The sequence below is a fragment of the Saccostrea echinata genome, unplaced genomic scaffold (assembly GCF_033153115.1).
Source record: "Saccostrea echinata isolate AGI-Se365-2 ecotype Australia unplaced genomic scaffold, CSIRO_AGI_Sech_v1 ptg000016l, whole genome shotgun sequence".
Lineage (NCBI taxonomy): Eukaryota > Metazoa > Mollusca > Bivalvia > Ostreida > Ostreidae > Saccostrea > Saccostrea echinata.
The window spans coordinates 15,686,343-15,830,521 of NW_026889765.1; the positions used below are offsets into that span (position 1 = coordinate 15,686,343).

The 144,179-nt window shown below is 33.1% G+C and overlaps 4 protein-coding genes and 2 long non-coding RNA genes across 7 annotated transcripts in view; 2 read left to right on the plus strand and 4 right to left on the minus strand.

Annotated features, from left to right (window-relative positions):
• Positions 1-2,872, minus strand: part of LOC133188951 (uncharacterized) — an 18,867-nt gene extending 15,995 nt beyond the window's left edge. Inside the window, exon 1 of the long non-coding RNA XR_009721350.1 lies at positions 2,693-2,872. This is a non-coding gene — a long non-coding RNA (uncharacterized LOC133188951). The remainder of the gene's footprint in view (positions 1-2,692) is intronic.
• A 9,695-nt stretch (positions 2,873-12,567) lies between these two features.
• On the plus strand, positions 12,568-72,507 carry LOC133188504 (uncharacterized phosphotransferase YvkC-like). Of its 2 annotated transcripts, XM_061323962.1 has the most exons (38): positions 12,568-12,669; positions 13,142-13,308; positions 13,875-14,131; positions 14,271-14,336; positions 14,557-14,670; positions 15,358-15,467; positions 16,440-16,495; positions 16,937-16,989; positions 19,588-19,715; positions 20,199-20,346; positions 20,458-20,641; positions 21,190-21,252; positions 21,659-21,708; positions 21,919-22,085; positions 22,519-22,589; positions 23,039-23,103; positions 23,466-23,613; positions 26,706-26,823; positions 26,943-27,037; positions 27,318-27,389; positions 27,600-27,626; positions 27,727-27,806; positions 28,179-28,251; positions 28,906-28,998; positions 31,873-32,043; positions 32,916-33,047; positions 33,912-33,996; positions 34,169-34,320; positions 34,732-34,827; positions 65,104-65,163; positions 66,508-66,611; positions 66,816-66,951; positions 67,264-67,355; positions 67,760-67,838; positions 69,700-69,751; positions 69,947-70,023; positions 70,501-70,678; positions 71,751-72,507. In XM_061323962.1, the coding sequence occupies exons 1-38, from the start codon at positions 12,570-12,572 to the stop codon at positions 71,816-71,818; spliced, it is 3,987 nt and encodes a 1,328-aa protein (XP_061179946.1). In that variant the 5' UTR covers positions 12,568-12,569; the 3' UTR covers positions 71,819-72,507. The 2 variants fall into 2 exon arrangements, with proteins under 2 accessions (XP_061179946.1, XP_061179945.1); XM_061323961.1 differs by lacking the exon at positions 27,600-27,626 and having other exon boundaries at positions 27,700-27,806.
• Positions 41,179-45,640, minus strand: LOC133188507 (uncharacterized). Its single transcript, XM_061323966.1, has 3 exons — positions 45,478-45,640; positions 42,695-43,707; positions 41,179-41,603 (listed from the first exon to the last, which is right to left on the minus strand). The coding sequence occupies exons 2-3, from the start codon at positions 43,074-43,076 to the stop codon at positions 41,395-41,397; spliced, it is 591 nt and encodes a 196-aa protein (XP_061179950.1). The 5' UTR covers positions 43,077-43,707; positions 45,478-45,640; the 3' UTR covers positions 41,179-41,394.
• Positions 72,508-82,072: 9,565 nt separating the features above from the next.
• Positions 82,073-106,278, plus strand: LOC133188509 (E3 ubiquitin-protein ligase ubr3-like). The gene is made up of 36 exons (XM_061323967.1): positions 82,073-82,308; positions 82,525-82,738; positions 83,051-83,190; positions 83,369-83,515; positions 84,042-84,149; positions 84,510-84,643; positions 85,147-85,375; positions 85,912-86,225; positions 86,527-86,619; positions 86,799-86,954; positions 87,284-87,412; positions 87,543-87,595; positions 88,085-88,224; positions 89,130-89,275; positions 89,670-89,739; positions 90,110-90,206; positions 90,345-90,492; positions 90,804-90,902; positions 91,176-91,365; positions 91,970-92,426; positions 92,632-92,726; positions 93,195-93,359; positions 94,661-94,794; positions 95,189-95,299; positions 95,624-95,818; positions 97,912-98,045; positions 98,264-98,343; positions 98,470-98,578; positions 98,779-98,876; positions 99,070-99,188; positions 99,309-99,410; positions 99,718-99,843; positions 100,115-100,303; positions 100,559-100,768; positions 101,170-101,309; positions 104,013-106,278. The coding sequence occupies exons 1-36, from the start codon at positions 82,080-82,082 to the stop codon at positions 104,128-104,130; spliced, it is 5,418 nt and encodes a 1,805-aa protein (XP_061179951.1). The 5' UTR covers positions 82,073-82,079; the 3' UTR covers positions 104,131-106,278.
• A 4,030-nt stretch (positions 106,279-110,308) lies between these two features.
• On the minus strand, positions 110,309-115,596 carry LOC133188952 (uncharacterized). The gene is made up of 6 exons (XR_009721351.1): positions 115,399-115,596; positions 113,439-113,531; positions 112,604-112,744; positions 111,940-112,046; positions 110,723-110,774; positions 110,309-110,548 (listed from the first exon to the last, which is right to left on the minus strand). It is a non-coding gene; the product is annotated as an uncharacterized LOC133188952 (long non-coding RNA).
• A 13,946-nt stretch (positions 115,597-129,542) lies between these two features.
• Positions 129,543-130,970, minus strand: LOC133188953 (cholecystokinin receptor type A-like). Its single transcript, XM_061324424.1, has 2 exons — positions 130,430-130,970; positions 129,543-130,257 (listed from the first exon to the last, which is right to left on the minus strand). The coding sequence occupies exons 1-2, from the start codon at positions 130,959-130,961 to the stop codon at positions 129,560-129,562; spliced, it is 1,230 nt and encodes a 409-aa protein (XP_061180408.1). The 5' UTR covers positions 130,962-130,970; the 3' UTR covers positions 129,543-129,559.
• Positions 130,971-144,179: the final 13,209 nt, after the last annotated feature.

A 144,179-nucleotide genomic window follows, 5' to 3' on the forward strand; every position in this document is an offset into this window, starting at 1 on the left:
AACGGCCCCATTAAGGACTTGGAGGGGTGGCCCCTAAATATTTCCATTCAGCATATCTCCACAACAAAAAGAAATCTCTGAATAGTTGTTGAACAAAAAGTCTTCAAAATCTCAAGACCTTTCATTTGATATCAAGAAAAAGGGGCTGATCCTTCAAATTAGGGGCTCAGAGGGGCCAAAAGTCTTTCATCTATAACTTTTTAACGATCAATAATTTGTAATACATTACTGAAGCAAAGATGCTTATCTTAACGATTTACAACAACATATGATAAGATTCTGATCATATGTTATATAATAAGGGTCACAAAGGGCCCGAATGCTAAATCTTTGAAGCTTTATATCTCGAAAATGGGGAATATTTTGAAAAGCAATACTGAACAAAAGATGGTCAGAGGGGTGGCCCCTAAATATTTCCATTCAGCATATCTCCACAACAAAAAGAAATCACAAGACCTTTCAATTGATATCAAGAAAAGGGGCTGACCCCTCAATCTAGGGGCTCAGAGGGGCTAAAAGCATGTCATCTATAGCTCTTTGATAATGTTATATAAATCAAAAGAATGAAATCTAGTTAGGGAAGTCTATATATTATTATCTTTTAACAAAGATCATAGTCAAAATCATATCTCATCTTATCGAAAAATCGGACGGAAGACCTACTCGTTGCTCGCAACGAGATCTCATCTAGTTATTATTATTATTATTTTTCTTCCAATCGATTTTGTGCACGCGATTTCTCAGAAACGGCTGGGCCGATTTCCACCAAACTTTCAGATGTAAAAGATATTCAATTGATCTTGATAGGGTTTTTTTATTTTTTAATGACGTCACTTCCGGTCGTGAGATATTGACGCTTTTCTGATTTTCAGAGGGTCGGCTTGTCCTGGAAACTCCTCCTAAACGACTAAAGCTATTGAGTTAAGATTTTCAGTGAAGATAGAGGAAAGATTGTAGATGTGCAATTGGGCATCTATATCTTTCCAGCTCAAATGGCGTTGAAGCTCGCCTGGGCTCGAAAAATAGGCTCACAAATATCTCGCAAAATTTGAAACGTTTTCTTTTATATCTTTTTACCTGTAAATATTTTGTTAAAACATGTATTACAAAAGATGTGTAAAATGATAAGACCTTTCATTTGATATCAGGAAAAAATGGCTGATCCCTCAAATTAGGGGCTCAGAGGAGCCAAAAGTCTTTTATGTATAACTCTTGAACGATCAATATTTTGTTATAAATTACTGAAGCAAAAATGTTTATCTTATCGATTTGCAACTATATGGTTTAAAATTTTAATCATATGTTACGTAATAAGGGGCCAAAAGGGGCCAGAATGCTAAATCTTTGACGCGTTAGATCTCAAAAAGGGGGAATATTTTGAAAAGCAATATTGAACAAAAGATGTTCAGAATAATGTTCTAAACAATATGCAACCTTTCAATTTTTGCAAAACGGCTCCATTAAGGACTTGAAGGGCTGGCCCCTAAATATTTCAATTCAGCATATCTCGAAAACGAAAATAGATTTCTGAATAGTTGTTGAACAAGAATTTTTTAAAATCACAAGACCTTTCAATTGATATCAAGAAAAAGGGGCTGACCCCTCAAATTAGGGGCTCAGAGGGACCAAAAGTCTTTCATGTATAACTCTTTAACGATCAATAATTTGTAATACATTACTGAAGCAAAGATGCTTATCTTAACGATTTACAACAATATATGATGAGATATTGATTATACGTTACGTAATAAGGGGTCACAAGGGGCCTGAATGCTAAATCTTTGACGCTTTATATCTTCAAAAGGGGGAATATTTTGATAATCAATGCTGAAAAAAAGATACTCAGAATAATGTTCTAAACAATATGCACCTTTTCAATTTTTGTCAAACGGCCCCATTAAGGACTTGGAGGGGCGGCCCCTAAATATTTCAATTCAGCATATCTCCACAACGAAAAGAAATCTCTGAATAATTGTTGAACAAAAAGTCTTCAAAATCACAAGAACTTTCAATTGATATCAAGAAAAAGGGGCTGACCCCTCAAACTAGGGGCTCAGAGGGGCCAAAATCATGTCATCTATAGCTTTTTGATAATGTTATATAAATCAAAAGAATGAAATCTAATTAGGGAAGTCTATATATTATTATCTTTTGACAAAGATCATAGTCAAAATAATATCTCATCTTATCGAAAAATCGGACGGAAGACCTACTCGTTGCTCGCAACGAGATCTCATCTAGTTATTATTATTAAGGTCTTCCGTCTTCAGCGGAAGACCTTCTTGTTATTCTTACGTTTCTTTTCCACTGTTTTTCTTATTATTTTTTTTCTTACCGATTTTGTGCACGCAATTTCTCGAAAACTGTTCGCTCGATTTTCATGAAACTTTCAGGTCTGATAAAACATTAAAAAATCTTTATACATATTTTTTTATTTTGATGACGTCACTTCCGGTCCGAAGATTTTTGCGATTTAGTGATTTTCGGAGGTTCAGTTTGTCCGCAGGTTTTCTAAGAAACCACTCATCACAGGAACATGAAACGTTTAGGGAAGACAGAGCAATATATGTAGATCTGTAATACGTAGTTAACTTTCACCGGAAGTGCCACACGTCGACGCTCGCTATGGCCTGAAAAAAGTCATATCGAGAGTTTCAAAATTTCTAACACTTTTTCTACAATATCTTTTTACTTGGAAATATTTTGTTATATTATATAGAACAAAAGTAGTGCAGAATTAAAAGATCTTTCAAATGTTATCTTGGAAAAGGGGCTGGCCCCTAAAATAAGGGATCTAGAGGGGCCGAAAATTTTTTCCTAATATCTCAAAAAGTATTGAGAATTTGTAATACATCAGAGAAGCAAAGTTGTTCACAATGACAAGTAGCACCTAGTGAGATCACCAAAATTCGTCAAATGACGTCACTTCCGGCCAAACAGGAAGTAGTCAAAAATTGCCTATTTTCACAGATATTGGCATTGAATTGAATTATACATGTCACAGAGGACGTCCGACCGCATTTCCTGTCGAGAATCGTCACTTTTGTCAACTTCCGGTTAAACCGGAAGTAACCATAAATGACGTATTTCTGCAGATATTAACATCAAAATCAAATGATATACTCCACCTAAGACTTATGACAAAATTTTCTGTCGATTGGGGTCTCTTCCTGTCCAACCGGAAGTAGTCTAATCTTGCTTTTATTTCACCAAAAAATCAGAATAGATTTCAATAATAAAAATACTAAATACAGATCGACATCATTTTTGATCTGGAGGCATTCTTTTTAATAAATGGTATATTAATGAATGGTATATTTATTATTTATCCATTTTACAAGCAGTTCTGAAAATCGGACGGAAGACCTACTCGTTGCTTTGCAACGAGCATTGCTCTAGTTATTATTATTTTTCTTCCAACCGATTTTGTGCACGCGATTTCTCAGAAACGGCTGGGCCGATTTATACCAAATTTTCAGATGTAAAAGATATTCAATTGATCTTGATAGGTTTTTTTGTTTTTTGATGACGTCACTTCCGGTCGTGAGATATTGACGATTTTCTGATTTTCAGAGGGTCGGCTTGTCCTGGAAACTCCTCCTAAACGACTAAAGCTATTGAGTTAAGATTTTCAGTGAAGATAGAGGAAAGATTGTAGATGTGCAAATGGGCATCTATATCTTTCCAGCTGAAATGGCATTGAAGCTCGCCTGGGCTCGAAAAATAGGCTCACAAACATCTCGCAAAATTTGACACGTTTTCTTTTATATCTTTTTACCTGTAAATATTTTGTTAAAACATGTAGTACAAAAGATGTGTAAAATGATAAGACCTTTCATTTGATATCAAAAAAAAAGGGCTGATCCCTCAAATTAGGGGCTCAGAGGGGCCAAAAGTCTTTCATGTATAACTCTTGAACGATCAATATTTTGTAATAAATTACTGAAGCAAAAATGTTCATCTTATCGATTTGCAACTATATGTTTTAAAATTTTGATCATATGTTACGTAATAAGGGGCCAAAAGGGACCAGAATGCTAAATCTTTGACGCTTTATATCTCAAAAAGGGGGAATATTTTGAAAAGCAATATTGAACAAAAGATGTTCAGAATAATGTTCTAAACGATATGCAACCTTTCAATTTTTGCAAAACGGCCCCATTAAGGACTTGAAGGGCTGGCCCCTAAATATTTCAATTCAGCATATCTCGAAAACGAAAATAGATTTCTGAATAGTTGTTGAACAAAAAGTCTTCAAAATCACAAGATCATCCATTTGATGTCAAGAAATAAGGGCTGATCCCTTAAATTAGGGGCTCAGAGGGGCCAAAAGTCTTTCATGTATAACTCTTGAACGATCAATATTTTGTAATAAATTACTGAAGCAAAAATGTTCATCTTATCGATTTGCAACTATATGTTTTAAAATTTTGATCATATGTTACGTAATAAGGGGCCAAAAGGGACCAGAATGCTAAATCTTTGACGCTTTATATCTCAAAAAGGGGGAATATTTTGAAAAGCAATATTGAACAAAAGATGATCAGAATAATGTTCTAAACGATATGCAACCTTTCAATTTTTGCAAAACGGCCCCATTAAGGACTTGAAGGGCTGGCCCCTAAATATTTCAATTCAGCATATCTCGAAAACGAAAATAGATTTCTGAATAGTTGTTGAACAAAAAGTCTTCAAAATCACAAGATCATTCATTTGATATCAAGAAATAAGGGCTGATCCCTTAAATTAGGGGCTCAGAGGGGCCAAAAGTCTTTCATGTATAACTCTTGAACGATCAATATTTTGTAATAAATTACTGAAGCAAAAATGTTCATCTTATCGATTTGCAACTATATGTTTTAAAATTTTGTTCATATGTTACGTAATAAGGGGCCAAAAGGGGCCAGAATGCTAAATTTTTGACGCTTTATATCTCAAAAAGGGAGAATATTTTGAAAAGCAATATTGAACAAAATATGTTCAGAATAATGTTCTAAACGATATGCAACCTTTCAGTTTTTGTGAAACGGCCCTATTAAGGACTTGGAGGGCTGGCCCCTAAATATTTTCAATCAGCATATCACCACAACGAAAAGAAATCTCTAAATAGTTGTTGAACAAAAAGTCTTCAAAATCACAAGACCTTTCATTTGATATCAAGAGAAAGGGGCTGACCCCTCAAATTAGGGGCTCTGAGGGACCAGAAGCCTGTCATCTATAGCTCTTTGAGAATGTTACATAAATCAAGAGAATGAAATCAAATTAGGGAACTCTATATATTATTATCTTTTAACAAAGATCATAGTCAAAATAATATCTCATCTTATCGAAAATTGGACGGAAGACCTACTCGTTGCTCGCAACGAGATCTCATCTAGTTATTATTATTTTCTTCTTCTTCTTCTTCTTCTTCCTGGGTACTTTTTTGTCCGCGAGTGATCTCGTCAACTACTCATCCGATTGAGGTGAAACCTTTTTAGGGTTAATAGGCATGTTATGTAGATTTGCGGAATCAAGGTCATTTTGAGCGCACGTGCATGCACGTGCGTGCGCGTGCAATGCGTAAAATGACCAATATACTTGATATAGCTGTAACTTTTATATTTTTTGATGAAATGCTTTGATACTCAGAAAATAAGGATATATTAAAAGTGTAAACAAGATGACATGGTCAACATGCACATGCATGCACGTGTGCGCACGCGCAAAGCGTAAAATGACAAATATACTTGATATACTCGTAACTTTTATACTTTTTGATGAGATGCTTTGATACTCAAAATTTTTATATATATTAAAAGTGTAGACAAGACGACATGGTCATCGTGCACATGCATGCATGCATGCATGCACGTGCGCGCGCGTGCAATGTGTTAAATGACCAATATACTTAATATAGCCGTAATTTTTATATTTTTTTATGAAAAGCTTTGATATTAAGAATATACAGATATATTAAAAGTGTAGACAAGATGATGTGGACATCATGCTCATGAATGCACATGCGCGCGCGTGCAATGTGTTAAATGACCAATATACTTAATGTAGCCATAACTTTTATATTTTTTTATGAAAAGCTTTGATACTAAGAATAAACCGACATATTATAAGTGTAGACAAAATGGCATGGTCATTATGAACATGCATTCAGGTGCGCATGCGTGCAATGCTAAGATGACCAATATACTTGATATAGCTGGAACTTATTTATTTTTTGATGAAATGTTTTAATACTGAGAATATAAAGATGCATTAATAGTATAGATGAGACATGGTCATCCTGCACATGCATGCACGTGCGCGCGCGTGAAATGCAAAAAACTATCAATATACTTCATTGGCTTATTTAATGAAGCTTACAGGAAATAAGACACCAAAAGGGTGTTGGGGAGCGTTTGGGGAACATCTGTAACGGTCCCCGTTACAATTATAACTAGTTATTATTCTTTTTTTCTACTTTCTTCTCCGGTACTTTTTTGTCCGGGAGTGTTCTCATAGAAACACTCATCCGATTGACATGAAACCTTTTTAGGGTTAATAGGCATGTTGTGTAGGTGTTCGGAACGAAGGTCATTTTGCGCGCACTTGCATGCACGTGCGCGCGCGTGCAATGAGTGAAATGACTGATATACTTGATGAAGCCGTAACTTTTATATTTCTTGATGAATTGCTTTGAAACTCAAAATATAAAGATATATTAGTAGTCTAGACAAGATAACACGGTCAAATTAGCGTGAACTCACGCGCATGCACGTGCGCTCTTCTCTGATTGGCTGATACAAAAATCTCAATAATTTCCTTGTTTTTTGACAAAATACTTTGAAATTTAGAATATAAGTATATATTATAAGGTGCTACAACATGTTATATAGGAAATTTCTTGAAAACACACGCATGCAGGTGTGCTGCAATCTGATTGGTTGAAACTTTGAATGTCCATAACTCCCTTGGTTTTCAACAAAACAGGATGAAATTTACGACATGGATAGGCACATAGAGCTCCTACATTATGATACTATCAAAATTGAATACAAGGCCATGCATGCGCGTATGCTGAATTCTGATTGGCTAATACTTAAAGGGTTACATCTCTCTTATTTTTCAATGAAATTCTTTAATATTTAACACAAATGTATGTATTGTGACACACTATAAGAAAATTATTGTGAAAAATGTAGCAAACATGTGCAAGCACATGCGCTGAAATTTGATTGGCTAATACCCATATGGCTATATCGGAGTAGTTTTCCAATGAAATACCCTTAAAAATAAAGTGTCCATCTATATTACAAAAGTATTGTCTAATTTATTGAAGCTTGTAGGGAATGGGGCATCATAAGGGATTGGGGAGCCGTTTGGGGAACATCTGTAACGGTTCCCGTTACAATTAGCACTAGTTCTTATTGATTTAACATCTGCTGAATTTCATAAGATATACATGTATTGTTAACAAGTGTACAAAATTCACTTCTTAGTTGTTTATAGAGGATATACAAATAAAAAATGATGCTCATCTTCAACAACAGTTTGACAATTAATACAATATCATCTCTTGGTATAATTGGGTTACAATATCTGCCAACTTCTATCTGTAATGTGTGGGCACTTATACTTAACCGAGTCGAAAAAGAACGAAGGTTCTTGGAAATGGAAAAAAATTAAGAATGGTTGAATTTCAAGCTTGTTTAGATTTCCTTGACTTATTAACTGGCTGTGAAATGATAATTTGCCATTACCTTTTTCTTTAATATGTCTTATATCCCTACAAACTATATTCTCAAAATACTTTTTCAAATTATTTTCAAAATCATTTATTGATAATGTATTAGCATTTGAACCATTAACTTCATCAAGTATAGTTTGTATACAGTTTTGCCAACATGTTTTTTCCATTTCCTGCAAGTTTTTCATCCTTTAAATATGCATGTTGTAAAAGCAAGTTTGAGTTCTCTTGATCTGAAACAATTTTCTGTAATCTGTAATAATATCTAAATAATAATTTTTATATTCTGAAAATAATGGGAAGTGCACTAAACTCTAGTCTAACTGCTAAATTAGAAGCTTTATTATGGACCCCTAAAATGTCTTTCAAGATGAAATTTTGAATTTTTTCGAATGGAGTTTTATCAAAGTCTTTTGTCATTTTTTTTAAAAAAATCACTTACCCAGATTTCCGAAGCATAAGTCAAAATTGGCATAATGCATGATTCATATATCTTATGCCCTGTTCACACGGAGAGTTTAATTCGCAGTAAATTAATGCGAAGTAAACTAATGCGAATGAAACTAATGCGAATTAAATTGCGTTCACACGACAGCTAATGCGAAATATATACATTTGTGGTATCTCTCTATTATATAAACATGCAGAGAGCAAATATCTTCATTCCTGTATGAAGTTTTTTGAAGGTCATAGGTCATTACGCGACCTAATCACAAAGCGCAGTAATATCTACATAAAAAGACTTACTCCACTTAGCAATATAGCATGTTTTTCATGCATAAAAATGTACAAAATACGCAAGTAAAATAATAATCATTTTATTTACAATGTAAACGAGTATTTAATACAGTTCTTGATCGATTTTACATAGAGAATAGACAACTACGTGTTATAAGTTTCATGTCTGAGCTGCATAGTCTCAATGCGACGTTTACCCTTATTTTTCTCGCAGACCTCTGAATGCAATAATTTTTTTTCATTAAACTTTACTCACAATAAATTTGAAAATCTGTTGAAAAATATCAATGCAATCACGCCACAAACAGCTGACAAACACTGCACTTTGGAAGTTCGGTAGGCACACCTCCATCATCGAGATTGTTGTGACGTTGTCTTAACAATGTAAGCTGTCGCCAGTGTCTCCATGTCAACATCATAAATTAATGAATATGCCTTACTGAAATCGTAGATTTTATGTTTTTGATCAAATTTTGTACTTGATTTCAAGTTATCTGGTCCGGACAAGTGTCTCCATCCATCCCTTTCCGACCGAAATTCCTCCAACTTTTTATTATCAAACATCGGACGTGTTTCTTGTGTTTTTTTAACATCGAATATGGGATCTCATGAATACAAAAATTCCAAGACACCTATATGCTCACTATAATTGATCACAAGTAGCCTTTCACAGAATATTCCCTTCAAAACAGAATCCTTTGCCAGATGAATTTGAAGCGTAACCGCTTCTCAAGCCGATTTACACCAAGCGTAATTTGTCAAAATCTACGACGTACAGTTAGTGCAATATTTATATTCGATTACATTCGATTGTCCGTCTCAAATGTATATATAAGTAATAAATAACAAGTTTAAAAACTTCAATGGGAATTGAAGTGGGTCGGTACGTGATCAAATCTTCTGAGAAGGCCTTCGGCCTTCACAGGATTTGATCACGTGACCGACCCACTTCAATTCCCATTGAAGTTTTTAAACTTGTTATTTATTTCTTAAGTAAACTAATGCGAATTAAAATTTTATTTCTACAATAAGCCATTCAGCAGTTCAGTAAGGCTATTATGACGTCATTTACAAATCACGTCATATTGTGCACAGCAGATATACATTTGACATAATGTCATAGTGTCTGTACACATTTTAGTGGTTAACATGATATTCCTTTGTTTTCTACTCAAAAATAGCACAAGTACCTATATTTGACCATCGACATGTGGCCTGTGACCTATTTCTGCCCTTACGCATGCGTCGAAATTTAATTCGAATTAGCTTCGCTTAGCGTTCACACGGAGCTAAAGCGAAGTAATTTAATGCGCAGTATACTAATTCGAATTAAACTAATTCGCATTAAATTCTCCGTGTGAACGCGGATCAAATTTAATTCGCAGTAACTTACGTTTAATTCGAATTAAACTCTCCGTGTGAACAGGGCATAAAACTGAGCCTTTCCTGAGAGACTAAGATTGCTTGGTAATTTTGATTTGATTGTAAAATATGCTTTCCTTGCTCTACCTGCTAAATTCTCGCATGCATATTTCAATTTACCATTATTTTTTAGGACAACACCCAAATATTTATATTCATCAACAAAAAGCAATAACATCTTCTTTAAACTTTATTTTTTTACAATTCAATTTTTTAAGGTTTTTACTAGAAAATACCATAGCATTAGTTTTTTCTGTATTTACTTCTAACTTCCAGTCACCACAATATCTTTCCGATGAATTAAGACGTTGTTGTAGTCCATCTACTGATTCAGATACAAGTAATCAGTATACAAGATATATTAATCATTCCAGGCATCAAATTTTTGTTTGTGTTATGTATCCTTAGGAGGTTTAATTTTAAAATCACTCTAGCGGCTCGCTTTTGGAGTTTACACAGTTTCCTAACTAAAGACCGTCTTCGGTCCTTGTTGGCTATCCGTGAATGTGCACTATTAAAGTCAAAATAAGCCAAATCATAGATAAGAGCTTCGCTCTCCCTAGAATAAGATTTTGCTAAATATTTTGACTTTATAACGCGTTCACTGATAAAATTGCCGACTTACGAGTTCAGCTATGAATGCTATAGTTCGGGCTCAGGATTGTTTCCATCTGCACGGGATCGAAGTCCAATCACATCGTATGATTTTTACAGCTGACAGCCAGTCAAACTAGGCGAGAGTACACGCTGTGCAGGTATTTTTGTAAACTATGTGAATTTGCATCAGCGGGCATTGTTATTCTGTTGTCCTCATTAATGCTGATACATATAAAATTGAAATTGTTTACAGTATTAACAATAATTAAGTATAGTTTTATAGAAAAGGACCAAGATGCTAAGATAAACAAACTGTGTATACTACACTGAAACTGGGTTAAATTTGTGACACACTTTCCCGAAGAGGGTTACATGACATGCTATATAAAGTGCTTTAAATTCTGCAGGTTTTGAGCCAAAAAAGTTAAACTGTATAATTTAAAGCTTTAAGTTATGCGATGCAATGCATTTGGCCAACTTTGACACAATCCACAGGTTTATATATAAGCAATATTATCTAATCCTTTATTCCGTGTAATAAAAGCATGTGCAGGTACCGTACAGTCAAAAAATGAAGTTTGTAAAGAGTTTAGAACACACCAAGTATGTATGAAGTGTTATATCTTGTTTGAATATATATTGATCCTTCCAGTTCTCAATTTCTTTTTTAAAATTATGAAAAAAATTTAGGTTTCTGATATATTTCAACATGTTTAATCAAAACAAAGATTTATTAGTATGGTATATAGAGAATATTGCATTCAAAAAATCTTTGGACCAGACTGTCAGACTATTTGACTATTAGAATGTCGGAATGCAAGGCTTGAACCATATCCTAGCTACAGTGGCTGCAACGTTATTGTTGACAAACCAATCGTGTAGAATCGTTCGTGTAACGTGCGTGATCGTTCGTGTAACGTGAGAGATCGTGCGTGTATCAGACTCAATCGTTTGCGGTTTTAATCGTGCGTGATCGTGCATGAAGAAACGCGTAAATTTCGTTTTGTAAGTTTTTATCGGAATGTTGTTTTTATACAAGCATTTCGCTTGTCTGTTTTTCTTTTTTTTTCAATCCAAAAAAAATAAATGAGGAGCGATTTACATAATTGAAAGAAGAACGAACTAATTATCGCTTGGAAATAATCAATATGATAAGTCGTACAATATTGTGTTCTTGTCAAATAGCGTGATTTTTTGTGATAAACCGTACTTGGATGTTTAAGGATTAATTATGTATACTGCTAATTATGGTAAAGATATTTTTAAAATCAATAGATCAGAAAAATAGATATTCTTACAAATAAATTAATAAACAATTCTCAATGCTTACATAAATATTTAGTCGGCGAATGTACATGTACACGACATGATTGTGGGGGTTTTGTTTATCAGTGTTTATCTCTGGAGCATACTTTAAAATATTTTTATAATTTCTGCAAATCAATAATTTGTAAAATAATTGTTGATTTAGAGATTCACAAATGGAAACATGGATATAACTTATAATTTAATTCATTTTCATGCCATTTTTTTCAAACTTATCCCTTTCTACATATTATGAAATCCAATTCAATCAAAACTCAAGGCCCACCTACATGTACATCTTCTGAAAAGATCAGTTTTCTTAAGTCGGAGAATTACGTAAATGATCATTTGTAATCTAAAATGATCAATAAGTCTCACATGTATTTAGTTCCAGAAATATCCATTTTTATTTTTTTTTCATTTTTCAAAGTCAATGAAATAATATCAATAATTATTTGAAATCTAAAATAAGTATTAAGCCTTATTTCGTTTTGAAAATATCCATTCCTAAAGAATTTGAACTATTTTGCGTGAAGAATCGTGCGTTTGCGTTAGCAAGCGTGTAAGATCGTGTAACGTGTAGAATCGTGTGCGTGAAAGATCGTTCGTGTAACAGATTCTATCGTGCGTTAATCGTGCGGAATCGTTCGTGTAACGTGATCGTTCGTGTAAGTTGTCAACAATAACGTTGCAGCCACTGTATGTCATTTCAGCTCCAGTAGCCCCATATATCAACATCAGGGTTGAAGGGCCATGCGCATTTATACTTTTGATTTATTTCAGTATGTTTTGGACAGTAGTTTGTTACCTTGGCATCCTCTTACTTGTACGGGAGTTGTTTAAACCTGTGCCAGCACCAATCAATGGAGTTTACAGACAGCCAGGTATAAGCTGAGTGTATTATTGATCAAATTTATATATGATAATAAAAACATGTATATAGACTTGTAGATAGGTCATGTTTTGTTTGTGGAATTGAAATCAAACCAAGATGTTTAACATGTTTAAAATTTTAAAATTGATTTATATATAGGATTGATACTGTTTTCCTGTAGTGGTAAGGATCTTTAAAAATAACTGACTTTTCAAGTTTTTGGTCAGAGGCAGAATGGAATATATGTATCATGAAGAAATCTTTGATGTACTTCTTAAATTAATTTAATCCTCAAAACATCTGAGGGTAATGGTTTTTGATAAGTTGATGACACATATGTACTATTGTACTGGAGATTTTTTCATTGTATCCAAGGGTATTGAATGTATGCATATTTCCTCAAGAATTCAAATGATCCCATGGGACATACTTTGAAATCAGCTACCTCAAAGGTTCCCAAAATATTTTTTTTATTTAATCAGGCAGATGGTATCATCTCAAACGAATCATTTTCCTGTTCATGTTCAAACTAAGGCAATGGAAGAAGAGGAAAGAGAAAACATTACAGGAAGGGAATTCTGGGTATGGGGCCTCTGTCAGTGACCCTGAAAAAATGGAGGACAATCCACCATTAATGGATAGTCCTTTTGTAAGTCAAACTATTATGAGAACCATTGTTTCTTACGATTTTAGAAAAAATATTGATGCTATATAGCTATATTGTATAGGCTCACTAGCCTGCTTGGTAGACTCATGTAGCATTAGATTTTGCTTGAATGGCAGACTTGATTATTATGCCTTCAAGAATTTTTAAAATGTCAAGGCCATTTATTTATTGCATGTTAATATATATATACAGTTGAACTTTGGTATCTCAAACACGGATATCTCGAATACCAAGGATATATTGAAGTGATTTTGAAGTCCCAACTGCTTATTCCTTAAGTATTTTACCCTAGATATCTCGAATCCTCGGTTATCTCGAAGTATTTTCTCGGTCCCTTCAAGTTCGAGATAATGAGGTTTGACTGTATATCAAATGAAGTACTTGCAGATATATCATAAAAATATGGTAATCTTGATCTAGGTAATGATGTAATAGGTTTTTTAATTACCTGAAGATTGTAGTCAACTCATATATTTTTGTTGTGTTCAAAAGTTTTAAAGTAGCTCACAAGAAAATTGTTAAATTGCACAGTGTTATTTCATTTCTAGGCAATTGATTCAGTTTACTTTGGGGGATTCAACAAAGATGGAGTATATCTTGCTGCCAGAGTTGCCCGTCGTCACGGTCGACATTCAGAGGTGTGGTTGTATCTACGAATTCCAGGGGTGGGGGACTTCCACCACCCAGTACATCCTGACACCCTGGTCAGTAATGTGACCCCAGGGACACTTACAGCTGGGGGACTGAGAATTGAAATGCTTGAACCCATGATGAAGTGGAAAATTTCCTTCAATGGACTGCTCAGGTGGTGATTGCTAATAATTTAAGTTATTGTTTTATTAAAAAAAAATAAGTGACTTCGACAGACCGGTTTTGATTAGTATAGAAAAGGTATCTTTTCTTTATAAGGAAACTTTTTGAAATTTTGTGATGATGAATTGCAGAAAAGGTGTATGTAAAGAATTAGACAGAGAGGATGGCACCTTGACGTATACCAAATTTTCCTTTATGTGAGTATAACAGTAAATATTTAAATGCATTGTTACTGTGGTGTATCATTAAGATATCAAGTTGCATTTTACTTCTCAATAAAAGTACAAATGTTTAGAAATACATTTCTCATATAAAATATAAATAATATTACTGTTATTTGTATAACAAATCAGTATCCACTTTTGTAGTTAATGCACAAGATTGTCATAAATATTTGGAGTAATATTTATATTTTAGATGGAAGGCTATGACAGATCCATTTAATTTTGACACAAACATCAGTCCAAGAGCTCTAGCAGATGCAATGGCTAGGGAAGAATGGACAAGAGACTTCTTTAACAGACTTCAGAGGTACAGAAAATATCAAACTTAATGTAAAAAAATATAATCTGATATCAAAAAAGAAAAATAAAAGAAAACAAAGTTTAAACAGTAAAAGAGAGAAAATATGGTGCTCATAGGATTTGTTTATGTTGCCCTGCCCACACAGGAGATGCAAGTTCCATGATAAAGAAAGAAAGAAATATAATTGTTGAATAATATACCTACCACAGAACATGGGAAATACAAAAAAATTAACAAATAAAATTAGTACATCAGAATTTTCTGAGTTGAAAGGAAATGCCAATTGGTCTATTATTAAATTTATAGCAAACATTTTATTCTAGGCCTTGAGATCAATGTCAACAGAATGTCATTTTTGTCCCCAAACCAATTAAATTTAAATTTTGTTTCCTTTTGAACATCATGAACTCAATTTTAAACATTGATATCTCAAATACCATTGATGTTTTGAAGTCATTTGGAAGTCCCAACCACTTTTTTTTATGTACATGTATTTTACCCTCAATATCTCAAACCTTTGGATATATCAAAAATTTTTTTGGGTTGCATCAAGTTGAAGATAAAGAGGTTTGACTGTATACATGCCTTGAATATAAAGTTAAGCACTTTAGGAAAACAGGATGAAAATGCTGTCCTGTTTGCCCTAGCTCTTTTTCAGTGCTATTTTTAATATTTTGATATATTCCTCTGTAGGGACCACCAGACTCATTATGAGCAGTGGGGGGAGTTGTGCGGGAGGATACAGGTGGAGGGGAGGGAGGAACAACTCCTCCGTCTTAAGGCTGTCAGGGACCACTCTTATGGTAGGTTTTATTACAATATGAATCCCTACCATGTGATGGAAAGTATCAGATGTAGAAATCTTTCACTTTCTGAAAATAATATTGAGATCATGATGAACAAAATTAATTTTTGTGAACCAGGGTTTGACATTAACATTTATGAGTACTAGACCCGTCGGGCTACTTCCCATAATTTTTACTAGCCCTGACCGTAAAATCACTAGCCCTGACCAAACCTGCCAATTTTTTCTTGAAATCGTTAATTTTTATTGAGGTAATTTTGAAATTGTTTCAAACAAGCCAATAGAGTCAGGTTCATCAAGACATGCGAGTATTGTAAGCTTTAAAGATCATTCAAAGAACTTTTAATAATTTTTTTTATCTTAAATATTAATAAATTAATTGCAGAATATATTTTTTCAGTAACTATCTGTACCATATTGATACTGAACAACGCTAGTCTCTATCACGGCTTGTCTATTACAGCCATGGCTAAAATAGAGATAAATAGCGATTGTATCATACAGGGATTTTTTTCTTGAGAGAGCGATAGCTGTGTTTACAATCGGACAAATTAAGAAAAAATTCTTTAAAAGTTTTTGGAATATCAATCGGACAAATTAACAAAAATTCTTTAAAAGTTTTTGGAATATTTATATGAATGACTGAATTGGGTTTTGAACAGTTATTTGATTAACACGACCAATCAGTCTAGTTCATGTACATTTTACATGACCGGACCACTCATTTACTAGACTGGGTCGGTCGGACATGCCTTAGTGTCAAACCCTGTGAACATTTTAAATGGCACAGGACATTGGGAAAGGAGGGGGATTGGGATGTTCATTTATCAGAAAGGAGATAACTTTTGTTAACATGAAAGTTGTAAACATCCGTTTTATTTAACATGTTAATTAGATAATTAAAATGTAGCTATGAATTGCTAATGTTTTTAAATGAGAAGTGATTAATTATTTATTATGCTGATTATAGGTGTACGTGATTGGAGATCCTTTCATAGATACGTCATTCACTTCATTTTCACACAGGTTGGCAACAGATTTAGTACTATAGACACAAAATTTAGAAGTGCAAAGCTTTTATTTACTTATATCTGTAAATAAGTTTAAGAGGCAATTTTTAACAAAAACAAACTTGATGTTGATATATGGACACAATCTTATACAGCTGAGCTTTGCATGTTCATTCAAATACTAATGATAAATAGAAAATCATTCAGATGTGTGAAACATCTGGAATAATATTAATGAAACTTACCTTTTATAATTGATAGGTAAAAATTGTAAATTCTGTTTACACAAAATTCATCTGGATTGTGAGGCATTCAGATTATTGATGTCCATGCAGAATAACAAGGCTTGACTGTATTGGTTGACGTTACTGCAATCCAGCTTTAATTTCTTTTTTTCCTTTTTGAATTTTAAATATCAAATAATGAAACTTTGCAAAAAATTTGATCTTTGAAATAGGATGGTACCATTATACAAGTAGGGGTGGTCAGCATGCCAGAAAATATGTCACAGTAAGTATACATTCAATATGATATCTAAATTACAGGTTAATATCTCATATGTTTGCAACATGTGCAGTACTGTAGTAGAAATGAGTGAGATAGGCTTATTGCTAGAATAGTATGATTGCTTGAAGCATGTATTTTAAAATATTATAGAATTTAATTGCATTTTGGGTTTTGATAAGTCAACACTGCATGCAGGTTTATTTTTGTGTGAAGATGAGAATTAAATGAGGGTAGTTGGTGTGGATTGTGGATTTTTTTGTTTGTTTTACATTTAAATTAATCCTAGCATGATTATATACATGTAATCCCAATTTTTTGCCATGGATATATTAAAATATATCTTTTTCAGCTGATATAGGTTATTTGCATTTTTTTTCACATGAAGTAATATATATATATGGACTACATTTGTTATATACATGTAATTATTTCATTATTAAAACAACTTGTAAGGAGCAGTGTGCATACATGTCTATAGGGGGGATGGGGGGTTAGAGCATTTTTTTGTAGTGCTGCAAATAACACCAAATTACTATCGATTATCTTATTGAAATTTGTACTATACAGTCGATTACATAATTGATAGTCTGACCTTTCATTAAAAGCTACATTAAAAAAGGTTTTACATGTACTTATAACATTCAGATATTCTCATTAAAAAATGAAATTTCAGTACAAATCTCTGAGGTCATTCAACTTCAAAACAGGGAAAGTTTGTCATATGCATATGATATCGAGTAAAATTATTGTCCTTTAATAACGCTAAAAGATAGAAACACATAGTTTCTGTACCCTTTATTATAAATTTTTATCAATAAGAAATGGACTTGATAGACTTGATAAAATGATGATCCAGAGGTTATAATTATGTAAGATACAAAAACAATTAAATAAATAGAAATAGTTTGATATGGAATTTATTTCACGAGTGGCACAGAATTTTTTTTTTTTTACTCCTGCTATGCACTTGTGGAAATGTATATTAAAAAATCCTGTACCACTTGTGAAATGAATTCCATATCCAACCACATAATATTGAATTTTCATTTTATTACATTTTGAATTCTTTGATTTTTCCTTTGCCTATGTAGCTGTGTTTTTTTAACACTGTTGTGTCAGTCGTTGTGACTTCCTAGTTGAGTGGTTGAGATGTCAAACTTAGAGATTGTTAAGATTGAAAACATGGATTTCAACAACATATTTGGGGAAACTTTGGAAGTTATAGTCTCTGTTGGAAGTTTTTTAACATTCTTTGTGAATTAAGGGAAGGAAAATCCAGAGTTTTACTGCACTTCTGATATTCATTCATATTGTGATAGAATATCACTTTCTAATTGATGTTCTTTCACACTGCAACAGAATATCATTGTCATTTAATAAATAAATTACAGTATTTCACAGTTGAAAGTGTAATAAAAAATCGATACAACATCTTGAATTTAAAAATATATACTTCCATGTTTTACACATGGTTACCATTTATCCATTATAGCCAAAATATTTTGTTTGGTAAGTAGAGAGTTTTTTGCATGCAAGCATGATGGTAGAGGTTTCTTTTCAGTGAAGACTGAGGATTACCAATTTAAATTAATACTGAATGTGCATACTTTGTTATTTACAGCTATTGCATTAATTTGTATTATATTCAGCTACTGGCTCTTTTGTTTCATTTTTATTCATTGACTTTCATTTTATTATCATATCTTTAAGTGCAAACTTGTGCCTGCATGTCTATATAGTACATGGACATTTGTGTAAAAACTGTTAACTTGGGTTTCTTCTTTATTTTATCTTCAATGCGTTATTTATTTTCATCACAATCATTTATAAAAGTACTTATACTACTGATTAAACCAGTTTTAATTTTTAACCAGTACTTATTTACCAGGTACATGTATAATATTGCCACTGCATTGTTAATGGAACATATGTACATTCAGATATCCATGTCAGAAGTATAAAATCAGTGTCTTTAAACGACTTGCAAGCAATGTTTGTTCAGTACTTGTTTCACATTTTAAAGGTGTAATGCCATAGCGGTTTTATTAACTTTAAGAAGTTTACTTCTTTGTTTAAAGTGCAACTGAGTGAGGTATTTCTGATTGTCATATTCTTAGAATTCATAATTACATACCCATTTAGTTATCAGTATGATAAAAAAGATTGCCAAGAATTGTAGCAGGCCAGATTAAATGATTTTTAATTGTTATTCATCTCCATATCTGTGCTGAGCAGATAAGAAAATCTAGAAAATTTTACATCCTTTGCAAACCACAGCCAGAATGTACAATCAACTTCCAATTGGTGGTTGAATGAGATGAGAATATTTCATATCTGATTAAAATATTGACCATTGCGAGTAAAACATACTAGTCGAAAAATTAACTTTGATGCGACCTTTTAATACCCAGTTGCAATTTATTTAACATTTCTTGATTATTGTTGATTTCAATATTGCCATGGAAACAATTATTTTTATTGGTTTAACATGACGTCATGTGACTTATTGATACCTAATTAATATGTGCAAACACAAAAAATTTCATCACTATTGATTTTGAGTTGTCTTTATTGTTTGTCTCTTTTTTTTTTTTTACTCAGTTTGAAGGTTGGTTACCTGATGTTTCCGAGCTCCCAGACGTTCTCTGTGGAGGACACGGACATTAAACTGTGGGAGGTGGCTCCTGATGAGGGGCCTCTTAATGAATACAGCTTTAAACTGACAGCAGGTTATCATTTTGTCATCTGTTCATGTTACTGCGAAATCACAAATTTTTGTAGTTGTTTAATTTTTCGTTGTTTTTATGGTTACAGTATGAAGAGACCAATGAAATTAAATCCTCCAAGAAATGTAAATTTTCAAATACATAAGTTACAACTCCGCAGTTCTTCACTCATAAAATCAAATCCTCATGAATCACTGATTTTTCCTCAAGCTCAGACATTTCACCTCACGAAAATATGTTGTTTTTTTTTTACAGTATTTAAAAGATCACAGAAAATATTTCTATAATAATGGTCAAAGTGATTATAAAGATGTTTAAATTATAATCACCAAGAGAGTGCTGCTCTTCAAATTAAAAAGAAAAATCATTCATCAGTAGCTTTAAACTGCTGTTTTTGGCATAAATTGGGTTTAATCCATTAAAACTGTGTTTTTCAGTGGAAAATTAATTCTCAAAATATGATTGAAGTAATTTTCTTTCTTCCAGGAGGAATGACATTCTGTGTTGATGTGAAGGGGGAGGTAACTCCAGAATGGTACCACCACGAGGACAGAGGGAGCAGGATATATGAGAAATGTTGTCGTTATGTTGTCAATGGAAAACCAGCTTATGGCATAACAGAGTTTCAATACAGGTTTGTGGAAATTTGGAGCCTTAACAATGAATGGTAAATGAGACCAGAATTGATGGCAGTGTTTTGTGCAGATATTGATAATAGTACTGTACTTCATTCTTATACCTCTAGGAATAGCAATGGACCAAGCTACCTTCCTCCTAGTTCTCTCCCTTTGCTGTGTGAACCTCGGGATTTGGCCTCGGGCTCTGAGAAAGCTCTCACCCTCTGTTTCACTGAGGAGGCGTGTTGCAGTACCCGACTAGTGGGAGGAAAAGGGTCACAACTCGGCTTGTTATCATCTGTTCAGGACAAGGTAAGATTAGAATTGTGAAAGAGAAGTATTGGATTTGTAAATTCAGATCTTGATACAGTAAACAATGAAGTCTTTTTTTTTTTTTTTATCAAGTATATACATTCTACAAACTTAAAAAGTAGCTACAGGATATAAAGAATAATGTATATAACAGTTAAAAGGAAAAAAAAAACATTTCAGTGCCCATGGTAATTCCCTACAACTATGTTTTACTATGGAACTGTTACAATTTCTACTGGACATGTATTCACAACAATGTAGGTTTACGGGTAATAGATTTTGGAGTCAAAACGTTAACTTTCATGTTTGTCTCTTAAGGAATGCAAACGGAAAACACAAATTTTCTTGGAAGGTAATTAGCTTTCGTTGTTTTTATGGTATGAAGAGACACTCAAATTGATAACCTCCACAAAATGTTAAATTCTGAACTAGACTCTCCTGTTCATGTCTTCAACCATAAAATCAAACCCCCAGGGACAAATTTTTTTTTCAAACCACGAAAATTTGACCCCATGAAAATAGTTGATTTTACAGCGTGTCATTTGCAGGAGGAGTTTGCGGTAACTAAGGGGTTTTGTATCACACTTCAAGCCTTTAGGACACAACTACAGGTAATAAACGTATTGGGGATACCAACATACATGTATTTAAATTTTACATATAGGTTTTAAAAATCTTTTTGATAATTTCTACATGTACTTGTCAAGGCAAAATAACAAAATTTGATGTGAAAATCATGATGATTCAACAAATTTGCAAATGTTCTAGTCTTTTGATTGTTAAAGTAAGCCACTAAGGTAATATTGTAATTGAATATGCTATCACTGTAAAATTAAAGACCAGGAAAAGGTCTTGAATTGTAAAACATAATTATTAATGAAAAAAGTTACAATTTATGCCAGGAATGACTGTCCAGTCAGGTACATGTACTGAGAGTTTTACCCTGTACTGATACACAATTTTTTTCACATTAGCCTGCCTGAATTATGCAACACTAAAGTTTTTATTTACTTATAGAAATATCCGTCCTTTGATTCTGCCATCACAAAAATTGAGGAATCATTCAGGTGATGTAGAAATTGAAATATTTGATTTAACTTAGTTTTAACCAGTTTATTGCAGCTGTAATGTAGAGTAGAGCACTTTTATTGTTGCACATAGATGTAATTTTAGAATTCCTATTCTCTTTAAAGTCTGTCTCTTGAGGATTTTAAAAAAGAATCATATAAGTTGCAGAGATTATGTCATTGAATTTTTTTTTTATTTTTTTTTACCAGAAGTGGAAATATTCATGAGAAGCAGTCCATCTGTTCAGAAGCTGTAGAAGCCATTGCTGGAGGTTTGGTCAGTGATGATGTTAGATCTGCCATTTTGTCTGCAATGAAGGATGTATTTGGTGCTAACCATGAACACTGTTGTGTTGCAGTCAGGTCATCTGCTTCAGGTAAATAAAAAATCACTCCGACCTTATCATCAAATGTTACTCAACAAAATGATAAAATGACGATACTTTGTCGTTTTTCAGGTTTTTGATATCTGAAAAAGCACATTCACAGTCAAGATTAATGTGAAAAAGTGAAGATAACAAATTGTGATCAATCTCAAAAATCCCAGTTTACAAAACAAATCATGAACAGGGCAAAAACATGGACAATAAATCAATTTAGAATGTTGGTGAAATGAATTGATTGCTGGTTCTGTAGCCATAAAACTTGGATGAGCTCACTCTTTGATCAAAGTCTCACTTTTACAAAAGGAATTAAATGTAGATAAGAGAGACTACGATCAAAGTAAGTTAATCAAGGTTTTATGTCCCAGAGCCAGTAGTAGCTAGACTAGTTCTCTTTTAAGAAGCGTTCATTAATTTGTTTTTTCAGGGGAGGATGGTAGTGAGGCATCAGGAGCGGGACAGATGGAGACATTTTTAGGAGTTTGTGGAGCTGAGAAGGTAAACTGTTCAGAAATACATGTATACTGTGGAGCAAGATTTAGATGTATTTAATGATAAAACTTAATTGTCACTGTGAAGTTTTAATCACTTCTGGCTGAAATATGGCTCTAGAACATTATCCCAGTGCAAGGAAATTTACATCAAATGTGATATTATATCGAATGTGATAAAGTGAAAAATATTTAGTGAATAACAGTTACAAATGAGTTGTGACATACTGTATTAGGTTACTTTGTTAATTCATGGCCTAACAATCTTTTTTGAATCAGTTACTCAGAGTCAGCTTCAGATAGCTTTAATCTGAGTCAGCATCAGATACATGCATGTAGCTTAATTAATTAGGATAAATTTCATTTATTGAAAACTTATCATTTTACAAAACATGTACTATGTGTATGAAAAAATTTTGACCTTGAAGAGTGTAAAGTATTGTTTGTTTTTTGTAGATACTGAAAGCTGTCAGTAAGTGTTGGGCCTCTGCCTTCACCTATCAGGCTGTTCAGTATAGAAGGTTAACTTCCTTACTGCATCATCAAACTACACCATTTGTTAAACCCAAACATCTAAATTTGCTGCCAAGATTTAAAACCATATGTTAAGCCATTTTTTCATGACTCTTAAAAGCCATTAATATTTTAATTTGAAAATAAATTTCTAAAAATGATGTGCATATACTTGTACATTGCATATTAATGCATTGCTAATAAATGCAAAATAAATGCAAAAAGCAAAGTTGTCACTTTTCATTCACATGGTTCATTCTGAGTACATGTATAAGCAAAATTTCACTAAATCTGAATTAGAGTATAGATAGATGTGCTCTTACATTCTAGTGCTTTGATTGAGTTTATGATAATTATTTTGTTTTAACAGACAGAATGGTCAGCCTATCAGAGTGTTGGTGGGTGTGGTTATCCAGGAGATGGTGAAATCTGAGGTATCGGGTGTGCTCTTCACAAACCACCCTGTAACAGGAAGTTCTGGTCACATGGTTATTGATGCATCTTATGGTCTAGGGGAGGTAAGCCATTCTCTCGGATGGAAATTTTTAGGTCACCTGAGTCACTCAGGTGACCTATTGCTATCCGTTCTCGTCCGTCGGCGTGCGTCGTGCATTAACATTTGAACATTTTTAGCTTCTTCTCTAAAACTGCATAACCAATTTCAACCAAATTTGGCATATAGCATTTATGGATGAAGGGGAACAAAAATTGTGAATTTCATGGTCCCTACCCCCCTGGGGCCTTAGGGGTGGGGCTAAAACCACCAAAAATAATGCAATCTTTAAAAATCTTCTACTTTACTCCTGGACATCAAGCAGTCAAACTGTTGGCATCATTGTAATAAGCATTGAGCCCTCTACCAAAATTGTGAAATTCATGGTCCCAGGGTCAGGGGTTCTAGCCCCAGGGTTGGGCTATATAGATCATATTGTGAAAGTGCATTATTTCTTTGAAAATCTTCTTCTCTGCTCCTGGGTATTAAATAAAGTAACTAAGTACATAGTTATGAAGAGCAAGAGTGCCTCTTCCAAAATTGTGAAATTCATGGCCCCAGGGTCAGGGGTTCTGGTGTTAGGGCGGGGCTGTATTGATTATATAGTGAAAATGCATTAATTCTTTGAAAATCTTCTTTTCTGCTCCTGGGTATTAAATTAAGTAACTAAGTACATAGTTATGATGAGCAAGAGTACCTCTTCCAAAATTGTGAAATTCATGGCCCCAGGGTCAGGGGTTCTGGTGTAAGGGCGGGGCTCTATTGATTATATAGTGAAAATGTATTAATTCTTTGAAAATCTTCTTCTCTGCTCCTGGGTATTAAATAAAGTAACTAAGTACATAGTTATGATGAGCAAGAGAGCCTCTTCCAAAATTGTGAATTTCATGGCCCCAGGGTCAGGGGTTCTGGTGTTAGGGCGGGGCTCTATTGATTATATAATGAAAATGCATTAATTTTTTGAAAATCTTCTTTTCTGCTCCTGGGTATTAAATTAAGTAACTAAGTACATAGTTATGATGAGCAAAAGTGCTTGTTTTCAAAAATTGTGAATTTCATGGTCCCAGGGTCAGGGGTTCTGGTGTTAGGGTGGGGCTCTATTTATTATATAGTGAAAATGTATTAATTCTTTGAAAATCTTCTTCTCTGCTCCTAGATATTTAATAAAGTAACTAAGTACATAGTTATGATGAGCAAGAGTACCTCTTCCAAAATTGTGAATTTCATGGCCCCAGGGTCAGGGGTTCTGGTGTTAGGGAGGGGCTCTATCAACTATATAGTGAAAATGCATTAATTCTTTGAAAATCTTCTCCTCTGCTCCTGGGCATTAAGGTGATAAACTAAGTACATAGTTATGATGAGGAGGTGGGCCTCTTCCAGAATTATGAAAGCCATGGCCCCAGGGTCAGGGGTTCTGGTGTTAGGGTGGGGTTCTATTGATTATATAGTGAAAATGCATTAATTCTTTGAAAATCTTCTTCTCTGCTCCTGGGTATTATTTAAACAAATTAAGTGCATGGTTATGATGCATAAGGATGCCTTTTCAAAAATTGTGAATTTCATGGTCCCAGGGTCAGGGGTTCTGGTGTTAGGGTGGGGCTCTATTGATTATATAGTGAAAATGTATTAATTCTTTGAAAATCTTCTTCTCTGCTCCTAGATATTTAATAAAGTAACTAAGTACATAGTTAAGATGAGCAAGAGTACCTCTTCCAAAATTGTGAATTTCATGGCCCCAGGGTCAGGGGTTCTGGTGTTAGGGAGGGGCTCTATTGATTATATAATGAAAATGCATTGATTCTTTGAAAATCTTCTTCTCTGCTACTGCAGATTATTTAAACAAACTAAGTGCATGATTATGATAGGCAAGGATGCCTCTTCCAAAATTTTTAAATATATGGCCTCAGTTTTTGGGGTTCTTGAGGAGGGGGGGGGGGGCTCTATTGATTATATAGTGAAAAAGCATTAATTCTATTAATCATTAATTAATCCTGTCTGCTCCTTAGTGTTGAGCTGATAAATAAATTGCTTAGCTATGATGAAAATGGGAGCTTCGAACAGAATTTTTAAATCTTGTGGTCCTAGGGTCAGGGGTTCTGGCATAACGAGGGGGGGGGGGGGGGGGTGATAATATAGTGGAAAAGTGTTAATTCTTTGAAGTCCATAGTTATGATGATGTGGGTAACTCTTCCAAATTTGTAAATTTCCCTTGGTCTTGGGTTCTGGTGTTAGGGTAAGGCTTTGTTGAATCTGTAGTGAAAATGCATTGTACCTGTGAAATTCTTCTCTGCTTCTGGGCATGTCGGAAGCAAACTGAGTAATAGTTTAAATGATATAAGTAAGCTTATTTCTACCAGATTTTTGAACATTTGGACCATTTGTCAAAGCATTCTGGTCCTGGGCAGGGCTCTATTAATTTGTATTCTACTGAGAGGAGTTATTCCCCTTTGCTGTTTACTTTTGATAATTAATCACTGTAAACAATGTACTTGAAAGGTTAATAGAATAAGATAATTATGCAAGAATGTTTATCGTATAATTCAAAAAGTACTTTCTTAGTTTTAATAATCAGGTAGACCTGTAAGTAATAGATAAATAAAAATGAGGCAAAAATAACTTATCTTATTAAAAGTTCTTGAAAGACCATAAGAGAGGTCAATGCTAGAGGTCTTAATATGGGTTTAAAAATAGTACAGTAGCACTAATAGTTTGTTAATAGTCTGCATGGTGATAGTGTTAAGTGGGGGACAGATTAAAATTTAATTTATGAGTTGATACTGAATACTAGACTAATTATTTTGTTGATCCTGATCTTCCTACTTCTCTTGCTTTAGGGCAACAAAGCTTCATCTATCAGTGTATTTAACTTCTAAATTGTTGTATTATACTCAGGTGACCGATAAGGCCCTTGGGCCTCTTGTTACTAAAAGGGCATCATGGTAACACATGATTTTCAGAATATTTTTTGTGAATCTCATAATTTTTTTCTTGTAAATTCAGGTATTTATTACATGCAGCTACTGTATTGCTGTCAGTATCAGAAATTTCCAGTTCTTCTGGAGGTATAAATAATGTAGTATTTGTGAAAATCTAGATGATTTATTTTTATCCCCACAGGCTGTGGTGTCTGGTAAGTCTACACCAGATTCTATCACAGTACAGAGGAACTGGAAAGACAACATCACAATTCAGAACAAACAGATTGGGTCCAAAGGTCTACGCATCACAGTTAAAGGTAACTATAATCTCATAAATGAAACAAGTAAATAAATGTGTTAATTGAACAATAGATAGAAATTTACAATTTTGGAACTAGTTTGAGTGTGTAGTTTCATGAAGCATTGATATTTACAGAGGAAGGGGGTCTTCAAGAGGAATCTGTCAGCAAGGGGGATATGTGTTGTTTGTCTGATCTAAAAATAGAGCAGCTTTGCCAGATAGGTATAAAGGTATCAAAATCAGTAGCTGTTATGATTATGATTCATTTGTGAATGTACAAAGATCAGTCGTCATGTTATACAATTTGGGTCACAGAAGCAATACAGCTTTCTTAGTACAGATAATGTCATATTGAGAAAAAACTTTTTTGGTACATAGTGCATTTTCTAGAGTATTCTCAACAGTCTTTCTTACAAGACTTGCAATAAGTATAGATCATTACACTTGATCTTGTGCAGTAAAATTTTTGAACCCGACATTCCCTTACCAGTGCCTCTTATCTATTTACAGTTAGAGCACTACTTTGGATCCCCGAGAGATATAGAGTGGGCGTTGTCTGGAGAGAAGTTCTACCTGTTACAGGTAAATCATGTGTTTACAGGTAAAACCTGTTTACAGGTAAAACCTGTTTACAGGTATCAAGCTTGACCTGTACTGTACTCAAAGTTTGAATTCTTTAATATAAGGCTCGACCAATTACTACATTAGATAAAGTTTGAATTCATGATATTGTTAGGATTAACCCAATACTACACTAGATGAAGTTTGAATTCTTTATACATGTATTTTTAGGCTCGACCCATTACTACATTAGATGAAGTTTGAATTCTTTATATTTTTAGGCTTGACCCATTACTACATTGGATGAAGTTTGAATTCTTTACATTTTTAGGCTCGACCCATTACTACATTAGATGAGGTCACAGATGATGACCTGATAAATGAATTTGATGACCCACTCATCACAGATAAAGAATGGCTTACAACGGGAAATATTGGGTAAAAATTTTATTCAGTGGTAATGAAATATTATGTGGAGAGCTCGTACATGTAACTTAATCTGTCAAAACTGGAATTTAGCACTATGTGTACTTCAAAAAGGGGAGCAACATATTTTAGCGGCTTTGGCACATACAACAATATGCTTATTCATGAATGCTGCTAAGAAATCATTTATAAATACAATATATGGCACGGACATATGTAGCGCTAATTTATGATTACACCTACAACTCCATACCCAGAGATTGTGCTAAATTTTGAATACAAGATGTACCAAGAGATATTTTTATTTACAGTTTTTGCCCCCCCCCCCCCATTCATAAAAGATCATGCAATGATATCTGATGATTTGATAATTTTTTATTACAGGGAGATGATGCCTGGAGCAGTTACTCCTTTAACCTATTCAGTGTTTGCTTCTGCAACAGATCAGGCTTGCCTTGTAAGTTCACTTTTACAATCAGTTCAGTTTCTAATACAGTGGAACTCTCTTATGAGGAACTTGGATTCAAGGAAGACTTGGATATATGGAAGATAGTTGTAGTTTTCCCAACCTTACTGTAAACCAACTATTATTCGCATCATCTTTTATTTGTGATTCGTCAGTTTGAAATCAATCTGTGACGATTAATTTTCGCAACTGAGGAAAATTCTCTCTTAATACAAAGCAAAAATAAATGGTTGGCGGCGTTTAATATTCGCAAGTTAACGTAGGTCATGAAACTCTAGAATATTTCTCTCACACGAATAAATGTTGGTTTACAGTATTTAATAGCAATTCTTATAAAGAAGATAAAGAATTTTGTGTATGAGGAACTAAAAATTCATATCCCCTGGACTTGTTTATACACAAGTTTTACTTTTAGTACAGTAACATCCAGCTTAAGTATAAAATTAGGTTGCATTTTTATTGTATTTTTTTAAATCTCATAGAAATTCTATTAATTTATGTTTATACCAGAAAATATGTGCATACCAATTTTCGAAAAATAAGATTTGCATGGATTTTGAATGAAAAAAATCAAATTAAGCACTGCGTACAGTTTAAAAATGAGAATGAAAGTCTTAATACGTGTTTCTTTTGTTTGTATCACAGAATGTAATGGTTTGTCTATGTGGAAACCCCCGATACATATATCCCAGGAAATATATAATCGGCTGTCGTGGTCATCTCTTCATAAACCTTATGGTAAGTATTTATAGCCCCCTCTCCCTCCTCCTCTCTCTCTCTCCCCCCCCCCCCCCCCTCCATGTGCAAGGAACAGAGTTTAATGTAGAAGTATTGTATGAATTTTCCTGCTTGTCTGTTTTGGCTATAACTGGAAATTTTTGAAGCTTATAAGTGTACTTAACACAAAGATGTCTCAAAATGTTGTTTGAAATATAAAAGCTGAGGCATTAGCCTTAAATTGGCTTTTATATTTCAAACAACATTTTGAGACTGAGGAGGTTATCCAGCATCATTCATGAGAACAAGGACTTTATTTCTATTCTACTAACAGCTCTAAAATATGGCTGGTTGTTTCCTCTGTAGAGAAAGAATTAGGTCATTATGTTGTGATTACACTGTTCCATTTAACACCTGAGGGTCAATTGGTTTGTTTACTTCGGGTACCTGTAAAGTGCGAAACGAAATAGAAACGAAACGAAATCTACCGAAACGAAACGAAACCTACCGAAAAGAAACCGGAACCTGTAAAATGCGAAACGAAATAGAAACCAAACGAACTCAAAATGAAACCTACCGAAACGAAACAGAATGTTTTTCAAATCAAGGTATATCATTCATAATGTGTAACTGTATATGGACTATTTTTACTTCATATAAAATTTATATAGTTCAAGCACTTGTTAATATAATATTTAAACATCGATAAATGCTCCCTTCTCTAGTGATTTATTCATACATGCTTATATATACTGTAAATCAACTACCAGCTACAAATATGCACCAGCATACTATATAATTTCAAAATACTCATTTCAAAATAAGCGTAGTATTCTCTAATTTTTATGTCTTACTCTTATTTTTAGCCTTTAGCCATCAAAATACAATAAATTTCTCATAATGGATGTGCTACATGTAAAAGCTTTTCTATTTACGTATCGAAATAAAGTTACTGTACTGTTGTATTGCGAATGTCTTTTAACATAACTTAAAAAAAAAAAAAAAACTGTACACATTGAGTTAAATGAAAAAAAGTGCATTACTATTATTTATACATATGTGATCAATTATGCAAAGCCTAATTAATATTATACTTTTGATTATTGTTGGGTCTAGCTTTTTTTTTTTTTTTTTATTTGAGAGGTAGTTCCGAGAAGGACCCCCCCCCCCTCCTCTGGTGGTTTCAAGGCTTATGTTTTCGTTGGTTTATTATATAAAATTAAAATAAAAAATTTACAGGTACCCCAAAACAGCCTCGTTGTTAAAAAATATTGTGAACGGGAGTACGTGTATTTTGGAGAAAAAAAGAAAAAAGTGGCAACATGGGTTGTTTTCATTTGCAAAACGTCATTTTTGGTAAAATGGTTTTGAATAAAAGAAGGGGGTCGATAGCTCTTATCCATTTACATAGAAATTATAATAATTAGTAGAATGAGAGAGAGAGATAGAGATGTGAAATTATGCAATAGCTTGGTCATCTGAAAGTCTTATCACTGCATGAGCCTTTCTATTGGACCAGGTATTTCATTGTTCAAATGATTTGATAAAAATTGAATTTTAATTTCGATAAATGTATGCTTTGAATTTAAATTAAATTTGATGTTGCAATTTTACCGTATTATTTTTTTTTTTTTTAAAAATGCTTATCCTCCGCTTTTAAATTACTGTTTATAAAAGTGCGTGATCTGATATAGTTTGGTGTTGGACAAAAGCAGTACAAGAATCGCCAGGTCTTAAAATCTGATTTTGAGTGTACAAGTATACATACAAATGGATTGTATTAACAAGAACCCGATAGTGATAACTTGGGTTATATGTATAGGCTCAGTCTAATGTGTTTGTTTTGCACTAAAATGAGCAATATCTATTTAAAAGTGTAATCCATACTTACAAATGCGCACGTTTAGAAACGCACAAAATCTTTTTTATCTTTTACTGCGTATCAAAAGAGACTCATTACTTATAAAGTATACACTACATAATATATTTTAAATCATAATGTTTATATATATATAATATATATATATATATATATATATATATATATATATATATATATATATATATATATATATATATATATATATATACAGTGTATATATACATATATATATATATTTCATTTTTGCTCGATTTTATTTCGTTTGCTGTTTCTGTAGTTTTCGTTTCGGTAGGTTTTGTTTTGATTTTGTTTCGTTTTTGTTTCGTTTCGGTAAGTTTCGTTTTGTTTCGTTTCGGTAGGTTTCGTTTCGTTTCGTAAGATTTCGTTTCGTTTCGGTAGATTTCGTTTCATTTCATTTTGTTCCGTTTCGTTTTGTTTCTATTTTGTTTCGCATTTTACAGGTACCTGTTTACTTCTATATTGATTTCAATGGAATGCAGATGATTTGAGCTTGAATTCGTACATTGGATTAGAGATATTCTTTACTTGTTTATAAATTTGTATGTAACATATCTTAATTTTTATGAATGTAAAATAACAAAATCAGCTAGTTGTCAATTTCATTGCTTTGTCAGTAAAATCACGTAGTATAAATGTTGTGGGGAGGTCCGTGGAACAGCCCAATATAGCTATAAAAACGGACAAATATCAGCTCCTTTAAGCAATAGTTACTGTTCAGATGGTGGAAGACAACGCATTGATATGGTCTAAATAAGTATTAAACTCTAAAGACAAATAATATTATTCATTTCAACTGTACTGTTTTGATATGTGTTTCTGATTTGATAATTTTCTTTATGACGTTTCTGATTTATTAGAGAATAATGTCCACGGCATTTCGTTGATCTCGGCAATAATTGTAGTAGATGTCGACAGTCTCACGTAATTATGTGAGATAAAAATTTCTTGTGAATAAAAAGTGATTTACTCTTATGGTATTTACCTTATTTCAGCCAAATGAAAGTGGTGCCTTGAACAATATTTTTGGGAAGAAGGAGGATTTTGAGCTGAACTTGTGTGGTGAGCCTTTGCCTGACCTGTCTGTTGATTTAGTGAAGGCTTACCATGGAAAATTCACAGACCGACTATCAATAATACTCACTACAATCAAGTATATAGCAGTGGTGAGTAAATGCAGCTTGCTTGGAAAATTCATTTCTTATTTACTAGGGACATTGCTCATGTAGTCATGCTGTAAGTTTGAAATTTTTAGTCTTAGGAGTGCATGAATATGAAACAGAGATCAGCAAGAAGCATGTTAACATTGTATTTGTGAATCATTATTTGTGAAATATTTTCAATAAATCACCATATGAATGTTCATGTTGAATTTGTATTTTTTAAATAATGTGTGCATACCTGTAATTTTAAGTCTGATACATTATATCATGCATCTCAAAACATCTTCATTTTTTGTCATTTGTACCGTATATACTCGCCTATAAGTCAGTTTTTTGGGAGTTAAAATTTGGTCCAAAACTCTTATTGGCAAGTCATAAAAAGATTAGTATATTTCTGGACAGCGAAATGTAGTATTTTATAAACATTTCCAATGATTTTCGCTGAACAGTGTCTGGATATATTATATCATTTATGTATTCTAAGATTATATATAAACACATGTATTTATTTACATATAAATAATTTTATTTTTATCTTTAAGTGTGAATTATATATTTTTCTTATGATTTAAAATTAAATATTGGCGTCATTTCTAAAAATATTGATCAAAACCAGGTTAAAACATTAAACCATTGATTTGAAATTGTCATCTTATTCTGGCAAAAAGTTGTACCAACTTATAAGCGGGTCAATGACAAATCCCTCCATAATAACCTCAAAAAATACAACCGACTTATAGGCGGACCGACTTATAGCTGAGTATATACGGTAGGTGATTGAAATATTTATCTTTCTTTAGACTAAGTGAATATTTAGATGATAGACTGTGCAAGCACAATAATACATGAAACTGTGATTGCATTTCAAATTGTAGGTCAGTCGTGAGGCCCAGAAAAAGTGTGATGATTGGTTTAAGAGAGCTGACACGTACACGATAACAGACAAATCTTCAGACAGTCAGCAAATGTATCAGGACATAAACAAAAGACTGCCAGATTATACTGAGGTAATTATTTTATATTTTAGCAAATACATTAACTTTTTTTGCTTACTTGTTTAATAAGATCAAATGCACAAGATGTTTTTGTGAAACACTGATGCCCAAGTATGGCAGCTCAAGGCCAAGGTTAATTTTTTTTAAATGTAGGTCAGACTCCAAGGTCAAGGTCAAAAGATAAAAAATGTTCGTACCCAAAGAAAGGTCTTGTCACAAGGATTACACATATCAAATATGAAAGCCCAAGCATAAATCATTCAAAAGTTATGGCCAAGGTTAATATTTATCAAAAGTATGTCAAACTCCAAGGTCAAGTTCCAAAGGTTTAAAAAGTTAGTACCCCCCAAAAAAGGTCTGGTCACTTGCAATACACATGAAATATAATAAGCCCTTGCACCAACCCTTCAAAAGCTATGGCCAAGGTTAAGGTTTGGTCAAACTCAAAGGTCAAGTTCAAATTTGTTGGTACCCCCAAAATACCAAGAAATACACATGTCAAATATGAAATCAAATAAATAAATAAATGTCAAATATGAAAGACCAGTTCAAAAGTTATGGGCAAGGTTAAAGTTTTTGTGGACAAACACAGACAGACAGACCAAAACCTATGTGCCCCCAAATCCCATCCTTGACTGTGACAGCATAAAAATTTATGCTTATTATTACTTGATTAGATTTAACTTTTGGGAACATTGGCATCAAAGTGATGCCAATGTTCCCAAAAGTTAAATCTAATCAAGTAATAATAAGCAGTACGTGGTTTGGTAGCATATTTGTTTGAAAATTGATACAGTTGTAAAGGAAAATTTTGTTTTAATGTGCATGTTAATTTGCACTTCGTTGACATATTAATTTAGTTTTTCTGAACTTAAGATTTGGAAGGCAGGCGTACTGAAGAGTGCAAATTCTGGGGCATGGTCAGCTGCAACTTATGGGGTTTTGCGCCAAGGAAAACTTGGTGGGTGTAAACAAATAATTGCTATAACAAAATCGAGAGAAATGGGACATTGTATAATGTTGTCAATGTATTTACATGTTTATTAATTTCATTTGTCATTTGTATGAAGACCTGTAAAAGTGTTAATGTACTCAATTTTACTGTAATTTGATTGGTTGTTATATTTGGACAGAGATGACCAGAGAAGTTTGCTCTGATGTAGCCCAGGTCCTGTCACACTGTGATAATGTGTACAGTGCAGAAGTACCAGTAGCCATTCAGGGACTGGCCAGAGAAATCGTCAACTCAGGAGTCCAGGACACATTTATGGGAGGAACAGACAAGGTAATCAATCAAGTCGTATATTCACCTCCGTTCCATTTTCTCTGAAGCATAAATCTTTAAAAAGTATTATGTACTTAAAATGAAAAATCAGTATTGAATGAAAAGAAATGGAAATAGAATCTCCTTTATAAATTATTAAAAATAGTAATTTTGATGAAAATCAAAGCTGTATTCATTTTCATAATAATTTTCGAGCCTAGATTGAAGTAGTAAAAAATTACGATCATTACAATTGAGTAATATTTCATATTTTTTTCTCCTGGGAATACAGGTATATTAATTAGTATTCTTATTTTCTAGGCTTTTATCTTTTTTAAAACAAAACAATAAAAAAAAACTTACATGTATATACTCACTTTTATAATAAGCCGATTAAGTAGGAATTGCTAATGATTGTGATTTGATTTTCAGGAATGTGTTGATTTGTTGTCAAGTGATAGCATTCCAACTGTAAACAGAAAGTACCAGGATTTTATGAAACGTCACGGACATCGCTACATCCGCGAGGTTCTCTTCTTTCTTTTTAATTCATGGGCTTTCATATTTGAAATGTATATTGGACAAATTCAGAGATTTTGAAAGTAGGCAATTTTAAAACAATGTCCAGACACGTACTTGCAAAATATAAATGCCCTTGAATATAGTTGTGTATTATTATTTATTATATAATTTGTGCAGATATTTTTACCAGTAGATGAATAGCTAGTCACTTTTATGAATATATATATATATATATATATATATATATATATATATATATATATATATATATACTTAAACTTGCTTATTTATTGGGTCTGCTCTGTATTTATGAATTATTGGGCCAAATGTTATCTGTCGTTATGCGAAGACGGGATCAGATTGATAATATCCAAATTCACGTCAGGAAGCTATATATAGCATGAAAAAGAGACTAAATTGTTTACTAACTGTATATATACCTGTTGCATTTAAACAGTGGAATTGGGTCTTGGACCCTATTATTGAAAAACGTATATATATTCCGAGATTAACTGTTGGGTCTAATTAGTGATGATCGATTATATCGAGTTTAAATACTAGTATTTCCGTTTTTGAAGGCTTGGTCTATCTGCCACTCTTGAAAGCTATGATTATATTGTTTGAAAAATAGATCAATTTACAACTGTATATATGGTTTTGCATTCAGATCATGTTATTGTGTCTTAGACTATACTAGCGGAAAAAAGAAACATTACGTAAAGTATAAAATATATGAATAAAATATCAATGACGGTACATTTAATTCAGTAGCATGATCACGGCCAGGAACACGTTAAGTTCCTTTAAGTTCCTTAGCCCCTGAAATAAAAATCAAAGTAAAGTAAAACTGAAAATTTTTGCTATAATTCAAATTATGTCCGTTGTTATAAGTTACGAAAATCCAGTCCGTTGTCATTATTGTACTGTGTACAACATTGGTAAAATACTGTTTAATGCATTCTATTTATCAATAATACCATCAAAAAAGAGGGAAAAGATGTTGGAAAGGAAAACCGACCATATCATTTGTAATAATTATTCGTCCGAACAAATATCTAATTTTTCCGAATGAGTATCTATTTTGTCCGAAAAATATCTTATTCGTCCGAACAAATAAATATTTTTTTTTTTATCTGACCCTTCAGTAGATTTCGAACAAGTGCTATTGATAGAAAATTTAAAAGCATGTTTCGTCGATAACATTGTACTGATTCTTCTGTAATTGTTTCTAGGAGAAAACCTTAATGATTTGAATTTAAATTCAAAGGACCAATCTCATTATGAAACCAAAAAATTGAAATATCGATGGGTGGACGATTTAATGACAAAGGAATTTAAGATTTACCGAGCTTCAAAGTTAGACTTTTAAGGGGGAACACCTTAGCAGCACGAAGCGCATGCAGTGGTTAGAGCATTTCATTCTAGTGTAGATGAGCAAGAGAATTGATCCTTACGTCACTGGTTCGAATCTCAACGTCGAGACCGGTATAAGTCCCGTGTCATAGTGGTCAGATGTTTGGTACGAAATCAATCTTTTTCTGCTCTATGTCCATACACATGTAAGTGCCGAGTACAGATCTAAAGCATCCCTCAATAGGCAGTCAGTAGCGTTCAAGGAACATGAAGCAAGCGAGCAGCCAACCAACAGACTTTGGCTTCGTGTATAGCTGACAATATTTCACTTTATAAGTAATAAGATTTTATCTTTACTTTTTACGAATAGTAAAATAAAACGCATACTATTCAGTATGTCTATCATGATTTTTTTTGGGGTGGGGGGGGGGGGGGTACTGCTGATATTTTAGTAACTGTACACTTTCTAATTACTGTAATTGAAATTACATATACTTTTTTGTATCTCTTTATTTCAAATTGTTGAAATTTGAACTACAACCAACAAAATTTAAAATTATTACTACAATCATAATGATATATGCTTAAATCTCTTCATGCATGTATTGTAACATCGCTTTTGAAAGTTGGGGGAGAGGCTAGGACAGTAATGGGCAATTTGCCTGAAATTTCTTTGACAAACTACACAGAGAGAAGAAAATCATATTTAGGGGGTGGCTTATTTGCAACTTTACTGACTCTTCTGTAACAAAAAAAAACAAAAAAACAAAAACAAAAACAAAACGGGGAAATGGGGGGGGGGGGGGGGGAGAAAGAGAGAGAGAGAAACCGAACCTTTCAAAGAATACTTTCACACTAAATAAACGATATAAGATTAAGTTAGGGAACCCCCCCTCCCGATACTATGTGCCTTAAAAATAAATAAATCTGATTATTTCCGCAACATTTCATAGACATGCAGACCTACATGTTAAGACAAGTGACACCGAACCATATCAGCTTTAACATGTACTGACAACGGACATTTTGCTTATCATTGTCAAGTTCTCATATAGTATGCATTCTGCAAAATGCTGTAATATGTCTAATGAAATGAAAATAGAGCTACTTTTCAAGCTACGAAACTAAAATGCTTTTAAAATAACTTTACAACGAAAAATATATACTTTTTCACCGCACATCTATGCTTTTACACCATGCTCTGTGTTCGCCAATCAAAATTACTCGGAATATATTTGGGATAACAGAGACATGAATACTGAATCCTGTATCTGTTCCCCAATAATTCAGTGTATTCCTGGAATTGAACAAAAACATGATCTTTTATGCATTCAGTAAAAATTCTAGTATATTTTGAATTACACCGGACGGACATCATCTAATCACTTCCGCAAGCTATATATTGCTTGAAAAATAGATTAAGTTGGTATATTATTGTATACATATATGGTTTAACATTCAGACCATGTAATTGGGCCTTGGACCCAATTCTTTAAAGACTATATACTCAGAGTAAACAATTGGGTCACTATAAGTAATGGTTGAGTGCAAATATTTCCGTTGGTTTACTTCGATATTTCTTCAATTTTTGAAACTCACTTCAACAAGCTATATATTGCTTGAAAATTAAGTTTTGAACAGATGGTTTTGCATTGTTTACAACAATATGCTTTTAATGAACATGAGAAATCTTTCTTTTCAATTATTAAAAATGTTTACAGACAAATGGACACTTTACCATCACACGAACTCTTTAGTTCCATGGCCAGTACTATTAAGAGCTGAATATTATTCCAAAAGTATACAGTCAAACAATTCTAATATTATTTATCACTGGTCAATGGTCTCTTTTAATATCCCACTGCAGGTACATGTGACAAAGACATTTTTGTTAAGAAAAACAGGGGGTATCTGGATTACCTGCCTGTCGTCTTAATCGAAAATAATATTAAAACATGAATGACAATTTCATTTATTACTACTTGGTGCATAGAATAAATCATATACGGTACCAATTTTGATGCACCAGATGCGCATTTCGACAAATTATGTCTCTTCAGTGATGCTCATGCCGAAAACTTGGAAATCCAAAATATTTAAATAAAAAGAAAGTTTGAAGAGCTGAAAAAAGTGCCAAAGACTGAAGCCAAATACGTTGAAGATAAGAGCTATGCATGACGGAGATAATCCTTAATTTTGAAATAAATTTCTAAATTTTTTAACACAGCAATTAAATATATATCCGTATTTTTAAACTAGTACCGAGTAACACTAAAACAATACATGTACTAATATGTATTTGCAGAAAACATCACCTATTTTTAAAAGTTCAATATTTCAGAAGTGTGTAAATCTCACCTTCCCTCTAATATTTTATATCATACGCAACATAGGGACATTAATAACAGGAATACAGCTATAAAGAAGATACTCTTTATCCACCACTTATCTCAGATGGTGTTAATTAATGAGGCCCAATCTAGTTAGATATCACGAAAATGGACCAGCAAATATTTTTGATTTTTTTTTTATATTTGTATGTAACTTTTTAAGAAAAATTGGATTGAAATTTTACCTTGCCTTGATTATAGTCGAATGGGGGCAATTTCAAAATATGGACTTTTTTGTGGTTTTACACAGAATTATATGCCAAAACTACATAAAACAAGAGGCCCAGGGGCCACATCGCTCACCTGAGCACTGTGGCTAGGAAAAAAGAAAATATCAGTTTAGTATTGAAAAGCTTAAATGCATAAGTGGTCCCAACCTACCCTAAAAGGGAGTGGGGGTATGATTTGAACAAAATTAAATCTACACTTACTAAGGATGCTTACATAATTTTTTGACTGTGACATTTTTCTCTACAAGTTTGAACTTCCATTGTGGCCCCACCCTACCCCTGGAGGTCATGATTTGAACAAATTTGAATCTACACTATCTGATGCTGCTTCCATATAAATATTACAAACAGTGGCTTTGCTGTTCTTGAGAAGATTTTTCCTATATATTCCCATGTAAAACTTTGATCGTTCAGTGGGGCCACACCCTACCCCTGGGGGTCATGATTTGAACAAACTTGAACCTACACCACCTGAGGATGCTTCCACATAAATATGACCAATCATAGCTTTGCTGTTCTTGAGAAGAAAATTTTTCCTATATATACACCTATGTTATACTTTGATCGTCCATTGTGTCCCCACCCTACCCCTGGGGATCATAATTTGAACAAACTTGAACCTACACCACCTGAGGGTGCTTCCACATAAATATGACCAATCATAGCTTTGCGGTTCTTGAGAAGAAGATTTTTCCTATATATACACCTATGTTATACTTTTTCGTCCATTGTGTCCCCACCCTACCCCTGGGGATCATAATTTGAACAAACTTGAATCTACACCACCTGAGGATGCTTCCATATAAATATGACCAATCATAGCTTTGCTGTTCTTGAGAAGAAGATTTTTGAAGATTTTTCCTATATATTCCTATGTTATTTGATCGTCCATTGTGGCCCCACCCTACCCCCGGGGGTCATGATTTGAACAAACTTGAATCTACACTACCTGACAATAATTCCACATGAGTTTCATCTTTCCTGGCCCATTGGTTCTTGAGGAGAAGATTTTTCAATAATGCCATTAATTTTTTGTTAATTCGTAATTATCTCCCCTTGGAGGAGGGCGTGGCCCTTCATTTGAACAAACTTGAATCCCCTTCACCCAAAGATACTTTGTGCCAAGTTTGATTGAAATTGGTCCAGTAGTTCTGGAGAAGAAGATGAAAATGTAAAAAGTTAACGACAACGCCAAAACGCCAACGACAGACAACGGACAAATTTCGATCAGAAAAGCTCACTTGAGCCTTCGGCTCAGGTGAGCTAAAAACCCATAAAATTGATATATTAGAAAAAAAAATATTTGGTGAAATGTTTTGTTTTCAACATATATTTTGCAATAAAGGCCATAAATTAATATGAAGAAAAGTGAAGTATTTCTTTTTGGTCGCATTTAAATGACCCGTAGAATTTTTTTTTTTTAAAAGTTAATCTACTGCATATTTAAGTTATTAAAAAAATTAGTAAATAAAGATTTTCATGGAAAAATACTACATGTGTTTTTTTCAGTTTGCAAAAATTAAAATAAAATAAGATCAACTTATGAATATCTACTTAGAAATTCACAATATCTCATAATAATTTTTTTTACAAAATTGTTTTTTATTCGAAACGTTTCATTAAAACACAAGAATATTGATAAAACTGCCAGAATGAGTGAGCTTTCAACACACAGTCAATACATACCAGAATAGTGATATATTTTAGCGCAATTTAACGTCATTTTTACTGTAACGTCATTATATACTAAATTATGAGGGCAATCAGGGGTACTGTGACGCATCTGAAACAACGCTGCGTGAAAACGTATGCACAAACCAAGTAGAACGGGACTCATTAATTGGATCATTGCGTCCCAGTAACATGCATATCTTCAACAACTGGATTAAGATTCAGGGACATGCAATAACCCACGTTGGGAGAAAAAAAGAGTTCAATGTGTATTTCACAATGTTCATTTCTCTACATTCATCATATCTTTAAAAAAATAAGTGTATTCTAATATTATAAACAGAGTTCAAAGGCTTTTTAGAACCCTTTTCGTCTCTCGGAATAACTCCTATCTTTCGTGAAAATAATGAAGCCTGACAAAAAGTTTGTGAACACGTTTAAAAAGGTAGAACTGTACAAGATTAAAAAGACCACTCAACCAATCATATAGGTGTGTTCATAAGCTATTTAATTCTATATCCTCTTGCATAAAAGTAACATCTTTAAAAATGGTGCTGATGTACATATATTTCACAAAATTTTGAAGTCAAATAATGTAAAAGGGGAAACATTTTCAAGATTTTGAACAGTTGAATGGACAAAAAACAAAGACAAAAAATATTAATCTCATGTGCCCAGAGATAATACAAGCTGCCCCCCCCCCCCTTAGTTAATCCTTTTAAAGACATTACAAATTTGTAGCACATGTTTTTGACTGGAAACCATTTGGTCATGAGATATTCAAGTGGTTGAATGAAATAATGATGTTGACTGTTCTTTGACTGGATTAAAAATCAACAGAAGACAATGGACAAATGTTGATCAGGAAATGTAACCTCACTAAATAATTCTAAAACATAATGAATTCTGCAAAAGTCTTCATTTGTAGTCTATCCTTCTTTTTTTTTTTTTACTTTTCCTAAAATGATGTTGTTTATTTTGGATCTTATTACCGCTTCTGACCGACAACGTAATGTTTTATATTTTGACTGTGCATATCGGATTGCTTTGGTGGACACATTCAATTTTTTCTTAATCTGTATCGCAAATGCTTCCAACAGTTCCTCTTCCTCTTCATCTGTCCATCTTCTTTTACAACCTAAAATCAAAAAGAATGTAACCATAAATGCATAGTAAATAAACTGCATGCTTTTTATCTGGGTATAGCTTGGAACTATTTTGGTTTCGAATACGAAAGACTTAAGTGCATCACCATGGCACATGGCAAGCCAGAGATGAATGTGTATAGAATAAAATCATGTGTCAACCTTTTTAAACAGATTTACATGATTTTTCTATTTCTAATGTTTGATGTTGATCTCCTTTGCTCTATTTATTTATTAGAAAAAAAAAAAAAAACAGTACAAGTGCCCAATCTGCTGCCTTTTCACTGTACACTATGAAAGGTGAACAATGCCACTGCCTCATAAAACCTAAGGTAGGATTTTGCCATATCATCTTAATTTGACTTTATGATATAGGCCTACATGTATCAAGCTAAGACAACCCTAATCAAATTCAGAAAAATATAAACATTTTTAGGTCACTGTCTGACTGGGAATTATGATTTTTTCTGACATCATCATAATACTAGAGAACCTCGTAAACTCATTGCAAATAAAACAAAGAAAGTAATCATTGCACAAAAGGCCTATGGACCACAACACTCATCTGAGTTATTATGGCCCTTCTTTTCTTAATCAGCGAAATTCCAAAAGCTCATTTTAGCCCTTCTACACTGTGTGAGATAGTTTTCACATAAGTTTTATCTTTTCTGGCTTAGTGGTTATTGAGAAGATTTTTCAAATTTTAAATGACCCCATCCAATTTTTACTATTTCTTCACTATCTCCCCTTAGAAGAGGAAGTGGCTCTTTAATTTGAACAAACTTGAATCCCCTTCATCAAGGGATACTCTGTATCAAGTCTGTTTGAAATTGGTCCAGTGGTTCTGAGGAAGAAGTTCACACTGTAAAAGGTTTACAATGACGATCATAACAATGATGACAACGGACACATTTTTATCAGAAAAGCTTATTTGAGTCTCCGGCTCAGGTGAGCTAAATATTTCTTGTTTTGGTATATTTCATCCTTAATAACAAGGATGAAAAACCACTTTAAAGTAACAGGTTTTTATTCTGTTTTAAAGTGATATACTATTCCAAATTCTTGAAACCACAGACTTACTTACCTTTTGATCTAATATACTGTGGCTGTTCACTATCTGAATTTGAGGGCTGTTCATGATCTGAACAAGATGGCGTATCTGCTGTGGAACTAGATGCCTGATCTACTGTGGAACTAGATGCCTGATACGCTGTGGAACTAGATGCCTGATACACAGTGAAACTAGATTGATCCTCCTTCCCTGCCAGTTCATAATCTAGATCACCATCCTTTGGTAAAGGTTCAGGAAGAGATGGCACTTCAGAGGAGAGCTCATTTGCATACTTCACAATTTTATCAAAATGATCTGGCGACAGTAGCTTATTCAACGATGGTAGTGGTATGTCTTTATGAGCAATGATTACTAAATGTGCAAGGGTTCTGCAATTTGAATTCACTCTATGCATGTCTTTTTTTTCCGAATTCTTTCTTCTCCCAAAGATTGAACTTGGATTGAAGCAAAGTTTTTAATTATAAGATCCTTCTTAATGATGTCTTTTTCTTCTCCATCATTCATTCTCTCTAACAAATGCGTAATATTACTTTCATTTTCATCAAATAGTGAACCATATATTAATGTTCTCCCTTTCCTAAGAAAAGACTTTCCCAACTTTTCATCCTCATCACCATCTTCATTGTTTTTTAAGGAAGCTAATTTGCAACTTTTTGCATGGTGCCACAATAAATTCTTCAGGAAGAAACCCTTACAAAACTCACAAGGGAGATATTCATCAGGTGAATGATTTGATGATTCTGGACTTTCTCGTCTTGCTGTTATAAATAGACCACCATTTTTCAAAACTTCTATGTTATGTTTATAGTTTCCCTCATTGATCAATTCTAGGAATAGCATCCCTCTCTTCTCGGACTTTTTTGGCAGCATCTGAATTTCCATTATTTTCAGTTCATTCTTATGGGTAAGCAAATGTCTGGATATTTTAGAATGTATTTCCTTGTGGCAGAAAGTACAGAAGTTAATCTTGTCGTATCTTTTCTTGCACCCTGGCTTTGGCAATGCTTTGAGATGCAGATGGATTCCTACAAAGCAATTGTTAATCTTATTGTACCTATTTTCTGTGGGAAACTTATCTTCAGCCTACATATTTTGATTTCAACTACAAGATCTGTGATGCATGTGCCTTGTCAACATACACATTTCAAACCTTTTAAGAAAAAGTACCAAGCAAGTTAAACTGATATACAAGAAAAATAGGGATGAACTTGCCAGAATGGCTTTGGGTCAAGGTTATGACACACCTGCAGGTAATAAATTCTTCTTACTAAGTATGAAATTCGAATGATTCTCCATTTAAATGATTAAGCCCTGGCAAAAATGTACTTTTTCTGCCAGTTACCTTAAACTTGCAGGAATGAACCTAGGGTCAAGATCGAGAGCACCCTCATGTCATAAATAATCTTTGTAATAAGAGTGAGCTTCCAATGATTCCCCCATCAAAAGTTATAGCTGTACAAGATTGAACAGACATAGCAGGGCTTTAATTGGCAACTAATTGAGTTGCCATGGTGCCTAAAAATTTTAACTGGGACCTTAAATTTCTCTGTAAGTCGCCAAATTGGCAACCATTTTAAATTGACTTGGTGATCATCAAATTACTGAACTATGAACATTTTCAACATTTTTTTCAATAAAGAGCAGAAAAAAGTGTAAAAGTTAGCAATGGACATTCTCCATATATTGACTAATATAAGTTTTTTAATTGACGCCCCAGAAAAATTTGTCTGGCGACTAAAAATTTGCAATGACGACTAAATTTTTTAATAAGGAGCCAGCTGGCGCCTAAATTTTTTAAATCACTTAGAGCCCTGCAAAGAGACAAGGTGATTCCTTTAAACCCCTCTTCTAACTATATTTGGGAAGGATTAATAAATTGTTGTATTTATTCATTCAAGTATATTAAGACTGATGTGTAATTATGTTGTAATTAAACTGCAATAAGGGACAGCCTGGGTATCAAACATAATTTTGACAAAATTTTAAGACTTCCAAATCAAACTTTTGACTTTAAAAGTCTGTTCTCACTTTATCATCTTTGGGTTGACTTCCTTTTCAATGTATACACTGTGTATGGCGTTTCATTGAAAGTAAAAAGCGATCGTTTTCTACAGCCCATAACATTTTTACTATCAAAATGTGATGTCACTTCAGATCATAAACACACACAAGGTTGAAGTATACACATTATTATCAAATAGATAAAATGTTTTGTTATAGTACTTCAATTAATGTATCACTCTGTGAAATAATATTGAATTTAAGAGTCTCTATTTATCAACAATCCAAGAAGCAAATGCTTTGCTAGTCATGCCAATGCAAACCAAAGAGTTCACCACTCAAAAACAAACAACACATTTCTTTACTCTTTCTTTCTTTTTTAAACTGACGAATTCAACAATGGATCTATTAAATTTGAAATCATCAAGTTATGACCACATAAAGTCCACCTGGAGTATGTCTGGACTTTCAGGGAATTTTTTTAAGTTTGGTGAGGACTGTTTTTATAGTACAAGTGTATATACAGGTCTGGACAATGATTGGGTCAATATGTCAACCCAAATTATAGGGCCTGCATTTGTCTTATACCATTCCTACTCTAACGAGTCAAGAACATGGACCCTATAAAAGGTTTTCCATTAATGATCAACTAATTACTATGCATCAATAAATGGACTTTCATAACTCCTGACCTATTTAGGCTTAAAAAACCACATTTATGTGGTCAGTAAATCCCTCCTTCTATATCAAGTTAAAGAATGTTGTATTACATACAAATGTATCAAATATATTACCCTTGCTGGAATCCTCTTCGAGTGTTTCATTGGTTGTCCTAGAATCATGAATATTTTTCTCTGTGAAGAGCTCCGGCTTTTCTCTGCAGGTTGCTGATACATATCTGAGGTTTTCCTCACTGATGCTGAAAACACCCTGGGAACCCTGTGTTTCTTCAGTTATCAGTTCTACAATACATAATCATACCTTTTATGCAGATATACTGTCAGTTAAAAAAAATAAGATCTCTATTTTCCTAGACACCCTCATCACCTTCGTAACCCTGTGTTTCATCAGTTATCATTTCTACAATACATAATCATATCTTAGATACAGAAATACTGTCACCTAGTTAAAACAAAATAAGATCTCTTTTTTCCTATACACCCTCATCATACATATGGGATAAGGTTCATTACACATTCTTGTTATAAGCCCCCTTTTCTGTAAAGTTTTGCAAAAAAAAAGTCTGGAGCATGAACCTGAACTATTGGGTCACAAGTGTCAAACCACATTATAGGGCCTGCATTTGTAAAATACCATAATTACTTTTCTAACATGTCAAGAACATGGACCCTGTAATATGGGGTTACATTTATGGACAGAAATACTGTCACCTGGTTAAATCAAAACAAGCTAATTCAGAGAATTTGTGTCCCCTGCTTATGGAAAAAAAAGAAGAGCATGTGCAGTTCGGGGTGGGGTGGGGGGTGGGGGGTCACATGTATATAGAGGATATTTGATGTTTTGTAGATGAATATGGAATTTATTTCAGGAGTGGGACAGGTTTTTTTTATATTTTCACGAGTGTGAAGCACGAGTGAAAATATCAAAAAATCCTGTCTCATGAGTGAAATAAATTTCATATTCATTTACAAAACATTGAATTTTCTGTTTATTACATTTTCTTTTGATTTTCCCTTAGCCTTTGTCTTTTCTTAACACAGTGTCATAGCTAGGCTTGACATCATAGATGAGCGGTTGAGACGTCATAGCTTAGCAGTTGTGAGATTGAAAACATTACATAGCATGGATTTTAGCAACATATTTGGGACGAAAATTGCAGTTTTAGCTCTATCAAGATGTTTAGTTACTATCTCTATCTTATGACAGGCCAGAAATTATTTTTTTCTTACTTTGATATCCTTTCACACTGTGATAGAATATCATTTTGGTATTCTTTCACACTGTGAGAGAATATCACTTTTATTCAATAAATAAATCACAGTGTTTCACTGTTGAAAATGTAATAAACATGCATATTGAAGCAAATTAAAAAAATGCCAATATGGATATAAAAAGATTTGATTGCATTCTTTAATATGTGTATAGAAGATTTATTTTAATATACAGGATATTTATCACACCGTAGTGAAAGCGGCGGACAATAAGATCTCTATTTTCCTAGACACCCTCATCATGCATATTATGGGATAAGGTTCATTACACATTCTTCCTATAAGCCCCCTTTTCTGTAAAGTTTTGCAAAAAAAGTCTGGAGCATGAACCTGAATTATTGGGTCACACATGTCAAACCACATTATAGGGCCTGCATTTGTCAAATACCAATACTTTTCTAACATGTCAAGAACATGGACCCTATAATATGGGGTTACATTAAAGACAAAACTAATTGCTGTACATCAACATTTGGACAGAAATACTGTCACCTAGTAAAAACAAAACAAGCTAATTCAGAGAATTTGTATCCCCTGCTTACGGAAAAAAGAAGAGCATGCGCAGTTCGGGGGGAGGGGGGGCACACTTCCCCCATGTTTCTGTAGAATTATTAAATGTATACAAGTATATTGAAGCAAATTAAAAAAAAAATGCCAATATGGATATAAAAAGATTTGATTGCATTCTTTAATATGTGTATAGAAGATTTGTTTTAATATACAGAATATTTATCACACTGTAGTGAAAGCAGGGGACAATAAGATCTCTATTTTCCTAGACACCCTCATCATGCATATTATGGGATAAGGTTCATTACATATTCTTGTTATAAGCCCCCTTTTCTGTTAAGTTCTGCAAAAAAAGTCTGGAGCATGAACCTGAACTATTGGGTCACATACATTAAACCACATTATAGGGCCTGCATTTGTCAAATACCAATACCTTTCTGACATGTCAATAACATGGACCCTATAATATGGGGTTACATTAAAGACAAAACCAAGTGCTGTACATCAACATTTGGACAGAAATACTGTCACCTAGTAAAAACAAAACAAGCTAATTCAGAGAATTTGTGTCCCCTGTGTATGGAAAAAAAGAGCATGAGCAGTTCGGGGGGGGGGGGGGGGTGACACTACCCCCCCCCCCCTGTTTTTGTAGAATTATTAAATGTATACATGTACATTGAAACAAATTAAATAAAAAAATGCCAATATAGATATATAAAAATTTGATTGCATTCTTTAATATGTGTATAAAAGATTTTTTTCTGAATATACAGAATATCTATCACACTGTAGTGAAAGTGGGGGACAATAAGATCTCTATTTTCCTAGACACCCTCATCATGCATATTATGGGATAAGGTCCATTACACATTCTTCCTATAAGCCCCCTTTTCTGTAAAGTTTTGCAAAAAAAATCTGGAGCATGAACCTGAATTATTGGGTCACACGTGTCAAACCACATTATAGGGCCTGCATTTGTCAAATACCAATTCTTTTCTAACATGTCAAGAACATGGACCCTATAATATGGGGTTACATTAAAGACAAAACCAATTGCTGTACATCAACATTTGGACAGAAATACTGTCACCTAGTAATAACAAAACAAGCTAATTCAGAGAATTTGTATCCCCTGCTTATGGAAAAAAAGAGTATGAGCAGTTCGGGGAGGGGGGGGGTGACACTACCCCCCCCCCTTGTTTTTGTAGAATTATTAAATGTATACATGTATATTGAAACAAATTAAATAAAAAAAATGCCAATATAGATATATATGGGTTTGATTGCATTCCTTAATATGTGTATAAAAGATTTTTTCTGAATATACAGAATATTTATCACACTGTAGTGAAAGCAGGGGACACTAACATCTCTATTTTCCTAGACACCCTCATCATGCATATTATGGGATAAGGTTCATTACACATTCTTGTTATAAGCCCCCTTTTCTGTAAAGTTCTGCAAAAAAGCCTGGTGCATGAACCTGAACTATTGGGTCACATACATTAAACCACATTATAGGGCCTGCATTTGTCAAATACCAATACCTTTCTGACATGTCAAGAACATGGACCCTATAATATGGGGTTACATTAAAGACAAAACCAAGTGCTGTACATCAACATTTGGACATGTTTTCTGAAAATAATGGCCTCATAGTTAAACAATACTGTGAATCATATGAATGTATCAAATACATTACCATTACTAAGATCCTCAGCGAGTGTTTCATTGGTTGTCCTAGAATCACGAATATCTTTCCCTGTGTAGCGCTCAGGCTTCTCTGTGCATTTTGCTGATACATATCTTAGGTTTTCCTCACTGATGCTGAACACACCCTGGTCACCCTGTGTTTCATCAGTTATCAGTTCTACAATACATAATTATATCTTAGATACAGAAATACTGTCATCTAGTTAAAACAAAATAAGATCTCTATTTTCCTAGTCATCTTCATCATGCATATAAGCCCCCTTTTCTGTAAAGTTTTGCAAAAAAAGTCTGGAGCATGAACCTGAATTATTGGGTCACAAGTGTCAAACCACATTATAGGGCCTGCATTTGTCAAATACCAATACTTTTCTAACATGTCAAGAACATGGACCCTATAATATGGGGTTACATTAAAGACAAAACCAATTGCTGTACATCAACATTTGGACAGAAATACTGTCACCTAGTAAAAACAAAACAAGCTAATTCAGAGAATTTGTATCCCCTGCTTACGGAAAAAAGAAGAGCATGCGCAGTTCGGGGGGAGGGGGGGCACACTTCCCCCATGTTTCTGTAGAATTATTAAATGTATACAAGTATATTGAAGCAAATTAAAAAAAAATGCCAATATAGATATATATGGATTTGATTGTATTCTTTAATATGTAAATAAAAGATTTTTTTTCTGAATATACAGAATATCTATCACAGTATAGTGAAAGCAGGGGACACTAAGATCTCTATTTTCCTAGACACCCTCATCATGCATATTATGGGATAAGGTTCATTACACATTCTTGTTATAAGCCCCCTTTTCTGTAAAGTTCTGCAAAAAAAGTCTGGAGCTGAACTATTGGGTCACATACATTAAACCACATTATAGGGCCTGCATTTGTAAAATACCATTACTTTTCTAACATGTCAAGAACATGGACCCTATAATATGGGGTTACATTAAAGACAAAACCAATTGCTGTACATCAACATTTGGACAGAAATACTGTCACCTACTTAAAACAAAACAAGCTAATTCAGAGAATATGTGTCCCCTGTGTACGGAAAAAAAGAAGAGCATGAGCAGTTCGGGGGGGGGGGGGGGGGTCACACTACCCCCCCCCCCCTTGTTTTTGTAGAATTATTAAATGTATACATCTATATTGAAGCAAATTAAATTTAAAAAAAATGCCAATATAGATATATATGGATTTGATTGCATTCTTTAATATGTAAATAAAAGATTTTTTTCTGAACATACAGAATATCTATCACACTGTAGTGAAAGTGGGGGACAATAAGCCCCCTTTTCTGTAAAGTTTTGCAAAAAAAATCTGGAGCATGAACCTGAATTATTGGGTCACACATGTCAAACCACATTATAGGGCCTGCATTTGTCAAATACCAATACCTTTCTAAAATGTCAAGAACATGGACCCTATAATATGGGGTTACATTAAAGACAAAACCAAGTGCTGTACATCAACATTTGGACAGAAATACTGTCACCTAGTAAAAACAAAACAAGCTAATTCAGAGAATTTGTATCCCCTGCTTACGGAAAAAAAGAAGAGCATGCCCAGTTCGGGGGGGGGGGGGGGGGGAGGGGGGTCACTTCCCCCATGTTTCTGTAGAATTATTAAATGTATACAAGTATATTGCAGGAAATTAAAAAAAAATGCCAATATGGATATAAAAAGATTTGATTGCATTCTTTAACATGTGTATAGTAGATTTGTTTTAATATACAGAATATTTATCACACTGTAGTGAAAGCAGGGGACACTAAGATCTCTATTTTCCAAGACACCCTCATCATGCATATTATGGGATAAGGTTCATTACATATTCTTGTTATAAGCCCCCTTTTCTGTTAAGTTCTGCAAAAAAAGTCTGGAGCATGAACCTGAACTATTGGGTCACATACATTAAACCACATTATAGGGCCTGCATTTGTCAAATACCAATACCTTTCTGACATGTCAATAACATGGACCCTATAATATGGGGTTACATTAAAGACAAAACCAAGTGCTGTACATCAACATTTGGACAGAAATACTGTCACCTAGTAAAAACAAAACAAGCTAATTCAGAGAATTTGTGTCCCCTGTGTATGGAAAAAAAGAGCATGAGCAGTTCGGGGGGTCGGGGGGGGGGGGCACTACAAAATAAGATCTCTATTTTCCTAGTCATCTTCATCATGTATATAAGCCCCCCTTTTCTGTAAAGTTCTGCAAAAAAGTCTGGAGCATGAACCTGAATTATTGGGTCACAAGTGTCAAACCACATTATAGGGCCTGCATTTGTCAAATACCAATACTTTTCTAACATGTCAAGAACATGGACCCTATAATAGGGGGTTACATTAAAGACAAAAACAATTGCTGTACATCAACATTTGGACAGAAATACTGTCACCTAGTAAAAACAAAACAAGCTAATTCAGAGAATTTGTATCCCCTGCTTACGGAAAAAAAGAAGAGCATGCGCAGTTCGGGGGGGGGGGGGGGGAGGGGGGTCACTTCCCCCATGTTTCTGTAGAATTATTAAATGTATACAAGTATATTGAAGCAAATTAAAAAAAAAATGCCAATATAGATATATATGGATTTGATTGCATTCTTTAATATGTGTATAAAAGATTTTTTTTCTGAATATACAGAATATCTATCACACTGTAGTGAAAGCAGGGGACACTAACATCTCTATTTTCCTAGACACCCTCATCATGCATATTATGGGATAAGGTTCATTACACATTCTTGTTATAAGCCCCCTTTTCTGTAAAGTTCTGCAAAAAAAGTCTGGAGCTGATCTATTGGGTCACATACATTAAACCACATTATAGGGCCTGCATTTGTAAAATACCAATACTTTTCTAACATGTCAAGAACATGGACCCTATAATATGGGGTTACATTAAAGACAAAACCAATTGCTGTACATCAACATTTGGACAGAAATACTGTCACCTACTTAAAACAAAACAAGCTAATTCAGAGAATATGTGTCCCCTGTGTACGGAAAAAAAGAAGAGCATGCGCAGTTCGGGGGGGGGGGGGTCACACTACCCCTCCCCCGTGTTTTTGTAGAATTATTAAATGTATACATCTATATTGAAGCAAATTAAATTAAAAAAAAATGCCAATATAGATATATATGGATTTGATTGCATTCTTTAATATGTGTATAAAAGATTTTTTTTCTGAATATACAGAATATCTATCACACTGTAGTGAAAGTGGGGGACAATAAGATCTCTATTTTCCTAGACACCCTCATCATGCATATTATGGGATAAGGTCCATTACACATTCTTCCTATAAGCCCCCTTTTCTGTAAAGTTTTGCAAAAAAAATCTGGAGCATGAACCTGAATTATTGGGTCACATGTGTCAAACCACATTATAGGGCCTGCATTTGTCAAATACCAATTCTTTTCTAACATGTCAAGAACATGGACCCTATAATATGGGGTTACATTAAAGACAAAACCAATTGCTGTGCATCAACATTTGGACAGAAATACTGTCACCTAGTAATAACAAAACAAGCTAATTCAGAGAATTTGTATCCCCTGCTTATGGAAAAAAAGAGTATGAGCAGTTCGGGGAGGGGGGGGGGTGACACTACCCCCCCCCCCCCTTGTTTTTGTAGAATTATTAAATGTATACATGTATATTGAAACAAATTAAATAAAAAAAATGCCAATATAGATATATATGGGTTTGATTGCATTCCTTAATATGTGTATAAAAGATTTTTTTCTGAATATACAGAATATTTATCACACTGTAGTGAAAGCAGGGGACACTAACATCTCTATTTTCCTAGACACCCTCATCATGCATATTATGGGATAAGGTTCATTACACATTCTTGTTATAAGCCCCCTTTTCTGTAAAGTTCTGCAAAAAAGCCTGGTGCATGAACCTGAACTATTGGGTCACATACATTAAACCACATTATAGGGCCTGCATTTGTCAAATACCAATACCTTTCTGACATGTCAAGAACATGGACCCTATAATATGGGTTACATTAAAGACAAAACCAAGTGCTGTACATCAACATTTGGACATGTTTTCTGAAAATAATGGCCTCATAGTTAAACAATATTGTGAATCATATGAATGTATCAAATACATTACCATTACTAAGATCCTCAGCGAGTGTTTCATTGGTTGTCCTAGAATCACGAATATCTTTCTCTGTGTAGCGCTCAGGCTTCTCTGTGCATGTTGCTGATACATATCTTAGGTTTTCCTCACTGATGCTGAACACACCCTGGTCACCCTGTGTTTCATCAGTTATCAGTTCTACAATACATAATTATATCTTAGATACAGAAATACTGTCATCTAGTTAAAACAAAATAAGATCTCTATTTTCCTAGTCATCTTCATCATGCATATAAGCCCCCTTTTCTGTAAAGTTTTGCAAAAAAAGTCTGGAGCATGAACCTGAATTATTGGGTCACACGTGTCAAACCACATTATAGGGCCTGCATTTGTCAAATACCAATACTTTTCTAACATGTCAAAAACATGGACCCTATAATAGGGGGTTACATTAAAGACAAAACCAAGTGCTGTACATCAACATTTGGACATGTTTTCTGAAAATAATGGCCTCATAGTTAAACAATATTGTGAATCATATGAATGTATCAAATACATTACCATTACTAAGATCCTCAGCGAGTGTTTCATTGGTTGTCCTAGAATCACGAATATCTTTCTCTGTGTAGCGCTCAGGCTTCTCTGTGCATGTTGCTGATACATATCTTAGGTTTTCCTCACTGATGCTGAACACACCCTGGTCACCCTGTGTTTCATCAGTTATCAGTTCTACAATACATAATTATATCTTAGATACAGAAATACTGTCATCTAGTTAAAACAAAATAAGATCTCTATTTTCCTAGTCATCTTCATCATGCATATAAGCCCCCTTTTCTGTAAAGTTTTGCAAAAAAAGTCTGGAGCATGAACCTGAATTATTGGGTCACACGTGTCAAACCACATTATAGGGCCTGCATTTGTCAAATACCAGTACTTTTCTAACATGTCAAAAACATGGACCCTATAATAGGGGGTTACATTAAAGACAAAACCAATTGCTGTACATCAACATTTGGACAGAAATACTGTCACCTAGTAAAAACAAAACAAGCTAATTCAGAGAATTTGTATCCCCTGCTTACGGAAAAAAAGAAGAGCATACGCAGTTCGGGGTGGGGGGTGGGGGGGTCACACTCCGCCCATGTTTCTGTAGAATTATTAAATGTATACATCTATATTGAAGCAAATTAAATTAAAAAAAAATTTGCCAATATAGATATATATGGATTTGATTGCATTCTTTAATATGTAAATAAAAGATTTTTTTTCTGAATATACAGAATATCTATCACACTGTAGTGAAAGTGGGAGACAATAAGATCTCTATTTTCCTAGACACCCTCATCATGCATATTATGGGATAAGGTTCATTACACATTCTTCCTATAAGCCCCCTTTTCTGTAAAGTTTTGCAAAAAAAATCTGGAGCATGAACCTGAATTATTGGGTCACATATATTAAACCACATTATAGAGCCTGCATTTGTCAAATACCAATACCTTTCTGACATGTCAAGAACATGGACCCTATAATATGGGGTTACATTAAAGACAAAACCAAGTGCTGTACATCAACATTTGGACAGAAATACTGTCACCTAGTAAAAACAAAACAAGCTAATTCAGAGAATTTGTATCCCCTGCTTACGGAAAAAAAGAAGAGCATGCGCAGTTCGGGGGGGGGGGGGGGGGTCACACTACCCCTCCCCCTTGTTTTTGTAGAATTATTAAATGTATACATGTATATTGAAGCAAATTAAATTAAAAAAAAATGCCAATATAGATATATATGGATTTGATTGCATTCTTTAATATGTGTATAAAAGATTTTTTTTCTGAATATACAGAATATCTATCACACTGTAGTGAAAGTGGGGGACAATAAGATCTCTATTTTCCTAGACACCCTCATCATGCATATTATGGGATAAGGTCCATTACACATTCTTCCTATAAGCCCCCTTTTCTGTAAAGTTTTGCAAAAAAAATCTGGAGTATGAACCTGAATTATTGGGTCACACGTGTCAAACCACATTATAGGGCCTGCATTTGTCAAATACCAATTCTTTTCTAACATGTCAAGAACATGGACCCTATAATATGGGGTTACATTAAAGACAAAACCAATTGTTGTGCATCAACATTTGGACAGAAAAACTGTCACCTAGTAATAACAAAACAAGCTAATTCAGAGAATTTGTATCCCCTGCTTATGGAAAAAAAGAGTATGAGCAGTTCGGGGAGGGGGGGGGGGTGGTGACACTACCCCCCCCCCCCCCCTTGTTTTTGTAGAATTATTAAATGTATACATGTATATTGAAACAAATTAAATAAAAAAATGCCAATATAGATATATATGGGTTTGATTGCATTCCTTAATATGTGTATAAAAGATTTTTTTCTGAAAATACAGAATATTTATCACACTGTAAAGAAAGCAGGGGACACTAACATCTCTATTTTCCTAGACACCCTCATCATGCATATTATGGGATAAGGTTCATTACACATTCTTGTTATAAGCCCCCTTTTCTGTAAAGTTCTGCAAAAAAGCCTGGTGCATGAACCTGAACTTTTGGGTCACATACATTAAACCACATTATAGGGCCTGCATTTGTCAAATACCAATACCTTTCTGACATGTCAAGAACATGGACCCTATAATATGGGGTTACATTAATGATCAACTAATTACTGTGAATCAATAAATGGACTGTTTTGCAACTCATATTGAAACTGTCAATAAATAAATCCCCCTGGACCAAGAAATAAGGTTTAAAGAATGAGCAAGTATGTTGTTAGTACATCCCTCCTTCTTTTTCGTGTAAAAAAAATGCTGTATTACATACAAATGCATCAAATATTCTACCTTTGCTGGAATCCTCGGTGAGTGTTTTACTGGATGTCCAAAAATAATGAATATCTTTTTCTGTGTAGAGGTCAGGCTTTTCTGTGCAGGTTGCTGATACATATCCTTCCTTTTCCTCGTGGATGCTGAAAACACCCTGGTTACCCTGTGTTTCATCAGTTAATATTTCTAAAATATGTATGGAATCATGTTTTAGTCACATAGCTAAAAAAATGGATCAGGTTCTTGAGACACCGATCGAGAACACTCTACCCATCCACTTGTGTTTCATCAATTATCATTTGTACACTGAATAAATAGTCATTTACTTATATTCTACATTTTAAATTTCTTAGCATGCTTTTAAACCTAAAATTTCTAAAACCTGAAGAAAACATCACCATGCATTTACAAAAAAGTTTCAAATTTGAACACAACAGCTCTTTAAAAAGTATTTCACTGACCATAAAAATGCAAATGTATTGAAAGATTGCTTAGTTTTGAGATAAAATATCATTGACTTATTTCTTGGGAATAAATACTACGTAATTTCGCGAGAAGCTCTACTTGCTAAATTAAATTACTTGCTTTTATTTTTATGGCCCTGAAATTCGTGTAAAAGCTTTAGATCAACCATCTATTCGCAAATTGTGGTTTTCGCAGTTCGGCGTCTGAGGACCATTTCAGGATACAGGGTTTGACACTAAGACACGTCCGACTGACCCTGTCTAGTAAATGAGTGGTCCAGTTATGTAAAATGTTCGTGAACTATGAAATAAATGATAACCCTTAGATCAGTCTTTCAAATAAATATTCTAAAAAGTTTTTGTTTTTTTTTTTTTTAAATTCTTATTTGTCTGACAGTAAATATCATCCATCGCTCTGTAAAAGAAAACTTCCCCGCATGACACAATTGCTATTTTTAGCCCAGCTGTAATAGACAAGTTGCGATGGGAACTAGCTTCATTCAGTATTTAAGAAGGCTGGGGGGTTGTTGCCATTTTCAGACTATATTGATCTCCTTTAGAAGAAGAGCTCCATATAAAGATATACAAAAATGATCAAATTTTAAAACTAAAATTTATGAAATTTTTCTTTGCCAAATGAAAGTTGGCAGCTTAAGATATCATACCTAAAAAATTAAGTTATATCTGATGGTTAATTTGTTGACCCCCCCAGCCTCCTTAAAATTAGTATGAAGTTATTGAATAATCTGTTCTTTAATTCACAATATATTTTTATTTTGAGTAATTATTTTTATACTAAGTTCATTGATCGTTCATTGATTGTTCCTTAATAAAGGCTTATAATATTTGTATGTCACGCTTAACCCGATTTAATGGCTAGCGACGTATGGAAGAGTCTGTCAAAATATATCTTAACAGGTGCGAGAGACGGAATCTTCTTTGAAGTTTGGTTTCGAAACTTTTTTCCATTATAATTAGCAGTTAATAAAAAGTCAATTTTTAAGTTTGGTCAGGGCTGGTGATTTTATGGTCAGGGCTAGTAAAAATTGGAAGTAGCCCGACTGGTCTAGTACTCATAAAAGTTAATGTCAAACCCTGCGATATTAAGTACTCACATAAAATAAGGAATCTACAGTAATAATGTGATTGTTAAATTTTTCTTAAATTTTTCTTAAATAATGCTACAGATAATTACAAGTTATCATAAAAGATAATTAGGTAATAAATTTAATTTGGCAATAAATTGTATTGGTCACTGCTTTTTGAATTATCTTTCAAAACTGTTATATGTATTTTTAAAATTATTTTGTCTTCGTCTAAGGAGGCTGCCTTAACTATAAAATATCAGGGATTTCTTCATTACTTAATGATTTTTTTTAGTGATACATCTATGTGCCAAGGAACTGAACAAGAGAACGGTATATAACAAGTAAAGATGCAATACTACATGTTTAAATAGATATCTCTTTGTCCTTCCCAAAGTTCAAGCTTTCAGACATTTTGCATTTTTGAGAGTCTATATCAAACTAAAACAACATTTCAACAGTAATATACAAGTCATTACCTTTACCCAATTTTAAAGATCTCTGTAAAATTATCAAACACTTTTGAGTAAAACCTATATAATTTATTCTTGCATCTACTGACTAAATTCTATTTCTTTGAATTCTTATCTGCTACAAGATTCTGTTTTAAACATCCTGGTTTCAGACATTTAGTTTCCTTATACATTTATGAAGCTCACATGAGAAATCTAAATAAATGAGCATACTTAAAATTTTTTTCAATGTAAGTTAGAAAGCATTGGATATTATTGAAAGTTTTTTCCATAAAGTTCCTACACGCTAAAATTGTCTGATTTCATTTAAATATATGTGACTTTTTGCAGCCTAATTTGGTTATGAAGGATAAATTTTAATTACCTTTTTTTGCCAAGAAAAGTCAACGTTCTTTCCATAGTTGTATCTGATTTCTTCACCAGCTATTATGTCTTTAACAGCAAAAATGCAGAGATGGGGCTCTGCAAATCCCCCATGAAGCACCTTTATATTAGCATTTGGACTTGTATGGTCATCATTTATCAGTCTTGCCATGGAACCATCATCTTCCAAGGCATCAATCCTGAGAGATAAAACTTGCATATACACACTAAGTAACACCGAGTTAAATACCCATATTTAAAATTTATCCTACTGGAAAATGTGTATATGGTAAGAATTAAGTTTTTGTCCCCAGCTGAAAGTGGGAGATATTAATTTCAGTCTCTTTGTCCATCCTCCGTATTTCTCTCTGTCTGTAACACTTTTATTTCCAACCAATATCTCGAGAAGCCTTTGAGCTTTTGCAATGAAATTTTACACAACTCCCTATGGCCTAAGGAAGACCCTATTTATTTTGAGGTCAAAAGGTCAAAGATCAGGTCATAAATTCATACATTCTGTGAGTGTATAACTTTCGTTTCTGGGCGATATCTCAAGAAGCTTTTGAGTTTTTGCAATTAAATTTTATTCCCTAACTCCTATGGCCCCGCCCGCCATTCTTAAAGTGTCCCCCCCTCAACACCCCTAGATCCATGCATGCCCCCCCTCAACACCCCTAGATCCATGCATGCTCTTTTTTCATTAAGCGGGGGACACGGATTCTCTGAATTAGCTTATTTTTATATCAATGAATTTCATGTTTCAAGGACAGGATTTTTTAAAATCAATTAACAGAATTATTTCAAACATGAGATATCATCTGCCAGATGAAAAAATATGCAGGGTGTGCTTAATACAGGTATTTTCAGATTAGGAAATAAAGGGGTGGGGGTAGGGACACTTATACCAAAGTTGTACTTAGTTGACATTTCAAGCATTAACTTTGGAAATTAGCATGATGAGTGAAAAATAGCTGTTTTCCAATTAGAAAAAAACACTTCCTGTCACATGTCTATGACCCAAGAATACTATACTACATATACATATCCAAGAGTGTAAAGCCCAACAGCAATATATATATTTCAAGACCCAACATTTTCATTATTTACTTTTGAGAAAAAAAAGTCTTCACCAGTCCTCAACATTAACTGATATATCCACCTTGTCCATCCATCAAGTTGCCAACCCAATGTTACTTGTCAGAATTCCTAATTAACTTGTCCAACTCTGAACATATATAAAGAATTTCGCAGAACTATAATATATAGATAATATTAATTAACAGTGATTTGTAAATCAAAACAATTGGGGAATAAAGTCATCTCAATTGCTCTTTGTGACCATTAATGCTGATTTAACTGTCGCAAACTGAGTTTTATCAAAAAGTGGAGCCGGTAAAACAGATGTTTGCAATTCCCATTTAAATCCAATTTAACTGCTTAAAAAATCAGTGCATTAGCCAATCAAAATGCATTTTACTAATGGCAAATGCAGTATCACTGTCTGTAACTTAATCTTGATCCCCATAGCCAATTAACAATATCTAGTGAAACTAGAACTGTCCAAAAGGGACAAATACCCCCCGCTGGGTTTTTCAGAGAAAGTACCAAATCACCAATGTTTTCTAGATGTGAGAGGTGTTCACAATTTCCTTAAACATTTACAGTGAAAATTTAATTACTCATTATATATTTTTATACGTCCGTCTTACAACGGGACGTATTATGTTTTAGCGTTCATGTTTGTCCGTCCGTTAGCTTCTTCATGTCCGGCTCATAACTTTAATACTATTACGCCTAGAATTATCAAACTTTGTCAGCTGATACATCTAGGGTAGAAGGTGTGTCGCACATTAAAACCATGTCATTCTGACCTTTAATAAAGACGCTATGGCCAAATATGGAAAAATCATAACTAGAAAACCATTAGACTTAGAATCAAAAAACTATGTCTTTTAACTTTTAAATTACACAATCCCAAAAGATGTCAGAATATTGCAGTATCTTTATTAAAAAAGTGTTAAATCAAGAAAATACTAGTCTTATTATTTTCATTATGTTCTTTACAGCAATCTGTAACAACAAAAATTCCACCTCTCCCATGGGTGTAATGATCAGGCACTGGTCAAGGAAAATTTTGATAGCAGAAAATTGCATGTCAAATTAGAGATAAATTAATGAGTTTAGTGTGAGGAGATAACTGGCAGAGCATCTCTGATCAAGCAGGTGTTATCTACATCTCTTGGGAAATGGGCAAAAGGAATCAGTCTCTTAATTAATTGCTTTTGTTGTATTGAATTGTTCTTGTTGGCTAGTCTTACTTTCAAGATAAATTTGATGTAATTAAAACTAATTTGATATTGTATATAATAATTAAAACTTATATGATATTGTATAATATAATTTAAACTAATTATTTATTGTACATTTTTTATTTGAATTTTTATATCTTTACAACAAATTGCAGACTGCTTTGTCTCGCTAAGATGTCATTCAAACAATTGAATCTAAACTGTTTATGATAATTTAACAATATTTGATGGGCGTATCATGCTGTGGTGGGGCACTTTATTAAATGAATGAAACTAAGGTGCAGCCTAATAAAACATCAACACTAATAATTAGAGTGTTTTTTATTACATTGAAAAAATAGTTTGCAACTATCTGCCATCTTTGTGAGACATGACACAGTGCAAATTGATTGTTGAAAAAAAAAAATCATAATTAATTATAGAAAATCAAATTGATTTTAATACCTTTATATCAAACTCATTTTAAAAATAAAAGGCTGGTTTTAGTAACTATGTATTTTGACAGACATAAATTACAATTAAGAGACTTAGACAACAGAGAACTTTATTTCTTTCTGCCCAATTCCCCTGAGATATAGATAAGACCTGCTTGATCAGAGATGCCCTAACAGCTTCCCACAATGAACTCATTAATTAATCTTTAACTGGATGCATGTCCACTCATTACTCCCAAGGGACAAATGGATTTACACTATCTGCTGTGTAATGTAAAAACTGTTTTTAATACTTTGTGTTTTTTTTTTAGTTCTAATGAGTAGTTTTAAGCTATAGTTCACATTTTTGTACAGATGTTCTAGATTCTGTCTCAAACCTTAGACATGAACCCGAAATTACTAAGTCAATAAAAATTAAAAAAAAAAAAAAACACCTGTAAAATGCAGAAAAATTATCAAATAATGTTGAAAATACCAAGTGCACATCTTCATATGGAAAATAATAAGTGTACAAATTTTCACACAAATCTATGCAATAGTCTCTGGGAACAGATCCAGACAAAACCACATAATAAAAATGAAAAAAAACACCTGTAAAATGCAAAATAATTATCCAATCATAATGAAAATACCAGGTGCACATCTTCATATGGTGAATAATAAGTGTAAAAATTTACAGACAAATCCTTCCAACAGTTTCCAAGAAATGGTCCGGACAAAATCTCGTCTACAGACAGACGGACGGACATGCTGATTCCAATATACCCCCCCTAAACTTCGTTTGCGGGGGGTATAAAGAGACTGAACCCTTCTGAACCCTGATGGCAGCGTTTTAAAACTATGACAGTAGTTAAAAAATTATTTGGGATAATAATTTTAAAAAAAAATCATATTCACAATATTCTCTAAAGGTATTAAGGTAAACAAATTTTCTTGCTGATCAGACAAGTGTGCCTGGAGATTGACCTGTCTGATCACAAAATGAACTGTACACAGGCAATTGTGAGACATGCACCAGACATTAGGGCTAGTGGATTTGAGTATCATGTCTCCCTGATCTTCAAAACTTCTTTCTAAATTGCTTTGAAAGAGAAGTGAAGTATCCCTACATTCTGGACCTAGGTTAGTCCCTGACAGTATTCTTAAAATTGTGTGAATTTCAATTTTGCACAAGGGCACTATTAAGTGTAGAATCCCCTCACAAGAGCACATTGATCCTCATGTAAATCAATACTTCTGTTACACATGGACATGGACTTTCTTACTATATCCCTTCGACTGTTGCGAAGGAAAATTACATATGTTTTGAAAAATCAAGTGTTAAAGGAAAATTTATAAGAGTGCACATTAACGAAGGAGTGATAAACATTCATATTTTTTTTACAGTCTATAGGACAGATTGTCAGTGATTTACTGCCTCAATAAAAAACAACTCTGCATCTATATTGACCTACTAGTACACAACTGACTTACCAGTCTGTGGTCTTCTTGTGAAAAAACTCAAACTTGTAAACACTCTCCTTTGGTTCTTCTAATTTGCCCCTGTATTCTGCAATAAAATCACCTTTGCTTAGAGGATTTTCTGTTACAACTTCCCCGTCTGCAAAAAATAAAGAATTCGAACATCTGAGATTAACAAACATTTCAGAATCTTAGAAGGAGCTGGTGATTATTTTCATATCTAAATAGAAGTGAAACAACTCACTACTGTATCAATTCACCGCGTCTTTAGTTTCAGTAGTGTTAAATCCAAAGCAAATGAACAAGTATTTTTTTGAAATGTTTAAATTATGTGAAAAATAAATGTGTTTATGTACCTATGGGCAACTGGGGCAGAATATCAACACTTAATTCGCCAGATTTTTATTCAAGAAAGCGAAGAATACCTCTCACAGAATAATTAGAACAGAAAAATAATTAATAGAAACCAGGAGCAACCCATGTGCATGAAAACTAACAAATACATAATTACATGTACTTACGTATCTCATCACTAATCCAAACATTTTTAAGGAATTCTAAATCCCTTTTCCTTTCAATACATTCTTTGGCCGCCATCAGTGGCTTTTTAAGTTTGTTTCTTCTGAAAGCAGAAGAAAAAAGTGTAGACTGATCAGCTGATGCGCTTGTAGGGCTGCACAATAACAGCTGAATAATACGGATATTCTGGTGTAATGCAGCTCATTGTCAAAAGATATCGCATTGCGATACATTTTTTTAGTACCGATATACCTGCAAATTAAATGCTTAGACTGGGATTTGTATAATAAATAAAAAGTTATAAAAAGATCTCAGAAATGTTTGCAATCCTGCCAAACAGTAAGGCAAAAGCTGTAGTATGGTTGCATCTCTGTGCACCACTGGTTATTTATCCTAATAATCAGTCAGGGGTGCATGAGACTGAAATCCATCATATTGAAGAATTATCTTGACAAACAACTGAAACCAAAATAAAGTAGTGCGCCCTGTAAAACTCAAGAGATAATTAAGTGCGCCCAGACCTACCAATTTGATAAAAAATGAATCATGGTCATATTTAATGTCTCTATATTTTAAAATAAACTCCAAATAGTTATGACTGCTTTTCAACATTAATCTAAAAAATGATGAATTTTAGTAATTCTAAAAATCAACTTTATGACTAGAAAATCATCATTTTTTAAATATGATGAATTTCAGTCTCACCCCCTGACTGATAATGTACATTCTGCATATAAATGGAAATAAATATAATATGAAAAAAACTTTATTTTTTTAAATTAAAAATATTGCAATGAATATCGCAATATAGTTTCAAACATCGCCAGGGATTTCCCACTACCCCGTGTAGGGCTGAATATGGGCCCCAACCAAATTGCAAAACCCCTCCCTTTTTCCCAAAAATGAACTACATATGTTCAATTTTTGAATGCACAAAAACTCCACATATTAACTTGATCAAAATTCATGTAAAACAAACATGGTCAGGTATGGCAATTTGAATGAAATGAACAATATTTCTAAGAAAGCTCGGAAAACATCATTATAAAATATCTATTCTCTGATTTATAGTTCTGAATAATTAAATAAAAGATCAATTTTATTCATCATAAATGTTTATCTCTTGAAAAACTTAATGCATTAAAATTTCCAAATAAGAGTAGAGATAAAAATTCGTTAAATTCCCAATTCTAAGGGCCGCCTGTGACCCATTCCCAAAATGAATATCTCAATACGGATTTTCCAGCCCTATGTACATGATGTACTTGGCAAATATGTTGATGTTAAGATGGTTCATATAGGTACTACACTCGATTTTATAAAGAATAGAAAATATAACCTTGACACTTTTTAAATCCTGAATTGTTTTTGTACTTTTCATTGTTTGATAGTCAAGTCTTGGCAGAGGAATTTCGAACTTCAATATAATAAAAGTAGCTTAAGCATTATGGCTTTCAAATATTGATCAGTCTTTGATAGTGCTCATATTTATATTACAAAATTAATTCCATTGGACCCTATTAAAGCTATGTAAATGGAAAAATGTATAAGTACCTCTGCATCGTTTTTGCAACCACTTCTTGGGTCCTTCCGGTTTGAACTTCGGCGAATCTCGGTTCATTCCGCATCTAATTTCGCGCCACTATCACGCGACTTCTGATTGGACAATGACAGAAGTTGTACTTCACGGGAAATTTAGGCCCGACAATTCAGGTTACAGACAAACAGTTCATTTGAAACATTTTTCCGAATTGTAAGGAAATAGAACAACGATTAATTGTTGGGTCTAAAATTGTTGGGTCGAGGACCCGACAGCTCAAAAAAGACCCGACAATTAAACAAAGACCCAACAACAAGCTCTAAAATTTGCAATTGGCCAGACAATTGACCAAGTTTAAAACTATATATATATATATATATATATATATATATATATACATGTGTATATATATATATATATGAAATGGTAAAGGGTTATATAAGATCACATCATTTCATATATATAATTATATATAATATTAATAATTAAACTTTTGTCATCAGCTTTATTCATGTCACATTTATATAGCTACTATTAATTGTTCTGACAAGCTATTATGTTACATTTGTGATAAACAAAAGTACAACAGTGTGAATTAAGACTAGAGGATGTGTTTTTCATTTCTAGGCTGAGCTTATGGAGAAATCCTGGGACACCCATCCAGAGAGACTGGTCCAAGTATTGAAGGTTGGGTCTAAAATATCTGGAACATTCAAACTGAAAAATATTTTCCATTACCCATACCTATTCATCTTTTAAGGGAAAAATAATCTCTGGCCTTCTCATTTTTATCCCCCATTTCCCCAAGGGGTGGGGGTGCATTAGATTGTATAAAGAGTTGTGTATGTGATGAAGAATTGACTTGTTTTGTATTGGTAAAACTCAAGTGTTCATTTGAATGCAGGAAGATTGGGGGGAAAATAATCCATCAATCGAACTATGTTCGAAGGCCAAGGTATTTATATGTTTTGAGATATGTTGCAAAAAATGGTTACTTGGTGAAACAGACGTGAGCAGCGGTAAATAGGCTGAAATGGCACTAAGTTAAGTTGGTGCAGATGTTGTTTCCTCTAAAGGTAAAGGGTTATATAAGATCACATCATTTCATTAAGCTGTCAGTAACATCTGAAAGTCCAACATGTCTGTAGAAATTTTCTAAATACATCTGCAAGCAGTAAATGTTATGAAGTAAAAATAACAGAAAATTTTTGCTTATATTTTGTAAATGACAAAACTTTCAGTAAAATCTAGCCCTGAAACCATAAACTGAGAACAGACTTCAGTAAAATTAATTTCAGACCAACATAACTTTTGAAATAATTTTGATAATTCAATAAAATTGTCATAATATATTTAAATCTAAATGTTGTACAAAACTGGTAATTTTCAAGTAAAAACATGTATGTTAAATCTGGAGACCTTGTATTACAGCTAAGTAATAAAAAAATGCGATTACACAATATCAGTAGATATTGCTATATCGGTGTATATTAGATTTCTAGATCAGAAATATGAACACTAGAACTTTCATTTATCACATGAACTTGTTCTAGTGTACTTAGTTTTGTTATCTCTTCATAAAAGACTAAATAAAAAACAGGGAGAACAAGATGTGTTTGTGAAACACTATGCCTCTGATGGTAACAAAATTCTGGAGTGGGACATAAACTACAGTGCAATAGTTATGGCCATTGTTAAAGTTTTTCAAATGTAGGTCAAAGGTCACAGTTGAGGTCACATGATCAAAAATTTCTGTACCAATGGAAAGGTCATAATGAACACTCATGTCAAATATTAAAGCCTTACCCTTGACAGTGCAATAGTTATGGGCTAGGTTAAAGTTGACGACAGACAGACAGACAAACAGATAGACAGGACAAAAAACAATATACCCCCAGGATCTTTTGATCTGGGGGCATAAAAAATCAAACTAACAAACAAACAAAAAAACCTGGACAGATTCTTTGAGTAGATGTCTTTTTCCATCTGATATGTACATGTCATTGATTGTTTTAATTTTACATTTTGTAGAAAATTATTACAATGGGAGCTTATGAAGAGAGAAAGCAGACCAGTATACTAAGTGATAAAGATATCATAGAACAGCTGAAAACTCCTCTGTCTAATGGTGAAAAGTATGAAAAACTATTTCAAAAATTCAATAATCAAAAACTATTATAGATATTTTTTAAAGTTATTTTGAATAAAGATCAAAAGCCATAGTCTTTGTCGCTGAAATTAGTTATTAATAATATGCAAAGAACCTCCTATACAATGATCAGCATTTTTTAGAAATAATTATTGAAATGAGATAATTTTACTTTGTTTTGAACCTGCAGGAGGAGTTTGAAGTTCATTCTCCCCCGGGCCAGGAAAGCTGTAGGAGAGAGGGAGTTTGGGAAATCATTATGTATAAAGGTGGCAGATAAGTTTAAACAAGCGTATTGGAGTCTGGCAGAGAAAATGGTGGAAGAGGTATAAATAAACATTTTAATTTATTTTTTTAGCTCACCTCGACGAAATTGTTAAATTTATGTACTCAAACTTGGTGACCACAATAAAAGTTTCATATATATACAAGAACATACTAGTTACTCATTTGTCAGGGTAACTCCGGTCAGCATTGTGGCCATACATTTACTGATTTTAAAAAAAGACAAAGTAAATGATATATGGTACTTTACTTACTAAAAGTCAGAGATGATTAAATTGAGTTTATCTAACTATGTGATTGTCTGTCACACAGACAATTAAATAAAAAGAATTGACAGATTCTGTTGTTTACAGGGCAGGTTACCAGACAAAGAGTTGCTCTTCTTCCTGACTCACCGGGAAATAGGTCAGCTCCTGAAAACCAGGTCACCAAAGCTGATTACAAAGTAAGACTTCTTATGTACTACATGTACATTGCTGTAGGGAATCTTTGGTAATGATATTTTAAAATTATCTTTGGGGGGATGAGAAGGGGACAGAATGGTTGACCTTGGCCTTAAAGAATTTTGACCTTGACTGCAGGTCATGTATTCAAGATCTTTTGCAGAAAAAGAATTGTAACACAAATTGTATTTATTTGTGATAAAAAGGGGGTGGAATGGTTGACCTTGACCCAAGAGAATCTTGACTTTGACTGCAGGTCATGTTTTCAGAGGAAATGAAATTGTATAAATGCTAGAGTTGGTAACTCTGTGTGACTATGTTCTGTGAATGCTTCCATGATTGTGGTTTTTGTTACTCTTGTACATTGTAATTCTATCATATTATTATTTAACAAATCTATTTTCAGAGCCAACAGAAGAAGAAAACTTTTGCCAAAATTAATGAATCAGACATTTTCTAGATATTCAATAGGGCTTCCAAATCCAGTAAGCTGCACTTAACCATGTTAAATTGTTTAAAAAATAATAATTACTGCAGGTTTCAATGAGTATAGTTTCTTAGTGTGAATATAACAATGTCTTGATCATCATGAAATCTTTCAAACATTAAATTAATTTTATTTGGACTTAAAGGTTACTTGAGTCACTCAGTTGACCTATTATTGCTATGTGTTAAAATCCATTGTCATCTGTCCTTCATCATTCATAACCTTCTGAACATTTTCAGCTTCTTGAACAGCTAATGATAATAATTTTGGTGAATGTCCTCAGTGCACGTGGTAAAGAGGAACCATAATTATTGTGAATTTACTGGGGATTTTTATAACTCTAGGGTGAATATTTGGTTAAAAGGTCTAGAGGCTGAGATAGTTTGGTCTAAATAAAAAATACATGACATCTTTGAAAATTGATCTTCTTGTGACATTTAGCAGGCAAACTTTATCCATGACTATATACTAAACCCTAAGCCCTTTACAAAATTATGGAACTTGCAGATGTAGCCATGCATCGTAGCAAGAAAAATTGTATGTTAATTAATAAATGCATGCTTTGATTGGGTGTCCATGTGAACCTTAATCCCATTAGGACATCCATAATTACTGCATTTAATTGTCATCTGATTACTTACTCTGAATGAGGGAAGTGGAAATATACATGTATATGGAGCAAGTTTATAATTTTAGAATTCTTGATCCATTACATAATAATTGAATTTGATTCAGTTGACCTGGACTCGTAAGGTTCATTAAATAATTACAGGGTTCTCCATCATTTGAAATTTTACTTTGTTGCAGACTTAATTTACATGAACCACTAATATTCGCGGCATTTTCGCGATCAAATTCGCAACCGAACCACTATTCATTATAATTATAAAAGCACAAACACAATAAATTAATGGAATGGATATTCAAAACAATTAAAATTTTTCCATGTAATAAATAAATGTACATGTACATACAATGTACTATAAGACAAACCAACTGTAACCCCCCACCCCCCACCCCCACAACACACAACTTAAAAAAATAAGTATAATGCAAAAAACCGTAAATAATATTCTTGTATCACCGTCTACAAGCTGTTAGTGTATACTTTGATATTTTTGTATATACAATGTATATTTAACTTCATATTTTACACATGCTCTGAAGAGCAGAGAAAATTCTGGTTGATAAAATCGATGTACTTCTCCACTTTAAAAGTAAATTTGCCATGATTTTTGTCAGTTGATCGAATTTTACGAATTTAAAAAAAGAAACTTTAGAATAGTAAAATACTTTTCGGGGATGCCTTTAAATTCTTGAACAATTACATTTACATCAATGAATTAAATAATTACAGTACGATGTTTGACTCACAGTGCCAACATAATTCTACAGACATGGCTCTGAAGTATAAAGACATAAAATAAATTTTTAAATAATGTTCAAAATTAAACTCAACTAGCAATTATACGGTTACATGGAAGTGTGAAAACAAATTATTTGCCTATGTTCCTAATTCATGCGTAAAGTCCAGGAGGGCCTAGGAGATAATTGATTATGCAAGGTGAAGCAAGACAAAGTGCCCTAATTAAGAGATGATTAAGTGCTCTGCCTTAAGAATTGAAAAAAGGTAGATTTGTTTGATTAAAGTTTCAGTTAGAGAGAATTTGTGTTCTGATTTTCTGATTGTCACGGATCTTACTGTGTCGCAAAATTTTTACCATGTCACACGCATAAAATTTGAATCGTTACTGTGTCAGGCCCACACAGTAAAACAGCTCATGGAGAACCCTGAATTACATGTTAATGTGAGCAATACTATCTTTCATTGATTAATATTATTTCTTCTATCATTGCAGCAAGAGCAGGAAAACTTTGAAGAACAAAGAAAACCACATTTTGTCTTATCAGGTATAATGCTGGTTAAACATGGCATATTGTTACCCTCTTGGATTACCTTATTGGAAAAGAAACTGTTGTTTTAGATTTTTAAAAAATCTTATAATTTCTGTATTTGTTCTGGGGAAAAAATGTCATAAAAAGTCTCACATAAGGGAGAAAAATTATACATGAAGATGATGATGTGTTTATTTGATTTTTATAAAGGGATGCCAATTTGTAAAGGCAGAGTAAGCGGCAAAGCAAGAGTGGTCAAAACACTCGCAGAAGCTAACAGTATACAGGTAAGCGTAGCTATAAGCCACAATTATCAACATGTACATCTGCCTTGATATTATTTCACATTTTTTCTTAGAGAAGAAACATGAAATTATGAGTTGTGTTTCTGTCTGATGTTAAGTTTAATAATCCGTAATTAATGCAACATTTTGCAAGATTTGAGTGTCTCTGAAAGAATGATTGAAGTACTGCAAAAATGTAGTATAGATGATTACAAATTTACTTATTAAAATGAAAAAAATTTCTCAAACTTTTCATTTGTCATCCTTACTTGGCCTCTCTTTAGAGTGCAATTCAAAATCGATGTTGCTTTTTGATACATTTTATGAATGTTAACTTCTATTACTAACATGAATTTAGAGTGTTCTGATTTTTAAGGAATAGATTTCCAAAGGCCCTTTCCCTCATATTTCTTTGGAAAAAGTTAATTTACTATTGTGAAGTGGTTCATCAGAAGTTGTTTACGTAAATATTTTTAACAGAAAGACGACATTCTGATAGTTTCTTACACTGATGTGGGGTGGACACCTTACTTCCCCCTGTTGGGGGGTCTGGTGACTGAGATGGGGGGTCTTGTGTCACATGGTGCTGTCGTGGCTAGGGAATTCCAGTTGCCTTGTGTGGTCAATGTACCAAATGCCACTCAGTTGTTAAAGTCAGGTATGTACTGGAATAATATATCAATTCAATTTGTTTTTACTGTCTTAATTATTAAATAAAAAGCATTTATTAATATTAATATTTTAATTCCTGCTTGGAAATGTAGATATTATTATTCATGAAGTGGGAAAATAAAGTAAAGAACAAGGTACAGTTTCAATACAAATCTTGCCCTGTGTTTTTCTTAAAAATGAAAGTGATGCAAAAAATTATAACTCATGCTTTCTGAATCATTGAAATTCCATACAGAAAGATCATACAAATCATTTTTCTCACATGACCTTCTAAATGCTAATTGTGATGTCATAAACTGGTGCATTTTCCCGTATTTTCATAAAAAGTTGCAGAAGACACCAATTTTCAATGGAATATTCTTTCAGATAATATTGTCCACAGGCATCGCCCACAAAGATTTTAAAATATGTGATTTTTTAAAGAATTTTACACAACATATCCGAAAATCAAAGTGGGCAACTGCTGTGGACACTATTTTTTAAAGGAAAATAACCCTTGAAATGGGTCATTTTGAGGCTTTTTCTGTTTCAAATAGAGAAATGCATCAAATTTATGACGTCATATTTCCAGAAAGGTACTCCTTCATTCATATTCCTTCCTGATTTATCACAGTCATATACTCAACTAATATTTAAGCCAGTTTCAAAACTTTTTGAAAACATTATTTAAATTTTTAGGGTACAATAAAGCTAAAACCGTACCTTCTTCTTTAATGGAAAGAAATACAGCATCGTGAATTTTCTCTGTAAATTGTTTAGGTAGGAAACTGTGAGTGAGTGCATGCATAATGGAAGCTATGCTAGTAATAATCTTTATTGGAATAGATGTGCTCTTTTACAAGGGGATACTCATCATTGCAGTGCCGTTCTTGTAAATTTTTGCTTTGTTATCAAGCATAACCTGAACATTGCATTACTTTATTATAACTTCTTCTTTTGCTTTAGAATCAGAAGTGTCATTATTTTCTGTTCTCATTTTAAAAATATCTTGAAACCTCATCAGGAAATACACAGTTAAATTCTCTCCTGGTGTATAATACACCCTTCTTCTACTTCAGGTGATGAGGTTGTACTTGATGGTTTAGCAGGAAAAATTGAAAAACTTGAAGGAAGTGAGAAAGATTGATCAAACATGCAACAATAATACAAAGGAACAAAGCTACATGTATAATGTGGCAGTCTGAAAAGAAAACTCCAACGAATTGCTCTGCATACATATGCATGAAAAATAATCTAGAGTAAAATTCTCTCCTCTGGATGTGGTGAACATTCAACAAAATAAATCTGGCACAAGACGTTACTTTACATATATGTGTAACTGTGATTTGAAAACATTTAAAAGATACATGTATATGAGACTATTCAGGAATCCATCCATTTAATTCAACATTTTATTTACCTGTTGACTTTAGCTTTGTAGTGATAAGCTACTACTATTCAGGGTATATCCTTGAAAGTGCAGAGGTGAAAGAAGAACCTCAAATAATACCATGGAATTGACCTTGACCTTGAGATTTTTTGAAGGGAGAATGAGATGTTTTAGTTAAAAAACTCAATCCTGCCATTAGCATTTCTAACCTAATAAAGCAGGTTCAACTTGATAATTTCATGTGCAGGTAACAAAGATGTTATATATTTCTGAACACAGGTACCCCACTGAGTGTTTTATTTACTTTGAATGGTGAAAATAATTAAATTACATGGCATGCCATGCTTTTCATATGCAAGGTTAATTACGACAACTATGATTTTACTGTCTTTTTTTAAAAAAACTTGATGAAGATGGAATAAGCTAGAAAATAGCCTTTTAAACTTCGTATTCAAGAGGATCTATTTGAGAGAACAATAAAATGAGACATATAGAACAACTTGAAAGTACATATATTAGGAAAAGTGTTATCACATAGTACCCACAGTTAACATAATAGAAAGTATTACATGTATAACGAAGTATGGACTTTTAGCAATGCTGATACGAGGGTAAAAATTAGTGAAAACTTTTCTTTTACATCATTTTAGTTGTTATTGCTGATAAACAGAAGGAGCCAGGGATGACTCTGTCTGAGAGTATATTACACAGTACTAGTCGCCTGTGTGGTGCAGTGGTTAGAGCCTTTTTCCTTTTCTGCTCAGGTTTTTTCATGCATGCTTGACATAATTATCTTGCATTCATGGCCACATAATCGACAGAAAAATAACTTGTAATAGAGGGCAGAAATATTCCACCTTAGCTACGTATGTTTTTTTTAATTAAAAAAAATAACATAAAAAAGAAATTGTGTCTTTTTCCCATTTCACTTTATAACACAACCACTAATAGATCGACCACATTTTCAAATTCTTCTCCGGATCCACTGGGCTAATTTCAACCAAACTTGCTACAAAGGATCCTTGGGTGAAGGGGATTCAAGTTTGTTCAAATGAAGGGCCAGGCCCTCTTTCAAGGGGAGATAATTCAGAAATAGTGAAAATTTGGTGGATTGTATTACAGTGCAGGAAACTAATTTTGTTACAGCATCGATGCTGATTTGAATGCTTTCATTGCTTGCTGATTTGAATGCTTCCTTTGCTTGCTGATTAAATGCTAGTAATCCTTATCCTGATGCTGTTTTATAATTAGGTCAATGCTACCGGAAGCAGCATCATGCTGCCGGAAGTAGATAATGAATTTCAGCATTGCCGTTTAAAGCAATAAAAGTGCCTTTTACAATTATTTGATCATAATATCTCACTATGTATCAATAATGTGAATACTTTAACCAATATTCTTTCTTTCTTTTTTAATTTTTTACTGAATTAAAACTCATTGATTTTCTGCTGCTAGTAGGATAATGCTGATTTTATGTAGGTCAATGCTGGTTTTATCCTATGCTTGCTGATGCTGATCCTGGTAATGCTGTTTTTTAAATGCTGATCCTGATGCTAGCTCGATCCTGATGCTGCTAATGCTAATGCTGATGCTGGTTTATGTAACAAAATTAGTTCCCTGCACTGTAAGAATCTTCTCAAGAACCACTGGACCAAAAAAAGTTGAAATAGGAGACCTTCTTTACATAGTGTAGATTCAAGTTGTTCAAATGACGACCCCTGGGGGTAGGATGGGGCCACAATGGGGGATCACAATTTTACATCAAAATATATAGGAAAAAATCTTTAAAAATCTTCTCATTGACAAGAACAGCAAAGCCGTGAGTACCCATAGTCATATTGATATGGAAGCATCCTCAGGCAGTATAGGTTAAAGATTTGTTGAATAATTACATGACGGAACAAATTTTTACAATACTTCGAAGTTTGAAAGATAATGAAAAGCAGAGAAGAAAAAAATTGTCAATGCAACAGGGTGAAGAGCTTCATTAAAATGATTATTTTTTGCAAAAAACTTGAATATCATGCTATAAATACAAAACTAAAACATATTACAGGAAATATTAATTACCGGTAGATTTTTACTGTTTAGTTCAATATCTGCTTTGACCTGATTCGAATGATGCGGTTGGTGAACGCCCTCAAATTTGATTGGCTTCTTTGTCATCACGTGCGCATTTCCTCAAAATTAGGAGGGAAAACAGTTGTTCAAAATATGAGAGGATTGATAGAGTGTGGTGTTTAATTTTCACAGAAGCATCGGGTAAGGCGTTGAAATTTTTCTTAGGCTAACAAAATTACTTATGAATGACGTTTCTCTTCGACAGAAACAATATGCCAGGGCCTATACATGTATACGGTAGATGATCGGGGGGGGGGGGGGGGGGATGACACCATGCAGAGAGCACATAGAATTCCAGGTTAACATATTGTCTTACTATACAAAGTATAATTTTTTAAACCTCTTTAATGAAGTTTTTTTTCGAAGGGATAAATCAATTTTGTCAATTCAGACCCTTTTTCAGTGAAATTTTGATCAATATGTAATTAAGTACAGACTGCTTTGGAACATAAAATGGTACCTTGTGAAAGGGTTTCAACAAAGATTAACGTAACAAATTCTGGCTAAAGAGTAGACCTGCCCCGATGAGGCGGCGATGGTGAAAATAAATCAAAGTACTGTAAGTACTGATAGACGGTGGCATGAATGATTTTGTTTGTTTAACGTCCGTCTCGAGAATTTTTCTCTCATATTGAGACATCACTATTGCCGTTGGTGGGCTGCAAATTTAGATTTATATTCAGCACTCCAGGCCATTGAGTAGTGAGGGATCTTTTTGACCAGCACTTACTGCGACACGGGACCTCGGTTTAACTGTCTCCACACCCCGCAGTGGGATTCGAAGCCACTACGTAAGGATCGACTCCTTCATGTTCGTGACTCTAGAGCAAACGCTAACCACTGCGCCACACGGCGACTGGCACTGAATGAGATAAAATATTATAAGAATCTGTAAAATGATATGATGGAAATTATGAAAGTTTGTTGCAATTTTTCACGATACATGTTTTTAATAAGTAAATTTATATTTCCGTAGTATAATGAGAACATGTATTAATTGGAGTTGTTAATGTATTGCATGAAATTTTCTACATTAGGTTTATTATAAGGATTGAATTTAAAAAAAACTATCCTGAAATGCCAGAAACGAAACTTCGATCATTTCAGGTTTTTTTTTTTTTTCTATATGTACTATTGTGGTGTACAGTCATAATTGCAAATTTAAAAATGAAAACAGATTTTAGGATGATGGACAGATTGAAATTATATATTCAAATAATGGATTTTTGGGATGTTTTAGTATTTTCCCCCACAAATTAATACTTGAAATGTGTCAAAACCAGTTTACCCTAAATGTTGAATCATAAGAGAATCAAGGTTCCTAATATATTCCTGTAGTCACCGAACATTTTTATTCTAAGATTCATAGTTTTACAAAAATGTGTAATGAAATCTTGGTGTTTTGAAGTTAGAAATTTTGACTTGATAATTCCAAATCATTAATTACTCGGTGATCAAAATCAAATTTTGCAACCCCCCCCCCCCGAAAAAAAGAAAATATGATCAATTTTTCGTAACTTATTGGAAAAGTTTTTTAATTTTTGAGTAGAATTGAACCCACAATATTTTTTATCAAAATATTACTTTTCATAAAGTATATGGCAAAAAGGGAAATGATGAATCACTTTTGGCCATGTACTATAGATTGTGCGACATAAATCATATGCTGAAAGATAATGAAATAGACTTTATCCTTGGATTCCCTTCTTTGCCAAAGTCCCTGACTGTAATTAACTTATTTCTAAAAGCTTGAAAGACTTCATGAATTATACAGAAGTCTTACTTCTGTGTTTGATATAAACTGTTCGAAAAAAAAAAAAGAACAGAAAAACAAAATATTTGACAGCCTCTATTTCTCTATCGTCTCAAGCCACGGTTCGGATTCCGCATATAGCTCTCCTCAGAATGGGAGAAGATCGTATATTTTGGCCGTGGTTTGTGACGATGCTATTTCTCATACATAATCTTAATATGCACTGACCCTGCTTATTGCTACTAGTCATTGCGCAATACAATGTACGAATTTTAATTTGTGAACACACGCAGGAGAAGACTGACCTAAATTAAGCCCACTTAATTCGCGAGAGAATCCTAATATTTCATGCACATGTATTTTAGTACCTTTTTTCTTACACTTTCTAAAGGGTAAATTTTATTCGAGGTACGATAGAATTTTCAAATACGAATGAAATATTTTGTTAACTTTTGTCCGTCACAGTCTTTTTAATTATAACTTTGATAAATTAGCATTCGTTCAGTAGTTTTTGTGTCCGAGATAATTACACAATGGCTTATTATTATTATTAATTAGATAAAATCGTAATAAACTTTGCTTTATGGCATCGTACATGTATCTGCCTCCAACAATTCTTTTTTTTAACTGATTATCGATAAGATGTCGTGATCTTTTTTTTTTCTTTACGAAAATATATATATATTTCTAACAAATTATCGTCAACAGATATTAGAAATTCAAACAATCAAAAGACATCGTAAAATTACAGTTAATTTTAAAAGTTTTATTGTATAAAAAATCCACAAAACGACTCAAATAAAACATTTATAAAACACGCAATTCCGGAACAAGGAATGTGCAGTCCTCGAATCTTATTGTACTTTTGGAATTGGAGAAATTTGGAGATCGACGCTTTCCTAGCATGGAGTATCTCATAATTAGGGAGTATCAAATTGGGAACGTCTCGTAATTACCGTTTGTCGCATACATGTAACTAAGCAATTATAATTATTTGATTTCAAAGTTAAAATGTGAAACCACTATTCTCAAATATTTTCCCCTTAAATATTCCGACTATTAATAAATACTGTTTAAATTTTACATTAACAGAACGTTAAAAAAAGCCGTGTGACTTCTGTAGTTTGCATACGAATATACGAGTCAGTCTGTGTACGAATTTGTAGGTCGGCGTAATTTAATGAATATTCATGAAGCGGGAAATATCGATAAAGGCAAATATCAGGAATTAAGCTTTGTGCCCATCAACAAAATGTCTTTGAAATAACTTGAGAGTATTTGTTAACTATGTGCATTTTATTTTCAAACATTGAATCAACCCTATTTTCATTATTTTGACTCTGCAAAAATCGCCGCTAGGGTTCCCCGTGATTTTACACTGTTGTTATTTATAGCCCAAAAGCAGCAGCAATAGCCTGTGGCTATAAATAACCACCGTATAAAATAGAAAATTTAACTAGCAGTCTTAGCATTCGTTATGGAATTCACAGTGGAAGGATAAGCTCATTTGGTTATAGCGGTGCTGCTGCATATAACACAATAGATTGGCGTTTTGTTTTTTTTACAGGTGTGGTTTTAATCCCGTTGGATCCATTACATTTTTCTTGTTCGAATCTACAATTTTAATGAAGTACAGTTTTACTTTGGTATATTGAACACGATATAATTTAAATACATTGTATTTGTCAGAGTAATCTGTTATATATTATCAATTTATGTTTGACAAAGTCATAGATTAAATATCTTTGTTGTACCTTTAAAAATTAGTTCCTATATAAATCTATACTAAAAAAAATCTAACATTTCTAATGTTTTACTGAGTGGTCATAAAAAATCGATGTTTGACCACAGATTGAGATATTGGACCTGTGGACGAGATATTGGACCGCTTACGTCACACTGTGGGCAGGATCAACTAAATCTTATTTGCATTCGTGGGTATGGAAGCCAGCAAAAGATACATGTTTAACAAGAAAAATTAATAAATAAAAGGTATTAAAAAAACATTTATTGATTGGATTCTCGGGCAAAATGCGTTCTGTTGACCCCTCGAACCAAACTGTTTGCCTTCGGCGTAACGGCCTCAGGCAAACAGTTTGGTTCTTGGGTCCGACAAAATGCATGTTGCCCTCGAACCCAGTCAATAAATGTATAATGTCAAACAGGACAAAATTGGTAATTAGAATTTGGAGTAACATCTCAATAACAAGAGTTCCATGGCCCACATCACTCACCTCACTTAACTTTCGAAAAGAAAAAAGCAGAAATCGAAAAATTCAAATATAAAAGTGGTCACAAATCCCCCGAGGGCATGATTTGAACAAACTTTTATCTACACTACCTGAGGATGCTTTCATATTTCTTTGACATCATAGCTTTAGTAATTTTTTCAAGATTTTTCCATTTGCTCTTCCATTGTGGCCCCCTCTACCCCCGGGGTAATGATTTGAACAAACTCGATTCTACACTACCTGGGGATGCTTCTGAATTAATATGACTAATCGTGGCTTTGTTGTTCTTCAGAAGAAGATTTTTAATGAAATTTCCTCTCTATCCCTTTGTATAACTTTGATCAACCATTGCGGCCCCGACCTACTCTGGGGGTCACGATTTGAACAAACCTGAATCTACACTACCTGAGATACTTCCAAATAAATATTAACAATCATGGCGGCTTTACTGTTCTTGAGAAGAAGATTTTCCCTATCTATGTATTCCTATGTAAAACTTTGATCGTCCATTGTAATCCACCCTACCCCTGGGGGCATAATTTGTACAAACTGGGGGTCATAATTTGTACACCATCTGGGGATGCTTCCATATAAAAATGACAATCATGCATGGCTTTGCTGTTCTTGAGATCAAGATTTAATGATTTTTTTCCTATGTATTCCTTTGTAAAACTTTGATCGCCTAATGTGGGTCCCTTCCTTCACCCCGGGTCATGATTTTGACCTGAGGATGCTTCCACATAAATTTCATATTTTGTGGCCCAGTGGTTCCGAAGAAGAATATTTTAAAAAGATGCCATTAATTTTTCACTAATTATCCGTAATTATCTCCCCTCGGAAGAAGACGTGCCTTTAAATGGAGATAACGACCAGTAATCAAGCTCAAAGTCCATTAAAACAACACAAATCGGGAGTAGAGCAAACACGGACTTCGAAAAACATCGAGGTGGCATCAGGTGCCATGGAGGAGAAAACATCTCCTGCCGACCGGTCGCACCGCCGTGTGCTCCTTGTAATGATCGGAAAATAACGGAAAAATCCATCGACAATTCAGTGTGTATAAAATAGTGACCTAAAAATTAAATTAGTGTGAAAAACGTCAGTCAGCATATGACTTAATGATAGATTGTATTTGCGGACAAGGTCATTGTGTCGACCATAGAACTTACGAAATGATGACTTTAAACGAGAGTGTTGATATTCTTGTTTCATCAACTTGTTTGTCAATAACTTACCTCGTTTCAGAAATTGTTCATACGTGGAGCATGTTCTTGCGTATCGAATCAACTGAGAGATATACACCCATATACGGATGAAAAAGGGTATATTACTGCATAAGTAAGGTAAGTTGACGATTGAAAAGTTATTAATAAAGTCATCACGTTTATCATAAAGCTTGGTTGTTAGATTACCATTAACGTCTTTTTCTAGTAAAATATCCAAATATGAAACAGATGTGCCAGACTCTGTGGTATCTTTTATCTCAAGTTCATCAGGATATATCGTATCGACATAAGAATGGAAATAGCCATTGTTAGTTTTTATTGAAAAAGCAGAGCTCTGTCAATGATGTCAAAAAGCCTGGACTTTATAATTAATCGTGGGGAATGGTTGTGTACAGAGTTTAAGAATCGTAAGTTTTTATGTTATTGCATGATTTTGGTAAAATTTTGTGATTTCAAATTTTCCAAAAGTTCCGTGGAATTTTTAAGTATTCACATCTGATTTACACCACTTCTCGAATATATTGTTGCACAGTTCTCCTGAAGTTTCTCCTCCATCGCTGTTAATATTTTAGTGAGAAGTAAAGAGAGAGGCTTGGTAGAAACAATTAAACAAAGATAGATGCAAGTTCAAACAAATGCTCTTCCAATCCTCCCCCTTTTTTTTACTTCTCACAAAAATATTAACTGCTGTGGAGAAACTTACGAAGCACTATGCTTCAACATATTCATAAAATTGAATGTGTAAATCATAAAAAATGGATTTTAAAATCTCTGACGAACTTTTACATTTTTAAAATCATTTTTTTTTTCAAACTCAATAACAACAAAACGTGTGATTTTACAACACCTTTATAGCCATTCTTACGATAAATTAAAAATTAGGTATTTTGATATCATAAAACGCCTTCTTCAAGAAAATCACGTTTATCATAAAATTTAGTTGATAGTTTTCCATCAATGTCTTTCTCTAGTAAAGAGTTATATATATATAGAGTTGGATATATCGAATCTACATATGAATGAAATCAGTATTGTTCATTGATAAAACGTCATCGATATAACTTAATGCTGAACTTAAGGCCTCAATGTGTTTATGTATCCAAACGTATTCAATACGCAGCAGCATGCTCTGAGAGGAAGGATACTGGCAAATAAGTAGATGTTACAGGTATTTCAACAACCTCGTTAAAGTCCACATTTCGAAAATTTTATATGGGCGTTATAATGTCATAGTTTGCAAATACAATCTATCAATGGGTTATATTATCGCTTACATTTTTTCTTACCCATTGTTAGGTCATTGTTTAATACTAAATCACTCCGTCTATCTTATCAATACACAAAGCTCATGGCGGGTGTGACCGATTGACAGGGAATGCTTACTCCTTTTTATGCATCTGATTCAATCTCTGGAGTTTCCAGGGGTCTGTGTTTTATGTCCTGTTCCCAAATTTGTATTGTTTTTAAGAATTTTGAGGTTAAATGTTTGTTATTTCCACCTTTTTCATTTTGGTTGAAAATTACGTGTACCGGTATATTCAGTCTGTTGATCGAACCTGTACTTCAACTTACATGACTGTATAAACTATAGTGGAAAGAGCTACTTCTTCCTTTTCAGTTATTTCATTTCATAGAAATAGATTACCAAATTTCAGATCTGTATAGTATTTTAATTACTCCATATGCCTTTGTCATTTCCGATTTCATTTCATATGTTTTTGGCGGTCGTAGGACATCAAAAATTGTTGTTTAATGAATTAATAAAAAATAAATGAGAAAGGGTTGAAATTATTGAATAGCGATACAATAAATAGGTGACATATGTTTTTTTTTTTTTTTTTTTTTTTTTTTTTTTTGTTTGTTTTTTTTTAACTGTGGGGTGAACTAGGTACGGAGAGTCTTTTATAAAAAGCCTTCTTTGTACAGTGTAGAAATAAAAAAAAAAATAATGTGATTTTTGTGATAAGTCTTTAGAAAATTCGAGACCTTCCTATCTAAAGTGCTACATGTCTAGTATAAATTGACTATTTCGAATTGAACATGCATGCATCAGTATATATGTTAATCTAAAGAATAAAAATATATTCAGTGATCCGAACAGCTCAGTAGAAAAAAAAATCAGTTTTAGTTGTTTTTTTTTTTTTTTGGGGGGGGGGGTGAACAAAAGTTCATTGACAGGCAAAAAGACAACAGAAAAAGTCAACAGAGTGACATTCTTTTATAGCTTTGTTTATAAAAGCTTTCATATACGTAGTATATGATCGCATGTGGTAAGGGAAACAGGAAACAGTCATGCATCCCCCCCCCGTTCCTTCACCTGGTTCCTACAGACATGGTGAAATATAAATATATACATGTGTATATACAAGATGTGTAATTTTTGAATCAATAAATCATAATAGAAGACGTCAATTTATTTAAAAGGTGTTTGTATGCTCTTGAATTTTGACCCTATTTCATGATCAAAATTTAACGATCCGGTTCAATTTTCAACAGGCTAGGGTCTGAATTCAACGCTTATGGCCTCAATATTCAACGTTGAAAAAAGACCCCCCCCCCCCTGTCAGTTTTCAACAACGTTGAAAAAAGACCTTCGGGTAAGTTTTCAACCCGGGTCAAAATTGCATGTTACACCGGCAGTCAGCGGAAGTAAGCATATCCCATAATTCTACCATGGAAACATCAACATGGCTGCACCGAGCGAAGTGACAGCTCTACTGAAACGAGGGAAACGTAGCGTGGCCAGTCTCTTTAAAGGAGAGTGGTCTCGACGAAATGGTTCTCCAAAAGCTTTTAAAGAATTTCTTGACTATTTATTCGATCCCAGGCGGAAGTCAATCGAAGACGTTGACACGATAGACTGGTGTAGATGGATTATTGCAGGAGGAGCAACATTTGATGAATTTTCAGCTGCAGGTGCGCAAGACAAATTTGTGCATGTGTCTAACCAGACCAAAAGAATGAATTTATTTGAGGCATTTTAGGTTGCATTCAAGATTGCAAATAAAATAATCTTTACGACACTTCACTTCATTTAATAACCAACAAAGAATGTAAACATATAGGTCATGAAATGTTTTATTTTGATTCTGTCAGTGGATTATAAGCTTAACAGATTCATTTTTTTCTTAGTGAAACAGTATGATAATGCTGTGACATGTGGCCTGGTATGGACAAAGAATTTTGTTGCGTATCGCTGTAGAACATGTGGAATTTCACCTTGTATGTCCCTATGTTATGAATGTTTTCATTCTGGAAACCATGAGGGTCATGATTTTAATATGTTCCGAAGTCAGGCTGGTGGGGCTTGTGACTGCGGGGATGTCAGTGTCCTCAATAAATCAGGGTAAGTTAACAAATTATGGCCCTTTGTTTGAAAGTTTTAATCCACCAAAACTCACGATATAAATGTATGTTTTCTATAGTGTCATAAGAGAAACCCTGTAATTTACCTTTAAAAAAATCTTCAATTTTTATTTCCCTGAATTTTTGTTTCCTGACATGTTCTTATGAATGGGGTCAAAAATATATAACATTCTGTGTACAGTCGGTACTTATCACAAGTATGTATTTACTTCTAAGAAAATCCAGTAATGTGCTTGGTTGATTTCTTCATTTTGCTGTGTTAGTTTTGTTGATGTTTATGTCGTTTGTTTAGATTCTGCTCTCGCCACGGTCCAGACAGAAAGAACCTCAATGTAACTCCTCCTCCTGACCTGCTTGCCATTGCCGAGGCTCTGATGCCGAGAATCATTTTAAGACTTATTCATCATTTCCGGGATAATTGCAAACCCATTGGTAACAAAAGTTTTTGAATCTTTGTCTTTAAAAGGATTAGAAACTTCCCAGTTATTTATATTTATAGCAAAATAGATCTGTACATTTTCCTTCTATAACATAAAATAAAAAAAATAATATATATTAGGTAAAGATTTATACATGTAATGAAGCATGACTTTGTTAATTTCCTCAACAGCATACCGGGATACATTCAGTCTGGCAATGAATGATGCAGAGCACTTCCTGTCTTTTCTACATAGTTTAAGTGATATGGGTGCAGCCATGCGGAAAGTAATGGGACTAGCTTTGACAAACACTACTATGTATAAATATTTAACAGAAGGTAAGAAATGCCAAGATATTGGATTCAGTTTCATCTATCTGATCCCCAAAATAAAAAAAAGAAATTGTCAGATTAGTCAAAATTATATGTAGAAAAACAGAGATCTTAAAAGCAAACTGTAAGTTCAGGTAAAACTTGAAAACGTATTGCATTACTTTTCAATCTGTGAATTTAACACTGAAACACTTTTCATTCAGATTTATCAAATATCTTGCATAATATACATTTACAAGTGCAATCTTTTCAAATTAAAACTGATTGATGCTATTAACAAGTTCACTAATTGAGGCCACTTTGTGACTGAAACATTCAAATGGATTTTTCAACCTCCATGACTATTGTCTTAGTGAAATGTAAAATTTGTTAAATGTTTTTTGTACAGTAAATGTTTGAGACATTTTCAAATAAGTCTTTAGGTAATTGGTACTTATATCTGTATTAACCAGTATTGAGACAAGGAATTTTTTAATAGACTATTAGACGATGCTTGTAATTTAAAATAAGTTACATTTTTATATTGTCATAGTTGAGGAATTGCCAGATTTCTCCAACAGTTACTTTGTGGACAGCCAGAAAAACTACAAAATGGAACTAAATAGTCTTAGTGTTCCTAAGGGATTCGAGGACTTTGACCGTATGTAAACAAAAAAATAAAGTGGAGTAGGGAAAGCATCCATTTCTTATTTAGATTTTAGCAGCATTTTGCAAGTCTGCAATTAATTATGAGATTTATTGTTAAGTGTTTAAAGTCGATCACACTTTAATAACCAGTTTTTAAATTAAAGTGCTTACCTTACTGTTGTGTGCTTTAAGTTCATTTTCATATTTTATTGTCTTGTGTTTTTACAGCAGTTCTTTTTAAAGTTGATCATTACAAAAAGTAGTTTAATATTAATATTAGGAACAGAGTACACATTAATATGTTTGCATACACATGTAGTTGTATTACATTTAACTTCTGATTATATGTAAAGTGGTTTATTATTGACTACAGGATTACCCGGCCTGTCCCAAGAGTTACATCACAACTGTTTACTGGATGAACTGGTTTTTTGGATGGTCAAGTATGAGTTTCCAGAGAAGCTGGTCACTCTGCTGTTAAGTCTTTTGCCAGATGACCACTATAAGGTAGGGTTTTTGTAACAATAGAGTGATTTAGCAAGTACATGTTGGTCACCCTGTAGTAGAATTTTGTACTTTCAGTATATGGATAAGAACACAAAAGGAATTATAAAGACAGGCTAACAATATCTGATCTACAGGTTTATAGTTTCCTTTGTAGACCATTTATAGACATTCACTTTGTATGATAGTTTGTGTAACTGTTCTATGTAAAATTTGCTGCAATGGCAAATACAGTCAAGCCTCAAAATTTTATTCATGGGACTCTCAGAAAACTTTGAAATATCGGAAGGTTGGAGATAGATGATGCCATTTGTATTTTCACTAGTGACTCTCAGTGATAGTATGGGCTGTCAATTCCTTTCAATGTATACCTAGTATTTAACATTTCCCTGTCATTCCACTTATTTGAAAATAATCAAGAAAATGATGTTCAACAGACGTACTAACTAGAAAGCTAAAAATGGTCAAAGAAATTTTGAATCAATGAATTTCTATTTTGTAAACAGGAGGCATTTACTAAGGCATTTGTGAAGCACTACAGCAGGATATCCCTGGTCCTGGTGAAGGGTCTGAAGCGGACAGAGATTGGGAATCGGGTCGTCCACATCAGCGTCCAATTGTTCAGTAATGAGAGATTGGCCTGTCAGATGGTGCAGGAGTACAACTTACTGTACACACTCATCATCAGCCTCACCCACATGATAGAGAATACTCTACTGGAGAGTTCACTAGAGGGTTAGTATAGAGATATCTCTACTGGAGAGTTCACTATGGGGTTAATATAGGTAAATCTAAAGGAGAGTTCACTAGAGGGATAGTATAGAGATAGCTCTTCTGGAGAGATCACTAGAGGGATAGTATAGAGATACCACTACTGGAGAGATCACTAGAGGGTTAGTATAGAGATACCACTACTGGAGAGTTCACTAGAGGGTTAGTATAGAGATAACACTAACTGATAGTTCACTATAGGGTTAGCACAGAGAATACTTAACAGTTTTGTAGAGGGATAATATATAGAGAAGTCTCTTCTGAAAAGTTCATTGGAGTATTAGTGGAGAGAGTAATTTAGTTAAATGAAGAGTTAACAAGAAGATAGTATTCGAGCTAGTAACTCTTAAAAAAATTCAGTAGAGGGTTAGTATAGAGAATGGTGTATTGGAGAGTTCTAGTTTTAGCTCCACACTTCTGCAACTGATTTGCATATTCAATACAGTTGGAAATGAATGTCAAAATTCATTTTGGAATGGTCTTTATTCCTTTTTTTACAGATTTCCGACTGAACTTCCACATGGTGGTGGATTGTACCAATGATATTATGAAGGAGCACATCTACTGGCCCATAGTCAGCGATTTTATCAATCTATTGGCCCATAAAAAGGTGGCTCACAAATTTCTCTCTGACAGCAAACTGGTGGTTATGTGGTTGGATCTTCTGTCGTATTTCCAAGGAATGAATCTCAACCACCGTGAACTCAGTCAACATGTTGAGTTCGAGTCTGAGACCTACTATGCTGCTTTTTCAGCAGAACTCGAGATTGCTTCAGCACCCATGTGGTCCCTCATATCTCACTGTAAAACCCCAGTAAGAGACTGTTACATTTCTATCATTTTACAAACTTCATCAATATATTGTGCAGAAGTGTAAATATTTACATGTAAATTCATCCAACAGAATGCTGTGTTTTACATAACTACATGTACATATATCTGAGCTTAAGTTTACTCTTCAGTTTGGTGTTGAAGGTAGTTATAAGGACACTGACTCCAAGTTGACAAGACATTTTACAAATTAAACAAAGGAAGTTATTCAAAAGAACAGATTGAGTTGTTATTTTGTAATTTTATTGAGTCTCTTGTTTGATAGAATTCTTATTTGTTTGTAGGACAGTAAAGACCATGTATTGAACATGATCAAAGTCTGTGTGGATGCTCTCCAGGACTGGTTTGATGCCATCAACTGTAAAGAGTCTACAAAGGTCAGTGACAAAGTATTCAAAGGTCTGAAAGTACAGAAATGCAAGTAGTACACAAAGGTCGATGTATGTGAAAGTCAATTTCTAAGATGTAAAGTTCAGTTAAACAGTGAGTAAAGGAGTCAATCAGTAATAACTGTTGTGTGCTTAAAGTCAACTTGTGTGTGTGGTTTTTTTTTTAGCCAAATCCTTACCAGCTGACCTTTCACCTTCCTCTTCATCGTTACCTAGCAACATTCATAGAGACTGGGATTACTCATCATAAGTTGACCTTTGACAACCTCCCACTGACTGAGAAAGTCCTAAAGATGACCTTTACACATCTCTTACAAATACAGGTAAATATTATACATACACAGGATCATGTACATGTAGTATTAATTTTTGTTAGTGAATATTGTAGGGAGGTACTTTTGATGATTGAATGAATAAAATACTTCCTGTATTTACTTTATTAAAATTAAAAAAAAAAGCAATTAAGGAAAATCAAAGCTTTTTACATCCCATTCCAAAAAGTAAAGAATTATTTTAAACTAAATATGAATTATGGATATAACAAAACAATGTATTTTTTAGCTATCCATGTCAATTCCTTATTACAGTGTTTGACTGTATGTACTGTCTCTCTACTCTAATAAAAAAAACTTGTTTGTTCCATACAATGTAGGTCTGTCTGGCAGAGATATACACCTCTATGTGGGTCAGAAATGGAATTCAGATCAAAGGTCAAGCCATGACTTACATTCAGTGTCACTTCTGTTACTCCATGGGAGATGCTGACCTATATCTGATGCAGGTACTTGTAACCTTTAGCATATCATCATAGCAAATGTGAAATTCAGAGAAAGAAATAGATTAACCTTTTTTGTATTCTTCTTTGTGAATATGTACTTTGGGTGTACAGTTTGAGGTTTTGGCTGTTTCAGCTTTGTGCCTGTAAATTTGACCCTGACTACTTTGTGAGAACAGTAATGGAAAGGTGAGATTCTTCAGTATTTACTGATGTTATACGTTCATGTAAATGAGTTGAATTCATTAGTCGAGAAGCATTTGTTGAAAAACAATGTTGAATGCATGGAATCTATGCTTGCACAGTTCACCATTATTTGTACTTGTATGAAACATTCCTTATAATATAATTAATGCTGCAAGTAGTTGAGGATATTATTGAAAGTTTTCACCCCTGAAAAACCATTGTCAGTTGACAATGGTTTTCTTGGGATGTAAATTTTCAATGTTACCCTCAACCACATACAGTACATGTATTTATGTAGTATATACTGTAGAAAGCACTAATAAAATTGGCTCAAATTTTAAAATGGATATATTTTAATTCAAATACCTATTCCATATATTTTCCCCAGAGCCGGACAATTGAGTTTCGTATCCTTTGTATCGTAACATTCAAGTATATTCGATAATGTATTACAATAACCAATTCAATCAATCTGATGTTAACTTGATACAGATTTCATATTGAGAATTGGTTGACCTTTGGCTCAACTCCAATCAACACCAGCTTTAAGCTGGAGCCTGAACAACAGATAGCAATGGTGGATGCTATTCTCCAGTTCTTCACAACACTGCTGGGGGTCAGAACTTACTTAGGTAAGGAATATGATTGTGTATTGTTTGATATCCTTTCCAGGGTATTTATGGTGAATTTCAAAGACAAAGAATGTAGCTCATTTATTATTACTCTATACAGGGAAGTTTTTTGCCCTCATTTTATTTCTATCGTCTTTGCCAGTAGGAATTCAAAACAGAATACAGTCAAACACGTTTACATTGAAATTTAAGGTACCTTGAGATTTATTTAAAATTTACCTAATTTCATTATATCCCTGTGCCATGAGTTACATGTAAAATGTAGATATTTTAGCCATGTCAGTCTTAATGCCATAGTTAGAAAATAAAAGAGAACCAATATGTTCTAGCGAGAAATGTACAATTGTTGTTTTATTATTACAAGACATAATTAAATTTTTACAAGAGTCCACTGAGGGTGAAAAATTTACACGTGATAGACTTTGTATATAATTAATCACCTGTGTCCATGCGTCGCAATCAGCATCTTCAATGTAACCATTATTAAATAAACACGCTTTGTGTTCAGCAGACCCCAAAATCACTTCAAATTATCAGAGTTTTTCAATTTAACCAATTTCAATAAACAAGTTTTTATTATTAAGAAACTGTACTAGTTTTTTAGGGGAAACCAAATTCATGTCAAACTAATCAATTTTTCAAATAGAGAGTTCAGTGTAAGTGAGTTCGAGTGTAATTTCATACAAGAACAAAGTTATCTTTTTTCTGTTAACACTACTGTATGACTGGGCAAATTTAAAACAAGGCATATGTATTTTGTATTTGTGATAGGGCAAAAATTACCAGGACAGGGGTGGGGGGATAATCCTGTATACAGTATCTCTTTCTTTGTGATTTTGACAACCACAAAATTGAATAAAACTGGACATTCAGCAAATGATACGAAGAAGTGTTACTATTTTTAGGTATCACTGAGAAGGAGCTGACACACCTGGAGATGGCCACCATTCTGTGTTTTGGGGACAAGCCACACAGTCAAATAATGGATTCCATGCCGGAGAGGTCTGGCATCACAGGGCAGAAGGAATTGTTTGAGCCCACCCTTGCTGAGGTAAGTGGTATTTAATGAGGTTATGTTGTAACCAAACTGGTCATGGTAAGGATTGTATCAAGAGCTTGATAGCATTCATCTGATCTGTATACTGTGTCAGTCATTGACTGGTTGACTAAAACTGCAGGTCAGATACTTATCCCATAACTTGTAGTGTGACTGTTGCCTATATTGCACATGCCTTTTGAATTTTTAGAATCATAGCTTCAAGTATCAATGATAAATGATTGTACAATGTTTAAATTTGCTTTGGCCAGTAGGGGACATGTAATTATCAATGCAATATTCTCTGAGTGGTTCATTTTTTGGTTAAAAAAGTATATGAAGGTAGGTTTACCAAGAACCCCATAAATGTACCTGTATTTAATGTGTAAATCTTAATTTTCTATTATAGATAGCTGATTACAAGGCACCAAACTTGGAGTCTAGTGGAGGTCTTCAGCAGGGAACGTACACACCTAAAGGTAAATATACATCCTGTCTCCCAAAAGGAGGGGGGGGGGGGGGCATACACATGTAAGTTAAATATTCATCTTGACTGCAGGGGACATGTACACCTAAATGTATCCAAATTAAAAGTTGCCAAAGGTATCTCTATGATGAATATTAAGTAGACAGCTTGTTTGAGTCAGAGTTTAACCTCATAAATGTAAGAACCTACATTATCCATTTATAGTAATCTCACCTATCTCTTATATTTACACATAGGATTACTATTTCAAGTGAAAAGTACTTGGTAAAGCTTAAATTATGTTCTTCATAGAGGCTTGTAAAGCCAGAATTAAAATAACTTAGTATATGAAGACCATTGTTAACAATATTGTTGATTTTTAGGATTTGTTTGGGAAAAGGAATTTGATCCAGTCCATGTGTCCCTTAGAGCTCTCTACAAGAAAGACATACAGACAGCACTAGACAGATACACAGAGCAGTAAGTTATACTACAAATTAAATGTAAATTTCAGCTGGAGATATTTTTGTAATTAATCTCGGTAATTGTACATGCATTCAATTATCAAGCCACCATTCAAAAGGCATTTTCTTATTGCTTCTTTCACCTTATTTACAGCATAAGACAGTCTGGGAAATACAAGTCCAAGACTCCTCCCTGGCCACCATTCAGACCCCCAGGGAAAATTTCTCCTGCATACAAAGACCTGTACAGACTTCTTCATTGTAGAACGATGCATGCATTTCTCTTCACAGTTCTATACAGGGTAAGTCAAAACTTACTACAGTCAAACCTCATTTTCTTGCACTTGATGGACCTGAGAAAAATTTTTGAGATATTGAGGGTAGAATACTTACTGAATAAGTAGATGAGATTTCAAAATCACTGTGACATGTCCATGGTATTCAAGATATTGGTGTTAGAGATACTGAATTTTCTGTTGTTAAGTTCATGGAATTGCTTTTGGCAAGTAACTTTTGAGCTCAAGTATGATATGGCTTTACTGTCCTAAGATGATTTTTTTTTCAGTCCTTTGTAATGTAGTCTTTATAATGGGTTTATATCTGTTTCTATCAGTTCATGAAGGAAACCAGCATTCCAGACAGCATTTTGTACAACACTGTACACCTCCTTGACCTTGCTTTTACCTTGCCTTCTCCTGATACCTGTAGAAAGGTAAAATATACATGTACACACAATGTATACACTGTATGAAGTAACATGTATAAAGGTGAAAATATATATCCTGTACAAATTTCAAGTAAAATATGCATACCTGTATGTGTGTATGAATTTTAAAGATCTAATGACCTAATTTTGGAGATGTTTTGAATCATTCATCCTGAACATGGGACAGAAAATTAAACAACTGAAAGATTTCTTTCAGATATTTGAAAATTGAAGTTGGTAGATATTTCTGATTCTGAACTTGTATATTTACTTTCTCAGTTTAACAAGTCGTTCTGTGGAAGTGTAACGGATGTGGATTATCATGACTGGTTCTGTGGTACCAGCATCCAACAGAACGTCCGCGAGGTCGTGAAGGAAGTGTTGATTCCGGTCCTGGTCGAGGACTTCCTGCCATCGTCTCTCTCCACTCTAGAGGAAATGTTCCAAATGGCTCCCAGTGCCATGATGAGTAAGTGACTGAATATCCATGGTTTTAAGATTGTTTGTGAATCCAAGGAAGTGAAAATTAGTTTTCCAAGTTACAATGTAGCTGAAAAAGATGAAAAAGATCTTCTTTTGTAACATTTCTTTATCTCAGGAATTTAAGATCCAGTAATATACATGTACTCAAAACTTGCTAGTGAATGTTTATATATTTATAATTTTATTATTTATTCTGTCAGGTATTGAAGATAAACCATTAGCTATTGCAATGTAACAATTTTTTTCAAATTTTTGAAAGTGCAATGTCATAAGAGTTCAAACCAGCAGTACTCAACCAGAATAGTATATATTTGTTAGATAAATTCCAGCCAAAAATGCAGAGATTTACAAATGTAAACTTTAGAAGTACATTTTTGAAAATCCTTTAAGATGTAAATTTTTTATATGGAATGCCTCATGAGAAGGCTGTGAATTAATTTTATCTACTGACTAAGTTAGGGTTTTATTTGTAGAGGTCAGATAGAATAAGTGCATGTCTTTTTCTCACTGACCCTGCATGGCCATATTTGTAGTAATCAGTGAAGTAACTGGATGTAAAATGAAATCACTGACCATTGGTTTATCTGTAGATACGGCTGGTCCAATCACGGCGGCCCACTCTGGAGCTGTTCCCACAAGTCTGGTTCCCGTCCCTGTATCTGGACACTGCCACCTGGTGACACACAAGTCTCACCAGGCCACTGGAAAAACTGATTCTGTGCCAAAATACGAAAACAGAGGAGTCTCCACTGAGCATGCTCAAAAACTGTGTGTCCCAATCAATGAATGTATTATAAGCATTCTCATGAAAATCCATGCCAAACTGACTGGGCGATCTTGTTCCTATGTTCCTTTGTCTCAGTCTAAGCGACAGTTGTCTGATTCTGTGATAGGAGATGGACCTTTTTTTCTGTGTAAGCTCCTGGACAAAATGTCACGGAGCAGTACGGAGTGTGCACGTGCCATTGAGGAGGTTTACAGGTCTCTACAGCCAAAGGAGGCATCGGGGGTGGGGAAAAAACGAGACACAGCCAAAGATGAAGAGAGGTTAGATATCTGTCATTAATTATTCTCTGCTGAACATCAGAAATATTTTCATGAAGAATTGTAAGGTTGAAGAGATGATGGCAAGGTGCAATGGATGTGGATTTATTTTAGGGGATATCCCTGTAAATATAATGGAATTAGAATGGTTTTCAATGTATTAATAAAATCAAAAGTATTATGGATAAAAGTTTTGTGACTTTTACAGGAGGAGAAAGGCCAGAGAGAGGCAACAGAAACTCATGAACAAATTTGCCTCCAAACAGAAAGCTTTCATGGAGCACAATCTTCATCCTGTGTCAGGTTTGTTTACGAGTGAGCCTGATCCCCCCCACCCCACACACACACACACAACAAAACCATTTATTATCAGCTATGATTAACTGGTGTTATCAGTATTTTCACATGATTGCTGGAAGAGATCTAGAATTTTCAATAATTGCAATGTGCCTAAAATGCAAAAAAAAATAGTAATCACCTGTTGGCAAGTAAGAAACTCTTTTATTTGAAGCTATATGAATTCTTAATTAAGAATCAAATTAAATACATGATATTAATTAGTCATGAAGATTAATTCTATAATTTCTTAGACTATAAAATGAAACTACTGTGCTAAAATATTTGGTTCATTTTGATTTATTTTAATATAATTTTTATAGCTAAAAGCATCCACACCAAGAAGATATTTGTGATTGATGTGCAGGAGGAAAACAACAATATTATTTTATATTCCAAAGATGAAATAAAATTTGAGAGTGAAAACTTTTGTAGATGATGAGAATGAGGTTACGAGTGACACGTCCTCCACAGAGATTCCGCAGGAGACCAGAGGCAGTCAGCGAGTTAAGGAGTATGATTGTGTCATCTGTGGAACCACGTCACCCTCTACCGCCGAGAAGACGATGGGTCTAGTGGTGCTTCTACAGCCAAGTAGTGGTGAGTACCTCTAGATAAAAGACTGCTGGTTAATGTCTCCCTATAGCTTAACAATGAAAATCAAAACCAGACTTTGTGTTTGGCCTGAATCTCAGGTGTGTATTAAAAGATATACTTTTACAAGTTTTATCCATCTTTTTACTTGTGACATGTTACTGTATCTCTGTGGTAATTAACAGGGTTAGAAACTCCCTAAAATTACAACTCGCAAATACATGTAATTGCGAGTACCAAGAAAGTGAACTCGCAATTTTGTGAGACTACTCGCAATTTTCATATAAAGTTAAATTTATATAAATTAAATACATGTAACTTAAGGTCAAGATCTAGTAAATGAAAGGTGCCTACAGATTTCTCAAATTTGAGAAATAAATTCCTTTAATGATGCTTTATAACTTAAGCTTGGTCAAATAAGTGTTTCGGGCCATAATTTGTAGGTAAACAAGATAAAATTCATATAAACTGTTATTTTCAATAACAAATTGAGAAAACCAGTTATGAATACGGGAGTTTTTTTCCATATCAGACGAAGAAAATATATCCAGATTGTCTACAGTCTCTCAGAAAATGGTAATTTATATGTATTTCGCCTCTTCTTTAAAATAATGATAAATTAAATATGGGTAACGGGATTACTTTTCAGATAATTTCAAATTGAATTCCATGAAAATGATTCATTTTCTGCATAATTCTATTAGAGACATAAAGTACGGGAAAAAAGAAAGTTTAAATTGATTATGACGTCATAATGAATCTACTGTCTAGAGTCATTTACTAGATCTTGACCTTAAAGAAAAAGTAACTACTGTACAATACACAAAATACAACTACAGTGTGACTTTTAGTTGAATTACTGATTTAAATCAAAAGCATTGTATCCTGTCATATTATATATTTTTGATACAGTTTCAATGCAAAAAAAATCAACTCGCAAGTTTTTGCGAGTTACCTAATTTTTAACTCGCAATTTGGGAATTCTAACTTGTGTTTTGTGAGTTGTATATAGTGAATTTCGAACCCTGACATTAAGGTTGTTGTAGATTTTTAAGATTAACTTACAGGTTAATTCAATGTATGCAGACTTCTAGCATGGGGAGAAACATAAAATCAGAAAAATTGAGTAGATCACCAACACATGTTGAATATCACTGAGTGACCACTCATAAGAATTTTAAACCTTAAGGTGATACCTTCCAATTTTGACTTTGTTTAGCATAGGAAGAAACTTCAATGTTTACTGAAAATCTTGAGGATGATCCATGTACAAGATGAATGTATGTAAAGTATGGTGTTAATTTTAGTGTTGGGACACCGTCTACAGGAGAATGATGTGATCAGTCTGCCCTTGAAGAAGGATCAACAGCTCTATTCACACATCTCATGTGCCTCTGTCCAGAAACAGCAGCTCAAAACCATGTTTGAGCACTTTGAAGAGGTAAAAGATACTAATGTTTACATTTGGCATATTCAGAATATACAATACTGGATAGACAGTGTAAGCTCAGTATGCATGTACATATGTAATAATTATATGTATTACAATAATGCCTCATATTTTATACATGATATACATAAAGTTCAAGGTTGGAATGCTTCATTCATCATGGAATATCTTGTAAAAATGTGTACACACTAGATTCAGTTGAAGTTTGTACATCTTTAAGAAACCTCCTTGATCAATATCCTTAATTGTGCATTAAAAATGGCTTTGAGGTAAAATTGGACAAAAAAGAAATAATACTGATTATTTACATATGGTTGTTTATCAAACCCATTTATTATAAGAATCATCAAAGTTTTCAGAAGAGTGATGATTTTCTGTTTGTCAGAGCTCGTGTCAAGTGTCAGTGAACATTGGCTGGGAGGGAGGAGTGGTCATTCAGACCTGTGGTCACTATCTACACCTGGACTGTCACAGCTCGTATCTGTTGTCTCTCAGGGTCAGTTCACCAGATGTTTGTTACATGTACTGAAGATTCTCTTCAAAATTTGTGGAAGTAAACAGAGAAATTTGAAAATCTTGTTAGAAATTTTGATAACTTATTGAATTACAGATGGGTAAAGTTGTCTTTGAAATCTTGGACATGTTGCATGATTTTGTTTGTTGTATAGGTACATTTAAAATAAAACTAATTGTAGAGGAAGTTTTTTTGTTTCCATGCAGTCAGTTTGCACTTTTTTCATCATATAATATACAATATATACAGTACCATTGATATGACATTTTAAACTATATTAGAATTCTCTTGTTTTTTATGGAACAGACTCAGGAGATGACAGGAAACTTGGCTGTCAACAAAGGAGAATACTGGTGCCCCCTTTGTCGACAGCTTGCTAACTCTGTGATTCCAATTCCTCCAGAGGAGGACCAGTTTACTGTGAAGAGGCCCTTGTCTCCTGATCCCCAGCAACTGATTAAAGACGTAGCTGAAATGATGGTCTCCAGACCCATAACACCTGTATGTCTAGCAAATCATTAGCACTGACTTGACTGAGCATTGAATTTGTCAGAAATTCCTAGTCATTAGCAAAGATTAAGACCTTTAAGTTTGAAGTATAGTTATTTATTAATATCGTAAGATGATTTAAATTTTTTTTTCCATTTATAGTTTAAATGTGTAACCATGTAGAGTTTAAAATGCTAAATGTGTGAGAAGTTACTTAATTTTCAATATACAAAAGACATGTCAAACTCTTTCAGAGACCCCCTAACCTTACTATGAACACATTCAGAGATCCCCTAACCTTGTTATGAACACTTTCAAGGACCCCTAACCTACTATGAACACTTTCAGAGATCCCCTAACCTTGCTATGAACACTTTCAGATACCATTAACCCTGTTATGAACACTTTCAGATACTCTCTAACCTTGCTATGAACACTTTCAGAGATCCCCTAACATTTAATGAACACTTTCAGAGATCCCCTAACTTTGTAACTTTGTTATGAACACTTTCAGAGATCCCCATACCTTACTATGAACACTTTCAGAGATCCCTTAACCTTACTATGAACACTTTCAGAGATCCCCTAACCTTGCTAGGAACACTTTTAAAGATCCCCTAACATTTAATGAACACTTTCAGAGATCCCCTAACTTTGTAACTTTGTTATGAACACTTTCAGAGATCCCCATACCTTACTATGAAGACTTTCAGAGATCCCTAACCTTACTATGAACACTTTCAGAGATCCCCATACCTTACTATGAACACTTTCAGAAATCCCCTAACTTTACTATGAACACTTTCAGAGATCCCTTAACCTTACTATGAACACTTTCAGAGATCCCCTAACCTTGCTAGGAACACTTTTAGAGATCCCCTAACCTTGCTAGGAACACTTTCAGAGTTCCCCTAACCTTTCTATGAACACTTTCAGACACCCCCTAACCTTGCTAGGAACACTTTCAGAGTTCCCCTAACCTTTCTATGAACACTTTCAGAGACCCCCCAAACCTTGCTAGGAACACTTTCAGAGTTCCCCTAACCTTGCTATGAACACTTTTAGACACCCCTAACCTTACTATGAACACTTTCAGAGATCCCCTAACCTTGTTATGAACACTTTCAAGGACCCCTAACCTACTATGAACACTTTCAGAGATCCCCAAACCTTGCTATGAACACTTTCAGAGATTTCATAACCTTGTAATGATCCCTTAACCTTTCTATGAACACTTTCAGAGATCCCCTAACGTTGTAATGAACACTTTCAGAGATCCCCAAACCTTACTTTAAACACTTTTAGAAATCCCCTAACTTTACTATGAACATTTTCAGAGATCCTCTAACCTTTCTATGAACACTTTCAGAGAGACCCCCAAACCTTGCTAGGAACATTTTCAGAGTTCCCCTAACCTTTCTTGGAACACTTTCAGAGACCCCCAAACCTTGCTAGGAACACTTTTAGAGATCCCCTAACCTTTCTATGAACACTTTCAGACACCCCCTAACCTTGCTAGGAACACTTTCAGAGATCCTTTAACCTTACTTTGAACACTTTCAGAGATTCCCTAACCTTGCTGTGAACACTTTAAGAGATCTCCTTACTTTGTTATGAACACTTTCAGAGATCCCCTAACCTTTCTATGAATACTTTCAGATATCCCCTAACTTTACTATGAACATTTTCAGAGGTCCCTAACTTTACTATGAACACTTTCAAAAATCCCCTAACCTTTCTTTGAACACTTCCAGAGTTCCCCTCACTTTGTAATGAACACTTTCAGAGATCCCCATACCTTACTATGAACACTTTCAGAAATCCCCTAACTTTACTATGAACACTTTCAGAGATCCCTAACCTTACAATGAACACTTTCAGAGATCCCCTAACCTTTCTATGAACACTTTCAGAGACCCCCAAACCTTGCTAGGAACACTTTCAGAGTTCCCCTAACCTTTCTATGAACACTTTCAGACACCCCCAAACCTTGCTAGGAACACTTTTAGAGTTCCCCTAACCTTGCTATGAACACTTTTAGACACCCCCTAACCTTGCTATGAACACTTTCAGAGATCCCCTAACCTTGCTATGAACACTTTCAGAGATCCCCTAACCTTACTAAAGTGATGGGCAGTGTCATGGAGGACCTGACAAATGCCACCTATGGGAAGTTTAAGACCTACACTAGTTCCCAGACCTCAGAGAGTGTGCTACTCTTTGTTTGTTCTGTTGCCAGGTTAGACTGGTTCTCTTATTTAAAAATATGCAATTTATACTTTGTTATCACTTGAAGTTTAATATCTAATCAGTAAGAGAGCATATAAAAATAATTCTGAAGTATTCTCTGTTGTCAGAGAGCAAATGAAAGCTTTTGTTCATATTTTCTGTGGGGATTTGATAAATGTTGTGTGATGTTTTTACAAACTTTTTGATTTAAATTGAATGATTTTGTAGGACAAACCTAGAGATGGAGCTAGTCAACAGAGGGAAAGTTCTTATAGAGTCCACGTCTCAGTCAGGAAAACGCTGCTTCTGTGAGTTTTTTTACAGGGTCACTTATATGAAAATGAGGGTTTTAATAAGAAAAGAAGTGTGTTGAGGTTTGGTTTTACTTGATAAAATGATATTTTCTGGTATTTGAATGTGATTTCGTATTTCAGTGCCAACATACCATGTTCTCAGCATGCACAGTAAAATTCTGACTACCAAACCCTATACTGATCTCTGGTCACACATGACTGGCTTATGCCGTTCTGAACAGACTGATAGGTAAGCAAATATTTACTTAGACTTCTGGTCATGTGTTAATGGTCTGAGTACTCTTGAGAAACCAATAGAAATCAAATGTGTATACATGTCTTCAATCATGCATGACTCTTGCCTGAGTTGGTTTCAACACACAGACAGTTCAACAAATTAGATCAGATGTCTTTTTACACATTTTACATTGTTGTGTAATTACATTTTAGTGTTTCCTTGTATCATAAAGAAGTCCCACTTTTACTGAAGGACCCCGTGTCTCTCCTTATACAGATCTTGTTAACTCTGCCATCCACAATGGAAATAGGTAATGTTCAGTGTAAACAAATTATTGTCTAAATTGATGTTTCATTGATGCATTATACAACAAAAATAAACATAAACAATATTTTCATTCTTATATCCTTCTCTTGAGAGAATATAAAAGATATGTATTATACATGTAGTTATTAGTTCTTTTCAAGCATAGAAGATGTATTGTTTTTTTTTTTTTTGTATAGAACACTTTGAGAGTGTGTTAAGAGTCCTGTACAATGTTGTGTACATCAAAGCTATAGCTACCACCAGCTGTACGTTTACGTCGGAGGAGAGAGAGGCATGGAGGAAAAAGGGAAGACATGTAAGTGTGGATGTCCTATCGTGAACAATGATCTTCATATAGAAAAATGTGGTCATGCTTGAAAGTTAATACAGAGTCCCATAATAATATAATCATTGTTAATAACATGTCTTTTTATAGTCCCAGCTGACATCATTGGAAGGAATGATGAGTCATGTGATCACGCGTCTACAGCTGAGTCGGGTTTATGACGACATTGATATGGACAAAGATATTCCTGCAGTAAGATCAGATTATTTTCACTGCCACTCATTTCATTATCAAAAAAAGTTCTAGTAGAAAAAAAATGAAAAATGCACTGTTATATGTTGCAAGTGGGTAAATTTAAGAGGGGAAAATTCAATGAAGACAAAAGTTATCTCTTTAACACAACTGTGAATGGGCAAACTTTAAATGGGGCAAAACTGTTTGCAAGTGTGAGAGGGCTAAATACACTGGGCAAAAATAACTATGTATGCGTTATAGGTGCTAATACCAATTTGAATTTTAAGATACATTATAGAATGATCAAAGTATAATTTTATTGTAGATATGTCAGAGTGTCTGGTCACCTCAGAGTGTGGACATGGCCATACAGGACATATTTCTGCCATTCCTCCGGGTGGCCGCCCTGCTCAAGTATCACTTATTTAATGTGGAATTTCCCAAACAAATGGTCAGTTCTTTACAATCATCCACTGTTTGATACTTAGAGCTGCAGTGTCAAGATTGCAGAAAATCAAAGAATTACTTAAAAAACTTGTAGAAAATAATTTACTTCTACATGTTCAGTTTATTGATTTTTTGATTTTCTGTTAATCGATGAAGTCTATTTTTAGTAAATGAGTAAAATAAAAAAAAACAAAAAAAGGAAACAATTCAAGATTTCTCTTGTTGTAGTTTTATATTTTGTGCGAGTGAATGAATTGATATTTTATTTGTTTCAGTTCTCTGATTGCGAGTTCCTACACCTGTGTGATTATCTTAGGATCCAGGGTACTGGCCCCTCCCACAATGATGGTCAGAGTACCTGCTCATCACGTGTAAGGTGGACAACTGAGGAACCGCTCAATCTGACCCGAGCTTGGTGTACAGACCTAGCCAATGTAGCCAATCAGGAACCAGTGGATTTCAAGGTTAGAGGTCATGCCTAGGAAAGTTTTCTTGGAAAACATGTCCATTTTGTTGAATAATCAAATGATTATAAATTTCTTAGAGATTAGTGTACAAAGGAAGCCAAAATATTTTTTGGTAAGAATGGAAAAAGATTACTGAATGAATTTTGTTCAACTAAGACTATTCATGTAAATTCAAATACGAGCAATGTACATGTATCTTTCATGTATAGAGCAGTGTTAAATATTAAAAAGAGACATGTTGTTTGATTTCAGTCCCTCCTGATGGCTAACACAAACTGGAGCCGTCCACAGTTGATTGAACTGCCCCATCAATACTACCTGATCTTCCAGGCTTACAGCCAGAAGCCATGCGTGACGTGTGGGGAGGTACCTAATGACCCGGCCATCTGTCTAGTGTGTGGACAGTACACCTGTTTCAGACAAAATTGCTGTACACAGCAGGGGGTCTCTGAGTGTGTTCATGTAAGTAATATAAACAGATTTTTTTAGCCAACTAAGATTGTAAACATGAAAATACTCTCTTTTTTCCTTTTCAAAAGAATGAGGATAAAACAATCCCACATGCATGTATGTGTGTTTCATTTTTTATAGTTTTAATTAAGTGTTGGCCATTTCATTAAAAATTTTAATTTGATGCATTCTTAGTCTCCGGAAGATTTTGATGTGTAAAATTAATGAAAAATCAGACCATAACATTGTGTATGTAACTTGTCTTAAGAGTAAACTACATGGCATGCAGAATTTGTTAAACATTTTTATCTGTAGGTTTTTAAATGAATAAGTAAATTCTTTGATTTGCTTTCTAGTAATTTTTCCATGAAACTTTGTGTGATGGTTGGTTAATTTGACATTTCATATTTCAGCATTCCATTCAGTGTGGGGCAGGTACAGGGATGTTTCTGCTAATAAACTCTACGATTGTGGTGGTAATTCGCGGTCCACGTGCTACACTCTGGGGGTCTGTGTATTTGGATGACCATGGGGAGGAGGATCGTGACCTTAAGTAAGTCACAGTCATACATGCCAACTTTCCCGATTTAGGCGGGATCCTCCCGATTTTACCCTTTGATCCCGCTTTCCCGATCGGGAGAGCAAAATTGCCCTAAAATCCGGATTTGAAAAATTCACCCTAAAATTTCCGATTTTCATTATTTCTCTACCACCATATTTTGTCAATCGGGATTATAATATCGAACTTGTTTATTCAATGCACACAAATTAGTCTCATTGTTAAATTAACACATGCAGAGGTGTTAATTAGCCACAGGAAATCACTTCTCGCTTGAACGCACACAGCTGTCCAGGTACAGGTAACTTACATAGCCTGGAGCAGTTAGGGTATTAAACTTTCAGTTAGAAGGGGTATGCATGGTGAAACACATAGATTTAGGGGTTAATTAAATATCATTTATTAAAAACAAAAATTAATTACATTGGTATGATAATCAGAATCCATGTAGATCGTTTTTTTTTTTAAAAAACGAAAGTAGAAAACTACAAAGCATCCCTGCTGTTTTATCTGCTTATAATAAAAATATTGTAAAATTTACCGGTTAAAATAAGATGAAAATAATTTAAAAATGAACCAACAAAGTCAAGTACAGTGAATTTCTTCTCTCTCTCCCCCCCCCCCCCCCCAAAGGCGATATACCTTGTATTTCTTTGTTATGACAAGGTAATACCCACATGACACTTCCAAGACTGCAAAGTTCATCATGACTATAATAACAATTTTAATTTTTGTTTGGGATAGGGAGTATCCTTCTGTGAAATAATTGATGATCTTAAGAGTAAATTTATTTCTTCAAATTATTTTTTGTGTGTGATAAAATTAATCATGTCTACTTATTATAATAATAGGGAATTAAATGACACTTACATTTAAAGGTACATACCAAAAACAAATTTTCTTATCTCCCACACACACACACAAAATGCATTCCCACACAAATTTTTGTTTGGGATAGGGGGTATCCTTCTGTGAAATAATTGATGATCTTAAGAGTAAATTTATATCTTCAAATTGTTTTTTGTGTGTGATAAAATTAATCATGTCTACTTATTATAATAATAGGGAATTAAATGACACTTACATTTAAAGGTACATACCAAAAACAAATTTTCTTATCTCCCACACACACACACAAAATGCATTCCAATTTTTCGATATTTCTTTCAATTTAATAATTTAATATCTAATTAGGAAATTCTAATTGTGTAAAATCCCAGAAACTTTACAGTAACAAAATCTCATATATTTCTAAAACTTTGCAAAAAAAAAAGCAAAAAAAGTAATTGAACTGAAAGTTGTGCATTTTCCCATTTTTCACCAGATTATGTGTCTTGGTCAAACATAATAATGTTTAACTAAACAGATATCACTTCTTTAGTGAGAGAGGCACCTATTTAAGCAAATTAAGATATTTGAATTTTGGAAGGAAAAATTTTGTTTGTGTATTAATCCTTGACTTTAAGCTGTATTAATAAGTAATATCAATATTATAAATTAAAAAAGAATGGGATAAACATTTATTTTCACTACAAATGTCGCGAATTTAAAACTTTGAAAGTTGTCGTCACGCACAAAATCCCCCATGGGAATTTTCAAAAGTTGGCATGCATGCACAGTACACTTTAGAGGGCTCGGTGGACATGGTCATTTTCAGACTATTTAAATCTCCTGGAAAAAAAGAGCTCTTTATAAAAATTTGAGGACATTGCATTAAATATTATGTGTGCTTTATTTTTAGCTCACCTCGACGAAGTCGAGATGAGCTTATGCTATACCCCCGGCATTGGCGTCAGCGTTAGCTTCGGGGTCCCAGGTTAAAGTTTTAGGAGCAGATCCATTCCCAAGTAACTATAAGCCCTACCTGGACCAAACTTGCATGGATGATGCATCTAGGGATGGACACTACCGAACTTGCTTAGGATGCTGGATCTGACCTAGATTTTCCAGATGAGTGACCAGGTTAAAGTTTTTGGAGCAAGTCCATTCCCAAGTAACTAAAAGCCCTACCTGAACCAAACTTGCATGGATGATGCATCTAAGGATGGACAGTAACACATTTGCCTCGGATGCTGGATCTGACCTAGAATTTCCAGATGAGTGAATTTTAGCCATATTTTAATCAAATTAGCATGAATGATGTATCTTAGGATGGACACTTTCAGACTTTTTTGGATTCTGAATCTGACCAACATTTTCCAGATGAGTGACCAGAGTAATTTTTTTGGAGTAGCTATATAATATTATGGCATGTTATGATTAAACTTGCATGGATGGTGCATCTAAGGATGAAAACTTCCAGACTTGCTTTGGATGTTGGAACTGACCAAAATTTTCTTGATTAGTAAAAGGGTTAAAAGTTTTTTGAGCAGGTCTATTTCCAAGTATCTATAAGTCCTTCTTAAACCAAACTTGTATGGATATTGATCTTGGGATGAACACTAACTTAGTCTAGTAAAAATATGATGTGAGATTTGCCTTACTTGTAGATAACCTTCGTTGAGGTGAGCTTTGTAATCTTTGATTACCTATGTTTTTTTTAAAACTAAATAATAGTTAATGGCTAGAAAAATATTGATAGGTGGATCTATTAGGTAATTTGTTGACCACCCAGCCCTCTTTAATAACTAAGAAATTTTTCTCTATTCAGATACTAAAAATAGATTTATGAATTAATAGATGTTGTTCTTTTTGCAGGAGAGGGAAGCCTCTGTACCTGAGCAAAGAGAGATATCATCTGCTCCAACAGCAGTGGTTAACTCATAGCTTTGACAGAAGTTGTCAACGCTGGATCTGGCACCAGGATAGGCTCTAACCAATCAGAGGGTTAAGCCCCAGCTCAGCACTGGATCTCACCAATCAGGATGTTTAACACATTCTGCCAATCAGAGTTTGTCTTTCTTTTCTTTCAGATTGGATTTGATATTCAGTCAGTCAGACTGTCTGTTTCATATGAACAATCTGGTAGATAGGAATGGACTCAACAATAAGGATTCTTTTTTGAGATGGCTTTTCAAAATGCTCAACTATGATAAAGATACAATGCTCATTTTGAAGACTGTTGAAAACAAAAAAATAATGGAGGGCTTTCTTTACCCTATTGTTTTATTCTCCATGATTCAGTATTAAAGCAAATTGGGATGTTTTTTTTTTTTTAATACACATGTACTTGTTTTGCTACATGTAATTTTGAAATTCAGTTTATAATCACGTTTATGAAATCTGGTTAAAAGTCCATATTGCTGCATTAGAACTACTCCCAACATTGCTGGATCATTGCAAAAGAATATCAGAGAATCAGAGGTGCTAGCCCAGAGGATGAAGTTACTAGTGGAGGGGGTTCATACTCTTTTTATGTTGTACAAAATACTTACCGGGGTATAGATCTGATCACACTCATTGGTATTGTTGAAGAGAGTGCAATTAAGTATTCAAAAAATCGTAATTTTAAATATCAAGAAGTTGACTCCGACAATATATCTTATCGTTTTAGGATTAATTTAGCACATTTACATCTGTGTAGAAATGAAAACCACTTCATGCTGTAATAAGGTTGTGCACCCAGTCAACTTGTTTACAAATGAAACAGGTTGATTGTCTTTTTCTCAGTGATGTCAATACGTGTGAATTTTGAAACCATTTAGATTAAGGACATACGCAACGTACCTTACCTACTGATAATTTTTCAAGATATTCTTAATTTAAGATTATAGTGCCATCAGATGTTTGTAGACAAAAAAAATCAGCATGCATTACCAGGGGTTTTGAAAAGATATCAATGATGAAAATTCTTGTACATGTATAATTCAAAGAAATATACAAAAATTACTAAACATATATTCTAGATGTTTTGTTTATCCAAACTTGTTTTAAAAGAAGTATAGAACAGCATATATAGACATTAAAATGTAGCACACAGTTCCTTTAAGTGTTGGAACTCTTCAACTCCTGGGAAAAAGACAATAAAGTTCAAACTATGTTGCGTATGTCCTTAATCCAAATATCGGTACTCTTTCTGAATGTTTTTGGTGCTTTATTTGTCCCCAGCTATAGCTTACTTATCAATTTACCTATCTGGCTGGCTGTTCCAAAGGTAAAAGTTTTTTGGGGGAACCTGTACAGATTTTATAGTACATGGAACTTTTCTGTTATAACGTTGTAGACACACTGTACAGCTTTGTTAGCTTAAGACATGTTTTCTTTTCTTTAGGCCAAATAAAAAAATATGTGTGGTTCCTGTTACCCGACCGTCCCTATTTTATACCCCCGACCCTAAACTTTTATTTGGCAATTTTCATATTTTTTCCGGAATTTTCCCCAATTTCCATCAATGGCTCCGGTTTAAGTTTTAGTTTCAGCAATGACGGCCCCCTTGCACAAAATAGTGCAAGTGTTTATTAGTGTTAAATCCAAAGCAAGCTAACATGTAGGTGTCCCCTACCAATATTGACTAGTATATTATCACACCACATCTAAATGTCATTTGCAAAGTAGTGATAAGTATTATTTAGAAAAATTAAGAAAATCATTTTGTTAAAAAAAAAAAAATTCCCTACCTACCTACCCTAATTCTTTTGGAGGTGTAACCGGAACCACACATATTTTTTTGTTTGGCCTTATCAGAGATATGTATGAATGACTTCTGGCCCCCAGGATCTTGATGGAGTTTTAAACTTAGTTAAAATTTTACATTGTCTTGAAGTTTTATAAAAGAACACATATAAAATTTGAAATGTTTGTCTTTCATGTGATTTTAAGACCATTTCATGATTCAGGGGTCTAGTTTATATTTCTAGCTAGCCAATTCTTACACAGAGTTAAGTTGTCATTGGATAACGCTGAACAATTCTAAGTGGACATTTCATTACACATGTACACCATACAAGGTCTTTTTAATCTGGATTACAAGTTATAGTTACACTATAGATATTAATTGGTTAGCTGTAAATACACTCACAGTTTTTCATTCACGAGGGGCGGAGCCCCGAGTGAATAAAAACTGTGAGTGTATTTACAGCTAACCAATTAATATCTATTGTGTAAGTTACTTGTACCAGAGGACCAATGAGAGAAAAGCGAGTTGATAAATAGCACCGCCTACTACGAGGTGTCAAGACACGGTCCGGAGTCTGTATAAATAGCTGTCTCCATCAGCAAGGATCATACTTTACTGCGGCACTGCTACTACAAGTTGTTGATAAAAAAATCGGAATTGCATGGTACGTGTGAAGATATTGTACCTTTGAAATGTTGAAGACGCAGAAAACATGATTTTTGTCAGGTACAGGTATAGGGGTAGCGATTGTAGGCTTTTATGTTCAAGCCGTCAACTCTGAAAGAAAAGTTATCTTTCTAGATCGTTTTTTTTTTTTTTGAAAAAAGGGGGGATGGATATAGGAAACATCGGCATTGAACTTTTTCTTTATGGCAATCGGCGTACAGAAAAAAATGAAATGATTTGTGACATTTTAATGAAAGTTTGAAATGGTATTGGAAGTAAAAAAAATGCGGGGACTTCTGATGTGAAATTGCTATATGTATTTGGAGACGGGAAAAAAAATGACGAGAATTCGAGATAGGACGTATCATTTACTGATTAAGGATACGCGGAGAAAACATACAAAACCATTTATGAAGCGGACACCGACAAGCTAAATAATGTTAGTATTTTTGAAATTTAAAATGTTGACTTAATTCATTCATCAGCCATTGCCTTGGTCTTGAAATTGACATCATTCATTCATTAGTCAAGGTCTTGACACAGTATGGCTTGATGCCAAAAGGTGGGCGTGACTTAAAAAAAACTGTGATTCTTCTGGCAAATACACCACAGCAACATGAAAGCAAAATCTAAATTTACCGCCAGTCCTATGGTACAACGTAGATAACTGATAAAAGAGTTGGTGAAAGTATTGTCTTTTTGCATAAGAACACGTATAAATACAGTGTTTGTGGGTTTTTTTTCAAATGAAAATGTTCAGTGCAGAGGTGGATCTGCTATATGTACCAATTAAACCCCCTGCAAGCAAAGTTTTGAGGAATAAGGATTCATCTGTCTATAGAAATTTTGTCTGAACTACAACTTTGCAGAGGGTAACACTGAAAGCTCCTACTTTTCCCCAAAATTGCTTACATGTAAAATCTTTATTATGTTTCATTGTTTTTTACTTCCAATATTTGCTAGATAATGGTTTCCACTGAAGGATATTTAGGCAAGGTCAAGGCCACTGGCATAGTTAAAAAAATATACTCTTTGTCTGGGTTGTAAGCTTGTACATGTAAATAAGCAAACACTGAAAGCTTATACTTTGCCCAAAATTGCTTACATGTATGATCTGTATTATGCTTTTTGATTGTTTTGACTCAAGGTTGAAGGTAAAAGGAGGGGTCACTGGTAGTGTATGTCAGTATTTTTATGCCCCGCCATGAATATGTCATGTCTGTCTTCCGTCCTTCTGTCTGTCTTTCCGTCACACTTTGCGTTTAGCTCTGTTCAAAGCTCAGTTTCAAAGAAACTATCCAAGATATTTTTATCAAACTTCATTTGCTGATAGATGAGAGCTATGCAACTGCATCAACAATTTTTGACCTTGACCTTTCATTTGACCTTGACCTCACTTTTTTTTAAATTAGTGTTTAGCTCAGTTTTAAAGATACCATTCAAAGTAGTGTAATCAAACTTCATATGTTGATACATACTGATGTAAGCTATTCAACTGCATCAACATTTTTTGACCTTAACCTTTCATTTGACCTTGACCACACTTTTCTTAAATTAGTGTTATGCTCAGTTTAATGAAATCATTCAAGATATTTTTATCAAACTTCATATGCTGATACATACTGATGAGAGCTTTTCAACTGCATCAACATTCTTTTGACCTTGACCTTTCCTTTGACCTTGACCTCACTTTTCTTAAATTAGTGTTTAGCTCAGTTTTAAAGATACCATTCAATACAGTGTTATCAAACTTCATATGTTAATACATACTGATGAGAGCTATTCAACTGATCAACATTTTTTGACCTTGACCATTCCTTTGACCTTGACCTCACTTTTCTTAAATTAGTGTCAAACTCATATGCTGATTCATACTGATGTAAGCTATTCAACTGCATCAATATTTTTTGACCTTTGACCTTTCCTTTAACCTTGACATCACTTTTCTCAATTTGTGTTTAACTCAGTTTTAAAGAAAACATTCATAATATTTTTATCAAACTTTATATGCTTATTCATTCTGATGTAACCTTTTCAACTGCATCAACATTTTTTGACCTTGACCTTTCCTTTGACCTTAACTTCATTTATTTTAATTAGTGTTTAGCTCAGTTTTAAATAAACCATTCAAGATAATTTTATCAAATTTAAATATGCTGATACGTTTTTGTGAGAAGTATTCAGCTGCATCAAAAACATTTGACCTTGAACTTTCCTGTGACATTGACCTCACTTTTCTTAGATTTGCATTTTGCTTAATTTTAAAGAAACCATTTAAGATATATTAAGTAAGTCTATGCACTTATACATAATTTGGTGAGAATTTATCATCTATATCCAACTTTTTAGATTTCAATTTCAATTTTAAAGAAACTATTCAAGATATTCTCATCAAATTTCATACACTAATACAAATTTTCATGTTGCATTACTAATATACTCTTGGCAGGGCATTCATGTCCTACTGTATGGATATATATCTAGTTTTGAATGAAAAACTGATAGCTCTCAACTGAAACGTAATTTTTTTTAGTCCTGAGAATGTGTCCTTGCCTTTGCCTGAAGGTCTTCACATAATTTAGAGGTCAAAAATATGTTGGGGGATATCATTTTTGTGAACTTGCTTATAGTAATTGTTTTACGAGTATGTATTTCTGTCTTTTAAATCATGGAGATGCCATTTTGTAACAATTAAGGCACATCAGATTTGGATGAGTGCTGTTGCCATTTGGAATGTATCAAACTTTTATTACTAAGGATTTTGTTTTGATTATACTGTTATTATGGATTACTAAATGTAAATCCAGTATTTTGTTGTGTGTTATGAAATAAAAGCCAAGAAAATAACTGTTACATGAAGCATGTGTATGTTTTTTGTTTCAAGAATTTTTTCTTTCGATCTTTAAAATGTGAAGTTTACTGATGCCCAAAATGATGATGTAAATGGATTGAAGACTTTTTCAAAATAAGTGTACAATATGGTTTGTACTTTTCTATTCCAAGAAAAAAGAAAAGAAAATCAGATAATACCCACCCCCCTTCACTTTCCTTTGGAGACGGGTATTATGACATCATATTGTGCTACGTCTATATTCCCATGTAAAACATTGATATCCTATTATCTGATTAAAGTCCCACCCTACTCCCCGGGATCATGTTTTGATTAAACTTAAATCTACCTGGAACCTGAGTAATCTGAGGATACATATACATTATAATCAGGGTCCTATTATTATTGAGAATATTTTTCTAAAAAATCCTACATATTCCCATGACGCCTATTTATTATGGCCCCACCATACCCACTGGGACCATGATTTGTACAAAGTTTAACTATGTCAGACTCTGTGTCAGAAACCTCAGCGATCTTGTTTCATCTTTTCTGTTCTTGAAAAGAAATTTTTTTTTAAGACGTGCACCCAAACTATTTCGTAGTCTCAAGCCACACTCTGACGTCCGCTTATAGCTCTGTTCTACATGGCCGGAATGGGATAGGAGGATATCCTACATTTTGGTTGTGCTTTGCAACAATGACCATATTTTTGTCTTTTCTTGATTAACTCCCCTTTCAACAAGGTATGGTCGTTTGAGTAAACTTGAACCCCTCTTTTCCAAACGAATGTTATGTGGCAAGTTTCTGTGTGGTTGTAATTGGTCCAGTGGTTCTGTAGCAGAATCAAAATGTTTAAGTTTTCATATGGATGCTTGACAAAATGAGATCGGTATAACTTAAGCTTAAAGCTCGGATAAGCAAAAAATGAAAAGAAAAGAATAGATGTATAATAATTTATTTATTACATAATCAACATTTAAAAAAATAAAAACACTATTTCAAAAGATGATAATAAGTAAAAAAAATATTTCATATCTTAGACTAGTTTAAATTATATTCTAGTGTACAGTCCATTGGAGAAAAAGTAGCACCTGGTATACATGAACTGGCCACAGATTTCTTGGTTTGATGGTATAACTAGGATGAAATGTAGTTTTTGTACAAGTCGTGAAATCTTTGCTGTCAATGAAAAAAAATGCAAATCTTCATCAGTTTATTCAATCTTCATTCTTATTTTTTCAACTTACAGAAATTAATGAAATATCAAACTAAAAGAAAAGTGAGAGAAATATTTTACTTAAAATATATTATAGTACCGGTAATTTAAAAACATTTCAAAACAAAGCTACATACCTATAATACTAAAATCTATATTATTTCCATCCTAGGACTTGCAACAACATACCTGCGAGATTAAAAATTATTCGTGCAATATCTGTGGTATGCATCATATATCTAAATATGCTAGTTAAAAAACATGATGTGTTTGTGAAACACTGATGTTCCCATATGGAAACTTGTAGCGATAAACTTTCTGAAATGCAAATCAAATATGTTGGTACCCAAGGTAAGGTCTCGTCTCGAGGTATATATCTGTGAAATATGAAACCCTAGCAGCAACCATTGAATAGATATGGAAAAGGTGAAAGTAATTCAAACATCAAGGTCAAATGGTCAAAATTAATGGTGCCCAAGGAAAGGCCTTCTCACATGAAATACACATATGAAATAAGAAAGCCCTAGCACCAACCGTTCAAAAGTTATGGCCAAGGTTAGAGTTTTCCAAAAGTAGGTCAAACTCCTAGGTCAAAGGGTTAAACTTGTTGGTATACAAAGGAAGGTCTTGTCAAAAGGATTACATATGTGAAGTATGAAAGCACTGACACCAACTGTTCAAAAGTTATGGCCAAGGTAAAAGTTTTTCAAAATTGGGTCAAACTCCTAGGTCAAGATCAAAATTGTTGGTATCAAAAGGAAGGTCTTGTCACAAGGAATACACATGTGAAGTATGAAAGCCCTAGCACCAACTGTTCAAAAGTCATGGCCAGGGTTAAAGTTGGGTAAAATTTTGCAAAACTGGGTCAAACTCCAAGGTCAAAAGGTCAAATATGGTGATACCCCAAGAAAGGATACACATGTGAAATATGAAAGCCATAGCTCCAATCAATCAAATGTTATGGGCAAGGTTAAAGTTTTTGCGGACAAGCAGAGCTAGAGTAGACAGACGGACGGACAAGGCAAAAACTATATGCCCTCGAATCTTCGATTACGGGGGCATAAAAAACGTCACACAGGAACTTTCTTTGTGCTCTTAAATGATAATCTGGGTTTTTTTAATTCTTGTGGTACCAAAGGAACCAGACCAGAATTTGCCCCCCCCCCCCCCTCCCATTCACAGATAGCTTGTCTAATGGGAACACTTACATATATCCCTAGTGTCACTATCAAACCTCCCTACAGTGATCAATTAGCCCAACCCTACTAAATAAACATTAATAAAAATTTAAAGTGTTGTTCATAAAAGTTTATTGAATACATTTAATACCTACTATGTACATGTATATACTTACATATAGTAGAGTTATAACCATCATAAATGTAGCTATGGAGCTTATAATATGCACAAAGGGATACTCCGATAGAATGTTGTCTGGAATATCTTGAAATCTTACACCGCCTTAAAAATGTTATCAAAAATGTTATCAACAACTCCATTTACAATTAGCTCTATTAAGATTAATTACATATGATAATCATACAAACAAATTATAAAGCGAGCTACCTTTTATCATGTCAAACTTTCCTATCCTAAATATGTAATCTAAAACCTAACAATTTTTACTTTTTTTTTTACTATTATAGTATACTGACATGTAAACAATTTATATTGAGAGACATCTGGTAAATTACAAAAATCTACAACGCAGTGCTTATAAGGGGGTGGGGGTGAATTTAATCATGGGACAATGAATTATTTTCATAAATTTATGAAATATGTTTATGAAAATAGATCATTATCCCATGATTAAAGTTTTCCCCCTAATTAGCACTGCATTGCAGACCCCCCCCCCCCCAATTTTATCTTTTTTATTACAACAAAAGAGCAGATATTCAAAAACATTTTAAACAATTCTTGGAAAATACATTTGTGGTTTTGAACTCGGCATTCTTATTTACTAGTATACTACACTCTTGTATAAACATTTAACTGCTACATGTATAACAACTACTTACTTTTCTGTTCCGTTTGAGTGCCCCAATGTTTTTGGTTTGCCTGCTCCATTTGAGATTTCTTGCCATTCTGGCCTGTTTCAATATGTACTTGAATTTCCTCCAACATTTTCCTTAGTTTCAAATGTTCAGCTTCTAATATTTCTATAGATGGTAAAGATATTTAAAACTTTAGCTAAAGGGTCATAAACCCTTCCTTTACGAATATATAAGTATGACAATTTTGAACATCTAAACAAGCGTTTCATAAAAATATGCTATCTAATGAGATAAATAGATGACATGCCATTTAGTAGGGCTGTGTATAGAGCAATAAATTTTGGATACAATACGATATGCTATATACAATAAAACGGTATGCGACATATCGGATTCTTTAACAATTCTATGACAGTCTTATAAATCATTAAATGCATAAATTTTACAAGAACTGGGTATTTTATAACCTATTTCGTAGTTCTTGTCTCATCGTCATCACAATACACTTCAATTCAAACTTTTAACATCTGTAAATCCAACGTGTTCAAGTACAGTTGTCTATATGTTATGTAGTAATTATTAAGGATGTGCTATCTTCTTAATGTTTATTTCATTATAGATCAGTTGTAATTTAAAAAAGTTTAATTTAATCTTTAATGATTGAAATTTCTTTTTTTTTTTTTTACAGCATTTCAAGAAAAAATGCCTAACCGATACGTATTGGAAGATTATTTTTCAATACGATACCTTTTTGAACATCGATACGTATCGATTTATCGACCTAGCCCTGCCACTTGGCACTATATTTATACTTGAAACAAAATTATACTGCATTTTATTTAAACAAATGAAATTATACCATATTTTTCCATATCCCTGAGACATTTATCGGTTGCTTTTTTCTGTAATTCAATCTCCTGTTCCAACCTCGTTATGTTTCGCTGTAATTCTTCTACAGAACAAACCAAAAATTATAAACCTCTCCATGACGTATTTCTCAATGAAAAAAAAAATGAAATAAAACTGATACAGGCATGTCCAAATACATGAGAGAAGTAGACAATTAGCAGTAAAAGAAATAACTGCAGTCTCTGTCACACTCGTATCACAAGCACTGGAGAGGCAAATCCCTGTTATTGGAGAAACACTAAATGTTTAATGCAAAAAAGCAACAGTAAAAAAAAAGATTGAGCACACATTGATTGAGGTTAAAATCGTCAAAAAAAATACCATGCGCCTGTAAAATATTAACCTTATATGCTGTTGTTTTCACTATTATTGCACGATTGATATTCGTTGGAGATAGGAGTGTAAATAATTTTCTAAGTTAAATTGAGTTAATTTAATTTTCTTTATCATTTGATTCACGCGTTTAAAGCCTAAATATTGATAGTCCAAAATGGCTACCGATGATGGTTCCAGAGAAAAATCCCCCTCCCAAGTGTTGTAATGTTTTCAAGTGCATGTTCGAGGGAGTATCGCTATCCGATTGTCACATTGCATCTCCGGATATTGATTCCGATAGTGTGTAACGTCATAAGATCAACGGACTCCAATGCAATGGAATATCACGAAAACTCATATCCTCACAATGTCAAGGGTTTGTGTGGAGTTCCGAAATCACAAAACCGTGACATTGTGAGGATGGAAAACTCATGGATTCCTACGTGAAGTGCTGTCATTTTACATGTTTTAGTAAATCAAATCCAAATAGAATGAGAAATTTCTGCCATATCAAAATACTAAAATACATTTACTTATAGTAAATAGGGATAGGGATAGACTATATGACTGAAAGACAAACATTATAGGTTACATCAAGATGCATGCAGCACAACAGAATAGAAGTCAGGTAACTTTTTAACATGTTGAAATGGCGATAGAAGCCTCATCGAGTCAATACTTTTACATGTATATTAACAATGATATAAAATACAAATATGTAATAAATGCAGAACCTGTCCCTGCATTATGTACACGTAACATTCCATACGAAGAGTGTTACATGTATGAGGGCTTTGGTAGCTGGTGAGAAAAACCTGGAAAAGAGGATAATGCCAAACAGATCAATAAAAACGAGAAAAAAAGAGCACTAAGTGATCTATGAATGGATCGACGCAGGTCCTATGCAACATTTTCAAAAAGGGAGGGAAGTGGCATCCTCAAAAATTGAGAAGCACAAAAAAATATCTGCCCAAACTCGAAAAATATTATTTCGTGTGTGTGGGAAGGGTGTGGGGAGGGGTGGGGATGTTATTTAGAATCTTTCTCTACCTTTTCCCCTACCTTTCAATAAACAATTTAAGACTTTGCCAGAGTTCAAAATACTACCAAAAAAAAAAAAAAACTGAAGGGGGGGGGGGGGGGTCAATAAATGAACATTTCCATATCAAAACTACAGCAAAAAAAAAAAACTGTTCTTCAAAACAATTAAGGGGCGGAACCCCTCTCCGCTCTCGAACTACAACACCCTAACCAAATTAATCAAGTGAATTAATAGGGGTGGGGTACATAGGATCTTTTTATAACTTTTCGAAAAAAAAAAATCAATTAAATTTGGCGGAGCGTTGGGGGGGGGGGGGGGGGCAGCCTCTCAATCATTCACAAATTAATTGGCCTTCTAGATTACATACATGTAGCATAATAAAAAAAACAAGGATTACATCAAGAAACATGGATTACATACGTGTAGCATAATCAAGGAACAAGCCCTCGTCACACCAGGTCTGTTATTTTAACGATAAAATCTAGTTATCTATTCTAGATATTGGACTGTGACAAATCACTATATAATCAAAGAACAAGCAAAACATTTTTACCGAAAGAGTGGTCCTTCCATGAATCTTGTTTTAAACGACTGGACCTAAGGATTGATTCGTGTTGTAGTACAATGTTATTTAGGGCAGCACACTTCAATTCTAGATAAAATAAGATTATACCAAAACATGATCCAAATATAAGTACTAAATACTCTTTGTGCCAATGCAGTGGGGAGACAGAATCTGCCCGCAGTCTATGCATGACGGATAAAGCGAAAGTAGAAAGAAGTTTAAATTTGCATATATGTGAACACCACACTCGATGTGAATAATTATTGATCTGAATTTTTAAAAAAAATGTTGTAAGGGTGAATAAAAAAAATGACTATCAAACTGAATTAAATAAAAAAAATGAACTAAGCATAACATATTTTTCACTTATAAATATCATCATATTGTATATACACACATTCTAGGTAAAATTCCTGAAGAGGCAATAGAATAGAGGTAGAGTCTATTACTTAACCAGTCAAGACTCTTCCTAGAATAGACGATTGCATAAAAAAAAGTTTAAGAATTTTTATTAGTAGGCCTAAAACTTTATTTGAAAAAAATATATAACTACATCATAAAAAAAACTTTCTAAAATACATAATAAAAAGAAATTATAGTTTTAATGCTTCAAAATGGTGTCAGGGATGTAAATTATTAGATATAAACCTTCATTGAGTTTCCTTTCTTGTATATGTGAAAGAAATTGGCTTTTTGATTATTTTACTTTTTTTCGAATCTGTTTTGAAAGTTTAATATGAAAGAAATATGATATACATGTGTAATAAATTCCCCCCAAATAACATTTTTGATCCATTTAAGTCAATTCTTTGAAAGAATTTTGATAGACAAGTTTTCTTACAAAAATACTAAATTTTGAAGTGATCCTATTTTACATTATTGTGTTTCACTCCTGACATCTGATATGTTTAAGAAATAAACAACAATGTTAAAAAGTTCTCTGGGAAATGAACTTGGTTGGTCACGTGATCAAATCCTGTGAAGCCCGAAGGGCTTCTCAGAAGATTTGATCACGTACCAACCAAGTTCATTTCCCAGTGAACTTTTTAACATTGTTGTTTATTACTTTTATTTACATTTGAGACGAATATTCTGAAAAGAACTGCATTTATTACACGAACGGCCCGTCGTATTGCTATGTTGTGACGCGCAATGACCTAGAAGCTGTTTGGTCTTGAGAGTTTGCCTCGCTCCAACATTTGAATACTTACATTGATGTTCAGCAGTCCAGTTCAGGAAATATCTGTTCATAATGAAAAAAACAGTGATCGCTACTGGGAATAATCTTATTATTATTGTATGAGTTCTTTATATATGGAGTCAAAAGCAGTGCTATCGTCTTCAGTTTACATGGTACCTTCAAAGGAATTTCGGGTTAAAAAGGTAAGCGTGATTTTAGGCTAATTAGAAACATTCTTCACACCAAAGAAATATCTAATGATCATTTGTTGAACGCAAAAATAAATATGTTTCAAATATTTTATCTTTTTCATCGCTTTAACGGCTTAGAAGTTCCGAAACCAGTGTCACTGTGACAGAAATATGTAGACAAGATATCATCTCGCTGTGTGATTCGGTCACGCCATGACCTCTGACCCCCTAATAAGTTCATACAGAATTGAACATATTTTCTCTTCAATAGGTTCATCTAAGAAAAATATTTGCAAATGTAAATAAATTTTATTTAACATTGTTTCAAAAATTATAACACACAATAACCCATTCTTACTTTGTAAATCAATTTGTCGTTTTGATATTTTATATCATTTACAGCAAGTTTTTCATATTTTCTACACTTCAAAATATGATTATTTGCTTGTGTAATATACATTTAAAAATATATCTTTGAGGACGAAAACTATTCTGTGACTTAACTGTAAAATGTCAAAGCAATATCTGTAATTTGTTGATAGACGTATAATGATTTGAGTTACAAATACTATCAAACATTTTCTGCAATTAATATTTTAGTAAAGATAGATGAAGTTCATTAATCATTATATAGATATTGCATGTAGTTGAGTGTAACATTGAAAATTTTCACCCTAAGAAAACCACTCGGCTGCGCCTCGGTTGACAATGGTTTTCTTAGGGTGATAATTTTCAATGTTACACTCCACTACATGCAATATTTATTATATTATACTGAATGTTTTATACAAATACATATAACAGTGAACCTTGCGCGCATAAATTCTGCGCAGTCACTATTATTTGGAATATCACCCGTCGTCAAGCAGTGTTGACTGTTGCTACGCTGGAGGGCGTGGCTTCGTTATTCAGCGGGTAATAGTGTTTTTTAACAAATGTTTCTCGTTGAATCAGATTCAACTAATTTATATGAAAGTATAATACTGATAATTATTAAACAGTTTTGTTCACTCCTGACTGCAGTAAAATTTAAAATTAAACTCATAGAACATAAAAATTCATAAAGTGTTGGCAACGAAATTGTGCAATATTTATAGCTAAATATTTCATGGTTAAAACACATAGAGGTATTTAAACTTGGCTTTATATCTTGAATTATTCCGTATGTATGTCCAAAAAAAAAAAAAAAAAAAAAAAAAAAAAAAAAAAAAGAGAGAAGCTAAAATATATTTAGAAGGTAAAAGTATATTTTATAGTATATTTTCCCTCGCAGAACAAACACTGTAAGCAATCGAGGTCAAACAGAAAAAAATCTACTCACCGATTATTTCTTTATATGTGTACCTACATGTATTTGATCAGCAATAATTCTAACATTTTTGTTGCACCCCTGACCAAGAGCATGCGAGTCTTTAAAGTAGCTACATGTAGAATTGTGAAGCATAAATTACACCAGAACGTACTCTGTTGTTTCAGTGAAGTTGAGGTGGAATTACTTGAATTTTATTACAATTTTTCAGTGTGTTTGTTTGTTTTTTAATTCATAAAAAATCAAACAAAAGAAAAAAAAACCTCTGGATTTATCAAATTTTTAATAATAAAACTGGCAATAATTTGGTACTAAATTATTGATTAAAGAATATGTATTAACATGAATGGAAGTCTTTTCTTCAAATAACTTTGATCTGTGTTGCACTCCTGACCATAAAAACATAGATCTGGAATACAGACCCACCCTGTAATTGATAGATCTATTTGGTTTGTGTCTTTATCTTCCAAAATTGAAATCAGGGATCATATACTAATAAAAGTTTTTCCATGCTATGGAGCAAAACATCAAATGTTGCACTCACGATATTATTGGGTATGCACAGATACTTGACTCTCATTAATGCTCCTTGTGATTCATATAACATTTTTAAGTTTTAAAATGGTCTATCAGTTATATTGTTTTACACTTTGAATTGAGAACTCTTTTTTGACTTAACTGTCATACAGATATTTAAAATCAATGTTTTTTGGAATTTTTCTGTTGCACTCTTGACAGGTATATTTATTTCAGCATCAGCCATGACCTCAATTTGTTCAAACAAAACAACCGACGACTACACCTTGATTGATGTGCAATCATCATGTAAAGTAGAGCCAAGCTTACTGGACACTTGTACGTTTTTTTCCCAGAATATTTCGGTTTGAAGATGATGGAGTATGTGCGTACCACCGTCTTGGAGATTTTTTTTTTTCGCAAATGCTACAGTAATAAATGGTGGGGGCTCCGGTCCGTGATGGTGTTAGGAAGAATTCCTGCAAATAGGAAAACTTTATCTGAAGATTATATGACGAACGGAAGACTACTTTAAGTCTTTATAAATTTAAGCTCATGTTTACATGTAGTTAAAATTTAAGTTGTTTTAGCCCAAGTTGTTGCTAATTAGGTAATTCGAAGGATGTTGAATAAAAAATGAATTACTAGAATTATGCCTGAAGTTGCATATAATATCTTAGGTTAATCTACTTGTGTGCCAAGTTTTATTGAAAACAGGTCAAAACTTAAGAGGAGTAGCGTTTTTAAAGCATTTTACAGAAATTTTCTATTTCAAGTAACCATGGAAAGACCTTTCATCGAAGTGTTAAAAAAAAAGAAAAAAAAAAAAACTATTATCAGAATTATGTATCTTAGTATGGTATAATTGTGTGCTAATAATAAAGAAATCAGACAAAACTGCAGGACGGTTATCATTTTGAAAGAATTTTACAATTTCACTAAAATTTCTAATTTTGTTAACCATGCCAATACCGTTCATCGACAAAAAGTAACCAATAAATAATGTATCTTAGCGTCCTTGTGTAGAAAGTATTGTTGAAAGTGGACCAAGACTGTAGAAAGAGTAACATTTTTAAAGCATTTAACAAATATTTATAATTTGAGTAACTATGGCAATACATTGAAATAAACTCGTTCCAAAAAATATGTACATTGCACATTAAAAACGTTCATAATGTAAAATGAACATTTAAAAAAAAACCCAGCAAATTTCAGGATTTTATTTTGATTTGTTTTGTGTTTTTTTTTTATTCAAACAAACATAACCAAACACACAAACCCTCCTGGAACCAAAGCAATATGACTCTACAAGTACATCATATATATGTACCCCTGACCTAAATTTATATACTGTAAATATTTTTCATCGTCCTCAGGTACCATATATTTCGATGGTTTTGAGTGAATAAATGAACTTGAATTTTAAGAACTTACTTTGATTTTCTTTGTATTTGAGCTAATTTAAAAGTATGCTGAGGATTGTTTTTCTCTGTACATATGTTGCATTTGTTAAATGGCCTTTTAATTTGATAAAATATACTATTATTGATCAATTATTCATCTTGTTCAAAAGTTTGAGAAAACATAAAATGGTTCTTAACTTTTTTGAGCAGCACATGTATATATTGCGTTAATTAAGCAACGTACCTCTAATGCTAAAATAAATGCCGTCTTAGAACTTGCAACAACAATTCTGTGGGAATAAAAATTATTCATGCAGATATTGCATAATTTTGTTGTTTACTTTATATATATATATATATATATATATATATATATATATATATATATATATATATATATATATATATATATATATATATATATATATATATAAACATATTTTTTTTCGAAAGCTTTGCCGTCTTTCGAAGTAACCACAAAAAATAAAATAGCTTACATATATATCAGGCTGAATTCCAAAGTGAGTTAAGCTCCAGTATAGACGTTTCTATAGGTGCTTACAACAGGTAATAGCCAGTGCAAGGACTGATTATAACATGTCGTGGGAAAATTGATTAAAACTTCTTTGTATAATGAATACCTTTTGTGCCTTTTTATTAGCTCATTTGCATAGAAACGCGTAGCCTATACCTAGCCTTAACTCACTTGTGTTGTTCTTCATTACTTTTTTCAACAGTTTTTCACAGGCATTATATTGTCATTATAATGTCATTAGTCCTGCGATATAAAAGACAGACAAAACAATGAAAAAGGAATAAACACAAATTGTTATGTTATATTTACATGCACAAAAGAACATATATGTTAACTACTAAAATATAAAAAAAAAAATTAGTACATTGTATTTGCAATAACAAGTTAGTCATTTGTTCGTCTTATCGATTCATTTACAAGATTTTTAAAAAGCCGAATGAAACCAGCTTAATTGATAAAGAAAAAAAAAACCAATTTCAATAAAGTCGAACGAAAATTGGATTAAAAAATATCTCCCTTGCGATGAACAGCGATAAATGAAAATGCTCACTTCATGCATTAAAGTGCTTACTCTGAAAATTATAAAATTTAATATTTTTTAATGATAGCTAGCTTTAAAAATATGCAGGAATTTTCTTTGTATTTTTTATGTGACCAAATTAAATGGGTTTAATTACGTAAATTACTGGAACCTTAAATCCATGGTTTATTTGTGAAGTGGGGAGCCTTAATATACCAGAAACTACACCACTGCGTTTTATTAACCACCCACTAACAATCTAAAGTATTCAAGTAAAAAGGGGATCGTATATGCATGTTTATAAAAATACACATTATAATCATACTTACAAAGAACAAACCTATAGCCAGCATATTAAAAGGATTGGGCCAAGAATCAAAGCGAAAACGGCACAAAATATGCGAAGAGTAAGATCTGTATGTCCTTCATCTGTTAAAATTAATTAAATAAAGACCAATTAAATTAATTAAATAAATAACCACCAACGTATAAATGTAATTGTGTCCGAAGATGCTAAGATTTTTTCTTCAAACAAAAGATAAAGTGGCGACCGTCTTGAACTTTTCTACCCCTCCTCACTACCAAAAATATAATTATTATAACGAGTCTATATTTCCTCCATAAATATGAAAATAATGGGGAAATCCCACATTTTCGAGAAATATATAGGCTCTTTAATTTATTTCGGCAATAAGAAGGGGATGGGATGCAGAGATGTACATTCTCCACGTTTCAGGTGTCTGTGAATCAAAATATTACTACTAAATCTCAAACCGTTCTTACTAGTGCAAGTATACAGATAACAACCAGTCACTTAGTATCGGGGGAAGAAATTAAAGGGGCATTTTTATCCTCACCTTTTTCTTTTAATTCTTTAGAATGGAAAAAGGCAGTTAGAAGGACGGTCCCTACTTCATGTTGATGTAGTCAAATATTTCAACGTTAATGAGCAACTATCTAAAAAAGAACATCAGGACCTTTCGAAAACCATCCACCTTGAGTCTGTGGGAAAAATGTTTCGTAGTCATTATTTTTTTTTCGGGGGGGGGGGGGTTAAATTAGCCTGTCAATTTTCCGGCTGTCTCCTCTTTCCCCGCAATATAACAAAACCGATGTTACGTGCAAGTTTAATATTGTCACTTTATATTTTATATAAAATATAAGTTTATGAAAATTACGCCAAAGTGGATGACAAAGCAGATTTTCGCCTGTTTTCTTTTATAATTTTTATCATTTTTTTCGAAGTATATGAAGAATAAAATGCATCTTATTTGCCAGAAAATGAAAAAAATGCTCTTAGAAATACACTATTTGTACTTGCTTTTTTCTTCCGTTTTAGTATCCGGATATTTTTGGTTTATCTGCTTCCTTTGGGTTTTCGTCAAGGTAGTCCGATCCTCGGGTTCTGAAAATCAGGCGTTGAATAAGTGAAAATGCTCAAAAAAGTCTCTGAATTCTCAAAGTAATGTGTTTTTACCCACGATATTTCTTTATCATTAGACTTAAACATACAGGGTGTCCCAAAATATATGATCCATTTGAAATAACTGTCAGAAACAAGTATCTTGACAAATTTCTTTGATATTTGTCTCATTTAATATTTGGATAAATACAATTTTTAGCAACAAAATATTCCAGTAAAAAATTCTCACATAGTTAAATTTATGTAGTCACAAAATTGCATAAAAAATTTGATACAAATTGCATTTTAATCAAAATGGATTTATCAAACGAGCTAGCTACCCTCATTTTAAAACTGTAAGTATCACGTGCAGTCTTAATTTATTGTTACCAAACCCAAATCTAAATCTTTGGCATATATTAAACAGTATATTTCCGATGAAAATCCAGAGGATAAACAACCGAGAAATGCACTTCTGTCTTAAGTTAAGAAATTTTGTGCAATGTCTAAAATGATCATTACCAATCATATATAGAGGACATCATTTAAAAACCACTGCATATTTCAAAGTGAACTTATTTTGCCATGTACCTTTCAATGTCCGTAAAATTGTGTGAATAAAATTGGACAGTATATGCATTGTTTATAATGCATTTGTTGTAATTCTATATTCATTACACTATGTTTTACATAATCATGAAATGGTATCATATATTCTGGGACACACTGTACATGTGTTATATAGGGAAAATTAGTAAATCTCAGATAAGTATTAAGCAAATGAGAATAATAACAACTACTATGCATTTCCTAATTTAAAATTCATCAATAAATATATTTGGTTTTTTGGATAAAAAGCTATAGGCATCCAGGCATTTGAAAAAAATGCATAATTTTTATACTTATATGCTTCTTCGGTTTCTTCTATTTACTTCATTTATGATGTATAATGTTTAAGCGTATCCTATTATTGCAAAACACCACAAATCACCTTTGATTTCATATCTTTCTTATAAACTTAGGTATCTAAGGATAGATTTTAAAAATCTGATTTCTTTACATATGAAAATTTTAAAATACTTTCATGGAGTACAAATATCAACTTTTTATAAAACCGTTTCTAAGAACCTTGAGATGCATGAAATGAAAATTTTTGCATGAAAAAATTTTATTTTCAAGCTTGATTTTTTTAATCAAAAAAAAAAAAATTAACGAGTTATCCTTCCTGGCCGAGGATCAGATGTCCTTAAGTTATTCTGGTCTGTTTTAATTATTTCCTCCAACCTTTTCCCTGTTTTCAAATGACCAATCTCTAATACTTCCACTGATAAGAGAGATGGTAAGATAAGCTGATCCAAATAAGCGGATGAAATGTGTATTTTACCGTTTTTCTTCGGATATTACTGCCTAGATGGATAATGCCCGTTTAATAGACAGGTTACGTTAACGGATATGCTCTATTGCACTTTCTTCCACTGTTCTGTAAAACTTGTTCCCCCTGCAGGAATTTGCCATGGAATATTTACTTTCTAGCATCATTTGCTAAAAATTATTTATAGCAAACCTTCCATCTACGGAGGAAATGCCTTCAATTGAAGCAAATGATTTTCCAGGAATGATTTCTTTTTATCAAATGTTTGCAATATACGAAAATTTCCCCTTTTGTATATAAAGCAATATGACTGCAACTTTGATGCCAGAATTTTTTTTTTACCAAATTGTAATTAACTATTTCAATGACAGAAAAAAAAGTTTATAAACTTTTGTTCTTCATAATTGCGATGGAAGAACTATTGATAAGCTTTGATTGAAGCAAAATTACATTATTGTCATCCTGTACAATATTGATTTCTTATATAATACTATAGATTTGGTTGTACAGAAATCTTTATTCTGTAACACTCTGATACTTTATTTCTAACTGATCAAAAAGGGTTAAATTACATACAAATTTATCATAATAACACATTTTAACAGCAAAATAAAATTCTCAAAAATGTAGCTCTTATTGCTTTAATTGTATCCAGTTTTACTTTTGCATCAATAAGTTATATAACATTAACATTACATAATTTACATCTATTATATCAGCAAGTCTAAATTATAAAGATATATAATTATGAGAGCATTTGATTTGACTTAAATACACTTAATTTTCTAAACAAAAGTAATTATACCATATTTTTCCTCATTTTCTAGACATTTTTCGATTGCTTTTTTCTGTAATTCCACTTCATGTTCCAATTTCATTAGGTTTTCTTTAAAGTCGGCTTCAAAAAAAAATCATTGTTATTAATTAAAAAAATGTGTAAGGGTAAATGTCGCAAAGTAATTGTCTCAATCAGCTTGTTGGGTACTACATATGCATGTATATCAATGTAGGTCTGCCTACATAAAGAGTATAAAAATGTAAAATCAGGTTGATTATTGAGTACTAGTATTTAAATAACAGACATTTGTCGACAGGAATCCCCCATTGTTCAACTCCGGGATTCAAAAAACACGCAAAATAATTGTTCCATACAAAGAATACCCCACCTTATAATATGAGAATTCTCTCTCATATAATGTATACTTGGGTAATTTTTTGTTTGGAATTATTATATTGACTTTTGAGGTTTTTCGTGTTTTTTCCTATGGTGTACATGAAAAATATTGTCACTTTATAAGAAATATCCCTCAAATCTTGAAGGGGGGGGGGGGGTTCCTGTCCACAAGTACAATGAATGCATGAAGGACTTAGAGACGGATCACTTTTTGAATTACGATGTACTGGTATAAACCCAGTGCATTGTTATTCAAACACGGTCTAGATCTCTAAAGGGATGAGGTAAATAACAAGCAATGCATTTTTGATTTTACCTAAATAAATGTCCTTCCAAGTCTCTTGTTTTAAACGACCAGCCTTAAGAAGTGATTCGTGTTGTAGAACAATGTTATATAAGGCAGCGTACTGTCTTTCCAGATAAAACAAAGATATAGCAAAACATGTACCAAATATAACTACATGTATAACATAATATTTGTTCCAATGCATGATGTATATGAAGTTTTGCTAGAGTCAATCGTACGATCAAACAGAAATGTTATAGTCTAAATCGAAAGTAGAAAAAATTATCTTTAAACACCACACCCGATATGGAATTTATTATGTATAAAACTGTAACTTAGGGTGAATTAAAAAAATTAACAAACACGAAAAATACAGGCAATAGGAATAAAATGTCTATGTTTCAGCATATGTCCTTAGATATTGTCTAAATACCTGCCAAATATATCTCAATTCACAAAAAAGTTATGCCCAAAAATGATGCTAAAAATGTCATGAGTGCAACACTTTTATGTGACATTTTGAAATTTCCAAATTTTTGAAGATCTGTGAAATAAATAACAATGGTTTATGTTGGAAATAAAGACTTTCCTGATAATATTCAAAGTATTGAGCTTTAAATGTAGACTGTAGTAACTTTTTTTAACCAAGTTGCGGTCATGGCTGATGTTGAAAAAAAAAATGTTATACTTGTAAGGAGTGTTGCCAAAAACATCAATTTCAAAAATCTGAAAGACAATTAAGTCAAAAAAGATTTTTTCAAAGTGTTAAAAAAAACCTGATATACAATTTAAAACTTCAAAATGTTATGTAAATTACAAACAGCAATAATGAGAGTCAATTGCAAGTATCTTTGCATACCCAATAATGCCAGGAGTGAAACATTTAATGTTTTACTTCACAGCATGAAAAACTTTTATCAGTATATGATTTTCTGATTTTTATTTTACCAAACAGATTTATCAATTACGGTGTCTGTCTTTGTTTAAGATCTATATTTCTATGGTCAGGAGTGCAAAGCATTTTTTAAGATTCAAGTTATATGATGAAAATACTTCTATTCATGATAAGAAATATTCTTTAATTAATAATTATCTATTTGAATAATTTAGTACTAAATATTGACAGTTTTATTATTAAAATCATTCTCTTTTTTCAATTTTGTTTCAAAAAATGCAGATGTATTTTTATCATTTCTTTAATTTTAATGAATGTAAAAAATAAACACAATGAAAAAACTGTTATAAAATTCAAGCAACTGCTAAACTTCACTGAAACAACAGAACAATTCTGATGTAATTTTCACTTCACAATGCTACTTTAAAGACTTCCATGCTCTTGGTTAAGAGTGCAACAAATATGTTAGAATTATTGCTGATCAAATATGAATAGATATAAAGGACAAAATGATGAGTAGAATGTTTTTAATTGACCTCGGGTGCTTACAGTGTTTGTCCTGTGAAAAAATATAGTATAAAATATATTTTATCTTCTTAATATACATTTTACCCAGCCTAATAATTCAAGATATAAAGCAAAGTTTAAACACTATCATATGTTTTAATTATGCAGTATTGGACTATAAATATTGCGCAATTTCGTTACCGCTTGATGTTGCCTACACTCTAAGAATTGTTGTGTTCTAGTGCTTTAATTTTACTGCAGTCAGGAGTGCAAAAATTATTTTATAATTATCAATGATCTTCATTACTAAAAACTTAATTGAAAAAATATTTGATACTATTTCATGTTCAAAACATTATTTATATCAATTATATACAGACTTTTTACAGTAAATTGAGAAAATAATTATTATTAGAGGTCATCATTTGCTCTGCTCCTAATTAGCAATGTTCCTGTTGGTGGACTGTTAGTCCCCGAGGGTCTCTACAGCCCGGTAGCTAAGTATTTCGGTACTAGCTTGAAAATACGGATAAATATTGAATTGCTGTCGTAATATCTAGAAATTTATTAAGGATTTTCTCCCTTGCACAGCTCTGATCCTTTGACGTATTTGTTCTTTGGTACCCCCCCCCCCCCGCCTTTTCAGCTCTCCAAAGCTTTTTTATTTAAATATTTCGGATTTCCAACATCTCGGCATAAGTATCACTGAAGAGACATAATTTGTCGAAATGCGCATGTGGTGCATCAAAATTTGTACCATATATGATTTTACATTCCAGTGGACTTTTGAGCTTGATAAGTGTGAGTTATCTTCATATTTCATTTAAATCATATGACATCAACTTGTTTGTAAGTAGCCTGCCTCCGTTTAAAAAATTTGATTGTGCACAGAACATGCTCTTGCGTAGTTACATGTAATCACTTGTGAGACACATACGCAGGTAAAAAAGGAATATTGCTACAAAAATATGGAAAGTTGATGATGGAAAACGCATCCTGTTTGTCCTTTAGTTTAGTTGTATTATTAGTTTGCAATTATCATTTGCATTCTAGGAAATACTCTTTGGTGTCTTTTATTTTGGGTTCATTTAAACGGGAAAAATTGTAAACAAAGAGGAGGAAGAAACTTATGAGGACTTGTATTCCATTCGGTAATTTGTTATATATGCATCTAACAGAAACTTCACTTTTTCAATGTGTATAAAAATCATCTTGTTTAAAAAAAATCATTTAATATATCTTTGTCTTGGTGCTTTAAAATCTTATTATTTCTTGATGGTTTGAAGTCAGTTGCAACTATCCATTGCTTCCTTCCATTTATCTTGAATAAATAATTGTATAAAATTTATTACACATTAAAAATGGTTTAAATAAAAATTATCTTTCTAGGGATCTATCAAAATTTGAAAAAACAAAACAAAACAATAGAACAAATCAAACGGAGAAACAATTAAAAAACAAGAAAGAAAACATATTCCTATTTTCAGAATTACCATAATCTTGTAAGGACAAATAAAAAAAGCATTATTCTCTAAATAATGTTACTGACAATATGACCTATCTATCTGTATGAATGTGTTTTTGTATTTTAGCTTATCTTTAAAAAATCATTAGATTTATGACTAGGTAAAAAGTTATAGCATGTAATTTATAGAACTGTGTATACAGAGAAAGCATTATCAAGTACACTAAGCAAAAATATTTTTATAAAAATTGATAGAACAGTTTATGTGTACCGACAGTGTACAAATCTTTTTTTTTTTTTTTTTTTTTTTTTTTGTTAATCTCTTTAACAACTAAAACACGTACGTTATACTTTTCCTGCAGCAAGCAAGTATACTCGTTGAGTTTAAATGTATCTGTATAACTTTATATTGATGCCTTTATATCCATTACTAGCATTCTGTATTGACAAGGAAATTAAGATTAAGAACATTTTAATAATCTATTCTGTACTTATATATAACAACAAAAAAATATTCAACTATAAATTATATATGATGAAAGACATATGACATAAGATGACCCCTTTGCTAATTGTTTAAAAATACGCTAAAGGGCCAGGCAGATGAACGAATACAGGAAACATGCTACCCAGTTACTTTGTGGTAGAAACACATACTCCTTTGCTTGGGACCTAGTATTGTAGACCTGAATCATTACGTCATATATGATGTCATCGTTTCGCATTAATAGTTTACTGATTGCTTATTGATAAGATGCGCTAAATGCACCGTAGGAAATATTCCAAAGGAGTCTTCCTTTTGTTTGTAAAATTTAAAGGAATGATGAAACTGAGTTACAACCTGTGAAGGCAAAGTGTATATTTTACACTTTTTAGCATAATATCAATCAGAATGGAGAATGTGCTTTCATCCAAACTGAAGATAAATTATAGCTGACGGGAGAAATGCAAGGGCCAAATCTGATATCCATTAATTATTTACATTTTCGTAAATTACGCTTCAAGTTTCTATATGGTAATCATTCCTAAACAATGACAAGAAAGATCCCAGATTTGATAATCAGCCCTTAATATACAATGTATGCATCCCCAGAGCCCCCTTACTATTCCCTACTTCCGTCTTGTTAGCAAGTTACAAGAACATAGACGTGTGCTATTCAGACCTTATTGGAAAGTTCACTTATTGACTTTTGACACTTGACCGCGTTTCAACATAATGACAAGCCGTTTAGTCATGGACAAATTCAAACATACTTAAGTTTAAATCCATTCTAATCAAGGTTCGAGGGTATTGTCCTGGGCACTAATAAATAACAGACATATGAACAGACAGCCTTGCCAAGAACCATATGCTTCATACATTTGGAAAAGACATTATTACAATGCTACAGCAATTATACTGAAGCTTCTTTAAAACATGGTATACGCTTTTTAATTTCACGAGTAAAACGGGGATCAAATGCAGCATAAAGAAATGGGTTTACAATGTTATTGACGATGTAAAACCTATAGAAAAATAAAGTCAGTCTTATTTGGTTGTCTGAGAGTCCAGTCCAAAACTCCTTATTTGCTGCCTCCTGAATCATTATGGCTAGTCTGGGTGTAAATGTTAGTACAAATACCACTGTGATTAACATAAATAAGATGGAGATCTTGTACTTCTTTAGAGTTTGCTGAACACTTAGGACTTGATTGACGATGCTCTTTTTACGTCGACCATTTTCTCGAATTGCTACTGGAATACTGGAGTCTTCAAGATCATCGTCTGTCGAGTAGAAGGATTCTGACGAATCCTTTCGTTTTTTATTGTCAGATTCCTCTTTAGTTGAATTGTCGACGAAAACGTCATCATTTCCATCTGACACGACTCCGGAGTCTGATTTGGGTAAATTTGCAGGAACAAAGCTTTTTCTTGGAGAGGAGGTAAAACGATTTCGAAATTTCGTCTGTTTATAAATGGTCTTTCCAACGAAATAATATAAAATTGTGACGGTGGTGATTCCTATGAAAGCCAATGAAGCAAGAACACCGTTATACACCGTGAAATATGTCTCCAGTCCAGTAAAGAGACTATTTCGACCGCACATATGTCCTATAATATAATAGTATAATATAATATAACTTAATACATACATTCTTAGATTAACATTCAAGATAAAATCAATGAGGGGATCATAAATTATTAATGTTAGATGAGTAAACAATATGAACATTAAGAATGAATTAAAAAAAATAAATATTAGAGGAATAAAAAAAATCCTTGCCTGTAAGATGGGGTGCACCCCTTGCTGAAAACTGGATTTCACCATGAAAGAATATAGTTGGAAATGTTACTACAGCGGAAACAACAAAAATCGTCACCATGGATACTTGTTTGGCCAGGGGTGTCATCTGATTTTTAAAGGGTCGACATACTTTCTTGTACCGATCTACCGCTATCAGTAACAGCATAAGAGCAGACACAACTGTTGACCACTTCGTCATGAACCATACACCCTTACACAGAGCATCTCCCGAAAAGCGAATGGGCCGCATGTTTAAAGAGATGGCGAATCCACTTCCAATTATACAAGACAAGGCATCACAAACTGCCAGATAGGGAATAAAGAACCTGTCTGAGCGGTGTCTGGACATGCAGAATTTATACACGTAAAACACCAAAAAGTTTCCTATGACACCAACCACCAAGTACACACTCAAAACCACGGTGTTTGGCAACAAGAACTGAGCACGGAGATCATTGAGTGTTATAATGTCTATGCCATTGTTCGTTAAATTAGTATTATTTAAATCCATTATTCTTTACGGTATTGTAGTAGTATTTGCTCACACATTAACAATATCTATATGAATAATCTGGTACTTGTAGTCTTTTCCCCGCTTTTATAGCGTATCTTCCTGTAAGTGGGAGACCGTGTCATTTCCGAGATGATACTCTCTCTCTGTGACGGCGGTTTAAGGAACAAAGATATCAATTATCAGCATATTTTGCACCGGAGAACAACTTTATTTATCAACGCTAGCTACATATTAGGATAAACACGTGCACATGTTCTCTATTTGAAGAAAAGATTTTTCCTTGTAGTAATTTTTGCAGGGTATTTGCTTAATATGCAAAACCGATTGTACTAATCACTCTAGTCTTAGGTCATTCGATCGTCTTAAGATCTGAAAATATACATCCGCCCATGGTTAAACAGTACAGAATTGAAATAATTCTAAAATAAAAATAAGTTCACATAGGTTTATTCTCCTTATGTGTAATGGTGTTTATTTCCTTGATGATTCATTTCCTTTCCTGCTTCTTGTGTGATTGTCTGTTATTTAGATTTATTTTTGCGACATTTTTACATATATGATATCATTCTTACATTGATATCATTTCAGCTTTTACTGCCTTCTGTCAGATATCACGTAGGTTTTGGAACCAAAAATCCACTTTTTTATCTGCAAATGTAATATTGATCAATTGTAAATTTTTCCTATAAAATTTATGATACTTGCAGTTGAAGAAGTCCTTCTGGACATTATAAACATGGACACGTAATCATTACAGAAATTTCAAATAGCATAGCTTTATTTAATTAGACTCTGAGAATATTTCTCATTTCTTTTTTTTTCTTTTTTTTTTTTTTTTGAATATTGAAGTTTTCTTAAAACTGATCAAAATGTAGAGATATTATCAAAGAAAACATAATATAGATATTTTCAATCAAAGATGATACAGACATATAATAGATCATACTGAAGAGCTCTGTCATGTTCATCAGATGTATGATAATCATTAAATAGGTTTATTCTAATTTAATTTCTAATTGAAATTAAATTGTTGAAATAATTATTCGGGATTTTCAACAACAAAAAAATATTACTTTGTTCACGATTTTTTAAAACCAAATTTCAGTGGAAAGTTGGTTAAGCTAAAGAGTCAGGGCAAGTCAGTCACAATACAATGTAGCTAAGTAATGGCTAAATACCGAGTACACTGTCCTGTATAAGAAATTATTAATTTTCTTCTGTTAAGGCCAAACCTAGTCTGAGTTTTATTGCAGAAAAAAAATTTGCATAACCCACTTACGCGGGTTATGCATTTTTTCTGCATCAGCTGCAACATTAATTCCCGTGCTAACAACCAAAGAAAGCATTTTATTGCTTAAATTTTTACCTTTAATTTGAACACTTTGTTTTCATAGTAACGTTTGTAATAGTTGATTTCCCATATATATATATTTATCATGCATTTAAACTTGTTTCCATTTCTGCAAACGTTAACAATATCAATGGGACTCGGAACATATTCAAAAATGCCATTTTCAAAACTATAGCGCATGTTGCAATGATAACCATGACGCATGGCAACCAATTTTTACCTGATTTGAGACTTTTGTAATAGAGAGTTTGGAGAAATTCTGAGACTATGCGTGTCACAACTCCTACATTAAAGTGTAAATCATTAAAAGAATGGCCCTTAATAATGTAGTCTTTATAAGCAATCGCTTTGCACAGTATTTGGAATGGTGTCATATTGAATACTTCCAGGGCAGACGCTGATACTCCATACTTTTAATGAACTGGATACCAAGAATGAAATTCTCATTTAATTTGAATTTCTTAATTAAAAAGATTAATATAGATCAATGGGAAAATGTTTTAACAATACAATAAAAGAGTTATACTGAGAAACTATTAACTGTAAAAATTCATTCGCAAGCTTCCTCCATTTGTATACTCAATTCGTGGCATATTGTCACCACTGTATATTCAACTACATACGAAATGCTTGCATTTTTCTACAGTTACTGGTACTGTAAATATAAAAATATAAAAAATATAAAAATTCCTGATTCCTCCAATATGAACTACTCCATGAAAAAGGAAATCACCGGTTTAACATAGGGAACAACTTTCAAATAATTATGCAAAGCATATCAATTTCGCAGAAATATTATACATGGTCATAATTATTTCTATAATTTATATTACAGAAATAACATTTTTGAAATAAACATCAAGAATTAAAGGTAATTTATATGGCTGAGGGATACATGATAAATATGTTTCAAGAGTATAAACATTTATTATAAAACTGGAAACTAAACAATATTTAACTGGAAAAGAAAATTTCATAGTTTACATGTTTTTGCACCAGTATGGCTAAGTAGCAAATAGGTCAAATAGCTTGTAAATAAAATTCCTTGTCGGAAGTAATACTTAAAATGTACATCTTATATCTAAATTTGTAACACCATGTTGACTCGACCACATTTAAGTAGTGTAACTGGACAACACTCTAAAAAATAGTCATCATTTCATCATTAAACTGCATAACAGAGAAGCCACGATGTTCCCCGCCCAGATGCTTACTCAGGTCTTAAAAGGAAATTTTTGCTCACGAACATTATGACTACATTCCTTTTTTATGTCTTAAAATATCAATATGTTTATTGTTTTATGGTGATTCATTGTTTATTAGTTATATTAACAGTTATTCACAAACTTTGGTGTGACGTATATTACTACCTTCCTTCAAGTCATAGTATCTTACAGCATTGAATGAATTTACGAGTCACCGATTGATAATATTTTATTGTTACTTTAACTCAATATTCAAATAATAAATCTAAAATAACTTTTGTTATCGATTTCAAATTAATAGAACTAATATGCATTACAATTTTAAACTTATGATTATGGAATATAATTAGTGTATTTTACAATACAAAAGGAAATTATACAATGATTGAATAACGAATAAACAATACAACGGTAAAATTATAGCATACAAATATAAAATTGTACAATGAAAAAAAATTTTACAGTTCAATTGGAATATTATAGAATATAAATGGAATTTTTTTTCCAAAATATCACAAAATGTCATGTATACATGTATAAAAAGATAGAAACATAACGTAATATCTCAGCACTAAGCAAGATATATATTTATCGGATGCAGATTATACAGTGGATATAGCTGATGGGATATCATTTTCTTATACACAGTTGAGACGTTAGTATGGTTTTTGCGTGAATTTGATCAAGTTAAATGTGGATTTACATATAAAACAGTGTGAAACATGAAATAGCTGTGTGTTTGTTTGTTTGTTTGTGTGTTGTTTAACGTCCCTCTCGAGAATTTTTCACTCATATGGAGACGCCACCACTTGCCGGTGGAGAGCTGCAAATTTTGACTTATACTTGGCTCTCAGGGCCATTGAACAGTGAGGGATCTCTTTCGTGCCAGCACCTACTGCGACACGGGACCTCGGTTTATACGGTCTCATCCGAAGGATTTGGATTCGAACCCGCGACGTAAGGATCAACTCCTTACTCCGCGACTCTATAGCGAACGCTCTAACCACTGCGCCACGCAGGCGACTAAATAGCTGTGTGCAAACAATGGGAGATTCTTTTTATTTCACGTTTTGCACAAATAGCTGTGTGTAAAACGTGAGATAAAAAGAATCTCCCATTGTTTGTGCTTAGATATGATTTTTTAATCGCCAAGGTCCGTGGATAAAAACACATGAAGGGTGGATAAGAAAATCATATCCAACCACAAACCATGGGGAATAATTAATTTCATTTACAATATAGTATAGAGTCAAGAATTATATTTTGAATTATTTTTCAAACTAATGAATATTAAATCTTTTATCAAAAATCTTTGAGACAGGGCATATGAATAATTCGCAATCGCAATTTCTGGTTTGCAATTCAATTTTACCGATAAACGATAGATTTATAGAAAGTCACAAGTTACTGAAAGAATTAACAAGATAAATAATACATGCTTAAAATAAAATTTATTTATTAAAATATTAAATTACTAGTACTTTTATGCATAATGTTAGAATACATAAATAAAATAATTCGTCCAGACTTTTGTCAAAGGTTATCATAGGAGCTGTTTAAAAAATACTACGTTTTGCCTTCCAGAAAAATACCAATCTTTTAGGAACTCGCCTGTATGTGGGTCATAGAGTTTTGGACCAAAATTCAACTCTCCAGTTGCAAGAAACGACTTATGGGCGAGTATGTGCGATAATAACAATTCAAAAAATACATGAAAAAATACATACTGGAAGTTAGGTTGGGAATTATAGATATTGCAGAGTGAGTTGAAAACTTGATATGTTTTGTAGGATGACGTTTTGATTTTATTGATTAAAAAAAAGATAATGATACTTATGGAATACAAAACATTACACAAACCAGTAAGAAATGTCTCTTGTTATTGTAGCTAAAATGGATTTAGCAGCTTTTACGATGTATTTTTTTTTGTTTTACCTTCAGCCCTTTGATCTCTAATGGCAATGTATTCCCGTCTTTAAAAGCATTGTAGTAAAAAGTCGAAGAGTGTTACCTTTTCATATAAGAAATAAAACAAAAATAGGAACAGTTTCGCAGATTAAGAGGTTTACTATTTAGTGTTTGACAGTAATATACAAACATTGACTGGGTTTAGAGCAAAATTGATTAATATCTTAATCCCCAAGGGATGAAATATTTCCAAACGCGGAGCGGAGGGCAATATCTTCGTCCCGAGGGGCTAAACAATCAATGTTACCCTAAACCCCAGTCAATAATTGCTTTGTTATACGGAAAATCAAAGCGAATCAATTAAATTATTTGAATTTCATATACAACTCATTTGTATTCCATGCATTATCTATATGTTGACTATAGTGTTCACGAATCTTCAAGTTGCCGTGAATGTGTTACCGTTTTTTTTTTTAAATGATTTCTTTTTGGAAGTCGCAACGGTATCAATACGCCACAATAAGCAAATATACTAATCAATATCAAAATGTGGGAAAACTTTTTGACAATCAGTAGTAAAAGTTGAATGACCGTCAATATTTTCTTTCAGAGGAGCTAATATCAATTATGTTGACTATTTCTCTATATAGAGGATATCGAGACTATTCTTTACTGAATATAACAATATGATTTATAAACTTTGTGCATTAATACAATAAATATATTGAATATTAATACTGAATTACAATTAAATGTCAATAATTAAAGGTGCATTTACATGGCTAAGGCATGATTGATTTGTTTTTTTAGAGTACAAGAATTTCTTTTAAATACATAGACCAGAGAGTATTTAATTGTACATCTTATTTCTAAATTTATAAAGTCATGTGTAATCGACCACATTTGACTGGTGTTATTGGCCAACACTCTAAAATTGTCATCATTTCATCATTAAACGGCATAACAAAGAAACCACAATGTTCCCCGCCCAGATATTTACTACGGACTTCAAAGATTTTTGTCCACAAACATTATGACTAAATTCCTTTTTTATGCCTTAAAATATCAATATGTGTATTGTTTTATAATGATTCAATGTTTACTAGTTATATATACAGTTATTCAGAAACTTTGGTCTGACGTATTTAACTACTCTCCTTGAAGTCATAGTATCCGTCACGGTAGCTCAGTCGGTAGAGCGCTCGCTCCGTGATCGGTAGATCGTGTGTTCAAATCACGGCCGCGACTGACCTAAGTCGATAAAAAAATGGTTACAACTGTTCCTTCACCAAGCGCCCGGCACTTTGAAGTGAAAGTTATGGTTCCTTCGGATGAGACCTTTAAAATCGAGGCCCCTTGTCACGGTAGGTGTTGGCACGATTAAGAACCCTCACTGCTCAATGGCCCTGAGTGCCGAGTAAAAGTCTAAATTTGAAGCCCTTTACCGGTATATGGTGACGTCTCTATATGAGTGAAAAATTTTCGAACGGGACGTAAAACACACAATAAATCAATCAACCAAGTCGTAGTATCTTACAGCATTGAATGAATTTACCAGTCACCGATTGATAATATTTTATTGTTCCTTTAAACAATATACCCAATTGTAAATAAATGTATAAAATAAATTTTGTTCTCGATTTCAAAATACTGATATCCATTACATATTCATATCCATTACAATTTCAAATTTAAGATTATAGGATACAATTTATACATTATTCAATACAAATTGAAATTATACACTGATTAAGTAACGAATACACAAATTATAAGAAATTATAAGAAATTATAAAATTATAAGAATAGAATACATACAATTCAAATAGACAACTATAGAATACAAATGGAAAAAATATGCAAATAATAAAATATACAATGAAAACCAAAAAAAAAAAAAAAACAAATAAAATAAATCCTGTTGCTTGTCTTAATGGAGAAATTTTGAGGAAAATTTTCTAGCCTTTGTTTTCCTAACAGTCTTGTGATAAGACTATTTGGGAACGAGAGAGAGAGAGAGGAGGGTAAATGGATAGAGAGAAATCCAGCTTTTTTGGTACAGTAAAATACTGGTACATGTATATCTGATGAAATAAAATCAAGACTCCGGCAAACATTTTAACTATACTCGCTTAATGCCATTTGATGGTAGATTTAAACAGGTACAGTCTTTATAAATTAAGATAATGATTTTATTACTTATGGAATACAAATTTGGACGAAACTGGCACGTAATATCTCTTACCACTGTAGGTAAAATGGTTTCAATAACTTTTTTTATACTGTACTTTTGGTTTTGCATTCACCCGTTTGATCTCCAATGGCAATGTACATGTACTCCCGTCTTTAATAGCAGTAAAAACTGGAAGAATGTTACCTTTTTAAAATAAGAAATAAGACGAAGGAAAAATGACGCAGAATAAGAAGTTTGATATGATGATCAATATTAAAAAAGTCATGAATTACTCAGCACAGTTATGCATCATTCTTGCATGATGTATCAAAAATAGAGAATTTGTTAACATATTGCAGCAACAGCATACTTCGTCATAATACTAGGACATGTCATTGATCAAATCAACTGCGTAAATGTTTAAAAATTGTTATGTTACTGCACTGAACATTTCATGAGATATAGAGTAATAGTAAGTAAATTAAACGAGATTTAACCCTTTAAAGGATAAATGTTTTTCTTCCTGTAAATTAATGTAAACTACATATATAAAGATTCTACTGTATTACGCCTGATTTACTGATTTTTTTTGTACATTAAATTAGAATGAATAGTCTCTCTTTAGTTTCGCTAAAGAGTAATTTTACCCTTAACGTTAACTTCATAATATCGTGGCATAACAAATGGAGAAATTTTCATTATTCAGAAAAACAATCTACCAATTTGAAGATAAAATTCACTTTAACGAAGTATTAATTATAAACATCCTCTTTTCGTAAGTACTTTGTTACAAAGGAAAGTTTTTAAATCATTTTAAGAAAACATTTTTCCTTCACTCATACTTACAAAGATACCTACAAAGATATTACGTTCTATTAAGGAAGACCTTCTACAAAATAAAGAGAAATTATCTCAGCAGTCCTGGGAAAAAAATCCAGTGAAAAAAAAAGCAGAATGCTTCAAATACTAGTACATGTGCTATATATAAATTAATATGTTGAATGTACCGTGGTTACATTTTATAGAAACTTAAATGTATTTAACACATTCTCATGTGTCTAATAAACACACATTAGAATAAACCTCCTGGAAGAAGTCAGGAACGCAGGCACTTCTGGACAGAAAACAACACCCCAACCCACCCCAATATTCAACCCAGAGACTTGTTAATGTTAGACATTTCTTCACAAATATATTTTATTTCATGTCTCGGATTTTAAACTTAGACAGAAATATATGTTGAGACAATGTCAACCGGCATTTTAGGTTGAAATAAAATAAATGCAGGGGGGGGGGGGGGGGGGTTGTTACTGTCCTGTCCACAAGAACTTCTGGTCAAGTATCGAGGAACTCGCCCTTTTGAATTGTTCCTCTAAGCCCTACATGAATTATCTAAACAACTTTCAGGCGTTGTACATTTAATACATTTATCAAATTAAACACTGATTAAAATTTATAGAAGATAGTAGTAATATATGACTAAAAATCTTGGCTTATCTTACTTGAGTACATGTATCTGTTTCTCCTCATAAATAAATATTTTAGCGAATGGATTGTGGTATGGAATATCCATTAGACTAGAATAGCTAACACTCAATAAAACCGTTTCCAGATGAGACTGAATGACAAATAATAAAATTATATTTGGATAATAATTCATCGCCTTTTACAATTTACAATTTGTAAAGTATCAGGGTTAACGTCCTCATGACCTTTGAACTTAAAGTTTCAGGCCCGTAGGAAGCAATTTCAGTTTGTTTGTTTTTTTTTTTGGGGGGGGGGGCACAGCCAAACATGTTCAGTTGGGGGGGGGGGCACTATCAACTACCGAAATTCCTTGACAAGCAAAAAACAAAAAAAAAGGTCATCAGCCGTTTTTATTGAGGGGGCACAAGTATATAATAGCTAAGTTTTCTATAGTATTCTATATATTGGCAAAATTATTGGGGACACGCCCCCCCCCCCGTCCCCCCGGTTCCTTTTGATTTACTTATCAAAATACATCATTGTGCCGATATACAGATATTTCTTAAGCGTTGCAATACAATAGACAATTGGATAAAAAAATCAGAATATTTAAACTTTATTTGAAAAAAGAAAATATCATTACATCTTAAAAGACTTTCTAAAATACAATTAAGGAGGAGAAGGACCTTGAGCTGAAAAAATACTTGTCATTCAATTTTTTTCATATTTTGTATATTTCTAATTAAGTATGTCCCACATATTTTAAAGCAGTTATATCATTAGGTTTCTTGCTTTATTTTTGAGATATTCATTGACAAATACTATGCCCTTTAGTATCTAAGTGAAGTTTTAATTCTCCATGTTTCCGGGCTCATTACTCTGTCCATAATGGGATTTTTTAAGCATATATAAAAAATATCAAAGTGGACATGTATCTTTTAAAATATTTCAGAGTATAACTAGGATTTAGAATTCGAAAAAGCATGCTTTGTCTATCACACTGCATCTGGATAGGGAAAATTACGCACGTTTTAAGACAACTTAAACAATAAAAAAACGTAATTTACAAAAAATTCTATCATTCAATATTTTTTAATTTACGTTGAAATGCAAATCCTTCAAATTATTGATTAACTGTAAAAATTTCGAATGATGAAGCTGACCTCATTATTTCACAGGACATCGTTAAAGAGGACATAAGCATGACAAAAACGTGTCGTGTTACATTTCTCGAGTACGGGAAAAACTAATTATGACGTCACACGTAAGCTAAATAAGCGAAATAAGCTATATTTACATAAGATTTCCGTCATCAGCCATGCAAAAATAATTTTTATGTTCCCCGTTTCTCAAAATATTTCTTCATATACTGAGTATGACCTGTTTTAACATAATAATACCGCCCCTGTGTTCACCGAGTATGATCTTGCTGTACTAACAGATCGTTATGACGTCACCGACTTGTTGGACGCGCCGTTTAGGGAAACAGAGGAGTGGATCAATCTTTTTTCATAATTTGTTAATGTTTAAAAATGTTAAAACTTTATTATTTTTTTTTTATATAAGATGGTAATTAAAGTTAAAAAATTGTCAAAAAATTATACAAGAACTGATGCTTTACACGTTTTGCACTTATATATACGGACACTATGACGTAGTAAGACAGAGTCATGTGACCATGTGTCCTTCATCCCCTTAAACGAAATTAAAGTTTTTATGCTTCAAAATGGTATTAGGGATATAAATTATTAGATCTAAACCTTGATTGAGTTTCTTGAAAAAATGAGCTTTTTGATTGTTATTTTACATTATAGTTTTCAATTCTGGTTTGAAAAGTTTTAATATGAAAGAAATATGAAAGGACAAATTTCCCCCAAATCACTTCTTTGTCGATTTAAGTCAATTCTTTAAATCTAATCCAAAATAAAAAAAAAGAATTTTGATATACAATTTTTCTTACCAAAAATACTAGATTTTAAAGTGACCCCCACTTATTTTTTTTTACATTATTGTGTTGCACCCCTTGCCTTCTGATATTTCTTTCATATATTCAAGACTTCAAAACATGATTATTTGCAATGTATAATATTTAAGAAATAAACAACGTTATTCATTGAACATGGCGTTAAGAATAGCAAATGCTCTGCTGGCATATATCCAGCAGAGCTATTGCTATTCATAATGCCATGTTCACTGAATAATCGTTGTTTATTACTTATATTTGCATTCTGTGATGTTGTCAAGAATATCAGAGGAAATCCTGGCTTACATAGGGGCACGGCTGCTTGATTCCAGCGAAGAAAAAAACATAATAAAATCAGAAGACCTGATTAATCCACCTTTTCACCAATAAATCACAAATAATATATAAATGATATTTGCATCTCAATCACAGTTATCTGGATACAAACCGCGTCATCTTCAATTTCTCATGTTTTGAGGCAGCTGTGACGTCATCGTTCAAAGTATTGAAACCCTCTGTGAAAAATTAATATTTTAACATAATGGTAAGAAAAGAGAATGCTTTTATATTGATTTTCACATAAGAATGTTTTACTATGTTTTTTAAGCTCTTAAAATTCATTTTAAGACCTGATATTGTTCTTAAAATAGTTATATTACAGACATTTCGTTTCCTCTGAAAGTAAAAACCCTAGCGTGAAGAGTTATCGTTCTTTGCCAGACATGAACAGAAAAATTAAAGATATAGCAGTTCTTTCACTTTGTAAAAAGTTTTATTTTACAATTAATTACATTCAACAAAATTATTTTTTTTAGAGATATAAATAAGCAATTCTAATCATTTTGAATTTCTTTTATTCCGGAGGATATTATTAAAAACTCAGATTTATTTCTTTTGCACAACATTTCATATACCCGTTATATACTTCTGAACACGTTTTACGTGTGTAGTTGGTTGTACTGTGCGAGTGTGAGAAACGAATTGCACTCATAGCAGATGTTGTGTCTGTAGTCCTATGAACGCAATAGCAGAGTGCAGGTTCATAGTGGGAGAAAGCAGAGAGAATGCATATATATTTATTATACTTTCATGTTAAATACTAAAATCTGATTGGTTTAGACGCATTGAACAATCCGTAATGTTACCCTCAGCGTTAGCAACACACTTGGCAACGGGTAACATTACGAAAATATCACATGCGTTCAAATCATGCGCGTACGGTTCACCGTAGAATTCTCAAAACGTCAGTTGTGCGTTTGAAAGAAGGCGAATAAACGACATCCATAAAAGCTTGCGTCCGACGAAGCTTACTTGAAAACAACAAACGACAGACGAAACATCCTTGCAAGTGCAAACTTTAGATGATAAAGGACTTTTTGAGTAGCAAACAAACAATAAAGAGGTTTGTAAATCTTTTCCGAAGCTTTCTTATTGAGAAAAATAGAAGCGGGGAGTTTGAAAGCTTTCTAAGCGTGAACTTAAAGACGATCTCCGAAATTTTTTTATGACATCCGAAATCAATAAGACATTCAGTATAATAAAATAAATAGTGCACGTTTTTGAGGGTAACAGTTGAAATTGACACCCCTCGGAAAACCATTGTCAACCTCCGCTGACGCGTCGGTTGACAATGGTTTTCCTTGGGGTGTCAATTTCAACTGTTACCCTCAAAAATGTGCACTATTTATATAATATATATATATATATATATATATATATATATATATTGTATTTAAAAATATGTGTTAAGTGATGAAAACTGTTCTGTGAATTGACTGTAAAATGTCTGTAGTTAGTTGATAGACATAATGATTTATAGGTCAAATAGGAGCAAACATTTTTTTCCAATTTATCTTTTAGTACATGAAGATCATTAATAATTATAAAACAGTTTTTTTTTTTGCAGTCCTGACTGCAGTAAAATTAAAAATTAAAACCATAGAACACCAAAAATTAAAAAGTAAAAAAAAGTAAAACACATCAAAGAAAAGCTAAAACATATCTGAATTGATAAAATAAAAAAAAATGATTTAATGATTATTCAAATACATCATTATTAATTAGAGAATGTTTCTTAGCATGAATAGAAGTTTTTTTCATCATATAACTTGAAACTTTAAAAGATAATGTGTTGCACTCCTGACCATAGAAATTACCCTGTAATTGTTAAATTTATTTGTAAAAAATGTTCTTTGTGTCTTCATTTTCCGAAATAAAAGTCCGAGAATAATAAACTGATAAAAGTTCTTATCTTGCTGGGGAACGAAACATAAAATGTTGCACTCCTGACATTATTGGGTATGCCCAGATACTTGACTCTCATTAATGCTGCCTGTGATTTATATAACATTTTTAAGTTTTAAGTTATTTATCACTTATTGTTATACACTTTGAAAATTCTTTTTTTATTTAATTGTCTTTCAGATTTTTTAAATCGATATTTTTTTGGCAACACTACATTTTTTTTTCTTTTGCACTCCTGACAGGTATAAAATTTTTTCAACATCAGCCATGACCACAACTTGCTCAAACAAAAGTTGATACAGTCTACATTTAAAGTTCAATACTTTGAATATTATCAGGAAAGTCTTTTTTCCCAACATAAACCATTATTATTTATTTCACAGATCTTCAAAAAATATTGAATTTTCAAAATGTCACAAAAAGTTTTTGCACTCTTAACATTTCAAGCATCATTTTTGGACATAACTTTTTTTGTGATTTGATATATCAATGAGATATTTGGCAGATATTGAGACACTATCTAAAGACATATGCTGAGACATAAAAATTTACTCCCATTGCTTGTATTATAAGTGCAGGTTGATAATATGATTGTGTTTGGTCTTTTATTTTTGAATTCAACTATTAATTACATTAAAAACACAACTGAAATTTATTGCATTTCGTTAATAATCGGAACGTTACTCGGCTTTTCCCACAGCTAAGATAAAACCTCTTTAATCTCGAGATGATAGAATACCCGAGTGAAGCTCTCGATTTGACGGAAAGGGCCATGGTGATCCGGGATTGGTATACTGACTTGGAATTAAGAACCTCAGGATTTTTTTCAATGAATAAATAATCATTTCTAAATAATTTTCTCAACTTGACGAAAAATGTCGTGTGATGGTCCTATCCTTCTGTT

Excerpts from the sequence above, each read along its gene's own strand:
- LOC133188504 (XM_061323962.1), top strand. The coding sequence starts at position 12,570 with ATGTTTTGGACAGTAGTTTGTTACCTTGGCATCCTCTTACTTGTACGG. Across the intron at positions 14,132-14,270 it reads TCCTTCAATGGACTGCTCAG|AAAAGGTGTATGTAAAGAAT; the intron begins GTGGTGATTGCT and ends GATGAATTGCAG. Across the intron at positions 70,024-70,500 it reads CAGAAGCTAACAGTATACAG|AAAGACGACATTCTGATAGT; the intron begins GTAAGCGTAGCT and ends TATTTTTAACAG.
- LOC133188507 (XM_061323966.1), bottom strand. The coding sequence starts at position 43,076 with ATGCATAGAGTGAATTCAAATTGCAGAACCCTTGCACATTTAGTAATC. Across the intron at positions 41,604-42,694 it reads ACAGTATATTAGATCAAAAG|GTTGTAAAAGAAGATGGACA; the intron begins GTAAGTAAGTCT and ends TTTTGATTTTAG.
- LOC133188509 (XM_061323967.1), top strand. The coding sequence starts at position 82,080 with ATGGCTGCACCGAGCGAAGTGACAGCTCTACTGAAACGAGGGAAACGT. Across the intron at positions 82,309-82,524 it reads TGATGAATTTTCAGCTGCAG|TGAAACAGTATGATAATGCT; the intron begins GTGCGCAAGACA and ends TTTTTTTCTTAG. Across the intron at positions 95,819-97,911 it reads TCTCCAGACCCATAACACCT|AGATCCCCTAACCTTACTAA; the intron begins GTATGTCTAGCA and ends GAACACTTTCAG.
- LOC133188953 (XM_061324424.1), bottom strand. The coding sequence starts at position 130,961 with ATGGATTTAAATAATACTAATTTAACGAACAATGGCATAGACATTATA. Across the intron at positions 130,258-130,429 it reads GGGTGCACCCCATCTTACAG|GACATATGTGCGGTCGAAAT; the intron begins GCAAGGATTTTT and ends ATTATATTATAG.